Source organism: Puccinia triticina, chromosome 17A (assembly GCF_026914185.1).
Source record: "Puccinia triticina chromosome 17A, complete sequence".
NCBI classification, from domain to species: domain Eukaryota; kingdom Fungi; phylum Basidiomycota; class Pucciniomycetes; order Pucciniales; family Pucciniaceae; genus Puccinia; species Puccinia triticina.
The window spans coordinates 4,174,638-4,294,560 of record NC_070574.1 but is presented as its reverse complement, the minus strand read 5'-3'; the positions used below and the strand labels follow the sequence as shown (position 1 = coordinate 4,294,560).

General features: G+C 45.5%; 17 protein-coding genes across 17 annotated transcripts; 9 read left to right on the top strand and 8 right to left on the bottom strand.

The window, feature by feature from the left end:
- Window positions 1-12,896: 12,896 nt before the first annotated feature.
- Window positions 12,897-13,179, bottom strand: PtA15_17A422 (uncharacterized protein; the record flags this gene model as incomplete). The annotated part of the gene is made up of 2 exons (XM_053164538.1): window positions 12,897-13,079; window positions 13,150-13,179. The coding sequence occupies 2 exons, from the start codon at window positions 13,177-13,179 to the stop codon at window positions 12,897-12,899; spliced, it is 213 nt and encodes a 70-aa protein (XP_053028495.1).
- A 9,552-nt stretch (window positions 13,180-22,731) lies between these two features.
- PtA15_17A421 (uncharacterized protein) lies at window positions 22,732-23,934 on the bottom strand (the record flags this gene model as incomplete). Its single annotated transcript, XM_053164537.1, has 2 exons — window positions 22,732-23,217; window positions 23,302-23,934. The coding sequence occupies 2 exons, from the start codon at window positions 23,932-23,934 to the stop codon at window positions 22,732-22,734; spliced, it is 1,119 nt and encodes a 372-aa protein (XP_053028494.1).
- Window positions 23,935-32,111: 8,177 nt separating this feature from the next.
- Window positions 32,112-32,552, top strand: PtA15_17A420 (uncharacterized protein; the record flags this gene model as incomplete). Its single annotated transcript, XM_053164536.1, has 2 exons — window positions 32,112-32,299; window positions 32,405-32,552. The coding sequence occupies 2 exons, from the start codon at window positions 32,112-32,114 to the stop codon at window positions 32,550-32,552; spliced, it is 336 nt and encodes a 111-aa protein (XP_053028493.1).
- Window positions 32,553-39,077: 6,525 nt separating this feature from the next.
- Window positions 39,078-39,344, bottom strand: PtA15_17A419 (uncharacterized protein; the record flags this gene model as incomplete). The annotated part of the gene is made up of 1 exon (XM_053164534.1): window positions 39,078-39,344. The coding sequence occupies one exon, from the start codon at window positions 39,342-39,344 to the stop codon at window positions 39,078-39,080; it is 267 nt and encodes an 88-aa protein (XP_053028492.1).
- A 7,813-nt stretch (window positions 39,345-47,157) lies between these two features.
- On the top strand, window positions 47,158-48,285 carry PtA15_17A418 (uncharacterized protein; the record flags this gene model as incomplete). Its single annotated transcript, XM_053164533.1, has 3 exons — window positions 47,158-47,610; window positions 47,796-48,010; window positions 48,198-48,285. The coding sequence occupies 3 exons, from the start codon at window positions 47,158-47,160 to the stop codon at window positions 48,283-48,285; spliced, it is 756 nt and encodes a 251-aa protein (XP_053028491.1).
- An 8,083-nt stretch (window positions 48,286-56,368) lies between these two features.
- On the top strand, window positions 56,369-62,021 carry PtA15_17A417 (uncharacterized protein; the record flags this gene model as incomplete). The annotated part of the gene is made up of 17 exons (XM_053164532.1): window positions 56,369-56,519; window positions 56,598-56,870; window positions 56,936-58,307; window positions 58,399-58,637; window positions 58,730-58,853; window positions 58,955-59,041; window positions 59,143-59,322; window positions 59,393-59,600; window positions 59,677-59,753; window positions 59,851-60,128; window positions 60,206-60,330; window positions 60,401-60,543; window positions 60,624-60,918; window positions 61,011-61,131; window positions 61,203-61,307; window positions 61,440-61,582; window positions 61,656-62,021. 17 exons carry the CDS (start codon window positions 56,369-56,371, stop codon window positions 62,019-62,021), a joined length of 4,287 nt encoding a protein of 1,428 aa, XP_053028490.1.
- A 548-nt stretch (window positions 62,022-62,569) lies between these two features.
- Window positions 62,570-65,407, bottom strand: PtA15_17A416 (uncharacterized protein; the record flags this gene model as incomplete). Its single annotated transcript, XM_053164531.1, has 8 exons — window positions 62,570-62,946; window positions 63,014-63,223; window positions 63,294-63,518; window positions 63,601-63,805; window positions 63,888-63,974; window positions 64,762-64,895; window positions 64,967-65,123; window positions 65,189-65,407. The coding sequence occupies 8 exons, from the start codon at window positions 65,405-65,407 to the stop codon at window positions 62,570-62,572; spliced, it is 1,614 nt and encodes a 537-aa protein (XP_053028489.1).
- A 984-nt stretch (window positions 65,408-66,391) lies between these two features.
- Window positions 66,392-68,113, top strand: PtA15_17A415 (uncharacterized protein; the record flags this gene model as incomplete). The annotated part of the gene is made up of 9 exons (XM_053164530.1): window positions 66,392-66,467; window positions 66,546-66,670; window positions 66,772-66,882; window positions 66,955-67,103; window positions 67,211-67,421; window positions 67,512-67,702; window positions 67,779-67,807; window positions 67,876-67,953; window positions 68,043-68,113. The coding sequence occupies 9 exons, from the start codon at window positions 66,392-66,394 to the stop codon at window positions 68,111-68,113; spliced, it is 1,041 nt and encodes a 346-aa protein (XP_053028488.1).
- A 729-nt stretch (window positions 68,114-68,842) lies between these two features.
- On the bottom strand, window positions 68,843-69,389 carry PtA15_17A414 (uncharacterized protein; the record flags this gene model as incomplete). Its single annotated transcript, XM_053164529.1, has 3 exons — window positions 68,843-68,975; window positions 69,053-69,222; window positions 69,288-69,389. The coding sequence occupies 3 exons, from the start codon at window positions 69,387-69,389 to the stop codon at window positions 68,843-68,845; spliced, it is 405 nt and encodes a 134-aa protein (XP_053028487.1).
- A 192-nt stretch (window positions 69,390-69,581) lies between these two features.
- PtA15_17A413 (uncharacterized protein) lies at window positions 69,582-71,081 on the top strand (the record flags this gene model as incomplete). Its single annotated transcript, XM_053164528.1, has 4 exons — window positions 69,582-69,700; window positions 69,778-70,360; window positions 70,439-70,658; window positions 70,747-71,081. 4 exons carry the CDS (start codon window positions 69,582-69,584, stop codon window positions 71,079-71,081), a joined length of 1,257 nt encoding a protein of 418 aa, XP_053028486.1.
- A 677-nt stretch (window positions 71,082-71,758) lies between these two features.
- On the top strand, window positions 71,759-73,954 carry PtA15_17A412 (uncharacterized protein; the record flags this gene model as incomplete). The annotated part of the gene is made up of 8 exons (XM_053164527.1): window positions 71,759-72,004; window positions 72,099-72,170; window positions 72,360-72,408; window positions 72,502-72,696; window positions 72,772-72,915; window positions 73,009-73,027; window positions 73,126-73,447; window positions 73,556-73,954. 8 exons carry the CDS (start codon window positions 71,759-71,761, stop codon window positions 73,952-73,954), a joined length of 1,446 nt encoding a protein of 481 aa, XP_053028485.1.
- A 653-nt stretch (window positions 73,955-74,607) lies between these two features.
- PtA15_17A411 (uncharacterized protein) lies at window positions 74,608-76,776 on the top strand (the record flags this gene model as incomplete). Its single annotated transcript, XM_053164526.1, has 9 exons — window positions 74,608-74,619; window positions 74,695-74,852; window positions 74,937-74,952; window positions 75,038-75,243; window positions 75,494-75,771; window positions 75,824-76,054; window positions 76,160-76,542; window positions 76,611-76,627; window positions 76,698-76,776. 9 exons carry the CDS (start codon window positions 74,608-74,610, stop codon window positions 76,774-76,776), a joined length of 1,380 nt encoding a protein of 459 aa, XP_053028484.1.
- A 7,898-nt stretch (window positions 76,777-84,674) lies between these two features.
- PtA15_17A410 (uncharacterized protein) lies at window positions 84,675-86,074 on the top strand (the record flags this gene model as incomplete). The annotated part of the gene is made up of 6 exons (XM_053164525.1): window positions 84,675-84,683; window positions 84,743-85,057; window positions 85,144-85,488; window positions 85,548-85,764; window positions 85,860-85,996; window positions 86,072-86,074. The coding sequence occupies 6 exons, from the start codon at window positions 84,675-84,677 to the stop codon at window positions 86,072-86,074; spliced, it is 1,026 nt and encodes a 341-aa protein (XP_053028483.1).
- A 1,276-nt stretch (window positions 86,075-87,350) lies between these two features.
- Window positions 87,351-88,643, bottom strand: PtA15_17A409 (uncharacterized protein; the record flags this gene model as incomplete). The annotated part of the gene is made up of 7 exons (XM_053164523.1): window positions 87,351-87,521; window positions 87,611-87,672; window positions 87,838-87,903; window positions 87,982-88,032; window positions 88,144-88,198; window positions 88,309-88,485; window positions 88,620-88,643. The coding sequence occupies 7 exons, from the start codon at window positions 88,641-88,643 to the stop codon at window positions 87,351-87,353; spliced, it is 606 nt and encodes a 201-aa protein (XP_053028482.1).
- Window positions 88,644-89,589: 946 nt separating this feature from the next.
- PtA15_17A408 (uncharacterized protein) lies at window positions 89,590-91,755 on the top strand (the record flags this gene model as incomplete). The annotated part of the gene is made up of 6 exons (XM_053164522.1): window positions 89,590-90,136; window positions 90,211-90,315; window positions 90,391-90,438; window positions 90,512-90,673; window positions 90,753-90,923; window positions 91,463-91,755. The coding sequence occupies 6 exons, from the start codon at window positions 89,590-89,592 to the stop codon at window positions 91,753-91,755; spliced, it is 1,326 nt and encodes a 441-aa protein (XP_053028481.1).
- Window positions 91,756-93,502: 1,747 nt separating this feature from the next.
- Window positions 93,503-94,583, bottom strand: PtA15_17A407 (uncharacterized protein; the record flags this gene model as incomplete). Its single annotated transcript, XM_053164521.1, has 4 exons — window positions 93,503-93,525; window positions 93,713-94,085; window positions 94,191-94,403; window positions 94,476-94,583. 4 exons carry the CDS (start codon window positions 94,581-94,583, stop codon window positions 93,503-93,505), a joined length of 717 nt encoding a protein of 238 aa, XP_053028480.1.
- Window positions 94,584-96,867: 2,284 nt separating this feature from the next.
- PtA15_17A406 (uncharacterized protein) lies at window positions 96,868-100,106 on the bottom strand (the record flags this gene model as incomplete). The annotated part of the gene is made up of 8 exons (XM_053164520.1): window positions 96,868-97,263; window positions 97,341-97,736; window positions 97,809-98,328; window positions 98,410-98,717; window positions 98,800-99,120; window positions 99,202-99,411; window positions 99,490-99,747; window positions 99,840-100,106. 8 exons carry the CDS (start codon window positions 100,104-100,106, stop codon window positions 96,868-96,870), a joined length of 2,676 nt encoding a protein of 891 aa, XP_053028479.1.
- Window positions 100,107-119,923: the final 19,817 nt, after the last annotated feature.

Sequence of the window (119,923 nt, the reverse complement as noted above, 5' to 3'; positions counted from 1 at the left end):
AATGGCTCAAAGGGGCGCGGAGAGGGCCAATGCAAGATTCTCTGGGGCCCAAAGGTCCCAGATGAGTTTGCACAGGCCCTCTACTAGCCCCTTTGGTGCAACACAAAAAGAAATCTGCCTCTGGCACTTTGAAAAGTGTGTCTGCCACTACAAAAAGTGCGTCTGCCACTATGAAAAGTGCGTCTGCCACTTTGAAAAGTGTGTCTGCCACTTTGAAAAGTGTGTCTGCCACTATTAAAAGTGAGTCCGCCACTATCAAAAGTGCATCTGGCACTATGAAAAGTGTTTCTGGTACTATGAAAAGTGCATCCGGTGTGGTAGACGGAAAAGTGAAAAATCAAACGTTTTTTCTCATACATATATTTACTCACCCTAGGCCTCAAGATACCACCAAATGGACCTTAGAAATGGATTCTACGGCCAATTTTACCCCTAGTCACCACTGGAAGCGTCACTGGAACCCCGCTGGATTGGAAGTTACACCCTCTTGGACCCTCATGGACACGGCCAGCCCCAGTCATCAACCTGTCACACCCCTCAAGTCACCTTTCCCAAGTATATACATACTCAGCCCCAGCCAAACACATACTCTTTTCTATCCCTCTTAAATCCACTGCATATGCAGGGGACCAACCCCATTTCCTCTGTATTTGACATTTCCCCGCTTTGTTTATGCACTCCTTGCATAGTATGACCTCCTCTTTCATTTCTCACCCCACTTTTTCCTGTATTTAGTATCTTCTGACACCACTTGTATGCAGCCCACCAGCTAAAATCCCTCATCCAGGGTCCCCCTTGTAGCTAAAATCCCTCACATTTGTCTATATAAGGAGCTCTCTCCTCCCCCCAGTTGTTTTTCCCTCAGTTCAGTACCCACCAGTTATACAGATATCACCCATTAGCCATTGTCATCACCCTTGCACTTTTGTAACATACCATATCATCCCTCTTATCTGCAATAACCACTGAGCTCACCCTCATATTCTCATACTCTCATATCTCCTGGTTGCATATCACGCACCTGTCACAATTTACCCGGTTCTTGGTTCAACTCCCGACTGAGACATATACCCTTCTCAGTCCAGACACTCCTCTAAACTTTTTATATCACCCTCTTGAGGACCTGTGCTCAACCCCCACCGGAAACATCAAGTCAACTTTCACCCTTTCCATCATCATACACCCTCTCAAATCTCACATACCTGTCATCAAACAACTTCATCTGGAACTAGACCAGACTTATCACTTGATTAAAACTTGCCAAGCGCAGCTTGGTGGGTCTTGTTATCTGATAGTATAGAAGGGCAGAGTTTGCACCTCCATCATCCCCTTCTCCATTCAGCAAAAGGGTTTCACAACCACTTTTGAGTCTTACACCGGCACTATAAAAAGTGCATCCGGCACTATGAAAAGTGCATCCAGCACTATGAAAAGTGCATCCAGCACCATGAAAAGTGCATCCGGTACTATGAAAAGTGCATCCGGCACTATGAAAAGTGCATCTGGCACTATGAAAAGTGTGTCTGCCACTATCAAGATTCAAAAGTGCATCTGGCACTCTGAATAGTCTGCCCGCCATTATGAGACATGCCTCCGGTAATATGATAAGCGCCTTTGGCAACATGATGTTTTTGACGGATGACTCCCTCAAAATTATGTGGCCCAGAAATGGGCCAAACTGAGTCAAAAACACAAAGAATGTAATTTTTTGGTGTTTTTAATGTATTTTGGAAGTTTTTCCGTTGAATATCTCCAAATACTCAAATATTCAACAAATCAGTATTCAAGGGGCCCAAAAAACGCGTCAAATACCACTGTGCTATGCCCTGCTCTGGGCGGGTGCGCCAGCGCGCCAAGGGGTACCAGGTACCCCCAAACAGCTACTGCAAGACCATCTCTATATGAGTGTAGTGGGTGCCTGTTGAAAGTGAATGATATTGTATAAGGGCATTAATGAACGTACCCGGTAATCTCACTAAATGTACCTGGTTTTTGCGTACCCCCTTTTCCAAGTATGTACCTGGGTTTTTCCACAAAACAAATGATATCAAAATTCATCTAAAATTATGAAAATAATTATCATGCAATCAGAATTGCAAAAAACTCAATTTTCAATTGATTAATTAATGTACCCGGTTTTTTGCATACCCGCTTTTCTGGGGTACATACTAACAACACTGGGTTGATAAAATTCAATACGATATTAGGCCAAATTGTGTATTTAATTGATCCCCGTTACCTATTTGGACCGTTACCGTTAGCAGTAACAAGTTTTTTTGCGCGCTGCGCGTATCAAAACGCTATCTGCGTTACCATACCGTTATGGTAACGCAGATAACGTGGTAACAGCAGTATTAGAGCCAAAAAAAGGCTAAAAGAGCCAAAAAAATCTCGATAGCACGGCAATATTGACTTCATATCAGTGGCAATATTGTAACGGCTTGAAAAAAAATCCAAAATTCAAACTGAATATCAGTAACGCGCTGCCGTTACTGGAAACAGTAACAATAACGCACCAAAAATTGATACAATATCAATACGTTACCGTTACTGGTATCTTATTGACCCAGTGTTGATACTAATGGAATAACTTTTTTGTTACATTGCCCAGACGCACAAAAAATTCAGGGCACTCATAATTGTGGATATTCTTCATTCCCTGAAATTTTTAGGATTCTCAGGGAGTGTGCGGCGGGCTTAGTAGGAAAATTCTTGCTAGCTGAATTAATTTTTTATTACATTTGTAAACAGTATAAAACTTTCAGGGATCTTTAAACTCTGTATTGTCTCTGTGCCCTGAAAGTTTGAGCAATGGTGTGGCATAAAAAGATGGGATATGAGGGGTTTGTGGCAGTCTTAATAGAAAAAATCTGTCTAATTGGATAGTTTTTTTGTTAAATTTCACAGAAGTCTCACTGCAAGAAGAACTCTAGAAACTGCTTGCAGTTGAAATGGAAGAGCTCAAGGCAAGCTGTGCCTCATGCAAGAATCAAGCACTGGTTGATTCCATGCCCATTGCCTAATTTATGCAAGAGTGAGTGTAAGGGACAAAATGTTAGAATGCTTATATCTCATTTATGCTTCTACTATAGTATGTCAGCTTGGTCTTGTATTTAGTGTTGTCTCAGCTCAGATCCTTGAGTCTTTTCCTCACTGAATACAAACCACCTTTATCTCTGTGTCCAGTCCAACTGTCACAAGACAGTCCGGTATCTTCAGTCCTGCGACCCCTGTGCCCCTCAACAGGTTATGACCCCTTGTTGCTCTAGCTCCACCCTTCCACATTGACAACTGCCAACTCGGACTTGGAAATCTTGAGCAACACATCTTTATTCCATTTTTCTTTTTCTGCTCTCAAGATCAACACCCGCTAGGAACACAATGCCTTATTGCGTAACGCAAACCCCCTCGTTTTCCCAACTGGACGGCAACTCCGTTACCTTGCTGGCTTGGCGATCCAGACTCGAGGATGTGCTAGCTATTCAGGGGGTGCTCGACATCGTCCATGGCAAGGTCCCTCGCCCACGAGAACAACCGTCTGATGCGAAACAGACTGTTTGCATGGAAAAAGGATACAATCCAGAAGAATTCCGGACTGATTGGGATACGCTATCTGATGTAGCTTGCTCGACCATCAAGCTTACCCTCTTGGTCAATCTATCTATTTGGTAAAAAGACCTTAAGCCCGCGAGCAAACTCTTTGATACCATCTGCGAAGCGTATGAAAAGAACACTCGCGCTCGCCGGCTCATGCTTGAGGATGCGTTTTGGATGGCTTGACACGACCCTAACGTTCTGATTGCGAAATGGATAGCTAAAATTTGCAATGCAGCTACTGATCTTGCCAGCGAGAAGCTCACCCCTAACAACCAACAGATCTGTGATAGACTTCTCAGAGGGCTTGATGACGCCTGGAAACCTATCCGCGTCCATCTTGTTTACTCTTCGGTCAAAGTATCTCTTGACGACGCTATTGGGGCTCTGGAGTTGCATGAAGTATCAACTCAAGTATCAACGGACCATTTTGACCCCTCCGCTTCCGCTGCAAAGACTAAAACAAAACTTGGGTGCTACAACTGTGGCCAGAAGGGCCACCACTCTTCCCATTGCCCAAATCCGTTGATCAAGAAGAAGATGATGACACGAGCAAATTCCACGGAAGCTTGGGCTGGTTCAGTCTCTTTCACAACTCTCAGTAACTACGAGTCAGAAGACGAAGAAAACGAAGACGTCCAGGATAACGACGACAAAGACAATTGCGACATTGTTTGGGGCTAAGAAGGACGGCTTCCGGACAAAACTTCTATTCGTGATGAGCACGACTCCAGTGCAAGTCAATGGTCAATTCTTTGAGCGCGTTTGTTTTTTTTGGATACTCATTCACTGTCGTGGTGTTTCCCTGTCCCTTACAACCTCTGGATCTCTGACCTGATTTAATTTCAAATTTCTGTCCACCATCTGAGATATTTTTTACATCACTATAAGCAACTAATTAGTGATAGATTTTTTTTATCTCTCTTATTCCTTACAACTATAGTCTTCAGCAAGGGGGTGTGTTAGAATGCTTATATCTCATTTATGCTTCTACTATATTATGTCAGCTTGGTCTTGTATTTAGTGTTGTCTCAGCTCAGATCCTTGAGTCTTTTCCTCACTGAATAAAAACCACCTTTATCTCTGTGTCCAGTCCAACTGTCACAAGACAGTCCGGTATCTTCAGTCCTGCGACCCCTGTGCCCCTCAACACAAAAAACTGAGTACAGGAGTTGATACCTGTGCAAATTCCCCTTTCATGTGAAAATTCCCCTTTCATGTGCACATACCCCTCTCATGTGCACATATACTTTTTGTATGCATTCACCCCTTTCAAAATGTGTACATAGCTCTTTCTGTGCACATACCCCTTTCATGTGTGTATATCCCTTTCATGTGCATGTATCCCTTTCACAATGTGTACATACCCCTTTCATCATGTGTCCATGACCCTTTCATTTTTAAATTTCCCCTTTGAGTGTTTACATCCCTTTTAATACCCCTTTCATCATTCAGGTTTACATACCCCTTTGATGTTTACATATCCCTTTCATGTGCAAATACCCCTTTCATCATGTGTACATATCCCTTTTATGTGGTAATACACCTTCTCACATTTGCCTTTCATGCATACATATTTCTTTCATCTATGCATATTCCTTTCATGTGTACATACCCTTTTTATGGTATTCTGGCTGGATTCAATGGTGCATGGAGTGTTCAATAAAAGAAAATAAAAGAGTGCTCAGGGGGATGCTCATTTGCCTCAGCCTACTGCATGAGCACTACAGCATGTTCAACATTGAGATTCTGAACAAGGTACACACTCAAGTGCACCAGCACGGAATTTGGGTGCTTGACCCCAGCTTGAGCTGGGGCTTGATTGTAGCTTGCTTCATCTCAACTGCAAGCCTAACTTAACACAAGTCCCCCCTAGTGGGAGCGCTGTGGCTGGCGGCGAAGCCGCCCCTCCCACAGGGAGGGACTTGTGCATTATCCCAAATTTTACGCGGGAGCAGAAAGTTCATTTGGCTGAGAGGTTTTTAAAATTTTTATAGCTCCTCCCCCAGCCTCTCCACCAATATGCCCTATCTGTACCCTATGCTACTTTTCTTTCTCTACAATTTGGTCTACTCAGATTTTTTCTATCTCAATCTGTTGACCTTTTCAAAAGATCAAAAATGCACAAGTCTTCCAAATGAGGCTCCACTTGTTTGGGACTCCAAGAGTTGTTTTTCTGGCTACAAGATAGATAAGTGGCTCAAATTCCTTGCAAGAACAGAACCTACAGCTCTGTGTATTCAGTTTTTCTATATTAGTTGGTATTTTTAGTGTAGCAGATCCTTTCTGCTCCTGATTAAATCAAGACATAACTCATAAGCCTCTCCTGCGGAGAACCCTCCGGGCGGGGTCCCCCGGACCCACCGCCCGAGAGGCTTTGTTAAGCTAGACTGCAAGCAGTTTCTAGATTTTTTCTTGCAGTGTCTGAAAACTTAATTGAACTTTCACATATTCATATTATACGTAAGCTGAAATTTTTAGCAATGTTATGGCTTCAGAACCTGAGATTTAAGGGATGTGCGGTAGTCAAAATACCTACTAGTGCACACCCCATAGAACTCATAGAAAAAAAAATCCTATTAAGACTGCTGCACACCCCTTATATCTCATGTTTTTATGCCACCCCATTGCTCAAAATTTTAGGGCACAGATAAAATACAGATTCTAAGGATCCCTGAAAGTTTTAGACTTTTTTAATATGTAACAAAAAAGTTATCCAGCTAGCAAGAATTTTCTTACTAAGCCCACTGCACACTCCCTGAAAGCCCCAAAAATTTCAGGGAATGCAGAATATCCACAATTATAAGTGCCCTGAAATTTTTGCGCGGCTGGCACATGTAAAAAAAAGTTATTCTATAGTATGTACTCCAGAAAAGGGGGTGTGCAAAAAATAATTAATAAATTAAAAATTAGTTTTTTTGAAGTTCTGATTGCATGATAATTATACGGACTTACTTCGCGCACTGCGAGAAACTCTTTGCGCACTGTGGGGGTCGTCGTCTCGACGCCCCGCCCCCAGTGCGCGCTTTCGCCACGGCTCTTTGTGCACTGTGAATTCCCCCCAAAAAACAGCTTGCATTTCTTGAGATATTTTTTGATGAATCAATAGAATGACTTCTTATGATCCCCCTAAAAAATAATCAAGTCATTTAGGGGTCTCCTTGAGCCTAGAGAAAATTGACATGAAAAAATCATATTTTAACGCGGCAGGGACCTGTAATACCGCTTCCTGTGCCCCAGTAGCCCCAAAAATTTCACAGTATCATGGTACATGTGCAAATTCATGACCTGATAATTTTCAGAATTTTCACCAGCTTTCCTGTAGCCCAAATAGGTATTGCGTTTATTATTTTGCGTATATGTATAACTTTTTTTGTTACACACACCAAAGGCACAAAATTTTGAAAGCACAGAGAAATATGCTTCAAATTAATTCCCTGAAATTCCTAGCAATAGTGTGTCATTATAAAATGAGATATAAGGGGTGCGCAACAGGCTTAGTGGGAAAATTACTGCTAACTGTATAGCTTTTTTGTTACACACCCAAACAGTCCCAAAATTTCAGAAATGTTTTCATTGTGGATATTCTCCGCGCCATAAATTTCTTAGTAATAGTGTGTCATGATAACATGAGATATAAGGGGTGCGCGGCGGGCTTAGTATGAAAATGGCGGCTACATGTATAGATTTTTTGTTACACGCTGAAACAGTCTGAAATTTTCAGGAATATTTCAATTTTGCATATTCTCCGCGCCATAAAGCTCTTAGCAATAGTGTGTCATTAAAACATGAGATAAGTTAGCAGTCATTTTCCAACTAAGCACGCCGCACTACATCTCATGTTATCATGACACACTATTGCCAATAAATTTATGGCGCGGAGAATATCCACAATGAAAAAATTTCTGAAATTTTGGGACTGTTTGGGTGTGTAACAAAAAAGCTATACAGTTAGCAGTAATTTTCCTACTAAGCCTGCCGCGCACCCCTTATATCTCTGGGAAAAATTCTGAAAATTATCAGGTCATGAATTTGCACATGTGCCATGATACTGTGAAATGTTTGGGGTTACTGGGGCACAGGAAGCGATATTACAGGTCCCTGCCGTGTTAAAATATGATTTTTTGATGTCAATTTTCTCTAGGCTCAAGGAGACCCCTAAATGACTTGATTATTTTTTAGGGGGATCATAAAAAGCCATTCTATTGATTCATCAAAAAATATCTCAAGAAATGCAAGCCGTTTTTTTGGCGGAAAATGCAGTGCGCGAAGAGCCGTGGCAGAAGCGCGCACTGGGGGCTGGACGTCGAGACGACAACCCCCAAAGTGCGCAAAGAGTTTTCCGTAGTGCGCGAAGTAAGTCCGTGATTATATTCATCATCCTAGATGAATTTTGATACTACTCACATTGCGTAGAAATGAGTAGAAAAAAACTGGGTACATACGCGGAAAAGGGGGTACGCAAAAGCCAGGTACAGACGCGGAAAAACCGGGTACGTTTATTAACCCCCATTGTATAATTGTGTTATCAAAACAAATTAACACAAGTACTCCACTTTGAAGGGACATGACACATCCTGGGCGGGGGCAAAGCATCACTGTGAAAAAAAAAACTCAAGAAAAGTGCATGACCTCCAAAGGAAGGAATTGGGACTTATGTCCCCAAACTCAACTGAGAGATTTGGATCTTCCAAAAGTTTTTGCTAGGGATTTTGTGCCTTTCTACTTTTGAACCTGTTCCCAAAGGGCCCCACACATGCCATTTGGGCCATGAGACTTTTCTCACTCTTCCCAATCTGTTGCCACTACACATATTCCTGGAAGTCCAAGAATTGTCCGCCCATGACCTTCCAACCTTATGGTTTTTTGGGGTACTCTGGGCTGTATGGCCTGTGTGTATTGAACTGACTGTGGAAAACAGTATGCTCGTTCAATTCAATCCCACAGGAACTAAGCTCTCTGGTTAAGATGCCTCACTGCATGGATTATCCCCTCGGACATACCCGTCCAACAAGAGCTCGGACGGGCATGTCCGACCAGATGTCGGAAACTGGCGTCCGACGGGTGGTCGAACCCACCCGTCGGATCCTCCTGTCCGAGCAGAGCTTGACATTCCTGCTCGACGGGTTCTCGAGCAGCGAGGCGCGACCACTCGTCGGACTTGCCAGTTTGTGCTGCAGTCGGCGATTGTCGCTTGAGCAGTCCTCGGACCAGATTGTCGGACAGCCTTGCCAGAGTAGACGTCGGACAAGGCTGCCCAACCAGTTCCCATTGGTTGTTTTCTGCTGTTCGACAGGTCAGCTAGTCGGACAGAGCTGTCCGACAAGTGAGCTTGTCGGACAGGTTAGTCCGACCCTGACCCTCCCATGTCCGACAAGTCCAACTTGTCGGACATGTATGTCCGACAAGTCTGACTGGTTGGACATTTTGGGTTCGACAAGTCTGACTGGTTGGACATTTTAGGTTTGACAAGTCAGCAAAAACCTAAACCGCACCCTGAAAATCCCACTAATGAAAAAAAGGAACAATGTTTTGCAACATTTAACAACAAAATCTTGTGAACACATAAACCCATGTTCACAACAAGTCAACTGCCTTTTCTGGTATTTACAAGGTGGAAACTAACTGTAAACCACACTTTACAAGGTGTTAACAACCATTTACAAGGTGTAAACCACACCTCACAAGGTTTAACCCCAAGTTTACAAGGTGTAAACCATAGTTTACAAGGTGTAAACCATAGTTTACAAGGTGTAAACCATAGTTTACAAGGTGTAAACCATAGTTTACAATGTGTAAACCATAGTTTACAATGTGTAAACCATAGTTTACAATGTGTAAACCATAGTTTACAAGGTGTAAACCATAGTTTACAAGGTGTAAACCATAGTTTACAAGGCGTAAACCATAGTTTAGAAGGTGTAAGCCATAGTTTACAAGGTGTAAGCCATAGTTTACAAGGTATAAACCATAGTTTACAAGGTATAAACCATAGTTTACAAGGTATAAACCATAGTTTACAAGGTGTAAACCATAGTTTACAAGGTGTAAACCATAGTTTACAAGGTGTAAACCATAGTTTACAAGGTGTAAAGCATAGTTTACAAGGTGTAAACCATAGTTTACAAGGTGTAAACCATAGTTTACAAGGTGTAAACCATATTTTACAAGGTGTAAACCATAGTTTACAAGGTGTAAACCATAGTTTACAAGGTGTAAACCATAGTTTACAAGGTGTAAACCATAGTTTACAAGGTGTAAACCATAGTTTACAAGGTGTAAACCATAGTTTACAAGGTGTAAACCATAGTTCCCAATGTGCAAACCATAGTTTCCAAGGTGTAAACCACAGTTTACAAGATGTAAACCACCATTTACAAGGTGTAAACCACACTTTACAAGGTGAAAAACACAGTTTACAAGGTTTAACACATCATTCACAAGGTTTAAACCACAATTTACCCACAGTTTACAAGGTGTAAAATAATATTTAGAAGGTGTAAACACCAGTTTACAAGGTGTAAGCCACAGTTTACAAGGTGTAAGCCACAGTTTACAAGGTGTAAGCCACAGTTTACAAGGTGTAAGCCACAGTTTACAAGGTGTAAGCCACAGTTTACAAGGTGTAAGCCACAGTTTACAAGGTGTAAGCCACAGTTTACAAGGCATGAACCCCAGTTTACAAGGTTTAAAGCACAGTTTACAGGGTGCAAACCACCATGTACAAGGGGTAAACAATATTTTACAATGTGTAAACCACAATTTACAAGGTTTAAACAACACTTTAGAAGGCTTAAACTAGAGATGGCCAGTGGGTACCCGGCACCTGTTGAGGGGTACCGGCCACTGCCCTTTTACTCGTTTGTAGGTGCTGTGTATGCAATTTGGGCGGGAAAATCACCGGGTACCCGGGTACCAAACAGGCACCCGCCATTGTCAGCCGCATGAACGGTCATAGAGTGGGGTACACACCTCAATGACTGGCAATTGTTAAGCGGAGTACACAACACATCCCACGCAATGACCGGAGATTGAGTGGGGTGGTCACAATGGCCGGCCACCAAGCCAGGTGTGTACTCCGCTCGATGACCGGCCTACGTCCGCACTCAATGGCCAATCATTGGGTTGAGTGCGCATCCCACTCAATGGCCGTTCATTGAGTGGGATGTGTACCCCCCTTAATGTGCAATCATCGAGTGGGGTACCGCGGGTATCCGTTGGCGGGTGCAGTGTCCAAAATTGGAGAAATTCATACCAAGTACCCGCACCCGTCACAGATACCCTGACCCGTTTGGCCATCTCTAGTTTAAACCACAGTTTGCAAGGTGTAAACCACAGTTTACAAGGTGTAAACCACAGTTTACAAGGTGTAAACCACAGTTTACAAGGTGTAAACCACAGTTTACAAGGTGTAAACCACAGTTTACAAGGTGTAAACCACAGTTTACAAGGTGTAAACCACAGTTTACAAGGTGTAAACCACAGTCTACAAGGTGTAAACCACAGTTTACAAGGTGTAAACCACAGTTTACAAGGTGTAAACCACAGTTTACAAGGTGTAAACCACAGTTTACAAGGTGTAAACCTAAGTTTACAAGGTGTAAACCACAGTTTACAAGGTGTAAACCACAGTTTACAAGGTGTAAACCACAGTTTACAAGGTGTAAACCACAGTTTACAAGGTGTAAACCACAGTTTACAAGGTGTAAACCACAGTTTACATAGTGTAAACCACAGTTCACAAGTTGTAAACCCCAGTTTATAAGGTGTAAACCACAGTTTACAAGGTGTAAACCACAGTTTACAAGGTGTAAATCACAGTTTACAAGGTGTAAATCACAGTTTACAAGGTGTAAATCACAGTTTACAATGTGTAAACCACACTTTACAAGGTGAAAAACACAGTTTACAAGATTTAAACCAACATTTACAAGGTCAAAACCACAGTTTACAAGATGTAAACCACCATTTACAACGTTTAAATCACAATTTACAAGGTGCAAACCCCACTTTACACGGTGTAAACCACATCTCACAAGGTTGAAACCACAGTTTACAAGGTGTAAACTACCATTTACAAGGTTTAAACCACAGTTTCCAAGGTGTAAAGCACAGTTTACAAGGTCTAAAGCACAGTTTACATAGGTGTAGACCACAGTTTACAAGGTGTAAAACACAGTTTACAAGGTGTCAACCACAGTTAATTTTACAAGATGTAAAATCAGGTTTAGAAGGTGAACACCCTGGTTTGCAAGGTGAAAAAAACTGGTTTACAAGGTACAAAGTCTGGCTGATAAGGTGTCACAAGGTGCAAACCGCAGTTTACAACGTTTAAACCAAACTTCAAATTGAAACCACATTTTCCAAGGTGTTCATGTTGCATTGATTTTTTGGGGGGCTTAAATGATTGACTCTCAAAATTTGAATTTCCAGTGCCAGAGGGACTATTAACAGTTCCTAAGAACCATTAATAGTGCCAGAGGGACTATTAATAGTGCCAGAGGGACTATTAATAGTTCCGGAGGAACTATTAACAGTTCCTGAGGAACTATCAACAGTTCCGGAGGGACTATTAACAGTTCCGGAGGAACTATTAACAGTTCTGGAGGGACTGTAAACAGTTCTGGAGGGACTATTAACAGTTCTGGAGGAACTATTCACAGTTCTGGAGGGACTGTAAACAGTTCTGGAGGAACTATTAACAGTGCCAGAGGGACTATTAACAGTTCTGGAGGAACTATTAACAGTGCCAAAGGGACTATTAACAGTTCCAGAGGAACTATTAACAGTTCCGGAGGAGCTATTAACAGTTCCGGAGGGACTATTAACAGTTCCAGAGGAACTATTAACAGTTCCAGAGGAACTATCAACAGTTCCAGAGGAACTATTAACAGTTCCAGAGGAACTATTAACAGTTCCAGAGGAACTATTAACAGTTCCAGAGGAACTATTAACAGTTCCAGAGGAACTATTAACAGTTCCAGAGGAACTATTAACAGTTCCAGAGGAACTATTAACAGTTCCAGAGGAACTATTAACAGTTCCAGAGGAACTATTAACAGTTCCAGAGGAACTATTAACAGTTCCAGAGGAACTATTAACAGTTCCAGAGGAACTATTAACAGTTCCAGAGGAACTATTAACAGTTCCAGAGGAACTATTAACAGTTCCAGAGGAACTATTAACAGTTCCAGAGGAACTATTAACAGTTCCAGAGGAACTATTAACAGTTTCCTTGCCAACTTCGACGACTGCTTGAAGATCCCGCGCTGTTCCCCCCTTCCCCTCCGCTACAGCCATCATCATTTGGGGGAATAAGGCTGGGAAGACGCACGGAGAGACTGCTGATCTTTGGCTTGAAGTTGTTGTTCGGGATGCACTTGAACTCGTACAACAGGTTGATCATTGCTTTCAGGAAGTCTTGCAGGTTGTTGATGTCGAGTAAGGAGGAGAGCGACATCCCTAGGATGGCGAACTTGGTCGTCCTGTATGTGTGTGTATGGAAATCTTCAGGAGCAGATGGCAGGGCACGACTGGTGCAAGAGAGGGACAGACCTGGTGACCACGCGCTGGTGCTCGAACCATTTCTTGAGTTTGGGTCTGGAGAGGAGGATGGTATTGAACCAGTGGACCTTGCCCTTGTGGACATTCTTGAGATACACGAGGGTAGTGATGCGTTTGTGAGCGAGGGTGAGGAGGGACTCAACGGTGTTAGTGGTGGTGGTGGTTGAGGCCCCGGAGTTAGCGGCGGAGGACGATGAGTCGCGAATCGTCCAAGGTTCGCCCGCCCCTTGCCCTCCCAACGGGCTTGGGCCCGCCTCCTCGTTTCAGGATCACCGCCTCACGGGGCTCCGACACCTACAGCTATACCCCCGCCCTCGCGCCGGGCTTGGGTAACCTCACGACCAGCGCCTCCGCCTCAAGATGCCGAGGGCGCCCCTTGCTACGTTTCGTTTCTCCTTGCGTTGCTTCCATGATTGGGCCTTAGGCCCGTATACCTCACCGGTTACTTTTTTTCTTCTTGTCACGCCATGAGCCCCTCAGGGCTCTCCCGGAGGGTCCCGGAGGGAGCACCACCTTTCAGTTGTGTTCTCTGCGCTTTCACATCCATTTCACGTTCCTTTCGCACTCGTCCCGCTGTGCCTATAGTGCACCCCGCTATAGCAACAACACATCATCGCATTGATTGCAACACATCTCAGTTTAATTCATCACCGCCCTTTTGCCCTTTGCCAATGGTAAGCTTTCTCAATGTCATAATCATGCAAGATTTCAAGTTCTGACTTCCTTTTATTTTAGATCGCAGTACCAATCAATAAAATCTTTATTATCTTTTTAAACAAAAGATATATTTAAACAGTTACGGTAAAGTACCTTCTTTACATGACAAAGATCCTGTCAAAAGTCAAAGTTCTATTCATTTACTAATGATGAAATATTCTCTATCTTTATTTTCATCATGGTCTTATCAATCAACTGTATCAACGGCCTTTATCAGCTCATTCCGTTTATTCAAAGGAACGGTTGCTTGTCTCAATTTTACTTTGTCATAGCTGATCACTATCACTTTGGGTATAAAATCTTTATCTTGTTCTCTTATCATATATATTATCAGATACTTTTATTTATAGCAGAATGGCTCATAAGAAATAAACCTTTGGTTGTATCATTTCTTTCAGGTTTTTGCCAGAATGTCTCCAAATAAACCTGACCATGTCAATGATAATAAACCTGGGCTAATGTAAGCTTCCTCATTCATATCTAGGACATAATTTCTGTCTAAATAAACTAATCATTGTCTTTTTTTTTGTTTTGACCTATCATCAAGCCCCCAACAAATGGTCAGAAAAAGACAAAAGCAAAAATACAACAAGGAAAGAAAGCGGGCAAAAGGTGTTGAAGCTGCAAAATCTGTGACAGACAATTTGCACCCGGACACAAGCATCATGCGCCGTGGATACAACCCCGTCAGGCTCTATCTGCTTCCCAAACCAGTTGATTCGTCCTACAAAGAAATCAAAAAAACCCATCCAACACAAGCCGAGTATGAAGCCGCAGAGAAAAACATTGAAGAAAATTTCACAAAACTCAACTACGGCGAGATTTTGCTCCTAGAAAAAGGTGGTTTGAGGAAAATATACTTCCAGAATAATCCGATTCTTAACAGAAACAATGTTGAAAATGAGGATCAGGAATCTCCCAATGACAACATAGAAGGATCTCCGAATGATGACTGCAACAAAGAATCTAGCAATGATGATGCTGAAGGATCTACCAATGATGACGCTGAAGGATCTACTGATGATGACGCTGAAGGATCTACTGATGATGACTACAACGAAGAATATAGCTATGACAACAAGGGTGTTCAAAGTTGAAATCATAAAATTTTCAATGCATGAAATCATGAAATCATAAGACTTTCACGTGATGATTTCATTTGTACCATTCTAGAAATGTTGCTCTAATTTGAGTGCTTGGGTGCAACATATTTTTTCAGCTTAGAATTTTATGATTTTAAGGTGTTATGATTTTATGCAAGTCAACTTTGAACACCCTAAACATTGAAGGATCTAATAATGAAAACCATGAAGAATCTAGCAATGCCAACCGTGAAGAATCCAGTGATGTCAACTGTGAACAATCTAGCAATTTAAATACCAAAGAATCTAGCCCTGCTGTCAGTGAAACCAACAAAGATCCGTTTGATGAAGATCAATTCATTGCTTACACTGAATTCACCACCTCTGAGGATCTCTCTCAAGAGGACCTTGCCGATGTTCAATTTGTTGCTGCTTTTCTTCAGAAATCAAAGAAGTTTGTTGGGAAGGTACAAAGTGTTTGCAAAATTTTTCGTGGTTGGATGCTCTCTATAGGTTGGCGCAAGTCTCAAACCCCTGGCAAAACTGCAGGAATATTTCGCAACTTGAAAGAAATAATCAAGAACACCTGCGCATACCTTGATCATGTATTCAATGGAAAATTGGCTAGTGAAGCAATTCATTGATTATTCCACTCCATTGCAAATACTGCTGTTGTAGAGGCAAACAAGCAACTTTTGGATTTGAATATGCCAGCTTTCTCAGATCCAGACTTGAAACCAAAACCCAACAGAATTGACTTTGCAAACAACTTATCATTCACTTGAAATGAATTTTCCAACAGACCTCACATTGACTCTGACTCATTGAAAAAAGCCTTTTTACTTCTCTCAAACATCAACAAAAAAGACGGTTTGATTTGTCTGACTGCTCACCACAATGAAACTTTCACTGGACCATTTTTTGTTTTTCCAGATCACCAAGTTGCAATTGATTTGACAAAGCTAAATGGTATATGTCGGATTGTATTTGATGCAGGAAAGTTCAAGAACTGTACTCTGATTGCTTAGCCTTGTCATAAAACACAAACAGCATCCGGATTTTCATTACAAATAACCAAGTCTTGTGTAGACACATACCAGCGCATCTTCAGTGGCTATTACATAAATAAAACTCCTCCACCGGGTACAACATTTCATGTTTCCAACAACACTCATTTAATTGAAAAAATAGCTCAAGCCAGTTCATAATTGATTTTTAGTTTGGAGTTTTTTTTTCTCTTTTTATTCAATGAATGCCACTCTTTCCAAACATGAGTATCATTGATATTTTCCAATTGGTCTCTTTTTTCTGAAGTTCAATATTTCCAAAGACCTTGATCAATGGTGGGCCAGCTACCCTAACAGTAGCCTAGTGGAATTTCACTAACTTTTAGTGTAGCGTTAGTGGAATTGCACCATCCAGAGCAGCAATGGTTCCACTGCGCTACCGCTGAAAGTGGCAGGTCCCCCCTTCTTGCCTGACCCAAAAAAGGGGTAGTGCAGCGGGCGGGGCCTCTACTTCCAGTGCAGCGCAGCCGCCACCAAAACCGCTGCCCTTTTTGAAGCGCAGCACTTTCACCCTTGGTTGGTTGACATCTTGCAAAGATTGGTTTACACGTTTTAACTGTTGTTTTAGAACTTTTAAATGCTGGTTTACACCTTCTCAATGGTAGTTTAGACCTGGAATATGTTGGTTTACATGGGTTTAGCTTAGGTTGACATCTTGGAAACTTGGGTTTACAGTGACACTATAGTTGGCTGTTTTGCATCGGTTGCAGGTGCCTGACACTGTTAATGGTGCCTCTGGCACTGTTAATAGTGCCTAATAGTCCTTCTGGCTCTGTTAATAGTTCCTCTGTAACTGTTAATAGTTCCTCTGCAACTGCTAATAGTCCCTCTGGCACCATTAATACTTCCTCCAGAACTGTTAATAGTCCCTTCTGCAACTGCTAATATTCCCTCTGGCACCATTAATACTTCCTCCAGAACTGTTAATAGTCCCTCTGGCACTGTGAATAGTTCCTCCGGAACTGTTAATAGTTCCTCCAGAACTGTTAGTAGTTCCTCCGGAACTGTTAATAGTTCCTCCGGAACTGTTAATAGTTCCTCCGGAACTGTTAATAGTTCCTCCGGAACTGTTAATAGTTCCTCCGGAACTGTTAATAGTTCCTCCGGAACTGTTAATAGTTCCTCCGGAACTGTTAATAGTTCCTCCGGAACTGTTAATAGTTCCTCCGGAACTGTTAATAGTTCCTCCGGAACTGTTAATAGTTCCTCTGGAACTGTTAATAGTTCCTCCGGAACTGTTAATAGTTCCTCCGGAACTGTTAATAGTTCCTCCGGAACTGTTAATAGTTCCTCCGGAACTGTTAATAGTTCCTCCGGAACTGTTAATAGTTCCTCCGGAACTGTTAATAGTTCCTCCGGAACTGTTAATAGTTCCTCCGGAACTGTTAATAGTTCCTCCGGAACTGTTAATAGTTCCTCCGGAACTGTTAGTAGTTCCTCCGGAACTGTTAATAGTTCCTCCGGAACTGTTAATAGTTCCTCCGGAACTGTTAATAGTTCCTCCGGAACTGTTAATAGTTCCTCCGGAACTGTTAATAGTTCCTCCGGAACTGTTAATAGTTCCTCCGGAACTGTTAATAGTTCCTCCGGAACTGTTAATAGTTCCTCCGGAACTGTTAATAGTTCCTCCGGAACTGTTAATAGTTCCTCCGGAACTGTTAATAGTTCCTCCGGAACTGTTAATAGTTCCTCCGGAACTGTTAATAGTTCCTCCGGAACTGTTAATAGTTCCTCCGGAACTGTTAATAGTTCCTCCGGAACTGTTAATAGTTCCTCCGGAACTGTTAATAGTTCCTCCGGAACTGTTAATAGTTCCTCCGGAACTGTTAATAGTTCCTCCGGAACTGTTAATAGTTCCTCCGGAACTGTTAATAGTTCCTCCGGAACTGTTAATAGTTCCTCCGGAACTGTTAATAGTTCCTCCGGAACTGTTAATAGTTCCTCCGGAACTGTTAATAGTTCCTCCGGAACTGTTAATAGTTCCTCTGGAACTGTTAATAGTTCCTCCGGAACTGTTAATAGTTCCTCCGGAACTGTTAATAGTTCCTTCGGAACTGTTAATAGTCCCTCCGGAACTGTTGATAGTTCCTCCGAACTGTTCATAGTCCCTCTGGCACTGTTAATGGTTCCTCCGGAACTGTTCATAGTCCCTCTGGCACTGCTAATGGTTCCTCCAGAACTGTTAATAGTCCCTCTGGCACTGTTAATGGTTCCTCCAGAACTGTTAATAGTCCCTCTGGCACTGGAAATTCAAATTTTGAGAGTCAATTATTTAAGCTCCCCAAAAATCAATGCAACATGAACACCTTGGAAAATGTGGTTTCAATTTGAAGTTTGGTTTAAACAATGTAAACTGCGGTTTGCACCTTGTGACACCTTGTCAACCAGACTTTGTACCTTGTAAACCAGTTTTTTTCACCTTGCAAACCAGGGTGTTCACCTTCTAAACCTGATTTTACATCTTGTAAAATTAACTGTGGTTTACACCTTGCAAACTGTGGTTTAAACTAGAGATGGCCAAACGGGTCAGGGTATCTGTGACAGGTGCAGGTACTTGGTATGAATTTCTCCAATTTTGGACACACAGACCCGGACACTGCACCCGCCAACAGGTACCGGCGGTGCCCCCACTCGATGATCGCAAATTAAGGGGGGTACGCATCCCACTAGATGAATGGCCATTGAGTGAGATGCGCACTCAACCCAATGATTGGCCATCAAGTGCGGACGTAGGCCGGTCATTGAGCGGAGTACACACCTGGCTTGGTGGCCGGCCATTGTGATCACTCCACTCAATGTCCGGTCATTGCGTGGGATGTGTTGTGTACTCCGCTTAACAATTGCTGGTCATTGAGGTGTGCACCCCACTCTATGACCGTTCATGCAGCTGACAATGGCGGGTGCCTGTTTGGTACCCGGGTACCTGGTGATTTTCCCACCCAAATTGCATACCCGGACCCGTACACGGCACCTACAAAGGAGTAAAAGGGCAGTGGCCGGTACCCCTCAACAGGTTCCGGGTACCCACTGGCCATCTCTAGTTCAAGCCTTCTAAAGTGTGATTTAAACCTTGTAAATTGTGGTTTACACATTGTAAAGTATGGTTTACCCCTTGTAAATGGTGGTTTGCACCCTGTAAACTGTGCTTTACACCTTGTAAACTGGGGTTCATACCTTGTAAACTGTGGCTTACACCTTGTAAACTGTGGCTTACACCTTGTAAAATGGTGTTTACACCTTCTAAATATTATTTTACACCTTGTAAACTGTGGGCAAATTGTGGTTTAAACCTTGTAAATGATGTGTTAAACCTTGTAAACTGTGGTTTTCACCTTGTAAAGTGTGGTTTACACCTTGTAAATGGTGGTTTACATCTTGTAAACTGTGGTTTACACCTTGTAAATGGTGGTTTACATCTTGTAAACTGTGGTTTACACCTTGGAAACTATGGTTTGCACATTGGGAACTATGTTTTACACCTTGTAAACTATGGTTTACACCTTGTAAACTATGGTTTACACCTTGTAAACTATGGTTTACACCTTGTAAACTATGGTTTACACCTTGTCAACTGGGGTTTAAACCTTGCAAAGTGTGGTTTACAGCTTTTAAATGGTAGTTTACATCTTGTCAATGGTAGTTTACACCTTCTAAATGATAGTTTACAACTTGTAAATACTAGTTTACACCTTGTAAATTCTATTTCACAAAACTGTGGTTTAAACCTTGTTCAATGTGGTTCACACCTTGTAAACTGGGGTTTACACCTTGCAAACTGCGGTTTAAACCTTGTAAATGGTGGTTCACACCTTCTAAATATTAGTTTACACCTTGTAAACTGTGGGTGAACTGTGGTTTAAACCTTGTAAATGGTGGTTTACACCTTGTCAACTATGGTTTACACCTTTGAACCTGTGGTTTACACCTTGTAAACTATGGTGTACACTAACGGTGGGCCAGCTACACTAACTGTAGTGTAGCAGGATTCCGCTAAACTTTAGCGTAGCGTTACCGGAATTGCGCCTTCTCTGCGCTAACGCTACGCGCAAAGGGTGCGCAGCTAATTTAGCTGTTAGCGTAGCATTAGCGCAGATGCGCGCAATTGCGCTAACGCTACGCACGCAGGGCGCAAAAGAGCGCACGCCACGGTGCGCGACAGTGCTTTTAGCTGAAAAAAAGGCCTTTTTTTTCCGCTAAAAGTGCTGTAGCGCAGCGTAGTGACTGTAGCGGCACGCTAACACTAACAAACAATTGGTACGCTGTTAGCGCCACTGAAACATAGCGCAGTGTAGCGGCGCTAACAGTACGCTAACACCACTCAAAATGGGTGGGCGTTTTTTTGCCGCGACGCTAACAACAAGTGGCCCTGTAGCGTAGTGTAGCATAGTGGCCCACTGTTGTTTACACCTTGTAAACTATGGTTTACACCTTTGAAACTGTGGTTTACACCTTGTAAATGGTAGTTTACACCTTGTAAACTGTGTTTTTCACCTTGTAAACTGTGGTTTACACCTTGTAGACTGTGGTTTACACCTTGTAAACTGTGGTTTGCACCTTTTAAACTATGGTTTACACCTTATAAACTGTGGTTTACACCTTCTAAATATTAGTTTACACCTTCTAAACTGTGGGTGAACTGTTGTTTAAACCTTGTAAATGGTGGTTTACACCTTGTTCACATTGCAGTAAACCGTGGTTTATACCTTGTAAACTGTGATTTACACCTTGTAGATGGTGGTTTCCACCTTTTAAATGGTGGTTTACACCTTGTAAACAGTTGTTTACACCTTGTAAACTATGGTCTACACCTTATAAACAGTTGTTTACACCTTGTAAACTATGGTTTACACCTTGTAAACAGTTGTTTACACCTTGTAAACTATGGTTTACACCTTGTAAACTTGGGGTTAAACCTTGTAAAGTGTGGTTTACACCTTGTAAATGGTTGTTTACACCTTGTAAAGTGTGGTTTACAGTCAGTTTACACCCAGTTTCCACCTTGTAAACATCAGAAAAGGCAGTTGACTTGTTGTGAACATGGGTTTATGTGTTCACAAGATTTTGTTGTTAAATGTTGCAAAACATTGTTTCTTTTTTTTACATTAGTGGGATTTTCAGGGTGCGGTTAAGGTTTTTGCTGACTTGTCAAACCTAAAATATCCGACCAGTCAGACTTGTCGAACCCAAAATGTCCAACCAGTCAGACTTGTTGGACACACATGTCCGACGAGTTGGACTTGTTGGACATGGGAGGGTTGGACTAACCTGTCCGACTAGCTGACCTGTCGAACAGCAGAAAACGACCAATGGGAACTGGTCGGGCAGCCTTGTCCGACGTCTACTCCGGCAAGGCTGTCCGACAATCTGGTCCGAGGACTGCTCGAGCGACAATCGCCGACTGCAGCACGAACTGGCAAGTCCGACGAGTGGTCGGGCCTCGCTGCTCAAGAACCCGTCGAGCAGAAATGTCCGAGTTCTGCTCGGACAGGAGGATCCGACGGGTGGGTTTGACCACCCGTTGGACGCCAGTTTCCGACACCTGGTCGGACATGCCCGTCCGAGCTCTTGTTGGACGGGTATGTCTGAGGGGATAATCCATGCAGTGCCTTGGCCAATCCAGCTCATGAATCCAATCCTCATTATGAGGATAGGGATCTGAAGCCAAGATGGTCAGCTATCTGGTCCCTTCAGGGCTTCAGCAGAGATTGGCCAGTTTTGCTGTGTGAAGGTTGAAAGGAAAAAAAGGACATAAAAAGCCACAAAAGCCCCAACTTTTCAGGTAAAAAGCATGAAATAAGTCATAAGCCTCTCCTACAGGGAGTCCATGACACAGCCATTCTCATTGCAATGACCATATCTATACTAGCAGTTCTACTGGTTTAAAAATGTTTTCTAAGAGAGCTGCATGTCTGTGGGCAAGGTCAAAGAGACAAGAAAGCATCAGTAGTTTTGGAGTTTGTCAAAGCTCTTGAGAAAGCAGAGGTAGGTGCTCTCTTGGTGACAAAAAAGGAACTGTAGTCAGTTCCACAAATAATAACATATATGAAATTGACAGTTGTTCTGATCCACCGGGATGTGTGACAGAAATGAAATCTGTTTGCAAGGGAGTCAGGGACTGAGAGATGATAAATAACTGTTACAAAAAATGCATGTATCCAACATTGACTCAAGCATAAAACAAGTGGCAGGACAGCTTGGAATAGCGTTTATGATGGCATAACAAGGAAATAGTAACTAATGACGAAGTATGTAGTTATGGGGTGGAGAAAACCGAACGGGAATGGCGAGGAAAACAAAAAGAGGGGCAAATGTATACTTTTGTGGGGTTCTTGACATCAAAACGAAAAGAGTGCAAAAAAAAAAAAACTACCACAGAAGGGACAAAATGGGGAAGTGCTGAGAAAACCCTCAAATAGGCTATCACCAAGAGAACAAAATCCGATTCTTTCGAGCAGTACGCTGATAGCAATCGGACGGCCGATTCCTAGAATGGGCCAAAACCAGCAACTTAGCCCATGAGTTGAGAGGCAAAGAGTAAAGTCAGCGAACAGATTGATAAACCTTTCTGCCAGCTCACTATGTGATAAAGCTTTTCGGAGGCACTCGAATGGTCCAAACGAAAACTAGATGCGATTGAAGAGTAGCTTGCAACCCAAGACAGGCGAGATTGATAACAGGGCAGATTGATGTTTCACCAGGAAAAGGCTTCAATTCGGCCGAGTGCTGGAGTCCCAATCGAGCAGATCTTCTAATGGTTCCAAACCTGCATCGTCGTCATCGCCCTCGCCACCGTCTAGATCAGACTGCTGCCATGTCGGGGAATTTTGTTGCTGCAAATCGGCTGGGGCTGTGGAGATTTTGGCACGATAAGCATTGACGAGATAGTAACGCTGATGACGCTGATCGCCATCCAGGCTGTCCTCAGATGGACAGTAGGGGGATCGCTCCATTTGGCTCAGGGCCAGGGCTGAGAGATGTTGGAGTTCGAATGGGCTGGTGACTTGGCGAGACGGGCGAATGAAAACAGCGGATCGTGGGATTGTCCGATATGCAGACGAGCGGCTGAGATGAACTGACGCTGGTTGGTGCTGATGAAGGATGGATGAATCATTCTCGACGAGGGTCGAACACCTGAGTGCTCTTGCTGCTCGAATTCTCTTGGGTACACGGGGGGCGGAGAGCCGTAGGGCTAACTAAATCAGTCCAAACCAACAAGACGGACGTAGATGAGGTCAGTGATATGATCAAATAGTCTGCCAGAGATGAGGGAGGCATACCTTGGGGGGAGGGATGGGTGGATGGGGGAGCTGGAGCTGATCAAGTAGCTTCTTGGCCGAAGACTGAGCGGTAGGATAATGGTGTCGGAGTTGGTAGGTGAGGATGAGGAAGACGAGAGGGCGAATGAAGCTGGACCAATAGCATGACCTGGCGAGATTGCCGAGGAAGGATCGCAGGAGGGCCTGATCTCGATTTGGCTGAGGGATCATGATGAAAGGCTGCAAGGAGAGGAAGAGAGAGGGGTCGGAGGTGGAAGACAGGCTGGGGCTGAGGATGGACCGGCTAGTTGATAGATGGCCAGCGCAGAGTCGATCAACCAGCAAGACGGTTAACGAGAAGGGTGGAGGGCCAGAGAGTATAGGAGAAGGGTTGGATGGATCGGCTAATGAGATTCGGCGACAATCAGCAAGATTGCGCAGGCTGAGCTGGAGCTGATTAAGAGTAGTTTGGAGAATGGCGGGAAGGGTCGGGCCGGTCGGATGAATGGCCATTTGTGGCGCCCTAGTAGGTGATTGGCAAGCAGATCGACTGGACTCGAACCGGTCGGATGGCGAGAGTTGATCAGCGAGCTGGACCGGCATTGGCCAATGTTCGAGTGAATCAGGTGGTGAGGCTGATCGGATCCCCAGCATCTTTCAGACTCAGATCGCCCGTCTGGATTCGCAGTTGGACTGGACCGCTTCAGCCCGGGTGTTTTCCTGCCTCGATCGGTCTTGTGCTGGCTGTATAGGCACGATCGACGCGAGATGTTAGAAGCGAGGAGGCGCGCGCGCGAAGACAGGACGGGGGGGTTTCTGGAAGCTGAAAGGGTGAGGAGAAGTCAATGCCATAGCCATATGTAATTCTTCGGACGGTCTTCGGGGACCTGCACTAGAGGTCCACCCTTTATCTAGTGTTACGTGATGGAGTCGGAGAGGCTGAAGTTTGCGGAAATCTGTATTCACATTGGCAAGCTGTTCCAAGCAGGAGTCGTCGAGGGAGAACGAGGGTTGTTCGAGGGCGGGGCCAATCTGCCGAGTGTGGCCACAGATAAGATAGTATGTACCACTACCCAAAAGTGCGGAGCAAGCGGCGTAGGAGAAGAGTTGCTTGGTGGGGGTGAGTGAGTGGATTAGGGTTAGATTAGGTTTAAATTGAACCATACCGCGCATATCTTGACATCTTGTTTATACAGTGCGGGACCTCAACCTCTGTGCTACAACACGGCGGTTTCGCTTTTTAAAGTTTCGCCCGTCAGATTGACGGGGGTGGAAGCCACCGGCAAATTGACCCCCGCGCTGTCAAATTGCCGCCAATCTGTCCACACCCCCGCCGACACTCAAGCTCATGAGGTGAAGTTGACTCAACTTCAGGCAAGTTATGGTAACTTGCCCGGTCGAGTCGCCGGCAAACACGCCCCGACCAAACATCCGCCGGCAGGCATAGCGGCAATATGCCGTCAAGAAGCTTTGACCGCCAGCAAGCCAACAACCACCAGCGGCCAGCGGAAGGGGGGCTACCCAGATTCCAAAAGTCCTTGCGTCGGAGGGGCACGTCACCCTCAGCACCCCTCCACCTCACCTCTCCAACCAAGTCCCTCGTCACCCCCAGAGGGACATTTCATCTTCAACCAATTTCCTCGTCACCCCTCCGGACTCCAGAGGGACATGTTACTTTCAACCAAGTCCCACTCACCTCCATCAATCGGATTACGATTGGAGTAGGCTAATCCGATTGGCCATCCGCATGGGTGGGGATTAGCGGGTCCAAGGCCATCGGAGGTTATGTGTTTAGGTGCCTATATGTTATGTGTTTGGCACCTAAACACATAAAGTTCATGCTTAAAAGCGTGATGCATATTCAATTTGAGATTAGTCCCAGGATTACACCCGGGGAGTCCTTCGACGAGGATATCTTGAGGAATCCTTGTGGATTCCCCGTAGTGCCCCTGCGCGAGGTTGGACCAGCGGCTGCTGGTCCACACGTTCACGTGATCTCCACCAAGTGGATCACGGGGGCACCTGGTGATGGCCCCGAGGATTCCATGGATATTTACAGATGTGTACCCGTGGAATCCACGTGGCCACATAGGCGGGCCTGAAAAATTTAGCGGGAGTAGCTGGTTAAAAACTGTCACCAGTGGGACTCAAACTCACAATGAGGGCAGGGAGCCTGGGTGAGAGGGAGTGCCACACAACACAGCCATTTCACATTCCTGTAGCACACTTCTTTACACGCTATCAACCCCCCAAACAATGGTTTGCAATCGGGTTTGCAATAGGTTTTTTTCTCAAGTTTTTTTTTCCTCTCTTCAAAATCAAGTTTTGTCGGACTTTCAAAACCTCAGGACCAGCCTGAGGTGGTCTTGGCTGGAAGTAAAAAAAAAAAAAAATCTGTGGAACCGACGTGAGCAACGAGCTGACGTGGTCTCCACGCGTGCCAGGAAGGCACATCCTGGAACCGACGGGGAAAAGTGTGAACCCCATTGGTTCCACGTGGAAAAAAAGCATTTTGTGGAACCAACAAGCTTACCAAGGGGTTACCGAGCCGATCCTTGTTGGTCCCACGGATTACCCTCCTGTCGTCAGTTCCACAAACGGGTGTGGCAGGAAGTACCCCCGCCGTGTAGTGGGGTCTACATTTATACCCCACTAGCTTCAAACGGAGCTCCAGGTCAAGTTGATCCCCAGTTGATCCAACCCAATGCGGGTGTGGGGTTGAACTAAGTGCCCTAATCCGGGCTAACTTAGCGCTCGGTGCGGATGGTCTCACAGCTTTCCGCACAAAGCTTCACAGTGACTTCAGCCCTTGGACATCTCACCCTTCAACTTTGACGGGCTTTACCAAGGCTGGCACAGCTGCGACCTGTTCTTGCTCTTTGATGCGCACATCAACCGGTTTGTCAATCCAGTGAGCATACTTCCGAGCAGGGCTTTTCCCCACCAACCCAACTTAATTCGCGGTTTTTAGAATGATCTCATGAGAGCCCTCCCTTGTCCCTACAGCCACCTTGGCATTGAACACAATCTCAAGGCCAAGGCTTGCCGCGCCAACAAGCTTGGATTTGTTGTTGATCAGTATGATCAAGTGAACACATTTTTGGCTGAAGCGTTCTGGTACATCCATGTAATCCTGGGACGAGACAAGTCAAAAGTCAAGTTTTGGTGGAAGCAATACCATCTCTTTGATTACCAAACTGTTTTTTTGTTTGGCGCATTGTGAATGGATGTGCCCGAGGCCACGGTCAAGATGCGAATATCAAGCCATATATTAAATGGTAGCTGACCTTTCTCTCTCAAACCCACAATATGTAGAGCGGTATCTCAAATACCTTGCTGATTCCTGTTATTTGCTTTGGCTTAGGTTTCTGAACTAGGAAGCCGTCACCCCTCACCACAGTCAAGCTGCAAAAATGCGGCTCTAGGCTGCTCCATCTGACACCAAAGAAGGTTCTGGACGTGCGTATCTTGTCTTTCTTCAGGTGATTCCCACTGGCGGCCACACCCACTAATCAACATTCAAAAACATATTTATACATGTAGATCACAGAAAAGCTCTACCAGAAAGGTCTTGTCAGATTTTGCAACCAGGTGCGCAGCCTATCTCAGTCGAGGACATGAACACAGCTGATTTTTGTGTTTGAAGGACGGTGATGACTTCCAGATGCCACAGAACAGGCGTAAGAACGACAAAGCCCATCTTCCCATCCACCCGAACCCACATGCCAACAACCTGAGTGGGGACAAGAAGTGGGTGTACGAGTTCATCACCCGGCGATATCTGGCATGCTGCTCAAAGAACGCAGTGGGCATCTTGAGGTGTATGTGTACAAAAAATGGGGCGGGATGCTCCTCTTGGACTGATGACTATTTGCTCCGTCCGTTATTCCTCCTCCCGTTGCCTATCCTCCTTCCTTGCTGTTTGTTCTCTTGCACTCCTTCTCAATCACCCAGATCCTTGTTTGCTTGCACTCAAAAAACAAGAAAGTCAAAAAAAGCAGAAAAAAAAAACACTAAACACTAGAGCCTCAAAACAGTTTAATATTGCAATGAAAACCAAAAAAATGTTCCGGTAGCCTGACTTTGGTCAGGATGCCCTGTGAGCTGTCTGGAAGAATGTGAACCAAGAACAATTGGATGGTGAGAGTGCTGAGCAAGCCGATATGGATCAATCCAGCCCAAATCTGGGTTCCGGGAGGGGTGTTGGGTTGGCAAAATGCCAGTGGTTTGCTGGCGTGAGGGGTCAAACTGACCAAGACCACCAATCTTGGGGTGGGTCGATCCAGCCCAAATCTGGGTTGTGGGTGTGTTGGGTTGGCGAATTGCCAGTGGTTTGACGGCGTGAGGGGTCAAACTGACCAAGACCGTTGATCTTGGGGGGAGCAGGCTGGACGGCAATTTGTCCTTGCCGTCAATCAACCCTTAAGTTTGCCCGGGGTTTGACTGGATGCGCATGGGCAGGGGGGGGGGGGGGGGGGGGGGTTGCGATGTTGACGGCCTTTTTGCCAGCTTACCAGAGGTCCCTTTTTGAACAGTCAATGCGCGGTCAGGGGGGTTGGTCAATTTGACCACCAAACTTCCACGCTTTTTGCCGGCCTCCCGCAACCGCCGTGTACAGTTTGGTGGTCGACCACTGAGCGCGCTTTGACAGTTCAAAAAGGGACCTCTGGTAAGCCAGCAAAAAGGCTGTCAACATTGCAATCCCCCCGCCCATGCGCATCCAGTCAAACCCATTGACGGTGCACAAGGACAAATTGCCGTCCAGCCCACTCCCCCCAAGATTGGCGGTCTTGGTCAGTTTGACCCCTCACGCTGGCAAACCACTGGCATTTTGCCAACCCAACACCCCCGCAACCCAGATTTGGGCTGGATCAACCTGTATTGTCTTGCTCAGCACTCTCACCATCCAATTGTTCTTGGGTCAAATTCTTCCAGACAGCTCACAGGGCACCCTGAACGAAGTCAGGCAGGCAGATTCAGGCCACCAGGGCCATTTTTTTTGTTTTTATTGCATTTTTATACTTTTTTTAAGTTGTAATATTTAGTACTATTTTGTGTTTTTTTTTTGGTTCATTTTTTGCTTGTGTTTTTAAACATAACTAACTAATAATAAAGTTGGAAGTCAGAGTCAGGAGTTAGAGGATGAGAGCAAAAACGGTTCTTTGAAGCGGAAAAGGCAACCTCCCTCGTGAGAATTGCATCAACCTGCACATTGGTTGAATTTGGGCCCAGTTCAGACTCAATGACCTGCGCCTCAATATTGGTTTTGAGAGCGCTGGGGATCTGGACCAACTCTATTGGAACATCAGCAAACATGATGTTGCCGGGAAATAGCTTGCGGTCTCTGCGGATGATAAATACCACATGCCTGACAGTTGGTCCACAGCCATTTCAAACATGTCAGCTTGTGAGAGGTCCCTCTGCAATGGAATGATATGGAATTGGTGACTTACAATTGAATTTCAAGATATGATTTTTCCCACACTGCCTTGAGGTGAGGTTGGGGTCATATGATTTTCTCCCAAAACTTGCCCGAACCCAACCCAAGAACTGTCAGGTTTTGGGTTGATTTTGGGTTGGCCCAACCCATTTACACCCTGAATGGGAGGTGATTGGAGGGTATCATCGACAGGCTTACCAAGCTATGCATGTGGGTTCTTTTGTGCTTCACCAGGCTTGCCATCAATTCGAGGTAGACCTGGGGGGAGTTTTTGCCTCCTGAAGGCCACTTGTTGCTGTAGAACAAAGGTCTGGTGCTTTTTATGTCAGCTATGTTTCATTGGCAAAGATTTGGGAAAGAAAAAATGTAAAATGGTGTACCTTGGCCAGCAGAAGGGGTGATTGCCCAAATAGCAGGCCGTGCACCAACTGCAGTCAACTGTAGGACTCCAAGGTGTGTTGCAGCAGGATTTCTTGGATTCTTTTGCGGACTCTTGTCTGCCAGGCAATCCCCATTGGCAATCATCACTTCAATTCATTTATGTGAATCTGGACGTACCCTGATTACTGTGCCATGCACATGCACGGTGGTGCCATTGGCAATGACTGGTCTGTTGTTTGGAGTGGGTGTGGGGTTTTGCCTAAGCCACATAACTACAGAGAGTTTCCATTGTATTTCTTCCGGTGCCTGAGGTGGAAGAAAATGCTTACTGGAAGAAAAAATGCATGCACAGCAAATAGTTGGTGTGCCAACTGTATATTGGTGTCTGAAAGGTCAGCAGACACAATCAGGGACTCCACAAGGGCGGCTCCGGCCACTAGACCAGCTCGTCAAGGTGAGGTGGGGGTTGGAGGACGCCCAGCAGATGGCACTGCTTGCACAGGATGCGCGGTGTGGTAAGACTAATCCACTTACAAACACATCAAAAATAGGGAAAAATTAATATAATAGTATAATATAAAGTATAAACAAAACCTTTCTAGTACAAATTAAAATACAATCTACAGATCACATAGAATTGTTAGTTAAATTATCACCCAGAAAACCAGTACTAGACTATTTAATTACATATTAAAGTACATGGTAGAATCCTAGTTTCACATACAAATCACACACATTACATAGTACAAATCTACTCTAGGACTGAAGGGGACACTGCTGAAAGATTCCATTATCACATGTTAGAAAATCTACTCTTAGATCATATTTTCACCCCAAAGAGGAACAAGCCAAGTAATTACAACTCAAAGTAGTATACTATTTCACAAATATCATGTACAGCTTCCCAATATAGATTAGTATTTCAACACTACAACTGTACAGCATCCCAAAGTAGTATTCTATTTCAAACTTGTAAAATCCACTCTCAGACTAGATTATTTACTATATAAGGAGGCCTCTTCTGCCCCTTCTTGTTCCCTTTCTTCCCCATGCCAGCATAAATAGTAATGTTAAGAAATTACTTCCGCTTCCATCACCCATCTAAATAGTAAGATCATAATAGTAATAATTATAATATAAATTGAAATCATAAATTGAGAACTTGATAACATAACAAATATAAATTGACCCTTCTAAAAAGTCACTTACGTCAAACTATAACACCTTGCATCCCACGCACAGAGTCCTGGTTCTTAGGGTCTGTGTAAGAAATACTTAAGAATATTTCTTCTGATTTAGCCACACTAAAATTCTTAGTGTAAATTTCTCCCAGAGTTTATTATAGGAAGGCAGCCCTTCAAGCACATTTAGCCTAAACTTACCTAGTTTTTGCTATATTCCCTTCCAAGCTCAGATCACGCCCTGCGTAGAAGTTCCACAGCGGGTCCTGCCAAGGGTGTTGGCATTGGAAAATCCCTGTCTATGGGTAGTTTATTGTTTCGTGGTCAGCCTTATTGGGGCGGCGGGGGTCTAATGAAGCTATAAAGACTCCTGTACACGCTACGGCCTTCTCCATCTGAGGATTTGTGATTGGGTTCATCCTTGTCTTCAGACCTTGAGGGTGGGGGATCTAATTCTAGATATTCATGTGCAACTGGGCAGAGGGCGAGACAAGGCATTGGTATTTTACTTGCTTGCAAGGCAATAATTGAATCAACATACCATTTGGGTTTCCTACTTGATTGTGATTGTTGTCACTTGCAATGACTTGTGTGGGGGTGATGGTCTGCACTTGGCCGGGGGGGAAGTTTACAGGTTGAAACTGTGGATCTACTGAGGCCATCAAATGGTTTGCTTCAACCATGCGCCATGGAGACATCTTCAGGAGCACTAAGATAACTACAAGATCGGAAACTTACCAATCACCATGGGTCCCCAACCCACATGGGGGGCAGCTTGAAGGGGCATGAAAGGAGGTGGATGGGTGCCAACGGGATTGTCAGGGATGATACGGCTGGGTGTAATGTTTGGAGGGGGATTTGATCAGTTGAACGGGGTTGTCAGGGATGATACAGCTGGGTGTAATGTTTGGTGGGGCATTGGGTTGACCTGAGGGCAACAATAATTGATGGTGATGCTCAGCCAGTCATCATTGCTACAATTACAAGACTAAAGCATACCTCCTCTCGCGACTTGGGGGGTCTGTGCGACAGCCTGAGAGGCAGGGCGTCACATATTGGGTATGGAGGGTAATCTGGGTAACTAGTTGAGACAGTACCAGGCGGGAAATGAAAGGGTGTGGCTAATAAAACTCGTCACGGACTGCTTTGCTAGTTCAAGCTGGGGTTCAAAGCATCAGTTTCATGGGGGTCTTTATACCCTTGTAACTTTCTCTGAACACAAGCTGCCCTTCCAGTGGAAATCCTACCACTTACTTGAATTTTTTGGGGTCTGTCAATTTGTTTGTAGTTCGTTTGCAATCTGCTTGATCTGTTTGGGTTGCACATCACCTGGGCTAGTTCTTTTAGTTGGGGCGTGCTGGCAAAAGTTCCATCAAAATAGTGATTGGACATATCAGTATGAATGCAGATCAAGGAGCAGTGCATGTGGATTGGAGAGGTATGTACATACCTTATTTTAGTCGTAATTTGATTCAGCTGCACACAATTAGTTGGCTAATCAATGGGAATCTGGTAGTTTTTGAGCAAGTGGAATTGTATGAGATCCATCCGAAATGGAGATGCAAGTATTGCGGCGGCCGGTCAATGATTTCAACACACGCTCATTCACAAACAGAGACCCATCTGTCAAACCTTCCGGAGAATTTGCGGCTGGGTAATACCGGTCAAATTGACCAGCCTGAGAGTGTTGAGGCAGTTGAGTATACTGATCCTCTAGTTCATCAGAATGCTCAATTCAGTGACAAAGTTGAGATGGAAGGTACTGACGTTCGGCCCGCCAAGGATTGGTCAGATTCGGGTGTGAGCGGGGGTGATGGCAACGTGGGACCATGCAAGACGTTATTGATATCTTTAAGCCAGTTTCTAGTAACAAGGGCAAAGTTTTGGAGGTCAAAGGCAAAGAAGAAGGGGATTACAAGGATGAAGAGGAAGTTGATGCACCCAATGATTCCGGTTGGTTCCCCTTTGGGGGTTTGCTGGGGAGCAATCACAAGTCCGGTGAAGCCGGTACCTTCAGGTCCGCGGGGGTCCGGAGTGCTGATGAGGGGTTTGATTTAACACCCACGGAACAGCAACTCATCTCAGTGCTTATGGCTGGTTATTTGCATAATGTCCTTTCAAGGGCTCATTATCTGAAAGTCTGCATCCTAATGGAACTCTGTGGCACAAACCTCCGCAAGTGGACCTCAATATGGCGGATGAGGAAAAGTTTGAGGGCCATACTCAACATGCAACCCATCCAAAGAGAAAGTGTGTTCAACAACCAATGATTTTCCCTAAGTGTCAGGAGGATTATTGCCCTAGTAAGTCACAATCCTTTAGTGAAAGAGATTAACCCCATCCACCCCAGTCCATTGAAGATGAGTGATCCTCTGTTCTGTAGGATTTGGCAAACCCATATGTGAATAAAAACCTGGATCTTTACCCAGTAGATTCAGGTGGAAAATAAATATATAAATTGTCACAGAGTTACAAGTGGCGTGAGGCTCTCCCCCAGGAATATTGTTCACAAATGGCGGCTATAAATAATAAACATTATTACATCTATGAGCCTTGTCATTTACACTCAGGGGAGTTAGTGGTACCTATCTTATTTTACCAACACTTGGATAAAATGTACACCAAATGTGTCAAACCACAGCGCAAAGGCTTCCCACACCAGCCAGGTTTCAAGTTGAAAATACCTCATAATCTGCAATATAAATAATCACACCAGGGGAGAAAGTGTGTGTCAGCTCCGGTCTCTTCGGTGACGCGGAGTTGATAGGGTTTTTGACTATCTGTAGTGGCTTGGTAGCGGCCAGAAGTCTTAGTGGTCACACTATAGCTCGAAGGCCAGTGTAAAAAAGTCCAACTCAACGCCGGAAGGTGGAGGGACTAGCACCCTTATGTAAGTAAGGGGAAGCGGCGAAAATCAGCCAAGCGCCGTTGCTTATAAGGGAAAGATCCTCTTATCTTCCAGGTTACAGGTGTTATAAAACACCTGTCCTGGGGGAAATACACAAAGATGGGAGGAGCTGTAAAAGAAAAAAAGGGTTATTTGGATTATTGGAAACCCCACTCACTAGGATTTTAGTAAGGTGCACGGGTTTGTATGGTAATAATCTGGGGGGGAGAATCTCTCTAGTGGAAAGACTTCCCCCTTTTATATTACAGGGATCTGCTCCCTCCTTTGAGTCAAGGTCCTGAGGGATCCTTAACTCCAAGGAGAGGAGTAGTCCACGGAATTGAGATGAGGGATTTACATAAATAATTATGTAATCTCTCCATTTGTATATATATTGTTCTTAATCAGGTAGAATACATAGAGAGATAAGATTATCTCTCTCTGTATGGACTATATGTAATAAATGTGAAATAAAGTTAATTACATACTCAAAAGAGTGTGAAATATGTATTTTAGGCCCTGTTTGGCACCGATATAAATATAGGTGATATAATTGCCAATTAATCCAATAAAAAATACAAAATTCAACATATAGCCTCCAAATTTTTTATATAGGCAACCTACAGTGCTGTTCTCTTCAACTGATAACTTGGATTCAACTGATTCAGCAATCTTCAGCACCATAATACCATTATATTGCTTCATATTGGTCAAAAGTGATATAATGGTATTATGGTGCCAAAGATGGCTGAATCAGTTGAATCCAAGTTATCAGTTAAAGAGAACAGCACTGTAGATTTCCTAAAAAAAATTGATGGCTTTATGTTGAATTTTGTATTTTTTATTGAATTAATTGGCACATATATCACCTATATTCGTATCAGTGCCAAACAGGGCCTTAATACATAATAATTGGACATGGAAATAAAAGGTACATTATTAATGTAATTACAGGGAATTGAACTCATGACTTCATGTACATAAGTCAATTGCTAATGGAGTCTTTAACCATTGGGTTATAAGACATGTACTTTGCAGGTGTAGACACATGTGTTGAAAGGGACAGGGGAAGAAAACAAAAGCTCACTGCTGACAGGCAAGTGACACTTTAGGAGTGAGAAAATGTTGTTCTGATTCACTAAGGATCAAACTCCAGGTGCCAATCTAGTTTAGACTAAATACAAGATTGGCCGTTGTGGAACTACTCAAAGGGGAGAATAGAGCTTGGAAGGTAAATGGATAGCAACACTGGTACTAATGTAAGCTATGCAAAGGTGCTGATGAGGCTGCCTTCCTGACTAATGCTGAGGGGATGAGAGTAACACTAAGAAAAAAGAAGAAAAGGTGTGGCTGATTTCTGCTTGATCTTAGGAGCTAGTACTATGAGCTTTAACTACTGACTACTGAGGGTAAGAGAGATGGAGGATTGATGAGAGTGGGGAACTTATAATTTCTGTATCCAAAATTATCTATAAATTCTGTATATATTTCTCTGCATGAGGTACAAGTGAGGGGGGGGAAGACAATTCTTATAGTAAGGAGGGATGAGCACAGACAATGAAGAGTTCTGGCTATGAGAATGAAGGTTGTACAAATGAGGAAGAGTGATGTGAACATAGTAACAGTATGTAATGATGAGCAATGCTGAAAAGGGAATGCTGGTTATGGGAATAAAAGAATGTACTAATGGGGAAAAGTGATGAGAACATAGTAACTACTTGTAATGATGAGCACTACTGAAAGAGGTAAGCACAGATCTAATGATGTAATGTGTACAATAGCCATAGTACATAATGAGGAATGTATGTAAAGGGTTTAGGATGTGAAAGTAATTATGTAAAAGTAATGTACTGTAATGATTCAAGTAAGTTACTAATGAATTGAGTATTGTAACTAATGAAGACTGTAGATTATCTGTAAGTCTTATATCTTCTATAACTATTGAACCATTGAAGATAAGGGTATACTATGTATGAGGGACTATATGTGAAATTTGATGTAGAATCTGAATATGCAATAATAATGAGGTATTTGTGAAGGGTTATGGGGAAATGTTCAATGTAATGATGAATATATGTAAAAGAAAGCAATAAAATACTACTTATGGTTTGGAATGGAGCACCACACCGTGTTTGGTTGAAGCATACAATGTACTAAATATAAGCATATATGTATCTCAACAACATGGACTTAGTGTCTCAGTGTCTGACAGTGTGGCACTCTCTAGAGAGTGCCAGACTGTGACTTTATCTTGAACTTGGTCAGAAGTCAGTTCAATGTGGGTGGGTAACTTGTGTTCAACTTTGTTGGCGAAATTATTAGAAACTATTGTATAAGAGTATGATGAGTTCAACTCATCTGTAACTCCTGATAGTATCAGTTTGGATTTTATTACATCCTTCAGGCATCTGGATTTGAAGATAAGTCATGATGACTGCCAGATACTTACCTAAACTTGTCTGATTCTGTCCTCATTACAGGCCATTTGCGTGATTTGTGAAGATTTTGTTTTGGCTTCCTCATGGACCATATTCAGCCACCTTATTCACATGAGCTATTTGGATGCAGATGTGAATTATCTGGTTTCTCCCTATGACCCATATTGTTTGTTTCCTAGTGTTTTCCCGCAGCTGTTGCTTGACCATAATGACCTGGAGAGTGGTTGATGGTGCCCATTCAGGGGATTGGGGAATTGTCTTGATGGCATGGTTTTACTGGCCATTGAGGAGACACACCCCCTTTGATGGCCAGTACAGCCCAGCCATCAAAGGGAGTTGCCCCCTAGTTGTATACTACATGTCCACCTGTGACATAGGCCAGCAATGTCACATGAAGATCCTGTGCAACATTGTCACCCTGATGTTTGCCCAAACATCAGGGTGACATTCATGACCAGGTTGTACCCGCCATCAAGAGGAGTTGATGGCGGGTACAACTTGGCCATCAGAGGCAGACTCCCTTTGATGGCCAGGTTGTACTGGCCATTGGAGGCAGACTCCCTTTGATGGCCAGGTTGTACTGGCCATCAAAGGTAGTACACACCCTGTTCAATGTCTGTTACAACTCAGACATCTAAGGGATTTGATGGCCAAGTTGTAACAGCCATCAAACCAATTTTGAACTCCCTTAAATGTCTGGTGAAAAACCAACTATTGAAGGAATTCTGCATCCAATTTCTGAGCTATACTAGCCATTGGGGGGATCTCACACTCCCTTTGATTGATAGGCTGTATCTGCCATCAAAAGGATTATACTCTCCCTTTGATGGCTGGTGCAACTCTTCCATAAAAGGGAGTGGGGGAGTGGGAAATCCTCTTGGTGGCTGGGTTGTACCAGCCATTGAGAAGACACAATCACTTTGATGGCCAGTAACAACTGGCCATCAAAGGGAGTTTCCCACTAGCTGCATCCTACAGGTCCAACTGTGAAGTAGGCCAGAAATTTCACAAGATCCTGTTCAACCATTTCCACCCTGAATTTTGCCCAAATTTGAGGGTGAAATTCATGTCCAAGTTGTAATTGCCATCAAGAGGAGTTGACAATCCCATCAATGACTGGTATAAATCAGCCATCATAAGCAGGTTGCCTCCAATTAACCAGCACTCTGTACCATCCATGAGGAGAAATTCACACTTCCTTCATTGACTGGGTTGTAGCAGCTATTGAAGGGAGTACAAACTCCCTTCAAAGGCTGGTACAATTCTGCCATTAAACAGAGTGCACACTCCTCTTGATGGCAGGTTTGTGTTGGCCATTGACAACACTGGGTCGCTACGCTATTTCAGCGCTACGCGTTAGCGTAGCGGCAAAAAAGCGCTCATCTATTTTGCATAGCATTAGCGCGCTGTTAGCGCCGCTACGCTGCGCTAATTTTCAGCGGCGCTAACAGCGCGCCAATTCTTTGTTAGCGTTAGCGCGCCGCTACAGTCGCTACGCTACGCTGCGCTGCGCCACAGCGCTTTTAGCGGAAAAAAAGCCCTTTTTTCCCGCTAGAGGCGCTGTAGCGCAGCGTAGCGCGCGCTCTTTTGCGCTCTACATCTGTAGCGTTAGCGCAATTGCGCGCATCTGCGCTAACGCTACGCTATCAGCTAAAATAGCTGCGCACCGCGTGCGCGTAGCGTTAGCGCATATGCGTGCAATTGCGCTAACGCTACGCTAAAAAATAGCGCATTTTCGCTGCGCTACGCTACGCTAACCGCTATGGTTAGCGTAGTGATTTCGCTGCGCTGCGCTACGCTAACCGCTATGGTTAGCGTAGCGACCCAGTGTTGCCATTGAGGAGAAACTCCCTCAAATGGCCAGTACAACCCTGGCATCAAAACTCTGTCAAATGAGGTTGGTAACAATAGTGATTCCAAGACCACACTTGTTCACGCACTTTATAGCTTAAGGTACAATCCTGGATAAGGTAGCCACTACTCAGGTCTGGTGATGATTAACTGTTAAACTGTGGAGCCCAGGGGATCATGTGTTTCCAGTGGTCAGGCAATTTGAAAAATTGATGCTAATTACATCACATTTGAACAATGGTCGGCCTGAACACAATTTTTGCAACACGCCAGGCAGGTAAGAGATGATTATGGTTTCTTCCACCTCCTCCCAATTCAGGTCTATCTGACAGAGAAGTTGGATTTTACAACCCTGAAATGATTACCAGGAGATGCATACATCTTGAGGTCCCCTTGTGGCTTGATCAGTTGAGCCTGCCTGGTCACAGTGAAGTTGACCAAGATTGGCCTGTTCTGATGGACACATGGATTTCAGGATCCTCAGCTGGAACAACCATGGAATGTGTTCCAGGTTGAGTCAAGCTGGAGTTGAGCATTGGGTGAGGTGAAGTTATGGAATTTGCCATGAGGTTAGGATGAAGATGATATCAGCCTGAGTTGAACATAACATCACTATTGACACAAGCTTAAGTTGATTATGTGGCACACATGTTGCATGCTTGATACCCGCCAGGGTTGCTGAAAGTTGTGTATGTGGCACACATGTTGCATGCTTGATACCCGCCAGGGTTGCTGAAGGAAGACACGGTCTGGCACTCTCTAGAGAGTGCCACACTCTCTCCCCTGGTGTCAAGGCTGCGCTCCATAGATTGTGAACAGTTTGAATTGAATTATTTTGAAATCTGACTGTGGGGTGACAAACCAATATCATTTATCTGCAAAAATCTACGGACTTGCTTTGCGCACTGCCAGAAACTCTTTGCGCACTGTAGGAGTCGTTGTCCCAACGTCCAGGCTCCAGTGCGCGCTTCCGCCACGGCTCCTCGCGCACTGTGAATTCTCCCAAAAAAACCGCTTGCATTTCTTGGGATATTTTTTGAGGGATCAATAGAACAACCCTTCATAACCCCTCCAAAGAATATAACTGAGTAATTTGGGGGTCTCCTTGAACCTAGAGAATTTTGAGAAGAAAAAATCATATTTTAATGCCGTAGGCACCTGTAGTGCAGCTTCCTGTGACCCAGCTGCCACAAAAATTTTCTACAGTATCATGATACATATGCCAATTTGTTGTCTGATAATTTTCAGAATTTTCCATAGCTTTCTGTTTGTGAAATAGGTATTACTGTAATTTATACTTGTTGGAGCAGTGATGAACTCCCTGGTCTCCTGAGTGATGACCTGTGATTATTATTAGCTTTATGAAGCTCTTCCTAGCTTTGAGGATTCAACCTGGGCACGCTTAAAGAGGTATGTCATTTAAAATGCAAGTTTTACTTGGGGAAAAAATGTTTATATGCAAAGGAGCTTGAATTGAAATGTTTCTCAAGGGGTGTGAAAGGAACACGTAAATAATTTGGAACAATATAGTTTACTTTATTCTCAATCACAAAGGAGGGAGGGGGAAACAGACGGCTAAAAAGGTACAAGGAAGCAAATAGGAGGGCATGTAGCTGATCTCAAACTTTGGAATGAGCTCTACAGTACCGGTTAGGAATAGGACCAGAGGGGTCAGAGGCGGAGGCTGCGGAGTTCAGGGATTGCCTGTTACTAGCAGCAACAGTAACCAACGGAGGGTGCGCCTTTACTGTGAGTGGGGCCGGAAGGAAGCAGAGGGGGAACCCCAACGGGGTGAGCGAGTTTTCCAGCAGGGTTATGGGTCTTTGGGCTGCCAACGAGTCCTTGTTTCCGGTTGAGAGAGGCGCCACCAGGCGAGATCGTTTCATGCGAGCTGAGCCGGTTAAGATTTGCCTTGGCAGCCAGCGGGATGTCTTGCTCGTCGATCTCAGAAGATGATGACCCCTCTCCATAAGAGGAGATAATCTCATTGGCCAGCGACGAATTGGTCATTGTTGCCTCTTTCATAGCTAAAGCCGACTTCATTTTTTGACTAGTTTTTCGCACAACCCTCCCCAAACTCTGTTGAACATATATTTGAATGATTAAACCTCTCAATCAAGACCGATGACAGGGCTTCCAGTTACTATTTCTAATGGATCAGCTGGAAGCTCATCGTTCTCGGAATCACTTGATGAGCTGTCAGAAATCAACCTCTTGAGATGTTTCAATGTTTCCGGCTTGAATTCAAGACAGCCGTGAACGTTAGCGGCGAAAAAAATCACCTAAGAAGTTGATGAAGCAGTTGAGATGCAACGGACCTTTGCCAAACGGTTTGATCAGGCACCTTTTGAGGTTTCTCACCCGCGCTTTTGTACAGTTTCAACGATTCTGGGCTCCGCAGTCGATTTTCTGATGATTTGCTGCCATTTTTTGTGTCGGGTAAAGCAGCAGTAGCGGCGTGAGGATCCATTAGTTTGTTGGCAGAGTGAAAAGTGGCAGGTGAGTATGAGACCCCCGGGGTTCATTCCCCTTCTCGGCTGTCTGCTCTTTGATCCCCCTAAGGGGACCCGAGTATTATTTTTTTCATTAATTATTTCACAATTTTCTTCTGTTGGAAGGAGACCCAGTACCTCAAGAAAATTTCAGGGAGGTAATAATTACCCCCTTCAACAATTTGTAGAAAAAAAATAACAGAAAATATAGGTGTTCTTGAGCAGTGCGCGAAGAGCCGTGGCAGAAGCGCGCACTGGGGGCGGGACGTTGAGACAACAGCCCTCACAGTGCGCAAAGAGTTTTTGCAGTGCGCAAAGTAAGTCCAAAAAACTATGGGGTGAGTGAAACTGGTGCCCAAAGGCTGAAACAACATACTAATTATATATATATTGTTTGTTTTCAGCGGGGAGAATGGCAATTACTCTGCCATTGATTTACCCAATGAATGGCGGGAGGATCATTAGGCATGTACCAATTGCCCTATATTGTGATGATACTTCTGGAAACAAATCAAAAAAATGGAATAAGCACATCAGTTATTATTTTACACTTGCAGGTCTTCCATCCAGGGTGTCAAATCAGCAGTATAACTGTCATTTCCCCTCAACAACGGTAAGCCACTTCGCTACATTTAGTCTGTAGTTCAGCGCAGTGTAGCGGATCTGAACTACAAATGAAGGGGTTTTCTGTTAGCGGACAGTGATTGCCCGCTACCGCTAACAGGCACCCCTTGAAACTACAGGGCCTCTATTGCCGCTATCAGCGCTAGCAGTGCTATTCAACCGCTACACTGCCAGAATAATTAGCTGGGTTAAGGTTATCCCAGTTAAACTGGGATTAAATCAACTAATTTAAACTTGGTTGATCTCAACTGATAAAATATAAATCCAAGGTACCCCCCTTGGATTTATATTTCATTGGTCAAGAGCAACCCATTTTAAATTGGTTGAGTGCATCCAAGTTAAACTGGGATGACTTCATCCCAGCCAAATATGCTGGCAGTGCTAAAAATGCTGATAGCGCTGTTAGCGCCCGTTAGTGTAGCAAGCTAACGGCACTGTGTCAGGAACTACACAACGCTAAACTAGCGGATAGCGCACACTACGGATAGTTTAGTGTAGCGGCCCACCGTTGCTCTCAACATCCCACACTGCAGGGCCATTGGAATTGGCCAATCAAATAGTAGATGAACTGAAGTGGGTTCAATTGTTAGATAACAGACTTGTAATAATCCAATAGCCTATTCCCCTTGAACTTTGAGCAGTGATATTACAAAAGACGGATATTTTGCATATCTCTGTGAATTGCAACAAGAGATTCTTGTGTCCACGGTGGTCCTCTGCTTCCTAGGAGACTCTCCAATGCATGCAGAAGTTACCAATACTCCTCTTCCAGGTGCTGCCTTGAACCCCTGCCGCATTTGTCATTTGGGCGTTGAAAAGCGGTCAGATAAATCTGGAGAAGATTACATTTATCAGTTCTTGGGCATTGACTCTTTGGGTAACAGCTAACAGGGTAAGTATCAGAGTTGTTTTTCAAAAAAAAAAAAAATGCTTAAAAAAAGGTACACATCATTTAGGATGTGGTGGATTATAGAAAATGGAGTGAAACCATTGAAAGCTCTCATAAACTGTGGGAAACAGCTTTGAAATATTCAAAAGACACCTATATTGAAGAATCCAAATCATTAGGTGTCCAAGATGTTCTCAACATGGCATTTGTAGATATACTCAAATCCAGAAAGAAGAAATCAGAGCTTGCAAAGATGATGGCACTGGACAAGCATCAGAACCACAAACTTTTTAACCCGTTCCTACAATTGCTGGAGAAGAATTTGTCACTCTGAATGAATTCTATGAATCCTGAATATGATTGGCCAGTGGAAGTTTTGCATGTCAAACTATTGGGCGTCATCAAATACATCACCATAGATTTCCTCAGCAACACAATCAAGCCACGGCATACAAATGATCTCCTGGGAGCATGGCAATCATTTATCACTGATTGGCTTGACCTCCCAAAAATAAATGCTGCTTACTTGTATAAGCATCACAAAAGCATGGTTGAAAAAGATTTCAAGATTGTGCTTCAATGTGCACCTTTTGTTTTCTTCCAGTTCGTGGATGAACAGCAGAAAGAATTATGGTGTGCATTGTGTAGAATGGCACCCTATGTCTTCCAGACTCACATAACTGACATGGAAGTTTACCTGAAGGAAATGGAGATATTGGTTGATAAATTATCATTACAGCTCATGAAGTCCAATGCAAGATGGGTGAATAAACCAAATTTTCATATGTTGATCCACCTGGTACATTCCATTGCAAGATTTGGGCCAGCCAGCCTGTTTGCAACTGAAAAGTTTGAGAGCTTCAACAGCATACTCAGAAATGCTTCAGTCCACTCCAATAGGCAACATCCTGAAAAGGATTTGGCAGTATCATTTAGCAATTTCCAATGTCTGAGGGTCATTTTGTCAGGTGCTCTTCTTTGGAATCATGTCAAGCAATGCTATTTTAGAGAATCAAAAGAATTGAGACGTATATTTAGAATGGAAGACATACAACAATCAATGGGCTATGTTCATTCAAGTATTTATGGGTCAGGGGATGAGTTACCTGGAATATCACTGGCTATCACTGGCCAAGCTACCCAAATCAGATAGAGTCCCTGTACCCAGGGAGGTTAGTGATAAATATCCAAATCACCAGTTCAATCAAGAATGCTGTTTGAAAATGGATGATAAAGAAAGTGTGCGGAAGGGTTATTTTGCATATGTTCTGCGGCCAGGGAATAGTCCAGCAGTCATTGGCCAAATTCATTAAATCTGGAGAGCTTCCTCAAGATCATCATTAGTTAGCCCCAAATCTCACATCATCTGCTTGCAGGTTGATGAGTTTGAAAGATCAACTGTCTCTGACTACTAGAAAATGAGGATCCTCAAGAGAACAAATAAAAACCATGTGTGTTCACCTGAGGTACTTCATTTTCATGTGCAGTATCAAATGGAACATAAGATAAAATCTAATCCACACCCATTAATTACAGGAGATAATGGTTGTTTTCAATGTGCAGCACAGCTGCCATGATGGTGGATGTCAAGTTAAATTGGGTTCAAGGCCTATGAATGATACCCATGAAGGCAACCAAGCAAGATACATGGTGGACGCAACCCAAAGGATTCTTTCATTCTCAATTCATGCTCCTTTCATGCAGCAGATGTGTACAGACAACTTGCGCAAGTTCTGCTCAATCCAGTACCTGGAAGTGAATTTGCACAAGCCATTAGAATAGGAATATAGAAATGGAAAGCAGAAAAAAATCTACCCAACTGAGAAGAAGAAAGATTCTTCCAAAATCACCAGCATATACACTCAACAAGAGACTCTGTTCAACCACAAACTCCTCAGAGGGGCAGAAGCACTTCTGTACAATGAGCCCAACCATTTCCCCCTCAGAACCAAACCCCCCAAAGAAGCAGAAGCTATTCTGTACAATCATTCTAAAAACCACAGCCCCCCAAATTTTCCAACCAGAGAAATCCAGAGCATCAATCTAATGAACTCTATGTTGAAAAGACGACCGGAGAGCAGATGAGGACTCGAGGAAAAAAGCTCGAGTGAGGTTTGAGGCCTAGAGGAGAAAAGCTCTGAGGCAACCAAAAAGGAGAAGGAACCCCAGAGAGGGGTCAAGCTGCTAGCTGTGAGGAGGAAAAAGGCTCCTCACTACAAGAGACTCACTGGTCTCAGGGAAAAGCGCGCAGGAGCTGATGAAGTTTTGATTATCCAGATGAGCAGACTTTGTAGCTATTACAACTGAGTGACAAGTTGTGGGCAGAAGGTGAACAAGCATATTCATCTGGAGGGAGGAAAAAGGAGTGACAGATGTGTGACAGGGAGAGAAATGGACCCTGGGCTGTTGCAGTTTCAACACTCTATACCATGCCAAGTGGGCCACAAGCAAGAAATATGTATCCAGAGGTATGGACACCTACCATGTCACTGTTTCCTTGTCCAGAATCCTATTTGGACACCCCAAATACTCAACCAATGTATGTATCAAACCCAATGTGTGGGTTACATGGCGCCCCAGCACCTCAAGCTAACCCATTGGGTGGATTCAACCCCCCCCCCCCCCAGTGGGTAGCAGTAAAGGAAATTCAATGTACCAGTCTTCATCCAGAAGTTCACTTGGGACAGGGCAACCAATGTATCCAGTAAACTATGGTCCCCCAGCTGGCCGCAGCACCAGTAGAGATTCCATGTACCATCCTTCACCCAGAAGTTCCCAGTATGACCCCCAAGGTGGGTATCCAGGAGGATATTATCCCTCCTAATCCAGAATGTGAGGTTCAAAGATTATGATTGAGAATCATAGTTTCCCAAGCATCCCATTTGTCAGAAATAGATATTCATTTCTTTTGTGCCCCCCAAAAAAACCATACAAATTAACACAATAAGCTCATCCACAGGTTTGCAATATAGATAAAAATGATCAAATAAAAAGGTAAGACAGATTTTGGGTTTGGAGTTTAGATTGAGGATATCAGTGTAGAAATATCAATAAAATAAAATATACAGTTATTATTACTTCATGTGATAGAGGGAAAAAATAGGCCCATGAAAAATAATTATTTCATCTTTATTTCATAGGTCACTTTGACATCTTTATCAGGCAAAAATTAGACCCATGAAAAATAGTGGCATCAATTTTGTTTATCATCTTTATCTCATAAATGGGCACTTTTTTCAGTCATTACACAATCTCTCAATCACATTCTATATTTATGTGTTGGAAAACAAATGAAAAAAAAAAATGGGATTGGAATAAATTCTTGCATCAATAAAAAAATGATTATTTTTTTTTGAAATAAATAACTGTCAGATTTTGAGAGGCTTTTGATGTGGTCATTGTCTCAGCAAGGTTAAAATTGAGAATGGGTGAAAGGTAAGGATATGACTTTTGATAGGATTATGATGAGCAACAAATGATAGATGACAAATTCTTGAGTTGGGCAACCGCTGTGGAACTTCTCACGGTTGGGGGAGAAAGAGCTTGGAGAGGATAGAGTGCTTGAAGGGCTGCTCTCCGGTGACTCTGGGAGAAATAGCACGAAGAAAAATAAGATTTGTGGCTTCTTTAATCTTTCTAGGCGCTGCTACTACGAAATACTTGTGTCAATCACTTGTAAGGCGAAGAGAAGAGGGTTTTATGGTGAAGATGGGGTCAATTTTAAGGGTTTAATTCACAGGGGCACGATTTATAATAATCAATTTCAAATTTACAAGATGTGATGAAAGCTAAATAGTAACGTGGTACTATTTCTCTAATGCTGACATGGGGAAGAAAAAGGCCACAAGATGAGCTTCTTTTATATTCTACAAGCTAGTATGAGAGTAGTTTTTGGTCTAGAAAGATTTACAACTATGTATTGAAATTGTTGTTACTTATAAGCCTTGGCTTTTCTATATGTAAATGATTTTTAGTCTGGAATACTTCTCAAAGATGTTAAACAATTCTTAGAAGTGAGTACTAGATTGAAGTGTAAAGAAAATTACTGTAAATCTCTTTTTATACTATTTTTGTATATATAAGTGGCTATTTCTGAAGGATTACATATATTGAGTGTTTTTTATATTTATAGCCAGAAAATACCTTTTTAAAGCGCTTAAATAAATAAGAAAACTATGTAACATCTTGGTGAAAGTGATATAAGATACATTTTCACTTGTTTATGTTAAAAATGTTTAAATTTTGGCTATTTTACACGCTGCGCGCGTTGATTGCGCTCACCACATCCCCTCCCAACTTATTTGTCTGCCCTCAGACAAACCCCAAAAAGAGAGAAAAGAAACAGAAAAGAGGAAAGGAAAAAAATAACTTGTTTAGTTGCCAGCTACTAGACAGCTTGGGGTTGACTTGATACTGCAATGATGTAAAGAGGGCGTGAGACGTGTGATACCTGCGCGCAGGGTGTTGCGCCGTAGTCCGTTCAGTTTTAGATTCAGGCACGCGAGAAATAGGTAGTATCCGACTTGAAACTTTGCCGCAGCATACCCGATCCACTGAGACTTTCGAATCCGATACCACATCAACTATGTATTCAATCTGATAAGGTTTACTTGTACCCGTATTTTCATGATTTTAATCGCCCCAAAAGCTTGACCTAGTCCGAAAAACCTTCGCAGATTCAACCGGCCTCCGATTTTTAAGCTGAATCACATCCTCTTACTCTCTTCTTATCTCAGAATGGTGCTAGTATATTTATCGTCCTACTTCAACAGTTGCTGACCAGTCTTTGTTTACATTAAGCAGATTTGAAATGCGGCTTATTGGCCACGCTAGCTCGTTGGACAATATTTAACAGTCTCGCCGGTTCCTCCGTAGTCTCAAAGGCGTTCTTTCGTCAGCCATTCTAGATACCTATTCAATTCTCAGCCCCAGGAAATGTTTGTTTTCCATTCTGTTTTGCGCTATCAAACGTGCTTGGCCGCTTTTAGACCGCTTATCTGATCCAAATTTGGCCGCATCCAATCCCAGATTCAAATCTTGGCTCCTTCTACCCGTTCGTAGCTATTTAAACCAAATGACTTGTTGGTCTTATTCCAACATCTCATCCACCTCTCATATGGCACCGTAACAGCAGTCTGAGAAAAAGGGTGAGCTTTCTTATGTAGAACTCCATTACTGATAAAGAAGAACCGTGATTTCTTAATTATCTGCTTGAATTCATCCAAGCTAATCCCAGCAGCTTTGTTCATCCAACTATCTTAAATCCACACAATCCTGGACATTTAGATGTAAGTTTTGGCCTATGCAATTGTCAAAAAATAATTAAATCTATTACACAAGGTATCAGACGTTGAAAAATCCCCGAAGACCCGAAGGCCCTATGGATGACCCTCCAGCTGTGCCGGAGCAACAAGCAAAAGAGGGCCGGTTGGTAAACTAGCCAGGGAGGGCCTAACCAAGCAGCTAGGTGGCTCCCAGGGAGGGGGCGGAACAAAACCAAATCCCCTGCGGATCAATAGAACGTCCCGACCCCCCCCACCTTTATACCTTGTGGCAATCAACTTGACCAACCTACTCTGCAACTCTGCCTCAGTCACTCCTACCCCCGTGGCTTGACTTGTACCCTTGACAACCGTCTCTGCCTCGGTACCGCCACCGTCTCCTGCCCACGATCCTACCTTTCCAGCTCTCAACATGCACAACCGCCAGCCACATAATTCCTCTGTTGTTGATTACAAAAACCACCGCCAAGGCAAACCCCTGCCCACCATCTTGACGCAACGCACCTCTATAGCGTATTGTTTCCATGACCGCGCCACTTGTCACTCCGCGGAATCCTGCCAACACTGGTCGGTGGCGTTTACCAAGGCCAAAATCAGAAGGAAATCAACAAGACCATCTCATGCCCGCAACTCGGCCGTCTTGGCCATCCAAGACCATCCGAGTAACCCGCACTTGATCTACACAAGCTTGTACAACGGCACGATCCGGGAGCTGAACCTTGAGAGCCAGCAGAGCATGGAGGTCGTCGATGGCCAGGCGCTCTCCGCCAAGGACAACATCTTCCTCTCGGCCTTCGAGTTTTCCAACCAAGACCGCAAGATCTGGGCCTCCAACACCGCCGGCGGCCTTGTCCATCGCAACCGCGTCAGCCAAAGACTGCCGCCTGTCGCTGGACGGTCCCCAAAAAGAAGATGGCTGTCTTAGTATCTGCCTCGACTCCGGAGAGAGACTGGCAGTCACTGCTGGTCTGAATCGAGAGAAGACGGTGCGTGTGAGCGAAACGTGTCCGGCCGGCCGGCGCGGGCGACCCGGATGGGGGGCCCTCGGAGCCGCCAGACATCGGCTTGCTCCCTCCGCTCTCTTTCCCGGCCATTGACGGCTTCGACTTCTCGCTCGACCTGCCCTGCCGCGCAGGACCCGCTGGCCCTGCTGCCAACAACCTTCCGGCGCTCCCCTCGTCGCCTCCCTTGCCGTCGTCGCTCTCCAACATCATCCATCCCCTACTGGCCTTGCTTGCGCCCTTGACCTCGACGCCGGCGCCCTGGCCGCGCTCATCTCTTCTCCCTCCCTCCCTCCGACCTGTCCCTCCTCCCCGCGCCATCCAGCCGACGCCCGCCCTTCTCCCGCGTGTCTCCCGCCCCGTCTCTCCCACCCTCCTCAACGCCGTCTGCGTCGCCCTCTCTGCCGCCGTCCATGCTGCCCCCCCTCACCCGTGGTCTCGCACCCACCAGTCCCCTGGCCTCTGATCAGCAGCCCGAAGCCCCGCCCGACAAGCTCTCTAACGCTCTGCCTACACTCATGTATCCTAGCCTCCTATAACATCCTCCTCTTTCTTTTCTTTGTTTGCCGTTTGATTGATTCACTTTACATAAACAATATCATTTGATTCAACAATTATTTCAATTGAACAATTCCAGCAGTTTTTTCTTGTTTTACATGCACATAATTTTAACAAATTGATTCTTTGTTTCAAACTTGAGGGGTGAAAACTTTTGTGGTGAACTAACCTTTGGTTATATGCTGTACTCTTAAGAGCAGCAAACAATAAAGTGTGCAGATTATTGTTGGTGCAAAGCCCATCAAAGGGTGACACCCCTATGAGTTTGATGATGAAAATGAACAAAAATCTTGCAAATGGGACTCAGTCTGGAACTTTTCTTGAATTGGATATAATGATTGTATATTTTAGCTAATAACACAAAATTTATGAAAGGAAGTTATCAGATGAGTTGAGGCAAAGTATGTATTGCAAACTAAATCATTCTTTCTTGTGTCAAAGGTTTAGCAATACTACTATGCAAGTAGTTGTTATTTGTTCTAATTCAAGTTAGACAGTTTCATAAACATTGAGAATGAATATATGTGCTTGGTAAATTGATAAACTTACTGCTTTTCGAAAGGTAGGGTGGACATACAAACCTGCAGCGGCACAACTGCATTGGCCTCTATTGAATTCTTTCAACTGCATGTTAAACCACAGGTAATTTTGGATAAGGCTTACAGCTGGATTAAGTAAGGTGTGGGTGGATGGTTGAGCCATTGCTGTCAGAAACTGTGAAAATTTGGTGGCTTCAAACTCAAAGTGGAGGGGAGGAGGGGGGTTCCTGCTTGATGGGGAAAAACTTCCGGGCTGCATGGGGGCTCACTGTTTTGACACATTTTGGTGTTTGAGTTGGGTGTTTTAATTAAATTTGGGAGAAAATTATTGTTGCAGATCCAGTTTGATCAGGGTATCTGAGGGTGGGGGGTGAGGTAATGCTAGATTTGTGGGGATTGTATTAGTGCCCTGCAGCGGCGAAGCCGCCTTGGCCTCTAGTTGTGTTTAAGTAATATTCCAGATTTTTCCAAAACCCTTCCTGTAAGTTCATCACCTCCCCTCCCAACTTGGCTGTTGTCCCCAACAGCTGTACCAAAAATGCTTCTTTTGTTCCAAATCCCGGGTGCGGTTTAATCCAATCATCCTCCTCATCAAAGCTTTTACCTACTTCACCTGGGTCCGGTGGTCTACGCGAAAGACCATCAGGCATAGAGAAATTTTTAGCGGAAACGTGCACTAGATCGTACGAGAACAATTGAATAAACGCAATCCAGCAATTCATAGGCACATTCGGTAAGGACGGGTTATTGATCATTCCTATAAGACATTTTGCATCGACTTGTAATTCGATGTGTTGACCCCATAAAACGGTTTGTAATTTTTTTAGAATTTTAGCTACGCCGCATAATTCCAATTTTGACTGAGAATAGCTAGATTCTTGGTTTGAAAACACAATAGATTCATATAAAATTGGCCAATCTAATCCTTGATCATCCTCTTGTGTAAGTACTGCTCTGGCTGCAATTACACTCGAGTCTACTGATAATTTAATTTTTCCAGCCTTTTCCCCATAATCCAGCTTTTTTAGAGTAATATCGGACCCAACAATTTTCTTTAACTGATTGAAGGCTTCTTGACAGGCTTTCGTCCACTCCCATTTTGCGCCTTTCCAGGTTAGTCGCCGTAGCGACGCCGCGATTGTAGAGAAATTTTTGATAAACATTCAGACGTATACACAAATTCCCAGGAATCCACGAACTTCAGTTGCATTCGCCGGCACCTGCCAAGTCTCGATTTTGTTCAATTTCTTCTTTGAAACACGTCGCCCCTCCTTACATACAACGTGCCCAACCAGATCTAGTGCTGGTACACAACACGCAAATTTTCTTGCGGAAATAGTAAGTCCGGCCTCCTCAATTTGGAATAAGATTCTCTCCAAAATGATTGCGTATTCAAAAATAAACCGCCTAATCTCCAGGTTTTCTTCTAATGGCACGTTATTATAATCAGATTCAGGCCCTTTGATTCCACCGTCATCGATAAAAATTCCAACATGCTGTGGAATTTCGTCTTGAAGAATCCAGGCCATCTGGGCTTGATAGACAGCCACGGAATTAGTGGCACCTTGCAGCAATTGAGTAAGTTGTAACCTTCCCAGCGGAGTTTCAAAGGTAGTTAGCGGTCTAGATTCTAAGGCTAACTCCCTCTCGTCATATCCCCCCATTATATCTCCTAGCCCATAACAAGCGCGGCCCATGAATGATTGGACTAATTCTTCCGTGGACGGCGGCATTCCGGCGTCCTTAATGGTTACTTGATTTAATCTTTGTAAGTCATGGACGATCCTCAACTTCCCGTCCTGTTTTTTAACGCAAAATATCGGGCTCGAGTAGCTTGATCATGACTGTTCATACAGGCCTGTCTTAATTTGTTCGCGTACCAACTCGATGAACGTATTCTTAATAGGTCCCGGAATAGGGATTGGCTTCTGTTGCCACGGTTCGTGAGGTACCACTGGTATAACGTAAGGGTGCCCGTATGTATGCTTCAATAACCCTCTTTCTGATTCGTCGAAGGCCAAGTATCCCTCTCTTAATGTAATTATATGACAGAACAAGTTTTTTTCTGCGTCTGACAAAAATCCCGGCGGACCAAAATTAATTTGTTTTAATCTTTCCAATGTCACTTTATTTGTTGGCAAAAATTTAGGTGGATGTGCGGTTAATGGTGTTTGATAGGGATCGCGTGATAATTCAGGTCTGGCCAACAGAGGATTCACAGCTAACGACATTGGAATATTTATAGGTTTTATTTTTTTTGTTACCGATTTATATTTCGCGGCTTGACAACTCTTTTGATTCCCCAGGTCCTCGCCTATTTTGATTGGTCGAAGCCCTGGGTTTTCCCTAAAAAATCCCGAGTGACCAGGTGTGTAGGTAAAGTAGTTTCCCATTTGTGATGCTTTGGTAAGCAAATTGGAACCAAATAAGTTTTCCCTTTAGGATCCAGAATAGCTAGTGATTCGCCTCCCTCTGCATTGTATTTTATAGTAGCAGACTCCCACGTCGATAAGAAGCGGTTTCCCCAAAATGAATTGCACGGAACCACGAGCCACCCAGGAATGTATTGGCCGTCCCCGTTTCCCTATTTCACCTTCTACCGCTTCCGCAATCCCGATAATTTCTGTCTGATGCCCTCCTATGCCTTTTAGATTCATCGGTTTCTCCGTTATTACCAACCCCAACTGCTGCGCTAAACTTTTGGGTATCAGATTAACCATCGATCCTGTATCCAAAAGCGCTTGACTTTCTTTCCCGCCAATCAAAAGCTTGATATACCCCAGTGGGCACGAATAATGTGTCGTGAGCTCTTTTTCCACTCCTTCCACCTCTACCAAAGCTTGATTTGCTGAATTTTCCCCTTCTACGGGTACTCTTCGATTTGAAATTTTCTTTTTAAAGATGTCTAAAATCCCTGGTGAGATCACAAAAATTTCCCCATAGCTTAAGGTCATTTTTCCCTTGGTCAGCATTTGCTTAGCGGCTTCCTCTTCCGCACCCGCACCAGGAAAAAAAAGTAGTCACTTGATGGCAAGTGACATGATGCAGCTTTGTTTTCAGCTCCAATGCTGCTCCTCTCCACCAGCACATCTAGCGCTCACATGAAAGGTTTCAGGATCAAAGCACTCAATGTGACAAAACCAGATGATGCTCAGCTTTGGCCCTGGCCCAGCTGATGCTCAGCTTTTACCCTTGCTCAGCTGATGCTCAGTCTTTGCCCTGGCCCAGCTGATGCTCAGCTTTTGCACTGGCTACTTGATGATCATCTTTGGCCCTGGCACAGCTGATGCTCAGCCTTGGCCCTGGCCCAGCTAATGCTCAGCCTTGGCCCTAGCCTAGCTGATTTTCAGCTCTGGTCCTGTCCAAGCTGATTCCCATCTTTCTCCCTGGACTGGTTCAGCTGATACTCAGCAAGCTGAGCATCAGCTGGCCAGCTTGCCCAGGACTGGGTCAAAGCTGAGCATCAGCTGGGACAGGACTAGGAAAAGGCTGAGCAAGGACTGGTACAAAGCTGAGCATCAGCTGCGCCAGGAATAGTACAAAGCTGAGCATCACCTGGGCAAGGACTGTTCAAAAGGCTTCATTCCAATTCTGAGAGTGAGCTGCGTGAAAAGGCTGAGCATGAGCTGAGCAAAAAAGCTGAGTATGAGCTGGGTACCAAAGCTGAGTATCAGCTGGACAGAACTGAGGATCAGTTGGGCCCATCAAAAACTGAACAGGACCTCCTTGGTAAATTTTGGAAGTTGAGGAGATGGTTGGGAGATTGGGGTAGATAGTGGATAGATATTGGATAGATGGTGGGTAGCTGTCTGGAGCTGGTGTGATGTCACTTGTCATTGACTGACTATTTTATTTTCCTGGTGCCGGATATTCTTTAGCTAGAGTTTTCTCAAGGTGTGTTTTTTTTATCGTTTTCTCCTTTGTTAACTCCTCACTAGCTTCTTCAAAGCGTACTCTAGGCGCTGGCAAAACCTTTCTGGCTGACGGTTGGGCCGGTTTCTGAATGGATACTTTCTTTAGGATATCTTCAGCATTGATATCCATTACAATTTCTTTTTCTCCTTTTACGCGTTTTCCTCCCGATGTCTCTTCTGGTTCCCTCCCAGACCTAGTTTGTTTCCCAATATCGACTTCGTAAGTGGCTCGCTCCTCTGGCTCACAATCTTCTAGTTCTCCAAAAGAAGCTGATATTCCAATAGGAGCTGCTTCTGTCACCTCTTTATCAAAATTATCTACAATATCCTTTATGGCTCGGCGGGTATCCCAATTAATCACCGTGTTGTTGGGCAAAAGATAGTTTTGCCCCTCCTTTCAAACCTTTCCGCGGCTTTCATCGTAAGAGTACACGCCACAAATATTACTACCATGATCTTCTCTAAAGCAATAATAAAATTTGAATCCCGGTCTCTTATAGGGTACGTTAGTTGGACCTTCTCCCAAAGATGTTGCCGCTTCTGGAGTCTTATGTGGGGGATTCCCTTTTCCAGCGGATAATGTCTCCAGTTGTCTCGTGATCTCTTCCAGTTTCTTATCGTACGCCACAACTGAGGGTCCTTGCGTTGGCTTCAAATTCTTTTCCAAAGGTGTTTTCTCTACTTCCTCTGTTGCTTCCCACAGGTTCTGTCGTTCCAAAATGGTAACTGACTGAACTTCTCTCTCGACATATTCAAACAGTATCTTGGTTTTGGGTAGAATGTCCCCTCCATCCCTCGAAGTGGTCATCATACCGTCCTTTAGCATATGCATAGCCGCAGCCGTGCCTATTTTCTTGCTCATAGCCTGCAATATCGATTCTCGAAACTCCTCAATGCTTGCATTGTAGCCCATTCGTACGAGGTATTGTGTAATTAACTCGTATTTTGTTTTAAATACTCTGAAATCTTTTAACGTCTTTATTCCTCCTGCCTTGACCGCCTCCGTAACCAGATTCTGTAGATCCCTTCGCGTATGTTTAACCAACGGCAAGGCTTTCCCAAACCGATCTAGGAGCTCCTGTTTCAAAGCCTCCCAATCCCTCTCCTCGAACCCTCTCATATCCTCGATTTCGGATTTCAACTCCTTGCCCCTCACAAAAAAGATGACCTGTTTGACCAAGTCTTGTGCGCTAGCGCCATCAGTTTTGCCAGCATTTTCGAATTGTGTAATAAATTTTTCTATTGTTATGTTTGTTCCGTCAAAGAATATTTCCTTGTCCATTGGTTTTATTTTTACTACACCAGTTCCAGCCACAGGTCCTCCATACTTGGGCAGCCGTGCTTCTTTCCTTTTAATATAAGCCCGTCCATGTCCCATAGCTGGATAATTCCACGGCTGTCTCTCGTAAGTTTCCGCCGGCGCTTGCTCCTCATTTTTACTAGATGCTCTGGAGGGCGGCGGTACTCGCGCGTCCTCTAAGGGTGGTAATGCGCTGTTGGCCGATCCTGCTGGCTCTCTATATGCCAAAGGGTGCGCATAGAGATTAATAGGTGCTGGAAATTGTTGATGGGCCATGTTGATTCAAGGTTCGAAGAGTATTTTTTAAAGGTAATAGCGAGTTTGTATGACTTTTTAAAGTCTGAAAGATGGTAAAGCCACTGTTGGGACACCACTTTGTGGAACTTCTCACGGTTGGGGGAGAAAGAGCTTGGAGAGGATAGAGTGCTTGAAGGGCTGCTCTCCGGTGACTCTGGGAGAAATAGCACGAAGAAAAATAAGATTTGTGGCTTCTTTAATCTTTCTAGGCGCTGCTACTACGAAATACTTGTGTCAATCACTTGTAAGGCGAAGAGAAGAGGGTTTTATGGTGAAGATGGGGTCAATTTTAAGGGTTTAATTCACAGGGGCACGATTTATAATAATCAATTTCAAATTTACAAGATGTGATGAAAGCTAAATAGTAACGTGGTACTATTTCTCTAATGCTGACATGGGGAAGAAAAAGGCCACAAGATGAGCTTCTTTTATATTCTACAAGCTAGTATGAGAGTAGTTTTTGGTCTAGAAAGATTTACAACTATGTATTGAAATTGTTGTTACTTATAAGCCTTGGCTTTTCTATATGTAAATGATTTTTAGTCTGGAATACTTCTCAAAGATGTTAAACAATTCTTAGAAGTGAGTACTAGATTGAAGTGTAAAGAAAATTACTGTAAATCTCTTTTTATACTATTTTTGTATATATAAGTGGCTATTTCTGAAGGATTACATATATGGAGTGTTTTTTATATTTATAGCCAGAAAATACCTTTTTAAAGCGCTTAAATAAATAAGAAAACTATGTAACATCTTGGTGAAAGTGATATAAGATACATTTTCACTTGTGTATGTTAAAAATGTTCAAATTGTGGCTATTTTACACGCTGCGCGCGTTGATTGCGCTCACCACACCGCAACGGCAGTACCAGAAACTATCAAATGAGCGGGCACGAGGTTGAATCCTGCTTCCTCAAGGTCGGCCTGGGTCATGCCTTTGAAGACAGACCAATGATAAATGGAGTGATTTTGCACGGTAGCAACTTCAAGTGTGTGTTTGTCATCCTGGGCAAGATGTGAAATAAAGAAAAACTGACTCATGGTCAGATCAGCAGCCTCGTGGCGGGGACAGTGTCTCTTGGGAGGTCAAGGCCCTGTTTGGAGCCAATATAAATATAGGTGATATAATCATTTGTAAATTCAATAAAAAATACAAAACTCAACATAAAAAATCCAATTTTTTTTGTAGGAAACCTGCAGTACTGGTCTCATCAACTATGAAGTCAGATTTAACTGATTCAGCCATCTTCAGCACCATAATACCATTATATTGCTTTGTTTTGGTCAAAAGCAATATAATGGTACTACAGTACTGAATATGGCTGAATCAGTTGAATCTGACTTCATAATTGAAGAGACCAGTATTGTAGGTTGCCTAGAAAAAATATTTGGAGGCTTTATGTTGAGTTTTGTAGTTTTCATTGAATTAACCAATGATTATATCACCTATATTTATATCGGCTCCAAACAAAGCCCAAATATCCTCGTGAAAGGGAGGAAATATGTAACTGCAACGACCACTCGTGTGCGTCGGTTGGGGGCGCCACAAGTGGGGCCGTGGAGGAGGTGAATTCCGCGTGGGTTTCACAAAGCCGGTGCCACCCGTCGTCTCCACAAACCCACTCTCGAGGAAGTTCCCCCGGCGTGTAGTGGTCAAAAAACTTGGCGCAATAGCACGATTGGTGAGGGCTGGTGTCGTCTCTGGGAGCGGACACTCATCATTGAGGGTGCTGGCCATCCATATATTCGAACCAAGCCAGCAGTACTATGTAAAGAGCACCCTGTGTATCTCTTTCACTTAGTCGTACGGGGTACCATGTAGCCATGTTTGATTGGACATTCACGGTGGTGTTGATGGTATTGATGAGCTCACTTTATAAGCCCCTGAGCAAGTGTGCTGGGCGATGTGTTGGACGCGCGGGGGTGGAGTGATGGACAGAAGTTTTTGCCGCGCCATCGGCAGAGAACCAGCCTATAACAAACTGAGGAAGGACCCCCGACTGCCAAGGACAGGATGATGCGACGGTCTACTACCCATCCTACCAACCTCTCCTCAGACTCTCAGCTATTCAAGCAGCTCGAATCAGCAACACAGATACTCGATGACAGACTCAACGAGAACCTCAAACTGAACCAACCCATCCAGCTGGAATCGACCCTGCAAGGTCAACCAGAGCGTTTCTTTCAGAAAAAAAAAAACTGCGACTCGAACTACTCAAGCTGATCTATGCCATCTTATTCAGGTCATTCCTCATCGGATTATTCGCTACCTCCTAATCTGATATGGGCTCCCCTCATTAAACGGCGCACCATCCACCTACCCGACGTACTCTTCGATCAATATGATATTCAGCAGCACCGATGTCTCATGGGCATCTTCCCGGAGATTCAAAGGGCCTGGTTCACCGTCGATAACAGACTATTCTTATGGGACTATACAGATGGCAACGATTTCGCCAGTTTCGAACAACTCGAGGAGATCATCTCCGCCATCACGATCGCGAAACCAAAACCAGGCATGTCCTTACGAGCAACATTTAATAAGCTGCTGCCCAAGCTAATCTTCTACCCTCCTTTTCAGGTCTCTTTGTTGCCGATATCCAGCACCTCCTAGTCATCTCAACCCCCTTGACAGTCACCATCGTCGGCTTGGCTTTGAAACCAAACTCCTCGTCTCCAGCCTCCAATGTCGAACTGTCGCTCTACATGACTGGCTTAGAAGTCCCCACCGACGGAATCGTCTTCACCTCCATCTTCAGTCACAACTCAACCGGCCGAATCTTTCTGATCGGATCAACTGATTCTCAAGCAGGTCAGACCGTCGGTAACGAACTATTCGAATTTGAGTATCGTTCCGAAGAAGGATGGTTCAAGAAACGATGTCTGTTGGTTAATCATTCGAGAGGCGGTGCTGGGGCTGGGGCCCTGAACAGCTTATTGCCCAGTTGGCTCAAATCAGTCACTCAAGGGAACATCCTCATGATGAACATCGATCAAGAACGTCATCTGATCTATATCTTACTCAAATCCGGCTCGATCACCATGCTCAGCCTAGGAAGAAACGCACTCGATCCCCCAACAGAAGTGGCTAGCGTCTCAAACATTGTCAGGGAGGCTCTTGCCATGTGTCCAGCAGCCGGTCCATTATTGGACCCCCGAACGTTTGAAATCAGCGGAATGCATATCATCAACAAGCAAGAGGGTGGTCAAGTCGGCTTGGTGGCCGTCACCAGTCAAGGCATTCGCATGTATTTCTCGCTCGCCAAGAGACCTTACGGATACGGCTATTCGGCAAATTCCTCTACTTTGTCTCTCACAAACGATCAAGATCCCATTCCCCGTTCTCTCTGGTTATGTCACATCCGACTACCACCTCGAAACTCAATACCCAACAACAACCAGTTAAAGGAACATAACATCAACCTATCCTCCGGCTTCCAACTCATGGGCGATCCGCAAAACGGTGGAAAACCAGATGGGGAAGACGCCGAACTCGAAATACCACCAATCCCAAATCCATTGAATCTCTCATACACACATTACACCTCCCCGGGTGGATTCTGGGTATCGTCACATAGCGTCGATTCCGAGCACAACGTCCTCCTTGCTGTAGCACCCGATGTCGCCCACCTCTTAAGCGCGACTTCGTCAACAGCCATTCAAACATCCAGCTCTTCTCTTTCGGCCCTACAACAGCCTTTTCAATCTCCGATCTCCGAAATTGCATGTCCGATCAAGATCGAAGGACATGCATGGGCGATCACTCATACAACTCAACAATCGGACCTCGACAATTATCATCCTATCCAGCTCGTAGGTCCTCGACAGGAGTGGCTGGTCTTGTCTAACATGGGCATCACTGTCTTGTCTAGTCAAAGGCCTGTCGACATTTTAGCCGAGCTGCTTAACAACATGCCCGGAAAAGAACAAGAATTGTCACTATTTTGGGATCGGTATGTCTTCTGTTTTCTTTTTCTTTTACCATCCTGCTGTCGCCAAAAGTCTTCATTTGTGAATCTGACAGAAAATTGTGTGAACCGGCAGTTTTGGACGGGATCAAACCTGTGCAATGAGCTTAAGTATTGCGGTCGGCGAATCGGTCACTTACAATAACTCAGCCGAGTCCAATCCCAAGTACCACAGTCTTCTCCAGCCGTCCTCCGGTGCCCCTGGCGGATATCATCATCGATGGGGACCGGAGACGATCCAACAGGCTAAAAAACTGCTGGTTGAATCTTCTGGACGACCAGAAATTTCTCTTTCTGGGGGCAACTCTCAAAGTTGTCAGTTTCGATAGCTTATCCTGGGGTTGCTTTCTACATCAGACGCTGACGTGCTTTATGAAAACCTAAATCTGCTTTTTTATTGCCTCAAGATTCCAACTCGTTCGGCCTGGGAGATGGTAAGAAAATCTGTTTCAGCGGGAAACATGAAGGAATCGCCCTCTATATGGCTTGGCTTGTGCGACCGATTTGGAAGAAGAAGGTCTTGGTTCTCAGGTCAGTAAACCTTTTTTATTATTTTTCAGATTGAAAGGAAATGTAATTCACTTTTTTTTTTTTGACTCGATTTGCTTCTGGTTTGGTATGATCGGAAAAAGTGGAATCATTCCTACGTCTAGCATATCTGAAGGGCTTTTGACAAAAGTGCAAAAAGATCTGGAAGCGCTTCGGCATTTTATTGACAAGTGAGTAGAATTTCTTGTCTCTACGCAGCCAACAACTGCCCCCCAAGAAACCACATTTTCTGATTCAAGATTGCATCAATTTTTGATTTATGATAATCCAGTGAGGTGGTTCTACTATCGTCGATCCCTGATGTACGGACTGCTGGTCGAACTGACCCTGCCGTCTATAACTTGGAGCAAGCTTCGATTGTTGGCCTTCGTGTCTTGTTGACCCAGGCAGTAGAAGCATTGTCGTTTGTTCATCTACTGATTGATTATAAATTGAGCGACTTGTTGTCTGCGTGAGTTTGTCAGCTTTCTCGCTTTCTTTTAAAACATACACATATATAGCTAATGTTTTCATTTTACCAGCTCACCTCGCGAAGTATCCGAAATTCTGTTGAATCTAACGTATCGAGAATTCATCACCGGCCAACAAGGGCGCGATTGTGCTCGAGAACTAGTCAAAACTCTGATTAATCAACAGATCAATCAATCCTTCAGTGTTGATGCGATCAGTGAAACTCTCCAACAGCGGTGCGGTACCTTCTGTACCTCTGACGATGTACTACTGTATAAAGTTCGCACTTCCCTAATTGCCATAGCCGCTTGAACTTGCCGGAATAACATCGATTTTTCTTCTTTCTCCCTACAAGGCAATCGAAGCACTGAACACGGCAAAAGAGAGTTCTAATAGTCAAGAAAAACGAAAATGGGCCCGGGAGGCTCTCCGGTGAGTAGTTGCTTCAATAAAGTTGTATATAGTGACAACTTGCACGAACTGATGCTGAATTTGATATCTTCATGGTTCATTTGTTCCATAAATCAAGGCTATTTCAAAAGGGATCCAAGCACATGTCACTAGAAGTTCTTCAAGATGCTTGTAACCAGTTCACTGATGCTGGTTTCTTGGACGGCGTCGTCGAGCTATCATTATCTTGTGTAAGAGTCTGGGATCCGACTCGGCAAGCACTGTCGTATTGGAAGGAAGGTCAACCGAAGAGTGACAGTCGTTCAAAAGTCTACGAATTGATCGATCAATGTTATTCGTCTATCAAGAACGCCTTGGTTACTTTCGATCCTGGATCAAGTTCAAGTGGTCTGACTTGTAAGCTCTCATCTCCCACTCCTTAGTCATAGACCTTGTTCTTCTAACGCCTCTTCTTTGTCACGCTGAATACACAGCGGCCGAATTGTCGGCTGTGCTCGACCATGCGGTCCAGCTAGCTCTCACAAGTGACGATGAACTATTTCACTACCGTTATTACGATTGGTTACTGGAGCAGGATAAGACCATGCCACTTCTTGAAGTACGTGGGACGTGGATGATTCTTCTTGGTCAAAGCTAACATTCTCTCCAACTGTACCACTTTTACTTAGGCCCGAACACCGTTTTTGGAAGCTTTTCTGCAAGCACCTCCCATTACACTGTCGAAAGCCGATCTGTTGTGGCAATACTATACTCGTAACTCTGCATTCTTTGAGGCGGCTCGAATCTTGGCCAACCTAGCAAGCGATGATGGGTAGGCTTGATTTTGTATTTGATTCGGATGCGGCAGCATTACTCACATCCTCCCGCGTCTGTATACCCTCCATTCCATAGATTGAACCTCCAACTCCCACGAAGAATCGAATATCTGTCATTAGCCGTCAGCAATGCGAAGTCTACACCGAATCTGACCACCAAAAGTGAGAATGGTGAAGTCTTTAGCTTTCTAACGGATATCGAAGAGAAATTGGAGGTCGCTCAAGTTCAAGTCGAGGTGCTTCAGAACGTGCTAGACTTGAGTGATGATCAGTTCCACCTCAACCATCATCATAATGAAGAGCAAGATGCAAGTCAAACCAAAGAAGTCATTCTGCAGGTCTTACAAGCTAGACTGTTAACGATTAGCGAGGTTAGTACCTCTCGCTCTGTAAACATTCTTTTATTTCCCTTGTTGGGTCTCTTCAGATCATCGAGATTGACTTTTGTGTTCTAATTCTGCAGATATATAGAGATATTGTTGAGCCACTAGGATTACTGGAATGCACTTTATTGATTTTCCACGTCTCTGATCACCGAGATCTAAATCTGATCCAAACTGTTTGGTTGGCTATCATCGAGCAAGGTCAGTTCTGTAGTTCCTCATCCAGATGCATGCGGGGCTCTTGATCGTTTATCTCGTATTTCGCGCTGCAGCTCATGAAGGTAGACCCGGCGGTTTGTCTGGAGTTGAGGGCGTTGCTAACAAAGTGTCCCAATTGGGAAGGAAATTCTATCCTTCTGACATCGCTTTTAATACTTGTAAGCAGTCCGACCTGATCTTCTTCCGCAGCGATAAAAACAAAGCTGATTGGATCACCATTTTCTTGTCCCTTCTTTATCTCGGTCTGTCCTTTCTTTATCTTGGTCATGTTTTCTAAAAAAAACGTTAAGCTATGATTGTTGGGATCTTGGAGAAATACGCGTTTGACAACCCTTTGCCTGGAAACAAAAAATGGGTCGGTTCCGTTCTGAGGGAGGCTGGATTACCGTGGCAGACAATCTGGGAATCAGTTGATGAGCTATTCACCAGCAAGGTCAGATTGACATTGCCTCCTGACCATGAAAGTAAATGACGATAATTGAACTGATCAAAGATTGGAAATACAGTTGCCTCCATGGCACATCGATAGTACACTTTCATTTTTAACGTTCGAGATTGCCGAAATCATCCAACAATGGATACGTGAGGTCGACGAGCTGAACGATTTCTTACTGACCAACTCGCACTCAACCGGCAACCCGAACTCGACCGGACCGCCGACGAACGGCTTCCCTGCAGCCCGATTAGAAGACGTAATCGATCGCTACATCGACACGCTCTCTCACATGCTCATCAATTCCCATCCCTCCTCCCACAGAAATGGCCTTCCTAATGTGGCGGCTAACCCTCAGACTCATTCAGATGATAACGAATTCTCTGATGCCATCCGAAGTTTTAAAAAGTCAAAACTTAAAATTCGTGACTTGTTTTGATCTCGTTCATCTGTTTCTTTTTGGACTTCTTAAACAAATTACGGTTTTGATTTTTTCCAAATTTCCATTCCTTTTTTTTGGCCTCCAGAGAATGAATCATTTTCTTGATCATTCTTCGTTATCTACAACCAATAGACTAATCAATTACATCTGGACGACTGCCTGTCTTGGGTCAAATATTTTTTCTAAAATGAATACCACCTCAGATATATAAACATAACAACCTATTTATTTACTGAACCAAAAGCATAATACCTGTGACTTATAATCTGTTGCTTTTCTGGGGATGATAATAAGGTTTGTCCAACAAAAGCTCCTCGAACCAAAGTCACACATCGCACAATCGAGAGTTGATAGAGTTAATCATTGGAAGGATAGCATTTTATTGTTATAATCAACAGGAGCGCTAAACTCAGGTAAATGCCATGGTTAAGCAACATCGAATGAGAGCATAAGAATTTGAAATATTTCCTCCGGCCTTGATTTCAGGTAAGTCTGCAATTCCCGTGTCAACGGGCTTTGTTGAACATACTTCCCTGATCAGATAATCAACTTTCAATTAATGCAACATAGCAGCAGGGATAAATTACTTTGAGGGAGGCAACCAGCTCACTTTGAGCGTCACTAAATCGCTTAAATAATATTTGCATTGCCTCAGCGACCAAAATCCCAGGATGTGTTTCGGGAGCTGATGGACCGTAATGGAAGCTCCGGTTAGATCCAGAATTCGTCAGATGTGACTTGGTTTGCGACCGAGCGCCTGAGTGAATCCAAAGCTCGTCGGCTAATTCCTCTCTGAGGGCACCGTATATTGCCAGCGGATAGTTCACTTGATAATCGAACCGGGCGCAATATCCTTTCACGAAATCTGCAGTCACGAGGCTGGCCACAACTCCTTCTCCGCGTTGCCAACGCTTTCTTTCGACTAGAATGGAAGTAAAGCATTGGAAGTGGGTCCTGTTTTCCGCACGGCTCTTCACTGATTGACTCACCACTTGTTCCATGACCATCCGCCATAACTTCGATCAAAGCGTTAGAAACTGTTTGTAACTGTTGCTGATTTAAAGGCCAACTCTCTTTTGCTGATTTTGAAATACACAAAATCAATTTCGTTGTAGCCAGTGCTACCGTATGATCACACCCGAGCGGGGTCAAAAGGGTATTAACCAAGTTGAATATTGCGCCCTTCACTAGATACTCTTCTAAGAGGCGGTCCGAAGATGAATCAGCTTCTATGTAAACCCCAGTGCTAGTTCAATTTCTCTAACTCACTCAGTGATTGAATTTCGACACATTTAGTAAGAAATTTTAACTTGCTTAAAGCCCTTTGTTGGTGTAACAATTTTTCTTCATGGCAGCAGGTGGGGTCGGCAGAAACCTCGATTTCTAGGAGTAGGCTTTCAAGCATCAAGTTGAACCTGATTTGCAAGCTCTGAATCAGGCGATCAGAAGCTGACTGTGGTAAGCTGAGTGTCATGTCTATGACTTCCAACCGAGCTGGGGATCATTGTCAGTTAGTAGGCTGTTTTTCCGATCGAGCCTGCAGCATTTCATGAAGACAAAATTTGAAGCAGCATACTTGATCCCTCAAAGCTCCCATCGATCTCGACTTGTATGACCTTTTCAACTTGAGTGCAAATTTCATCATTTTCCTCCTTGCTCAGCAATTCCGTCGGTAAGCCGGATACCGCCGAGTAGGTTTGAAGCACTGCCAATGTGGTGTACTTCGGAAAATGTTCTTCAATACCGGATTCCTTAATGTACTTTTCATCCTTCTTCATTCCCTGAAATCCATCGATGGATCCATCCGGTCAGTTTCTTTTACTGCTAGTAGACTAGCCATTCGCGAAAACGCGAAAGCCTGACCAATAAATGTTTGAGGCCTATTGCACGATTCTCGAGTAAAGTGTTCACGACGCGCAAGTATTTTGCGGTCTCTTCTAAACATTCAAACTGAGACCGCATTATATCAGATAAAAAGACTCCATATTGGTTGGAATTCAAACCGAGCCACGAGTATTCTTGGCGAATCCACAACAGGGTCTGGATGGGGGAAAGTGCAGAAACGAGATCTGTTTAAACAAATCAACATACAGTAGGGAGAAGAAACATAGATGCTTACGACCACTCCTACCCAATTCGAGTCTTGTGCAGGGCAAAGGGAACAGTTCCACCAAATCCAGGGCATCAAAAGGGCTCCATGAGACAAGACCATCTTTTGTCCGGCGTTCAAGCCTTCTCCAGAAAGCATAGTTTTCTCAGGAAATAGCTGGATGAGTAGTTTCCACAGAGCAGCATTCGTTGCTGGTTTGAACGGATGGAGTTCATCCTTAAAATCCACGCAAGAGGACTGTTGACCCACTGATATGTCAGTTTAGTCTCGTCTCTTTCCGGGCAACAACCTCTCATAACACCGTCTCACCATGTAAACACAGAGAAGGTGGGCAATTGCTAGATCTGGGAGCCTCTCCAATTGAGCGCAGAGACAAAAACTTGAGATGCTATCAGCTAAATTCTTCTCTGAAGACTGTCGGATGGGATTCAGGCATCTAGAGCAGTACAGGATTGCCAAGGCTGCCAATTTTATATTTATGGTTAAATCTGGTTCTATCTCGAAAATCGGACTTGTAAGAAAGTTAGAAAAGCTATCGATACGCTGGGGTAGTCGCACTGCAAGCTCGATTGATTGATACTCCGCGCCGTCTTTTCCTTTGCCCCTCCCTCGACTGGTGTCACTGACATAATCGACGATGGCGGCAATGACGACGTCGGATAATGTTACCATTTGAGAAGATGCAACATGCTCGCGCTTGATCGCCAAATGGGAAATATTTTGTCTCAGGAGGAAAAGCGCATTCAAGAACCTTTCGCTTACTTGCTTGGGCGGCGGGAACATCGGTACGATCAGAATAGGTCGAGCTCAAGGGAGTGTAAAACTGACTTACGAATCATGTCCAAACATTCGATTAGATCTTCCCTCATCCAACCAGGCAGCCTGTCGTAGTCTTCCTCAGTCGCAACTGTCAGCTTGGCTAATTTGAGAAAATTCGAAATCGTTTGGGCTGCTCGGGCCAATCCGAGGTTAAGGGTGTCATCATTTTCCTGTAAGAACATGCATGTTTATTACTCAATCTTCGCCAGACTTGCTCTACCGCATTTCAACTCACGAGATCACTCTCTAGAATCGCCTGGCTCAATGTTTCGACAGCCGATTTGACGGTATGAGCTTGGGTCGAGACTGAATGGTCGTCTTCCTTCGGCAAAAGATGATCATCTAGTTTGGATGGTTCAACCCCATTCAATCGGAAATCAATCCCAGGGCTGACATTTCCTTGAATCCCAACGGGCTGGGTTTCGTGATCAGGTTCGGTTTCCGTATCGGACATCTTTACTCGGAGGGAGACCGATTCTGAATTTGCAAGGTTTTCTAGAGTTTATTGAGCTCTGAGTTTGGGCAAGTGACGGAAAGAAAGAAATTTATGTAGCCGCTCGGGCACGTCGAAACTCCTCCACGACGGTCAACAGGAAAATGGTAAGAGGAAGACGGTCAGCAGCTCAACGTGCTCACAAACAGACATCATGGGGCCGACTTTCTTACTGTACTCTTTCACTAAGTGACGTCATCAATTTTATCACCCTGACACTGTGATCAAATTACATACGGCAAACTAAGGCCGGTGACCGCGATTGGCAAGATAAGAACTCACAAAATCATATTAAGTACAGAACAACAAGAGTCAGGAAATTGAGAAAAGCGAGGTTCTGCGAGAAAAGTATGGACATGAGTTCAAGGTAAATATTTGATAAATGTAAATAGTTGAGAGGCTCGACACTATTGAACTCTTAATTAAGCAAAAATACTCCCGCAAATCTTTCTGTCCATTCCTCCTGGACCAGAATTTAAACCTGCGATCAGGCTGTCCAGTCTAGACTCTTGAGTCTGCGTCCAAGGATTCTGGAAACGTCGGCCATAACGCCAAGATGAGCATGACAACCCTCGAGAATACTGCCATGTCAGACGCGCCATTAAAGACGACCAAGATCTCGAGAGAGAAGACACCGTCAAACACCGGGAAAATAGCTTGCGAAAGGATAAGCCTCTCTGCCGGAGGAGGGCCCCGCAGGCCGCAGGGCCTCTGCGCGTTGCGCGACAGGCGCCTGCCCAGTGCCCGCCACATTCAAGGTTCCGATCGCGGAGTTTTAAACTAGCAAAAACTAAATAAATACGTTTTTTTGGTTGATCAACAAGCTCGCGGCAGGCAGCACTGGAGGGGCAAGAAAAGGAGACCACAACAGAACGACGAAAAAGATAGAAAACTCGGAATCAAACAGGAGAGAAAGAATCTCGATACGCATAGTCTATCATCGTCATGACCGCCCCGAGATCAAAAGCCGGTGTCTATGCTCACGTCAATGCGGACTTCGGGCAAACCTGGTGGGATTATGGTATGCCACCCCAGGTCAATCATATATCGAAAAAGATCTCGCTTGTCTGACTTCCTTGTATTATGTTTGTTTGAGCAGATGGATTGTCCGTTTCCTGGGGTCACCAAGATAACTACGAGATCGTTAGAAAAGTCGGCCGGGGTAAATACTCGGAGGTCTTTGAAGGTGTGAACATTGTAAATGACGAGAAATGTATTGTTAAGGTATGTCGATTCATCTGCGTAACGCTTAGCATTCGATCTTTGGTTAAATGGCCTTATTGGCGAACAAAAAAAAACTTCCTTCCAATGGATGATTCGATTAGGTCTTGAAACCAGTCAAGAAGAAAAAAATTAAACGGGAGATTAAGATTCTACAAAACTTGGCGGGTGGTCCGAATATCATCACTTTATTGGACGTGGTTCGTGATCCACAGGTGAGACGAACTTTTCAAGTCACCGTGGCTATCCTCGACATCTCTGATAATATCTCATCGCTCCGAATCCAGTCAAAAACGCCATCGATTGTCACGGAATACATTAACAACACCGACTTCAAGGTACTCTATCCTAAGTTTACTGATTACGATGTTCGGTTCTACATCCTCGAACTACTCAAAGCTCTCGACTTTGCCCACTCCCGAGGAATCATGCACAGGTGTGTGGTTACAACTATCCCTCGATCTGAATTCGGAAAACACGATGAGAAAAATTGCAAGAGAGGAGTAAGTTCCCCGTCTGACCAATGTTTAAGCCCTACGTTAGAGATGTCAAGCCCCACAACGTGATGATCGACCACGAACGTCGTCAGCTACGCCTTATCGATTGGGGTCTGGCCGAGTTTTACCATCCGAATACCGAATATAACGTCCGGGTCGCCTCAAGATATTTCAAGGGACCCGAACTACTCGTCGACTTTCAAGAGTATGATTACAGTCTTGATATGTGGAGTCTGGGATGTATGTTCGCATCTATGGTCTGTTTGTTCTTCCTTTTTTCTTCGAATCAACCCAGAGGCTAAAGTAAGTTGAGCTGATATTGGGGTCGGATGGTTTGCGGTCACTAGATCTTTCGAAAAGAACCATTTTTTCACGGACATGATAACTATGATCAATTGGTGAAGATTACCAAGGTGCTTGGGACGGATGAGTTATACGCATATCTGGAGAAGTACGACATCGAGTTAGATGCTCAGTACGATGATATCTTGGGACGTTACCAGCGGAAGCCCTGGAGTCGGTTTCTTACAACTGAGAAGTCGGTTTTTCAAATTCAGTATCATGTCACCCAGTCGATTGGTTGATTAATCCCATTTCACCCTTGGTTTTTCTAGTCAGCGATTCATCTCTAACGAAGCAATAGGTAAACTCATTATGCTCTCCCCATCCGTCATAAATCTTCTTAGCTCTAATCATTTATTGGTTCCCCAGATTTCTTGGATAAGCTTCTCCAATACGATCATCAAGAGCGACTGACGGCACAGGAAGCAATGATGCATCCTTACTTCGGTAAGTATCAGCAATTACTCGAAGAGGCTTTGTCGTGTCACCAGTGTAAAGTGTATTCATTGATTTTCTTCCTCTCGTCCTGTTTTCAGAACCTGTTCGACAGCGAGAGGGCATGCCCTTCGGCACATCAGCTCCACAAGTCGAAGAAACTGAAGCTTAAGCACTGAGTCCTCATCCATCAAATAGAACCTACTATTAACAACAACCCCACACATCAACACACGCACACGTACACGCGCCCGCCACCTGTATTTCACTGCCACTTTCTACTTGACAATCACCCTGTTCATTTCTTCTTTAGTTCCCGTAAAAAGTTCACAAGATAGGGATGTGTACTTCTTTGCAGATCTAATCCAATTTCGTGTGCGTTTTTCTATCTCTATTTCTATTCCTCTATACATATTTGAGTCGCTACCAGTGTGTGTATTGGCGTACCTATTGAGTGAAAAGAAAGTGTTTGAAAAACAAAACATGGACATTAAGACGTCAAACCAATGGCTCCTGTGGGATAGATACATATTCTAAAGAGTTTCCTTGCCCAAAAATAAACATTAAAACGGTTGGAAGAGATTATGATACATCCTGGAGTAGTAGTTTCTGCATGGGCGTTCAAAATGCGATTACAAATAGAGACACAAAAATGAGACTAGTTCAAAATCGTTGAACGTCTCCGGCTGATTGAAGAACTGATGGTGAATAACACAAAATGGATCTCTGTAGAGATGAGTATAAAGGAGTCCAAGTCTGTTATGATTGTGTATTGGGTTTCATACAAGAAGGAGATAGAACATCTACAAGTACAGTGAATACGGAAACATTTGCCGTTACTTTTTCTTATCTCGTATTACTTTTAAATTACTGGGCTAATTGTGAGATTAAGAGGAGAGATCTATAGTTCGTCATCGGAGTGAATGATGTTAAAGTTATTGAGTTTGAGTCTGTTTGAATTTATGATCTTCTTGATCTCTTCCTTGAGGGTTGGAGGTTGATGGTTGGGATGGTCTTCTGAGTGGTGATATTCACTGTATTTTACATAGGATCAGGCGAAGTTCAGTGGTCAATAGATGTATGTGTGTGTGATTGAACTGAGAGTTTTTACCTGGGGTGATGGTCGTGCTTGGAGAGTGGGTTATTGAGCTGAACTTTGTGCCAACTCAACCAGCTTAAATGGTCATCCGATGATTCTAGGACAGCCGATGAGGATGGCTTGATCAGATAGCTTGCCCATCGCCCAAAGTCTGACAACGAGAGTTGGTTGATGCTAACAGCCTAGAGAGAACATGGATCAGCTGAGCTGACTCCTGGGTGTGTTGGGTTTATTGAGAAGACTCAACTAGACAGATCCCGATTGTTAGGCCAAGGAGGATGTGTGAGATGTTGAAGAGTGGCTGTTTGTCGTCATTCGGCTTGGTCCTTGATGAGTCTTTTCCAGTCATTTTGTTTTCGTCTTGGCTCTGCTGATGGCGGTTGGTGGTGGCGGCGGGTGCTGCATCGGAAGTGGAATAGCCAAGGGGGGCTTGAGATGGCACAAGGGGGGGCTTATAAAATGACCCTTGGGAAGCTGGGCGGCTGGGTTCGCAACTTTCACAATCGGAAAATAGGAAAAAAAATCCACACAGGTTTTGAAGATGGTTCAAGCCAACCGCCGACCTGGAGCCAAGTCAAAGTCAACCCGGAACAGTCTCCAGGCAGCAATCCTATCGAAACTCACTCGAACCAAGCAAACCAAACAACTAGCTATCACTCCGTCAGTATTTCTTCAAGCTCTGATCTACTTCGACATCGAAACAAACTGATTTCGCCGGTCAGTCTGCATCTCTCCAGAAGCACATCAGAGCCTAATCCCAACTCACAGTCTACCAGCTCCCAGACTGAAACACTCGACCGACCTTCAATCGACCCTACCCCCGAAGTATCATCATCATCATTATCATCACAATCCACATCACTGGAAGAGATACCGGCTGAGACGGATCTCAAACGAAAAAGGTTGGATCCAGATAAGATCGAAATAACTTCTACCGTGATCAAAAATAAAGTTAAACCATCACGTCAAAAAATTAATCATCCAGAAACAGAAGTAGAACAAGAAGATGTCGATCAGCAAGAAAACAAGCAGAAACTAGAACAGTTGATCCGGAAACACTCCAAGAAGATCAAAAACGACCCATCGAAACTGATCTCAGAGTTTCATCGGATCGAGAAACAACTATCGCAAGCCAATCTAGATCCACTCACCCGTCATAAGTTGATTCTTGCACAGAAAAAACTTGGCGGTCTAGAAGCCTACCAGACGGCCTCTAAGATCGGTGGCGCTGTGGAGAAAGGTGGAGAGACTGGAAAATGGTGTGCTCAAACGTTGATCGACTTGGACCTCCGTCCATCCGGTCCACCAGCTACGATCAACGTCAGTTTATCGCCCCTCTTGATTTGATTCATTTATTCAATAATCGTCCTCTTATCTCTTTTCCCTCCAAAATAAAAGAAAATCAGCTTGTTAGACGTTGGAGCGATCGACGGAAAATCGTATGCGAAATACACTGACTGGATCTCGACCACTTCGATAGATATCAATCCTATCGATGAATCGCTCGTCGCAAGATACGATTTCTTCAAATTCCCTCTGCCTAAATCTGAGCTGCAGAAATTCGATGTGGTCTGTTTAAGTTTAGTCTTGAATTTCATCGGCGACTTGAAGATGAGAGGTTTGTGCTATCATCCCTCACATTATAAAAGTTTAGCTACCTGCTGAAAGACCATTTTTTGCCCACGATTTATCTGCTTGGCATACAGGAGAGATGATCAAGAGAGCTCGAAGATTCCTCAAACCTGCTGGAAACCTGTTTATCGTTTTACCGTTAGCGTGTTTGAATAACTCTCGATACTTGGACTTCAAGCGATTCCGGATGATCCTGAACTATTTAGGATTCAAGGTGCTCAAACAACATAACTCATCCAAGCTCACATACTGGTTTCTCGAAAAAGAGGACCATCAGTCGAACACGGTCGATGAAACTCAACCAGATTTCACGAGCCCAAACCATTCAAAATCTGCTTCTTCTCTGAGGTTTCCTAAAGTTGAAATCAGATCTGGTCCATCCAGGAATAACTTTTGTATCAAAGTTTGACCATCGTTCTGTAATATCAAGCATAAAAACATTCCCTGGTGTCGAAAAAGGGGAGCTGGATTGATGCATATTGTCCTGGGAAGGAATCCAATAGCGCATAAAATGAACAGGACTGGGAAATCCCCTTGAAAATGATTGATCCACATGGTTCGTGGAGCAAGAGAACTCTAACCGCCGGAGGGATCTGAAATGCTTTCACCGTGTAGATTTTTTTCCCCGAATGGTCCAATCCTGCCCATTCTATGTAGTGGAGGACTTGACGCTAATTTAGGGCCTGTACCGTAGGAGATGAAAATTGAAAATTGCCAAATCTACTTCTCTCAAAATTTATTAGAACTTACCATCACCAAATGGTATTCTTGATCCCAAATGTGAAGAATTTTAACAATTGAACCCTCCCCTAGTTCTCAATTTTTGTGTACAGGACCAGAAAGCTAGGTTCTAGCCGTTTTTCAAATTTGAAGCCCATGTGGTACAGGCCCTTAGAAAGCAGGCTATTTTCAATTTTTCAGAAAATAGAAATAGAAAATAGCATTTAGCAAGTATTCTAAACTGAAGGGAAGTCCAGTACCATCTTCCCTAGGCAGAAAAAATACGAGATGTGTTAAGATACATAGTTGAACGGAATAATTTGAGATAAAACTCCATGAAATTGGCGGGTCCAACAATTCAAACCGATGTTGTTAGCCAGCGGGCCCCTTGTGCTGGTACCCGGCCCGACCCGGCCCATCCTGATGCCGTCAACCAAGCTTGCCAGCCAAGTTTATCCTTCCAGCATCAAGAGATTAACGATGCGATCTAAATGGCAAGACCCCAAAAACAGACGAAAAGTGTTCAATGGGCTCGATGGGAAGCGGCTGGCCAATCTTAAGGATGTCGCAACGCTCATCAACACCGGTCAAGTTGAGAATATTATCGTCATGGTCAGCACATTCTTTTCCTGTGCAATCCTCAACCCGACGTGCCTGGTTGCGTTATTCATACCCCCCCCCCCCCCCCCCCTTTAATGGTGATCAGGCTGGTGCAGGAATATCGACGAGCGCTGGAATACCCGATTTCCGCTCACCCGAGACCGGAATTTATGCTAATGTACGCCCACTTACCCTGCTGCTTTTGCTTTTGCTTTTTGGGCTCCAATCTATTTATAATTATGACCCTGCTCATCCGGCTCGATCATCCTTTGCTAAAGACCTTACGTGGCTTGTTCACGACGATCTCTTTGCATTATAAACTAAAATCATCTAAAAATCGGCACACCATCATCCTCTACATATTTAGTTGGAAAAATACGACCTGCCTTACCCTGAAGCTATCTTTGACATCGACTGTAAACACTTTCCCCCCTCATCCCTCTAAGATTAATATTCCTGACTTCAGTATCTTATTTCCAACTTGATCGACCTCGGAACCGAAAAAAAAGACTTCAAACAAAACCCAGCACCGTTCTATACGTTGGCCAAAGAGTTAAACCCGAAGAACTATATACCGACCAAAACGCACCAATTCTTTAGATTGTTGGAGATCAAAAACAAATTGAAGAAATGCTTTACTCAGAATATCGATACTCTGGAACGCTTGGCTGGTCTTTCTGATCATTTGATCGTCGAGGCACATGGTATGAGTTCCCAAATCCTGACATCATTTGTCGCTCCCATCGTCCCTATTAATCTTGATGGTTCTTCTTCCTCAGGCTCATTTGCTAGCAGTCATTGCATAGAATGCCGCGCTGAAATGTCCGATGATCAGTTCATGAGTCAACTCGATCAGATCCACTCGCCTGATCCTCTTGTAGTAAAGTGTCCTGGAAAGAGGTGTCTTGGAAAACCCACTGCTTGTCAATCTTTCTCTTTTTCTCCAACTTGGAAATTATTTCAATTTTGAAAACCATTTGTACTGATTAGACTTTTCTCTTTCTCGTGAATAATAGTGGTCAAGCCCGACATTGTGTAGGTTTTCGCCCGATCAACCCAGCACTAGATGTAAAGCCTCCGTCGGAGAATTGGGCTGAAGATGTTGCTTTCCTTTCGAATACAAATCTCGGCAGCTTTTTTGGAGAACAGTTACCGAAAAAGTTTTTTGATAGTCTTACGGACTTCGAGGAAGCGGATCTGTTGATAGTCATGGGAACCTCACTCCAAGTGCAGCCATTTGCGAGTCTGATCTCGACTGTGCCGATTAACTGTCCCCGGCTACTGATTAATCTTGAGCCGGTTGGCGAGATCGGTCGACGGGGAGGTGGAGCTGATCATGGAGGCTTTGATTTCGAAGGCGTCCACAGGGGTGGAAAGGAGTTCATTCGAGACGTCTTGGTGCTTGGTAGCGCAGATGATGGGGTCGAGGAGCTATCCGACTTGCTCGGTTGGAAGGTACTTACCCCTCCTCCTTTCCCCCCCATATTCCCTCCCTCCTGAAGATCTAAGCGATGAAGCATTGGTGGCTAATCTCGAGCTGTGGACTGTTGATTTATGTGATAGGACGAATTACTCGACTTGTATGACCCAAGACGCAAACTCCAACCCCACGTAGAAGGTCTGAACAAAACAAGTCGGGAAGACGCATCGGAAGTCGGGGCTATTGGAGAACAGGGCGAGACTCAGAGGGAGGAAACAGTCTTAGATCCAAAAGATGATGAGGGTCAAGTTCCTCCGGAGACGAGGTCCCATGTTCTTGACTTGATGCCGTCTTCATCCTCTCTAGCCAACTCTACACCACCTAATAATCAAGACTCCGGCAACCCGGCCGGTCAACTTCCCTCGCCAGTCGACCCCTCTCAACCTCAAGCAGATCGTGATGATAGTCAGAAACTTGAAAAAAATATTGACCAACTTACAGCTACCGTCACTCGCTTGGAAATCTGTGAGAGGAAGACTTGAACAGCAAATTTAGCTTGGGTCGCTCCTTTTTTGACGGAAAGAAAAGATCTGTAGTGTTTTTTTTATCCATCTTTGATCATGACAACCGGTCCCTTCAGCCCATCTTGAGCCTGTCCTTCAGAAGTTGGATGATGACTATCTAAATGACAATGAATGTAGTGTTGAACGGTTGAATACTTCGTGACGTCTCACTTTTTTCCAAAGAAACTAATTAGAAAACTACCTATGCACACCTCACATATGTAAATACGTAGTTTGGTGTTCATATAAAAATCAACCAGTCTTCCTCCATAGGAAACTTGACACCAATGAATTGTTCACTCAAAATGAGAGAAGTTGTCCTGGATTGAATACAGACACATGGTTGAGCAGTGGAACTGATCAGACACAGCTCTTGGCACAGTAATTGGACAACTGAGGACAAAGGTAGGACTCTTCTTGCTTCAGATTCCAGGCGGGCCGAGGCTGTCGAGCGGAAAGGGCGGCAGGATTATGTAAGCTGGATTTTATGCGAAGTGGGGGTTTAAACCTGTTTAAACCCCATTTCGAGTTTTGTCCTCCACGGGCTCTCGATCTCACCACTCCCACCCCCCACCTCCCGCGTCCCACCCACCACCACCTGGCACTCGCCGATCCCAGCAACATTCTCAAAGATGTTCGGCAATGTGAGTTCACCTTGAGATCCAACTCGAACGCCATCGACATGGACTAACTTCATTTACTGCGCTCAAAACACTCAGTACATCAAGTCGATGCCCAAGCTCAATGATGCGGACGAACGAAGAAAACAGTCATCAAAACCAGGGCCCGCGCAGGTCAAAGCCAAATACACGCGTGGTAGCACAAGCTCAGGCAAAGCATCCAGCTCGACTCGCTGTCAGAAGTGTGAGAAATTTGGGTAAGCTGAAAAGTGTTCGATATCAATATCTCCCTGCATCGGATGAACCTCTCCCAAGCTTATCTGTTCCTTCCTTTTCTTCAGCCACTATACCTACAATGTAAGCTTCTACCCCGTTCTCTTCATTGCTTATCTCCACTGAGAGCTGGAGATGCTCACAATTATGGCTGTCTATGTTCTTACAGTGTCCCGCCGCTCAAGCACCCTACAAGGCCCGACCATCACGTACTCAACAGTTACTCAACCCAAAGCCTCAACGTGATACACCATCCGTTGAAGTCCCTGAAGAATTCTTAACCAAGAAAGGAATCGCCGAGAAAATCTTGGCCACCAACGAACTTAAGAGACATGAAACTATCTCGAAACCTCCAGCATCCAAACCATCCAAAAGGTAAATAACCTGCAGTTTATCCATCTATTTCATTCGTTCTCCCTTTAGCTAAAACCAAACATCACGTGATCCCTACTCTTAGGAGAGCTAAATCCACGTCAAGCTCAGACACTTCGTCATCATCCACCGACTCAGATTCGGACTCAGATTCTGACTCTGACTCAAGCTCAGATTCAGACGCATCCTCAGACTCCAACTCCTTGAGTGTGTCATCCTCGTCATCTGATTCTGGCTCGGATTCATCTAAAAGTTCCGATTCAAGTGACTCTGGAAGACATACGCGCAAGAAAGTCAAGCGTACCAACATCCCCCGATCCAAACCCAGAAAATCCGGCACTCCGCCTCTTCGTCATCGCCATCGCCATCGTTCAAGGTCCGTCTCGCCCAAAGCAAATGGATCCCAGACTCCACCGAGTTCGGGAGGTGTCAAATCTCCATCAGCTGAATACCGCCGCCCCAGATCGCCATCTCCCAAACCAGTTGGATCTCGAACTGCAGTGAAACCCAGGCAAAAATCCCCTTCCGATAGTCGTTCCACGTCTCCTCCTAGAAACGTTAACGGATCCCGCGCTCCACCTAGCCCTCGGCGTAGATTTCCCTCAGCGGATCGTGATCGTGCTGGTTCCCGGTCTCCTCCTAGAAATGCTACTACATCCCGAGCCCCACCGAGCCCTAGGCGTAGATTTCCATCGCAGGATCGTGATCGGAGTCGTTCCCGGTCTCCACCCAGACGGGACCTTGCTAGATCCCGCGCTCCACCCAGCCCCAGACGGAGATTTCCCTCGGTGGACCGTGATCGCAGTCGTTCCAGGTCTCCCCCCTTTCGAAAGGGTGTTGGATCACGAGCTCCGCTAAGCCCCAGGCTAAGATTGGCCTCAGAGAACCGTGATCTAAGCCGTTCCAGGTCACCTTACAGATCAGACAGATCCCGAACTCAGTCCAGTCCCAGAGAAATGCGTGGAGCGCCTCGGCATAAAAGACGCTCAAGATCTCGCTCAAGATCTCCTGTCAGGTCGAATCGATCTCCAACTCCGCCTAGCCCCAGACGAAAGCATTCAGACCAGCGAGAAAGATCTCCACCTAGACCTGCGAGATTTCCACCACCACCCAGTCCCAGACGAGGCCCCAGGGCTCGCAGTCGCTCTCCAAGACGGCCAAGCCAAGCGACTGATCACTGTCGCCCCGATTCTAAATATCGTGACAAAGAGGCTTCCAGAGATCGTCATCGGAGTGTCGTCGGGGACAAGCGCGTCAAACAACGGGCCACTAGTGATGACAGTGATCATTGACTCTTTTCAGGTTCCTTTTGTTGTAAGTTAGTCAATTTCTTCACTCTGTTGAATATATCTTAATTTTGTCCGGATTAGAACAATCTTTTCAAATGGTCAGCTCGTAGTATACTAATTGATGTTTCTTGTTTGGAAAGCTTACATGCCTGTTCTATAGCTCTACAGTTCCAAGCAGCGTGTTTTTCCCCCGCTCAGGAACAATCTCAAAGAATTGAATGGGTTCATATCAGAATACAACGAGTAGAAACTTCACTTCTTTAGCTTCTTAATTCAATCAACTGTCTCATCCCACTCAAATGTCATGAATTGAACTATTGGGATATATGGAAGCATCATTCATATTTTATGTTGTGTTTTTCTGCAACAATCAAACCTGGTGGAGAGTGGGTCTACTGAACTAAGTGCCTCTGGAATTGCAGGGAGGGGGGGGGGAGGGCTAACTAAGTTAACCTGATCAAGCCTGATTGGGCGCCCGCATTGGTGCCAGGTTAGTATTGCAGGTCGACGACCAGAAGGACTGGGAAGGCCTTCCTTCCGGTCAAAGAGGTTCTGTAATGTCTTCGACCAGAAGGAATCCCTTCCGGCCGCTGTAACCTCTTCAACCAGCAGGAATCCCTTCCAGTCAAAGGGGTTACAGAACCTCTTGACTGGAAGGATTCTGTCCAGTCAAAGGGGCTACAGAACCTCTTCGACTGGACGTTCTGTAACCCCTTCAAATGGAAGGGATTCCTTCCAGTCAAAGAAGCTACAGAACCTCTTTGACTGGATGCAGAACCTCTTGACTTGAAGGAATCCTTCCGGTCAAAGAGGTTTTGTAGTTGAAGGGGTTACAGAACCTCTTTGACTGGAAGGATTCCTTCCAGTCAAAGAGGAAGGAATCCTTCCGACCAGAAGGAATCCCTCCGGTCAAAGAGGTTTTGTAACCTCTTCGACTGGAAGGAATCCTTCCGGTCAATTTTAAGGGGCAGGTACCTGCTCCAACCCACTCCGCGGGTGCGGGTGTGGGTGTGGGTGTCCTACTTGGGCTAAAAACAGCCGCAGGTACCCGCACCAAAATGGGTACCTGGGTGCGGCGGGGCCATCTCTAGTTCCAGAGGTTGGAGATCCAAGCTGCCAGCCTACAATTTACCAACTAGGATCCAGAACCCCCAGATATCATCTTCCTCTCCATAGACTTGACCATAACATTATACCTGGATTATATTTCAAACTTAACCCACAGCCATTGCTGGTGCAGGTGTTTGTATTGCAAAGCAAGCCTCTGAGAGCCCTTGGCAGGAGGGACTTGGGCCCTATTGCCCCTTTTTGTGAGTGCTAGATTCCAAATTTAGATGGCAGGAATTTTAAAACCTCTATAGTTCCTTGCTTCCATAACTTCACTTGGAATAAAATTACTTAGGTCAAAAACTTGCTTGTGCCTGTCCAACCTACAGAATTTGGGTAACTTCATGGCATTCCTTCTGGTCCAAAACAAAACCTTTGAAAGCACTCAAAATAAAGATATTGCAAAGAGAGGGTCTGTGATCACCAACTCAGTTTCCAGAGTTTGCTCTTCACCGGGAAATAGAGGGAATCATGTGAGATATAGAAATTTGTACACTTTTCTGCATTATGTTCCAATGACATTGAGCTAATAAAATGTGAGCAAATGAGGCAATAGCACCCAAATTTGGGGTTCCGCAGGGTGTGAAATAATAAATCCGTTCAGTCTGCACAAATGGACTTGGGGACAGAGAAATTGAAGGTTCTGTTCATGTGGAGTAAGATGTGGTTATGTTATACAAAAGCAGAGCATCAACACCACTGTTACATGCATACCAACAATGGCTTGACAAGTTGACTTGCATGCCGGATAATTTTAAAGGTTTGTTTGGCCTCCAGAGGCTATTTCTTTAGTTATATGTATATGTGATAGGTGTGCTGTAGAAAAAATAAACAAACTACCTTGATGATCCATTCTTGGTACACAGGTTTGGGGAGCTAAGAGGTAAGTCCCACCTGATGGTGTGGTGATTTATATGGGCAAGTGTTATGGAATTTCCACTTGGAAATAGCGCAGGCAGGAATGCACACAAGGCTGAGTTCATCACGCATTTTGTGACATAAGCACAGATGATGATTTCAGAAATCATGACCAAATGCATGGGGAAAGCACGTGGGGGAAAATTTGCAGGAGGTCAGACCAGAGCAGAAGGCAAGAGCTGGACTGCGGCGGATCAACGGTTTTGACTGGATAGCAGCAGCGCGGCAGCAGGTGAGCTCGGGAAGCCAAAGCGGGTTCCACCAGAAGGTGGAGCTGGGGGGGAGGCAATGGTGAGAGACTGAATGTTGGGGGCCAAACAGAGGATGTGGGAGGTGAAGCATTGGAGAGGAGTGTAGCATGTGGATGTTGGGCAGAGATAGTGGACTAGTGGAAAGTGTCATTGTGCAGATTTGGGTGGGAACAGAAGCAGATTAGAGATGGCCAGTGGGTACCCAGCACCCGTTGGCGGGGTATCCACCACTGCCCTTTGAGTACCCGTCTGCAGGTGCCGTGTACGGGTCCGGGTATGCAATTTGGACTGGAAAATCACCGGGTACCCTGGTACCAAACAGGTACCCGCCATTGTCAGCCACAGTTGTGCACTCCAGTGGATGGCCAGCCATCAACCAACTCGATGGCCAGCCATCAAGTGGGGAACACTCCCTGCTTGATGACCGGGAATTAAGCAGAGTATACACTACAAACATTTATTATTTTGCCCCCCAAAAAAATGGAAGTCAACATGAAAAAAATAAAACCAAAATTTCACTCAGGGGAACAAACTGAGCATGCTGAGCCAAAAAAATAAAATGTCCCAAACTGAGCAAAAATCATTGGAAAATGTTTTGGGATGGTTTTTTTTCACGGGCCTGGCAGGCCTGGAGCGGGCTTGAGCGGTCTTTGAGCAGGCCTGAGACGGGCCTGCCCCAAATGCACATTGGGTCAGTATTAAAGAATTTTTGTCTTTCCCTGGGAGCTGCTGGGGCTTTTGATGGGCCCACATTCTCAACATGGGCTTTTGGTGGTCAAGAAGTATCAACCCGGGCCACTGAATAGCCCATGGGCCTTTGAATTCCCAGAAAGCCCACCATGGGCCCCCACATAGCTAATGGGCTCTTGAGAGATATGGCCCCAACAAACCCATCACGGGTACCTGCTATCCGCTGGCGGTTACCCGCCCATTCTCAGTGGGTACCCACCAGCGTGTGCGTGTTCAGGTGCCGATGCTGGATTTCTGGGAGAAATCAAGCGGGTACCCGGGTATTCTAGAGGGTACCTACTCTTGTTTGGGCAGGTGGCAGCTGCCACAGCGACCAGAAGGACTGGGAAGGCCTTCCTTCCGGTCAAAGAGGTTTTGTCACCTCTTTGACTGGAAGGAATCCTTCTGGTCAAAGGGGTTACAGAACCTCTTCTACTCGACTGGAAGGAAGGCCTTCCAGTTGAAGAGGTTACAAAACCTCTTTGACTGGAAGGGAATTCCTCTGGTCAAAGGGGTTACAGAATCACTTTGACTGGAAGGCCTTTCCAGTCAAAGAGTTTTTGTAACCTCTTTGAAGACCTTCCAGTCAAAGAGGTTACAAAACCTCTTCAAGCGGAAGGATTCCTTCCAGTCAAAGAGGTTCTGTAACCCCTTCAAGCGGAAGGATTCCTTCCAGTCAAAGAGGTTCTGTAACCCCTTCAACCGGAAGGATTCCTTCCAGTCAAAGAGATTCTGTAATTACCCCTTCAACCAGAAGGATTCCTTCCAGTCAAATAGGTTCTGTAACCCCTTCAACCGGAAGGATTCCTTCCAGTCAAAGAGGCTACAGAACCCCTTTGACCAGAAGGAACCCCTCTGTTCAAAGAGGCTTTGTAACCTCTTCGACTGGAAGGAATCCTTCCGGTTGATTTTGAGGGGCAGGTACCCGCTCTGACTGCCCCAGGCGGTGCGGGTGCGGGTGCAGGTGTCAAACTTTTGGCAAAAAAGCTGGCGGGTACCCGGGTTGACAAGGGCCATCTCTAGCTCTTGGTGGCCCATAAAGATCTCCATGGGCCAACAGACATCCTCATGGGCTTTTTGTGGTCCAAAAAGCTCCCCATGGGCTTTGGAGCCCATTAGCTATGTGCGGGCTCATGGTGAGCTTTCTGGGAATTCAAAGGCCCATGGGCTATTCAGTGGCCCTGGTTGATACTTCTAGACTACCAAAATCCCATGTTGAGATTTTGGGCCCATCAAAAGCCCCAGCAGCTCCCAGGGAAAGGCAAAAATCCTTCAATACTGACCCAATGTGCATTTGGGGCAGGCCCGTCTCAGGCCCGCTCAAGGTCCGCTCAAGCCTGCTCAAGCTTGCTCCAGGCCTGCCAGGCCTGTGAAAAAAAACCATCCCAAAACATTTTCCAATGATTTTTGCTCATTTTGAAACATTTTATTTTTTTGGCTCAGCATGCTCAGTTTGTTCCCCTGAGTGAAATTTTGGTTTTATTATTTTTCATGTTGAATTTTATTTGTTTTTTGGGCAAAATAATAAATGTTTGTAGTGGTACACACCCCGCTTGATGACCGGACATCAAGCGGGATACACATCTCACTCAATGGCCGGTGCACTCAATGACCAGCCATCGAGTGGGATGCACACTTGATGACCATTGACCAGTCACTGAGTACACACCACACTTGATGACCAGTCACTGAGCACACACCCCGCTCAATGAACGGTCATCAAGTGGGGTACACACCCTCAATGACCGGCCATCAAGCGGAGTACACACCCCCACATCCCACACGGTGACCGGAAATCAAGTGGGGTGATCACAATGGCCGGCCACTGAGCGGGGTGTGTACTCCGCTTGATGACCGGCCTAAACCCCCACTCAATGTCCAGTCATTGGGTTGAGTGCGCATCCCACTCAATGGCCGGTCATCGGGTGGGATGTGTACCCCGCTCAATGTGCAGAAGAGTTTTATGTTACCCTTATATAGCGGAATTTGTGCTTGCAGAGTGCAGAGATTTACCACACGCGGATTATTACACTAAAGATCAGGCTCATTGCAGTGTAAAGCTCAAAAGTGTTCATGAGAACCTTTTGCTGAGTGCAGAAAGGGATGCATGAGCAAACCACTGCCTTTCCTGTGTCACTAGACACTAAAAAAAGCCCACCAATCTCAGACTGGCAAGCTTAATGTAGTGATAGTGGAGTGTTATAACTGTTGCTATGAAGTGGGTCCACTGAGCTTGCTAAAAATGTGTAATGAGTGAGGAGTCTGGACTTACCCCACAGAGAGTTGTGTTATGTATATGTAAGTTTTGAGTAGAGTTTTTATTTTGTGTGTAACTGTTTTAATTTGTGTAAAACCAAAATATAGAGTGACTGATATATTGTGGAGTGAGCAGTTGTGTACTTGTGATAGGGGAAACTGAGTGCTGTGCAGGCAGTCTGATGGGGGAACAGTTACAACAGGGGAGGAGAGCCTCCTTTTATAGACAACAGTGAGCAAGGCTGAAACGCTGCGCTGCGCTACAAAAAAGTGGTCTTTTAGCGCAGCGCAGCGGGGAACCGCTGCGCGGTCAGCCCAAAAAGCGGTAGCGCAGCGCCAGTCCCGCTGCGCTACCGCTGAAAATAGCGGGGGCCCGCTTTTTTCCCGACCCAAAAAGCGGTAGCGCAGCGGACGGGGCCGCTCCTTTCAACGCCGCGCAGCGGCCACCAAAACAGCTGCGCTTTTTTGGCTGGCAGCGGGGGAGCGCTACGCGGCCAGGTCAAAAAGCGGTAGTGCAGTGATGGTTCCGCTGCGCTACCGCTGAAAGTAGCGGGTCCCCGCTTCTTGGCAGACCCAAAAAGCGGTAGCGCAGTGGGCGGGGCCGCTACTTTCAGCGCAGCGCAGCGGCCACCAAAACCGCTGCGCTTCACGCTGCGCTGCGCTTTTTGAAGCGCAGCGCTTTCACCCTTGCAGTGAGGTATTTTAGCTAGATAAATGAGGGGTTTTGGCTAGTAAATATACTGAATGTGTGAATGTGATTGGTCAGGCCTATACATGCACTTATGGGATGGGTTCTGTAGGCTGATTCAGAGATGGTGATTGGTCAGGACTGTATGTAAGTGTAGTCATGCTGTAACCAGGTCACCTGCTGTTGCTATGCAACAAAATTCCACTAGCTCATACAGCAGCACATGCAGCCATGCATGCAGTGCCTGCATGTATACACTGTATGTATGCAAGTAATGATGTAGCTGTATGTAGTGTGTTATGTGTGTAACTATGTATATATCTATGTATGTAACCATGTGTGTAAACTAAGGGTTGTAAATGTGGTTTGTGTAACTGATTGAGCACCAGGGGAGATATGTTCCCACTCCCCAGGGAGTGCCGGAGCTAAATTTTATGTGAGTTATGATTGGATGTGGGCTTGATGTGGATTAGTGAATCATCCCTAAATGAATTGTAAAGTGGATGGAGAATTGAGTCAAAATTCAATTAGAATTGATTTGGGAGTCAACACAATGCTGTGTAGAATTCTCTTGTTTTCTAGGAGCAACTGTAGTAAAAAATATGATGAAATGGTATTTCAGCCAAGTCCAACTCATCAATTTCTCCTGTTTACTGATGTTGAAGGATAGAAAAGCAAAATTTCCATTCTCAAATGTGATTCCTCTGAAATAATGGGTTTCTTGTTGTCAGCTAGCTACATATCACAAGCCATTGTGACATCCTATAAAAACATAAAATTAATTATTATAGAGACATTATTACCCATTGAGAGCTAACAATACCATCCACGCCCAGCAGAACCCCCAGAAACCCCTGAAATAACCCCTCCTGCGCCATTTATAGAGACATTATTACATGATAAAAATGACCATTACCACACTTTAGTACTAGGAACAACACAGTGACATGTGTCATATAGTTGAAAAATAACAAAGAACAGGTAAGTGACATTTCCTTGTGAAAACGTTCACCACGTAACTATAACAGTCCCACTCCCAAGATTGGATAGACTTAGAGTATGACATATTTCCAAAAGGACTCTTCCGGCTGATACCTTTACCGCCACTACCAACCAAGAAGAATCTTCCTAGGGGAGCCAAAGTGTTATTTAAGGAGGTAATTCCTCCCTTGTTTTGGATTCCTCAGCTTATTACAGACACTCAAAAACCTGACCACCATCATCCTTGCTTCTTCTTGATCCTTTTCATCAAGAATCCAACCAACCTTGAGGGTTGTTGAACCAAGAGTCAACTTAACCAACACTGAGCCGCTAGGCTACAGGTTCACTTAGCATTAGTGTAGAGGTGCTAACAGGAGCCCTGTTTTCCTGTAGTGTTGGCCGGATTTTATGCCACTAACACCAAGCTGTAGCATAGTTTTTTTTCTGCAGTAATACTTTTTTTAGCGCTAGTGCAGAAAAAAATCTGCTACACTAATGGTTAGCATAAGCGCTAACGGATTATTGCTCCCCCAGTAGCGTAGCGCAGCGCAATAAATTCCTGCTGCGCTAGGGCGGGAGAAACTGGGCAGAAACAACATGCTAGTTTTTTTCCTGTATTTGCGTGACTGCAGGAAAAACTGGGGTGTTGTTTCTGCCCAGTTTCATCCATGTAGTTGCGCGGGGACAAAATTGGGCTGGTTCTGCCCAGTTTTTTCCTCAGGCAGCACTACACGGCGGGGGTGCTTCCTGGCCCGCGCGTTTGTGGAGACGACGGGATCACCGGCTCTGTGAAATCCACGTGGATTTCACTGCTCCCCCCGTTGTATCCACCCTCCCGTGAAAAATGCGTGGAGACGACGGGCTTTCCCGTTGTTTCCACCCGCCTGGGATTTCCACGACATTGCAATGGAGAAAATGACAAGGATTCCGCGACTGCCCCTGGGATCCCGGTGGAAACTGTCCCCGTGAGTTCCTTGTCGTTCTCAACGACGAGGAACCCACGGATGCCCTTGCATTGCCAGTGTTGGGTTATTTCAGTGATATCGGCTGGGTTGTGTGCGTCTTGAAGACAATCAACGGCTCCCAAGGGAAGCGACGAATTTATCCCCGGCCTCGCCACCCCGCCCTCTGACCCTTCAGTCCCACTTCCTCACGGCCCCCGGAGGTGGGCACAGCCGGGTGGCTTGCTTCAATGCATTTCATCCTAGCCGGGCAATGCTCAAGGTGAGCATTCACATCCCTCCCCCTTAAAAAAACCAAAAACTCACATCCTGGCTTTCCAGTTGGCCGCTAACAGGAAGGGAATCACCGGCCGGCTGTTCAGCGCCGGCTACAAATACTTCTCCAAGGCGCCCGGCTCCGCAACCAGCTCCTCATCCACCCCCAAGCACCGCTACAACACCACCACCTGCTCGTCCGTCTCATCCCTCTTGCCCTCAAATACCCCTTGCTCATCATCATCCTCTCTTACTAGGTATCCCCACCAAAGCCAAGAAGCCCAAACCCGCCGTCTGGCAGACTTCTCATTCATGCTAGGCGACGACAAGTTTGCCAGCCAGATGTACGACTATCTGCGCAAGGACGCGTTCAACGACCAAGCCTGGTCGTACTACTCGTTGCACTAACAACCCCCCCCCCCCCCCCCCCCCCCCCAAGTGAGCTGACAATCTTCCTCTGGTCAAAGGGACAGTACGACGACCTCACCTCGGGCCTGATTTACGAGCAAGTAGCCCGGATTGTCCCGCCCCGCCAGGCGGCGCTATACACCATCCTGGCCGCCCATCGCTACGCGTCTGCCGAGCAGAACTGGCTCTCAAAGGTCTGCCTCCAACAGGCACCCCAGTTCGTCGGCTGGGCGCGGATTGAAGACTACGTCGTCCACAAGATGACTCGCATGGCTGAGCTCGACGCCGATTGGCCCGCGGCGCTTGTCCGCTACTGGAACGTGCTGCGGCAAAGGATCCTCTCGGGCGCTGGAGATGCGGACGATGATGAGCTCTATCTCACCAAATTCAGAGCGCTGTATCCAGTAAGACCCGTCTTCCTCCTACTGCAAGACCATCTCATCTCACAATCCTCAATCTGTAGAGGGCTATCAAGGCCAATCCGTCCCTGGAACTCCCAAGGATCGAGGATATCTCCCTGTTCGACGTCGAGCGCTGCAAGATCTGTGTGCCCCACCAGAACCATCTTCGGGCGTATCCAGACATCAATCCAGCCGTGTGGGAAGAGCTCGGTGCCCGCTGCCCGGGCACCCCTGGCTTGACCAACACACCCAACGAGCCCAGCACGGCGGCCGTCAATGGTATGTCCGTCCCCGCAAGAAGAATGATTCCCTCCTGGTTGGGTGGAAAATGATATTGATTTGTCTCCAAGAGCCTTTCTATCTCGACTTGTGAGTCCGAAACCCGCTCCAAACTTCAATCAATGTCACCCAGATCCAGATCCAGGTGGCCAACCCCTCCTCTGATCCTTTATCGAACCTCGAAATAGATCCCGTCAACAACCTTGAACTTCTCCCCCTCGAAACCCGCGAAGTAAGCAACTCATTTTAAGAGTGAGAGGTCCAGGCAGCTGATGCTGTTTTTTTTTTCTGGAAAACAAGGTTTCAGTGAAGCTGGTATGCAAGCAAGCCGCAATGAGGGTTGAGATAACAGATGTGAAGTTCAGATTTGGTTCATTGATTGAGTGTTCGCAAGGGATGAAGAAGAAAGGGACCCGCCGCCACATCTCATTTCTCTCACTTTTCTTTTATTTCTTGCTTCTCTTTGTGATTTGTTTTTTTTTTTATCTATCAATCCCTTTTTTTTATGTTTTTACGATGATATGCAATGCAGCGTGTGGTACCCTGGTGGTACCACATTCTGCAATATTACCCGCGTTTTTGATCCGCTCCGCGGACCACCTTTGGTGGTCCCCACGGAAAGCTGAGGCACGTGGTGTACCCGCGCGTGGGTATCACGGTGATTCCTCGGGGAGCCCCCGGTTGAAGGAGCCGTGATCCACCCGTGGGCCCGACCTTCATGTCGTGATCACAGGGAATCCACGGGGATTCCACGCGGAGCCGAAAGCTGCCGTGGAATCCACGGGTGATCCTCCCGGTGGTGACCCCGTGATTCCCTGGACCTCCAGCCGCTGGTCCGACCTCGCGCGCGGCTACCGCGTGGAGTCCTCGTGGAATCCGCGTGATTTCCCCGTGGATGGACTCCCCGGGTGTAGCAAACATAAAATCTACATTAAAAGTTAGTGTGGCTTTTTTCTAAGCTAACACCGCCACACTAACGCTATCCAGAAAAAATTGTAGTGTTAGCGGCCGTAAAAAAGCAACCGCTAACCCTACACAAGCACTTTTTTCTATCTTAGTAGTGTTAGCAGGCAAATCCGGCCGCTAACACTAGCGCCGCCATAGCGTAGCTTAAAAAAGGTAACACTACGCTACGCTAGCGCTAATCGCCGCCATAGCGTAGCTTAAAAAAGGTAACACTACGCTACGCTAGCGCTAATGTTCGTTGCCTCAACCCAACAAATGTGAATCCTCTTGGTTACATAGCTGGCCCAGCATTGTGTGTACTTCTGCACCTGAATCAAGCTTATATTTCCCTTCTTCATCTGTCTCACAAGAAAAAAATAATCTACCTTATCACACAGAAGGCTATACTATACTTGGGGAAGTGAAAATTTATCTACTTGTGGCGCAAATAGGCAATAGTTGTAGTACACCCAATAGATAACATTTTTTGCAGGTATAAATTTCACGACAATTGATCAACCGTTTGAACAGAAAATACAAATACATTGAGGAGTTGCTTCCAAGGACCGATCTTCGAGGCTTTTTCAAGCGCGTAGGTATTGCTTCACAGAATCGCCGTTCCAAAGATACTCCTTAATTATTCAAGAGGCGCTGGTGGGCATAGCCTTTCCAATTTGCTCGACATAGGCCTGATGAGTAGAATCAGATGTCAGCAGGATAAATGTTTTGGGTGATTCATAAACACCAACCTTTCGATATGGGTTGTTTTCGCTCTCGGAAGACCGATTAAGTGCCACCCATTTAGGTTCCTCCTTTAATAAAGTGAGGCAGGCAAAAGCTTTAATATCGGAATCGGGAGGGAGTCTGAAAATTTAATCTGATGTGGAATAGATGGCCTTACTTTAAATAATCTCATCGCTTTGATGTAATTATCCTTGTCCACTGTGAAACGATGAAAGATCCCTATTTTTTTCGGTCCAAATAAGTACGTGGATTCTCAGTCTCACAAGAGATGTAGGTTGGTACTCTGGATTGAGAAAATGAATAGAAAGAACGAATAATGTGGACAGGCAGACAAGCAAGGAAAATCAATCAGAAAATTATGGGTGCTCGTAAATCAGTACACACCGGGAGGAAGGACTAGAAGATCGCCCTTTTCGACTTTGATTCGAACCCAACGCTGGTCAGATCGGTCTAATAGTACGTTTAAACGACGCAGTGACATCAGATACATAGAGGAGACTGCAGAAACTAGAGCTTAGGAACACGCACCTCTGACATCAAAATAGCCACTACCCTCAACTACCCATCTGATTTCTTCATCTGTTGAAGTGTATGAATGGAACGCGAGATCAGGGAGTTTAATGGTAAATACCTACTTTCAGCGTACGTATCCGTTGAGGGAGTAAGAACCAAATCCGCGTTTTCCCTGACCTTCATGAAGATGCTCCTCAAAGAATGTGTCCAGTTTCTGTTGATAGATGTCTCCCTAAATGGATAATAAAAAAAAAAGAGAAAATAGTATTTGGATATCAAGGGCGCATTCGAATCTTGATTTTTAGTTAGCGAAGGGCTGAAAAATATAAGGAATAATCATACCATCGCTTGAGGACTGCATATAATTTGGTCACGGTTTTTATAATCCCGTTGAATAGCGATTGAATTCACTTGATCGATCGAGTCAATCGACCAATACAGCACACCCAGGGATTTCAAATCCTTTAGAGAAACGGGCTCGTTTGAATCATGCTCGTCTTGAGGCGGAAGTTTTGATTCCTGAGGGCTCCGTGGGATATACCAATATATGAGCGGAGAACGACGGGAACGTGGAAACACTCGATCAGCATTTGTCCTGGACGCTTTATTTTGAGTGCAATGCTCCAGTTGAATGGGAAGTGTGAGTGAATTACCTCGTCATAAATGTAAGCTTTCATCTCGATTGGGTTATAGATAAGAGATTTATGTCGCAGTTGGTTGGTTGAAGGTGATCCATTCCACCAAGGATCTGTAACCCCTCCGAGGTATCCGGGGTTCGGGGCCCCGCAATGGACCCCGGTCCTACATGGATATATTTTTTGGCCTGTGCAGCCTTTTAGAGGCCAGCCCTTCCCCTGCCCGTGCCCGATGAGCCCCATGTTGGCCTTCGAAACAAAAGCCTCTCGCCTGCCTGGGGGCAGGGGCGGGAAGTGCAGGAAGCAGATATATTGCTTGCCCAAATCAGAGGCTTTACAGCTCGGTTGCGAGCCTGCGGCCTCCCCGAGAGTCAGAGAGCTCGCGGGGCTGCCCCTGGCCGCTGCCCCACTGAGAGATGTACACAGAGGCTTTCTGCCCGTAATTCACGGAAGACGCCAGAGCGATTTCATGTTCGAGTCGTGTTTGGGGCTTGCCGATTCCTGAAACGAGGACTCTACGAATTTAGCAGCTTGAGACAAGTATCATTGGCATAACTAGTCCATTTTGGAAAATGAATATGGCCGGCTGAGACAGTAATTGGGTCCTCCCCGAGAAGGGGGCCTCCGCCAAGAGCCCGGTCTGGAGCAGGGGTCGCTTCCGTGCAACCACCCAGGCATCATGTGCACATATTTACTTATTTATTTAAATATTTATTTATTTACAGAACACCATCCGAAAACCAAGCTTGGAAGTGGGGGTGCATACAATCTGTGATGTGTGAGACGAAACACTCAAACAAACAAATATGTTTTTTTCGATTTCCAAAATACATTCGTCCGAGCTGGGCAGTGCGAGGGGTGTCGGAGCACATCTAGTTTGCAGGAGACTCCAGACGCCACTCCCGCCAGCATGGCCCTTCCCGTTCCGTTGTGACCTCATCTTCCCCGGCCAGCATCCCCAACCCATCCCACACCTCACAGCATATCCATGTGGATGTGCGCGTTCTGCACGATCGTCGCCGCCGTAAGCACTTTCACGGCTGGTGCCCCGCTTACGGCTCTCGGCATTCGACATCAGGACTCCAATTTTGCGCAGAACTATACTCAGAATGGATGCAAGCCCTCCACCCACCTCAATCATCTCCAGAGACGGCTATTCTGGGGAGCCTCAGACACGACGCCAGCGAGGATCCCGAGCACCATCATTAGCACAAAACACCCAGATTTAACAGCCGGAAGAGGGTTGCAGCCAGCTGAGCTCCTGGCCGAAACCCGCCACCCCAGCCAGCTGGCCCAGTCGAAGCTACCGGCCTCACGATCAGCAGCGAATCCCTCCTCTCCCGAGCCAAAAGAAGCCCCCTCAACGCAGAAACCAGGGCCGAACATCGTCCCGCAGAAACCCTATCCTCGGCCACACGAGAAGACCAAGACACAACTCTCAGCAAGCAGCTCTCAAAAAACCCCGCCATCGAAAACAGCCAACTCCGAAGCCTTCCAGGAGCTAGAACGGCCAACCCCGTTCAGCAGCGAATCCAGTTAGTACCAACTATCAGAAATCTTGACAAATGTATCCACGATTTTTGACTCAAGTTCCTCTGCGGTCAACTAGACATCCCGTCTGCGGTATTCTCTCCAGAAGAAGGAAAGGGGTCTATATCTTCTCCACGGCGGCATGGCGAGCTGCCTCTAAAGCCCCCCAACTGGGTGGAAAAAGGTGAGTCGAGAACTGTTACGCAGTAAGAGGCTCGTTGAATTAAATCATTCGCTCCTCTTTCTACATCGAGCTAAGTTCGAGAGTTCTGGGATAAGATTTTGCAAAAGATCAAGCGGCTCTTTCGTACGTAAAATTCTCAGGGATAGGGTTGAGGTTGCAGAACTTTTAATCAAGTCGTTCTTTTCCATTCTTCTAGGCCCCTCAAAAAAGAATGAACCGCAAGAAACCGATGGGGAAAGCCCGAAGACAACAGCCACCGAACCCGATCGTGTGCACAGCCATATTGCGGATACAACCAAAACTCATCACACCTCAGAAAATGCACACCCAGATTCACATCCGGCAGCCCAAAAAACAGGTTCGCATGAATCTAGCCATGCCCCTACATATTCGATTTACACTAAGTCACTGAAACTTGAATGCAATCTCAACCTCAGATTCAGAAATAATGCCTACTCCCCATACTCACGCCTCCACTTATTTACGGCTGCCCAATTTCGACTTTCTTCAGCTAACCTGGGCCATCCCCGGCATTTTACAATCCTGGCTAGGCCGATGCCTCTTGACATCCTGGCTTGTGTGTCACAAAGAACGTCCTTCTCCTCCAGGTGAGTCATCAGGATGATCAACACCCAAATTTCGTGGCTCTGGCTCAAATTTCATTTCACTGGAATTGTCTCCTGGCAGCACCATCCACTCTCTTGGACCCACACTCTTCTTCAACCCCATCTGGATCTTCCTCTTCACTCGCATCTAAATCTTCCTCCTCAGTCCCATCTAGATCTTCCTCTTCAGTCCCATCTCAATCTTCCTCTTCAGCCCCATCTACAACTGCCTCTTCAGTCCCATCTAAATCCTCCTCTTCAGTCCCATCCAGATCTTCCTCTTCAGTCCCATCTAGATCTTCTTCTTCAGCCCCATCTAGATCTATTTCATTACCCGCTCCCTCACGCCAAAACGCTGATGAAATCAGCGAATTCAACTGGCTTCCAACTGCCACTGAACAAACCTCAAAATCTGCTCAAGAGCCGGCTTCAATGCATGGATTCTCTCCACAAACGCCTGGAGGTGATTTATTTTAGACATGTATTTGTGCGATTCTTGGGAGATCTGACCTACGTTTTGAACCCCGCACATCTCTTTACAGGCCGCCTGATAGCTGCCGCACTTGAACGGTTCAATTCTAGGGACCTTGCTGAGTCTATACGCAATGGGGCTCACTCATCAAATTGTTTACTCAGGGTTGTAGCTTATTCATTCTCGGTTAAACAAATCCAAGACATTCTTCTCGAATATGGTCACAAGACTATTCCGAAGGTGGGGAAGATAATTGAGCAACATTTCAGTCAGAAAGTTATCGAATTCGTCACCGATCTGATCACAACGCCCTCACAATCTCAAACGCAACATGGTGACGAATCGGTTGCTCGTGGTTTATAAACGGTTTCCAAGGGCAAGCGTTTACTTGTCTGCTATATGAGAGCTTTTTGCCGATCCTCAAGGCCCAAATAGTGTTGGACAGTGGTATAAAAATTCGTTTTCCCTCCTATGTAATCCATTTCAATATTCTACTGCCCAAAACGGAAAAAGGTACCAATTGCTATAGTGAAGAAAAAGTCTGGAAACCCACATCATAGGTTGGTAAAGATCAGAAGATATTAATCTATTGCTTTTTACAGAACATTCCTGCTTGCCACAATTGTATGCTCCAAACTTAAATTGTTTTTATACAACCATTTTGAATTTCAAGGCCAAGCCTATTGAAACACCGTCAATAAATAGATAAGTCTTACAATTGCGTCACATTTCATATCACAAATGAATGATAGTCTTCTGTTTTACACCTGCAAATACTTATCTTCTGATGCTGTATTCAATGAGCTCTCAACTTGTGCTGGATCTTTTAACTGAGAAGTTGAGCATAATGAGTTGTTTACAGATCAAATATATCATATTTATCTAATCATTCTCCTCGTATATAAATAGTAACCTCGGAGAAAATTTACCCACTGCAAGAAAAAGTCATGCAACTGGCGTCAGTTGACATGCAAGATGCTCCAGGATAATGACCATTCATACTCCACCTAAGTACATAACAATGTTTCTTTGCACAGTGACTGTGCATTGAAGCTTTGTTGAAGTGACATATGACAAAGGGTCAGCTAAACACCACCTGCTCCCTTCGAGTTTGCGCATGTCAACTGATGGCAGTTGCACAACTTTTTCTTGCATGTAGTGACCTGTTTTTTATTGCTAAGATTCCAATTTACACTGCCTTGATCTGATAAAAAGATGAAGGAATGGGAGAGATGCGGACCAGGAACAGGAACATCAGAATCCAGATGATGGAATCTAGCTCAGGAGATCGCCAAGCGGTACCCGTTTGGCAGTGCCCTGCCCCGCGCTGCCGGGTTCCCGACGGCGAGGGTGAGTCCCAAAATGTACTCAAGGAAAAATGTTTTGCATTCAAATGTCATATTTTGGCACCATATGATTAGTGATTTAACTTAACTCTAAAGTCCCTCGCGGCTATTGTGCCGATCAGGGGCAGCCATCGGAATACATATGCCCTCGAGGGACTTGTGTCAAGTTCAGATTGACTAATCAGGTCAAGTTTACATGATGGACCACAAAAGCTCAGGTAATCTGATTTGAGGGAGAAAGGAAGCTAGGAAAAATTTGGCCCTTCCGTCTACTATTTCCAGTCTGGTTTTAAAGCAGTATGTAGTGTACTGCACCAAGCTATGTACTGTAGCTTTCTGTGGGCCAGACCCATGCATTTTGAATACGGAAAACAGATTCAGTTTTAGAATTCAGAAAAACGGCATTCTGATTCTAATAAACCACCACCCCTTCTTCTCTGATTGCGCAAGAGCTACTTCTTTCTCGACTCAAATTAGACAAATAGCGTATCAATCCATCTCGGTCAACGAATTCAAGCGACTTATTCGTCTTTGAGAGATTCTGGACTAGGTCGATGAGGAAGTGGCAACAGGCTACACTAGATGCCCGGAGTGTTGTGGCCGAGCGAGATGAAATCTTCAAATGGGAATTGGATAAAGTCATATCTCGTAATGAATTGTCTGTCGATTGGGAAATGTCTAAAAGTCCCGTTTGGACAAGGAGCACTAGTGATGTGTGAGCGGGAACAGTCAGCATTGTAATACCCTTAATCAAATGGAAACTTCTAACCTGGCAGTGCGTCATCAGCTAAGATTGGAGGCAGTGTTTTCAGCTTCGGAAACGACATTGAGGTATTCTGAATGTTATACACCAAGAATAATGCTTTCTTCATCAGATATACATCTGAAGAGTAAAAGGAGAAAAGTGTTATAATTTATCCACATTGTCTCCACTAGAGTGAGTAGCCAAATGCGAAAATATTCGTTAAACGCACATTTGCCGTCGAGTGTGTACATGTCTCGGAAAGTAGAAAATGCACCGGTGAGTTGGCGAATCATTTCGTCCTCATTCAAGGTTGTCCTAGTAGCTAAGAAGCTAGCCAAGTTAGGTAGACCTGATTGTTGGAGGACTTTCCCGGTAGAATGCAAGACCTCCAGAAGATCTTCGACGAAACGAGCGACGGCCCGATCAGGTTCGGCCAAGCTGATTGGAGAATTCTCGGCGATTGGTCGTTCAATGTGTAAAGGAAGTGAAAGGACAGTTGAGATGTATTCAGGAGTAGCTTCAACCAATCCTCGTGTAGTTAGGATTGAAGTTGATTGGGATTCAGGACTTAAATAAGCTGCCAACACTAGGTATCGCATAGTCTGCAAAAAATCGCACGTATTCAACGTCAGAGGCATTGCGCAATTGAGGTAGTCTGCATTTTTTAACAGGTAGATATGTAAAAACGACAACCAACGGGGTAGTACCTCCCACACTCCTCGGCCTGTTTTCTCTTTGAGGAGGTCTTCATAAGAGTGGAAACCTTCCAGAAGACAGACCATAGCGACAACGTTCAATTCATCCAGTTGGCTCGAAAATTGCAACGGAAATCTAAGGTGGACTGGTTCTGCTTCGACCCGCTTCTCATATTCGTCCCGATCGAGCTTGAGCAAGAAATCTTCACAGGCAGACTTATTGATCTGCGAACTTCAAATATTCTCTTTAACTCAAACGAGAATTAAATGTGATTAAAACTGTGAGAAGGAACTGACATTTATGCCGTATCTTTCTAGACATTCCTTGCAGCTGGCTTTGATCGCGTCAGCGATTGTGATATCCTGTGCGGGGAGTGGAGCGATTTCAAGTCGACTGTCGGCCATGGCGAATGAGTTGTTGGTTGTTGTAGCCGGGCTACAGTCTACATACTGACACAAGTCCCCCCGAAACAAGTCCTCGTCCCCGCTGAAGACGGGGGGGCACCCATTTATGATTTGGCCTGGTCGAGATGCATACATATATGGTGTCCAAAGTTGGTTTGCATAATTTTATGCATGCATAAATCATAAAATCATAAAAATATTTTGGTGAGGAAATTTTGTATTACATAATCAGACAGTCATATCCCCTGCAAAAAAGATTTTATGATTTTATGATTTATGCATGCATAAAATTATGCAAACCAACTTTGAACACCATAATAGCATCAAGATCTCTCCCGCAAGGAGGGACTTACTAATCAGGACATTTGGCATGAGACAATCTACAAAGTTTGGTGGTAAACAATGTCATCACCACATGCAGAACTCAATTTTTGACTGGTTTTTTTATGGTATTCAAAATTGCATGAGATTTTTTTACATAAAATCATAAACTGCAATTTTGGCTGGGAGATGTCACTTAAAGTTTTATGCACGCTGACATCTCCCAGCCAAAATTGGTTTTATGATTTTATGTAAATAGTGACATATGCAATTTTGAATACCATATTTTTTGCCCTGATGGTTTGAAGCTTCTATTTTTCTGAACCAAACTGTCTATTCAGAATTTTGGCAATTTTGGGAATCCATTGCCCTGGGCCTTGCGCCCCAAAATCTCAAGTTGAGACTCTTGGCCGCTTACGGGCAAAGGAGGTGTGTTTCCAATTAAGATTTAATTTAGATGGGAGATAAAACCATAGGAGTGGGTTGCAGCAATAAATAGGCAAACCTTGAGGCACACTCAGGACCCCTTTTTTTCTGCTCACTACTTGATGAGCCTGCTCTGACATTAGAGTACAACCAAGCCATGTAGGTAAAAAGACTCAACAGCCCCTCACAATACCTGATAATCAGGCACATCAGTAATCACATTCTCTAGATCTAACAACAGCATCCAGAATGTTGTGTCAAGCAAGTGAGCAGGCTGGCAGTGGTAAGTGTTTATGTACCCTTGTGGAATTATTGGTGTAAGAAGGCATGGTCATCTGAGTGTGTGGGCATTCAGGCAAGCTTGGAATGCTCACAATCTGTTTCAATAACAAGTGTGAAAAATCAGTCCAGTGAATCTTTGGTAATTCCCTTCAAACAGTTAGAGCAGTCCTACATGACATATGAAGTTGTGTAACTAAGCACTAGTTCAAGATAAACAATGACTGAGCTGTTGATCAGTTCAACATAGGTTAGGTTACAGTCAAACTCCTCATGGGTTTGACTGTAAAACAGATGTCATGGGTGATATGAACTATGTAGACACCACCTACATCAGATGAAATTACAGTCAGGAACTCTCTGAAGAGTGCCACAGATTCCTCTCTGGTGAATGAATCACTTTTATTTTCTACAATGACAAGCATCATTTGTGTTCATGTTCAAGTAGTCTTTCAATTGGTTTTTATTTTGAAGAAAAAAACAACACAATAATGCAAAACGTAATTATGCCTGGGCAAACCAAGTTTTGTATGTACAAATGTGGTCACCGCAAATGAAGTACCCAGAAGTTGCAGTATGCAGTTTCTTTATGTTTCACTGGTTCAGGCCTTCTAGTTTCTTGGAAGGATGAAAGTGGTAGTCATACAAAAGATGTAGTCACAAAGTTGCTAGCCCGATTTTTTGCTTTTTTTAAGTTTATTCTTGAAAAAAAAAGAAAGACGTAAAACATGAGACGACAACAACGGTATCGTGATCGTCACAATTACTAAGATGGAAACAAAAAAAGCAATTGATAAACGAGTTGAGATATTAAATAATCAGGAGACATATCGTGTAGTAGTATCTTGTAGGAGATGAAGTCTTGGGTGGTGATCGTCAACTTTTGGGTGATAGGGAAGATTAAAATCTAAGAGTCGAAAATTTGATCGACGTTGGTGCTTGATCGGAATCATCGAGTCATTGATTTGAATACGTTCTTAGGGAGTGTGAATTCACAACTGGGACACTGAAAGGATTATCAACCACAAAACACATAATCAGAAATTCACAAAAGGGGAAGAAATTCAAATCTCGCGCGCGTGTCTAACTGGTGAATCAACAGTAGCCATTCGGGTTCGGTGACCTAGTCAGCTAGAGAAAAAAAAAACGAACCAAAAAACAACTCTTGTACTTTTCTATGATGAAGTTAACAATAAAAAAATGAAATTCGTAGTGACTACGCGTTGTATATATGTATGCCTTGATTGGGCGATATCGATCAGAGACCGAGATTGAGTCCGGCGAATCCATTCATCAAGCCGCTTGAGTAAGTGTTGAGCCCACCCTGACTGAACCGATGACGATGACCGAGTCCAGCGGGGTTATTGGTGGACCCACGCGAGGGTGATTCTCCGGCCGCTGAGTTTGCACCGTTAAACAATCCTTGAGAATTATAATCTTTACTTAATTGAGATCCGGATCCGAAGGTAGGTCGACCCAAATCAAGTGATTGGGCTCGAGGACTGATGGCACTTTTTCGATTGATAAAACTGGGGTATGAATTGCCATCGAGTGAGGATAAAACGGAAGAGCCATGTATGGGTTTTCCAATCGGGCTGTTGGACATGTTCACACCGCTTGCGAGAGGGTTGGTACTGTTGTAGTTGTTGCTTTTCTGCTAGTAGAGTATCATTCGTGATCAGCATACTGCGTCATGATGAATACCACTGGAAATAAATCACTTAAACTCACAACCATTTGTCTAGGAATCGAGGCCCAGTCCGTATTACCGGGAGCACCAATGGCAGTCTGCCCGTTGGATACACCAATCATATGCCCATCTAGACCAACAAACTGATTATAAAATCTATTCATGGACATGGCCGGATGATATGCATACGAGGAAGCTGAGTTGGTGGAGGAGGATAATGAGGGGTAGTGATAGTGACCACCATTTCGATCGACCAATCCTTGAAGATCCTTCTCGCTGCCATGTCGATTGATCGTACCAAAACCCGCTGTATCGGTTGGTGTGGGTGGGGTGAAAGTGTTGAAGCCATTGGTTGATCGATCAAGAGAGCCGATGCTAGTAACGGTGTTGCGGCGGGGATATGAGCCAGTTGCGCCCCTCTCTCGGTGAAAGTTGATCTGTAAGGATTGGTGCCATGTTAGTCACGAGACTGGTTCACATCCACCTAAATATTCAGAAAGAACACCAACCTTTTTCTCGATTAAGAAAGCTTCCAACGTCTCGCGCGCATTTTGCAAGTTCTCAGCATTCGCCCGAGTCAGTCCAAACTTGACCGTTAATTCCTCGCCCTCGGCTCCACCATTGATGACCAAGACAGTGACATTCCAATGATTCTTGCAAGTCTGGATAACCTTCTCGTCAAATTCATCGCTCGCGACCACCCTCAGCAGCTCACTTGTAGCCATTAATCGACAATCTGCTTCGAGGCCAATGTGAGACATGATCATTTGCTTGGCAATCGCAATCTGAGAGCGTGGGCCGAAGATTTCGATAGTCGACGATCCCGATTCAGTCGACGGGAAGTAGAAGCACGTGTTGGTCTTAGACTCGATATCATGAATAAAAATAGATTTCTCTCCCAAGATTGTTCGGTGTTGGGTGCGATCAATGTTCAGGTATTCAATGACAAAGTCTTTGTCTTTAGGATGGACCAGCTCCATTACCGATTGTTTCAAGTTTTCAAGGTTTTCGGCATTCTTGGCTGGAGTGCTGGTGAAGCCACAATAGACAAGCAAGCCCTGATCAGTTCATGTGCGGTTTGGCGGACAAAAAGCCAGATAAAGAACGAACCGTGCGACAACATTGTCATGATTGTTTTGATAGCCCCCCAATTTGGCAAACTCCTTCGCATTAGAAAATTTTACATAAACACCATACTTTTTCATGATTCTTTGGATATTTTTACCGCCGACTCCGATGATTCGCTTGTGGTAACCTTCAGGAATATGGAAAGAGATCTCGGCCGGGAGTTCTTCCTCTAGTAACGTCAATCCCATTAGGGCAGTCGCAGGATTACCGGAGAGGTTGAGCATAAAGTTGTAGTCGTTGAATGACTCAAATTTAATTTTCACGTTCGAAGTCTTCATAATCTTGTTTAACTACGGTAAAAGACAGGCGGTAAACAGAAAAAGGATCAGTGTACACTACCTGGAGGACTTGGGCACGTGAAGAGAGACTTACTTTTCCGTTTTTCTTGCCTGATATGAAGTCACGGTGTTCGCAAGCCAGCTCGACCTGGAATCGGATCTCGACTTGAGAGTTTTTGACCATGTCCAACTCTAATATTTTTTCGACGGCTCGTTTGGTAACCTTCTCAGTACCATAAACTTCAAAACTGTTTGTACTTTTGAACACCACTTCGGCGCCAGATTCGATCGCAATGCGATTGCCGTCAGATTGAATTGCGGCTTGATTGACAATGCTGGGCTGTGAGCCATTCGGATAGACATCTTGGATCGATTTAGGGAGCAACCAAACGTTGGCGATGTAAAACTCGCAGGCCTGAACCAGCGGAGAATCGGGGCGATTGGAAGGGAGAGAGGTCAGATCAAAGTTGAAAACTGAACAACAATGGGGACGAACCAATTGCATGAGACTTCGGATAGTGCGTTCGATGTGAACACGATGGTCGCCATAGACCGAAAGCACGCTGACCTGACTGCCAATGGGCGGAAAGTTGATAAACGTGCCATTGTCATACATGATTTCCTGGAGCTGGGCCAATTTTTCCATAAGCAACCAATCCAGCTTCCTGGGGAGCATAGCCGTGTCCCTGGATATAATGCATTTGCTCTTTGAGGATGGCAGGATGAACGAGAGGAATAAATTTGGACGGCACTTGGCGGAGTGTAGAGGATGAAATGGGCTTACTTTGTGCATCGATACTTGGAACAACATCTCGCGGGCACGCTGAACACCAAAGAACTCGCCAGTGATGTAGATCATGTTTTGTTTTTCAGCCAAAGATGTAGAACGAGCGCCCAGGATGCCACCGCCGGACAGAGCCGACGGGAAATAGATATTGGTAGCGGTTTCCTCTTGAATGGATTGGATGACTGAACGCTTTCGACCGGCGATGATATGGTGTAATTTGTAATCGATTTCGCAAACCTCGGAGTGTAAGCTGTTCTGTAAATAGAGCCAGGTATGAGTTTCTTCCGATTAACTGGGTCTTTTTTTTTTTTCAAGACACCAAATCCGATAGACTTGAGGATGCTCACGAGTTGATCGAGCAGGACTAGAAGCCTGACTCTTGCTTCCTCCACTGCTTCAGCATCGCCACGAATCACGATGTCGATCCCGCCCCCATCACGGGGGTTGCCGACGATGGAGAGATGGGCGCGAGAGGCCGAGGCGATTTCGTCCAATCTGATCTTCATGACCGGGCGGACGTTGGGGCCGTTTTCGAGGACGTCGTTGCGATCGACGGCGACGAAGCTTTCGACTTGGAAGGGTTGTTCTCGCAACAGACGGCCTCGGGCAGCCATGACTTGGGGGAAGGAGCCAGAGAGATGGAATGCATACGTAGAGGGCTTGGTGATCTGGGTGGGATTGACGAGACAGTGATAGTCGGACATGAGTTCGGCACATGCAGCCTGGACGATCTCAGGGGCAGGCAAGGGGGCATTCTGAGGGATTGGACGAGGGGCATGGTGGTCGGCTGAGGATGAGGCTGGGTGGAGGTTGGAGGAGGCGGTTGAGTCGGATGAGTTGGTGGTGATCGATCGAGGGGGGGAGGTGGCTGATTGGATGGTGGCCGAGGAATGTGAGGCAGCCGAAGGTGCGGAATGGGGTTGATGAGCCGAGGGATGGAGGGCTGCGCTGGCAGGCGTAGGGGTGGCAGCGATGGTAGTAGTATTAGTGCTGGTAGTGGTAGTCGGGGTGCTGGAGGAGCTCGTGCCAGGAATGGTGGTAGAGACGGCAGGCGGAGTGCTGGCGGGGGCCTGGGCGAGGCTGGCGGGGGTAGTCGTGGTGCTGGTGGAGATTCGAGAGGGGATGCGAGAGATGAGGGGGAGGGAGGCTGGGGCTGAGGGGGAGGGGGGCGAGCGGGCGAGGGTGAAGGAGTGTTCGGAGGCGGAATGGTGGGGCGAGTCGGAGGCGGGCGAAGATGCCGAGGAGGGGGGGGAGCGGGCGGGGTTGCTGAGGGAGGGGTGGTGGTGGTGATGGTGGGGTGGTGGTGGTGGTTGCTGGAGGGGCGGAAGACAGAAGAAGGTCGAGTAGAAATCCATCTCGGAAACAAACAAGTATAATAAGGGGGAAATCTATCTTATCTATCTATTGAAGCACTGGGGAGTAGAACTAGAAGAGCTGGGAATAACAAACTACGAACAACACAACAACAAAAAGATGTTAGTATACAAAGGATGATGATGATGATGAGAGAGAGCGCTGGCCGGGCACTAGGGGATTTTTTAGCTTGACAAAGGAAAGAGTAGTGTTTATGTAAACTCTCGAACCGAACCGAATCAAATAAGTATTTATTTATTTATTTATTTATTTATTTGTTTGTTGATTTGTTAAAACTGCAATTCAGAACGCGGGATGGTCGAAGACAGGCTGGGAGAGTGCAGGCTGGGGAGGAGTTTGAAGGACGGGGGAAACGGCTGAGTTTAAGGGTGACGGACTGGCAGGGCTGAGTCATCAGCTCCCGCCGATCAGATTCAGATCGCCTGATGAGCTCGACCTTGGCAGTTGGCTTATGATGAAGTCGGAATCAGAAGTCAGCAGGCACAGGAACACAGCCCGCTCATCAAGGAAGGCCGGCTGAAAAATGGTTGGTATATTAAACGCACCGATCGGGCCCTTTCTGGAGAGTCACGACACTAAGGGATAGCCTCGGCACTATCTCCCGGAGAGACAGCCTCCGTGATCAAAACCGAGTCATGACAGAAGACGGGGAGGCTTGTATATACATATATTTCAATCCACAGATTGCAGGAGGATCGGTCCAATACATCCACCACCGGGTCAAAATTTTTGATCGGTGTTCGTTTTTCCAACGAATCCTTGATCGGATAACGTTGGACAAACCAATCCACCTCGCCTCCGCGGAACGCCGCCGCGGCTCGAGGCCTCGTTTGAGACAGGTTGGAAAAACGTGTCCCCAACGTTGAGTGTCCACCTTCGTCGGATATGGATGATTGGGTCCAAATTTGGCTGTATTCCATGCCAATAGTGGGCTTCCGGCCAGTCAAGCCGGCCTGGCCTAGCGGTTGATCAGCATTCCCGTCCCCAAGCTGCTTGCAATCAGGTTGAGTGTTTGATTCCTGCAAGATTTTTTGGCCTGGGTGCCCCCAAACAGGCTGCTCCACTTCATGGTCCGACTCCGAGTTGCGGCATGGTTGTTGGAGACTCGTTGGACAAGCCGATCATTCCCGTTTGAGGACGACATGAAAACAATATCTCAACCCAAACGCATTCGTCGGAAAAATGTTGCAAACAAATGTTATGACAATGTTTGCGTGACCCGGTGGTGTACATTATCTCCTCCAGCTGGGAAAGTGTTTATGTATTTACACAGGTTTATAGTCACCATTATAAGCTGCCATAGCGGTTGCATGGAGAGCCATGCCATGACTCAAGACAAAAAAAAAACCAAGTCGCCAGTCGGGCTTGCACTTTCGACCCCTTGGGCTGGGTGCTTATAGCAGCCAAAGATACCCCTACATAGTTCAACTGCTCTATCTATCTGAATATCTATCTCTATTTCCCCTTTTTCCCTTACAATCTGCAACTATTTCCGAGTTCGGCCTTATTACACCCACATCATAAGAGTCCTTCCTACATGAGAGCACAACTCTTCTTCGCGCTAAAAAAAGCTCATCGAGCCATCTTTCGGCTTGTCATCAACTCTTCTTGGCCTCATCAACTCCGCCCAATCCGTCCCGACTCCCGAGCGCTGATCACCGCGTGCCCTCGCGTGCCGAGCCCAAGATCAAAGCCCTCCACCCGCCGCTGTGTGAGCGGGTGAGGGTTGAAATACATATCTAAATGCATACATGTTTAAATACATAGCACATATGTTGTTGCTGATGTCAGCGGATGATGGAAGCCGGACCTCCACTGATTTGCGCGGATCAAATTCGCCCGGGGACGGATTCGCTCACTGACGTATGGTGTTGCAAGCGCGTCTGGGCACATACCCAACTCCCGCTTGGCCGAGTGCCTCCGGAGGTTGGGTATGTGCCCAGCGGGCTTGATCGGGCAGCTTGCGCGGGGGGCAGAGCTTGGCACACAGCCAAGTCCCGCTTGGCCGAGATCAAGCTCTGGGCCGATGGCAACACGCCGGTCATGAGACGCCAGCCCTCGTCTCTGTCTTAAAAGGCAAGAACAACGTGCTGTTAGGATTTCAGCTCAACAGGAGGAGGCGATGAAGGGGGGGACTGTTCTTGGGTGAAAGAGAACAGGAACAAGGAGCTGCCAAAGGTGGCTCTGGATGAAAATTGCTCAGACTCGATACTTTTTATTTCATGTCCGAGGAGCGGACTTTAGCCAAACAACTAGAGAGCCCCCCAGCAAGATCCAAAGGGGGGGCCTAACAACAATAACAGGGGACAGGCCAGGTGACAGGGAACAGGAGACAAGTCATGGCCACTCGGCCAAACAAATCAGGACAGGTGACAGGAACAGGGGACAGGGGACAGGAACAGGGGACAGGGGACAGGGGACAGGAACAGGGTTTTGTCCAGCTAAGCTGGACAAGTGACTACAGGACAAGACAGGAGACAGGGCCACTTGGCCATACAGGAGACAGGGCCACTTGGACATACAGGAGACAGGGCCACTTGGCCATACAGGAGACGGGGCCACGTGGCCAGAGAGGAAGGGAAGAGAATTGTGAGCGGAGAAACTGGAAACCTGACACGTGCCCTTGAGGAGGGGAAACGTTCTCTCTTCTCGACATCGCACATTGGACATCGACAAGGGAGCTTTGCCTTCTCGATGGTAGGTCTGTAGGCTGGTCATCGGGGAGGAAAGACTCCCTTCACGGTGGGCAATACTTGTATTGATCATCAAGAAGGGAGTCTTCCCTTCTCTATGACCGGTTTGTAGACCGACCATCAAGGAGGGAAACTTCTCTCCTTGATGGCCGGCACAGCGTTTGGCGTGCGTGGCACCCTCACTTGAAATTGGCCCAGCGGGGCTTTGTGCCAAACCCCGCCCACTTTGCAATATGCCAAGCGGGGGTTGGGAGTGTGCCAGGCGGGCTTGAGGATTGGCCAAGCGGGCTTTAGGGTTGGCCACGCGCGCTTGGCCTTTTTTTGGCCAAACTTTGGTGAGTGCCCAGACAGGCTTGCAACACCATACATATTTACAGCATGTCCAAGTAAGGTTGCAACTTTGGCCGCAAAAATCAAAAAGTTTGCATGCGCTCGCAGAAGCCTGTGCGCAGTCCGTGCACGGCTGAATCCCGGGGACCCCCGGGGGTGCCCCGCAACAAGGCGTGAGGCGGCGGGCCAGCTGGATTGGATCACCACAGCAATCCACTCCCCACAACACCTTGGCTTCGGATCAGGACTGTTTCCACATCTTGGTAAGTCCCTCAACTGGGCTCTGACGCTACATACGCTAGTGATAGCGTCCCCCTGCCTCCGCTGGCAGTAGGAGAGGTACCCCTGTTGGCCAAGAACTACTGTGGCTCGGTGACGGGCCTGAGGGACTTACCAAGCTGTGGAAACAGTCCTGATCCAAAGCCGAGGTGTTGTGGGGAGTGGATCACTGCTGTTGCTGGATTGCTGTGGTGATCCAATCCAGCCGGCCCGCCGCCTCACGCCTTGTTGCGCCCCCCCGGGGGTCACCGGGATTAGGCCGTGCGCACAGGCTTCTGCGAGCGCATGCAAACTTTTTGATTTTTGCGGCCAAAGTCGCAACCTTACTTGGACATGCTGTAAATATGTACGTCAGTGAGCAAATCCGTCCCCAGGCAAATTTGATCCACGCAAATCAGTGGAGGGCCGGCTTCCATCATCTGCTGACATCAGCAACAACATACCGGAGGCCCTCCGGATGCTATCCACTCAAAAGGGCCTTTGGAGTTGGAACCCTGGCCTCCCAAGGAGGTTTGGAGTGCCCTTGGAGGCCCTTTGGATGCTATCCACTTCAAAGGCCCTCCGGAGATGGAGCCCTCAAAGGCCCTTTGAATGTTGTCCACTCCAAAGGCCCTCCGGAGGTGGAACCTTGACCTCCCAACAAGGTTTGGAGTGCCTTCGGAGCCCCTCCGGATGCTACATATCCACTCCGAAAGGCTTTTGGAGATCCACAAGAGGAGGACTGCGGGTTGCACAGCACCTTATGACATTTAATCCAAGTGGAGATGTTCATCTCAAACATTCCTCCCTGGTCATGATCATCCTGGGCCTCACCTGTGGCCTCAGAGCCTCATGTTCAGTCAATCTCACAGTCCTCCCATGGCCCTGCAACCACTATCTCCCCTTGTGCCTTGAGATATACGTCCCTCCATTCTTCTTGGCTTGTGTCTCAGACCAAACAGCTGGCTGATTGATTTTTCTGCGGGGGCTCTTGAGGAACAGGGAGAGAGAGGGCACAGTTAGAGAGCTTGGCCTTGGCATTCAACTACATCAAGATAGAAGCCAAAGTGAGAGGTGAAACAAATGAAGACTCTTGGTAAGTCACCACTCACTCTCTGACTCTCTTCGCCCAATCCCCCAAAAGTTTAACACGTGCCGACCCCTTCCTCAGAGGCATATGCACTTCGTCGGAGAGCCATTGATCAACTGCTGCCAAACACCCGCAATCAATCGATTGTCTGCATGAGGATCAACCGGCGGCGAGTGCCATCCAAACATTGCCCTTGACTGCCTGCGGTAGCATCAGCAGCAACCGGGCCGCCGAGGTATCCGTCTTGATGAAGAAACCCAGCTCATAGAGGATGGCACTCTTGTCTCCTTCTTCACTCTCACCTCCTGTATTACATTTCTCTTCACAAAACACATATCATGTACATAGTTTAACTAGCTGATAATGAAATAAGAGCCCATTCATTACACATGCCACCCAACCAAAATATGAGGCCAGGGCCAATCCCCAAGCAGCATTTGAGCCAGGTCTATACTTCAAACGGGCCGGGCCGAGCAGCATTTGAGACGGGTCTGATGGGTCCCCATTTAAATATTCTTCAAACAAAGGGCCCTCAAACATCTTTTGAGTATTTTTCCAAGTCCACACTCAAAGAGCATCCGAAGTCTCATGTTCTTCAAATCTGCTTCGAATTACATCCAAATCCATCTCAATGGGCCTTTTGGGGAAAACTCAAAGGATAATTTTCCTCCGGACAAACTCCAAACAGCATTCAAAGGACTCCCAGATCTCACTTTGAAGCTCCTTTGGTTTTCAGTACAACCAGGGTCCGCGACGTCCCTTCCCGCTGGTGGGGAATTCAAAGATTTTCCAAGGTTGATTCAGATATCTTTTGAAATTTTGCGTCCCCCGTGTAGGGAAGCGCGGGGTTGAGTCCAAGTATGGTGTTGCAAGCCTGTCTGGGCACTCACCAAAGTTTGCCCAAAAAAAGGCCAAGCGCGCGTGGCCAACCCTAAAGCCCGCTTGGCCGATCCTCAAGCCCGCCTGGCACACTCCCAACCCCCGCTTGGCATATTGCAAAGTGCATGGGGTTCGGCACAAAGCCCCTCTGAGCCAATTTCAAGCAAGGGTGCCACGCACACCAAACCCTGTGCCGGCCATCAGGGAGAGAAGTTTCCCTCCTTGATGGTTGGTCTACAAACCGGTCATCAAGAAGGGAAGACTCCCTTCTTGATGATCAATACAAGACTTAGTATTGCCCACCGCAAAGGGAGTTTTTCCTCCCCAATGACCAGCCTACAGACCGACCATCGAGAAGGCAAAGCTCCCTTGTCGATGTCCAATGTGCGATGTCGAGAAGGGAGAACGTTTCCCCTCCTCAAGGGCACGTTGTTCTTGCCTTTCCAGGCAGAGAAGAGGGCTGGTGTGTTGCATGCCAAGTCACAGATCCCATTGGCGCAGAGTTTGATCTCGGCCAAGCGGGACTTGGCTGTGTGCCAAGCTCTGCACCCCGCGCAACCTGCCCAATCAAGCCCGCTGGGCACATACCCAACCCCCGGAGGCATCCGGCCAAGCGGGAGTTGGGTATGTGCCCAGACATGCTTGCAACACCATACTTGTGTCCGCAGGGGGTTAGGGTTAGGTGATCCTATCACCCCTTGTGTGAAGACCCAGTGTCAAGGGGGGCTTCACAAGCGCCTTTTATCAAATCTAGATCTTTGCAAAAGCCAAGTTTCTTATGGAGGTTGGGACCACTAATGAGCAGTCAGCGTGTAGAACAAAGGGGTAAGAAGGATGGATCAATTGTCTTTTGCAGAACTGTTGGATTTTTTGCAATTTTTCCGTTTTCATCATGCACTTAACCAAAAATTAAACTTTTCACCAAAATTTAGGAAAACCTTGCATTCAAGGTTTTTCTGGCTTTGATTGGGTCAGCAATTGCAATATCCTGTGCGGGGAGTGGAGTGATTTCAAGTTAACTGTTGGCCATGGCAAAAGAGATGTTGGTTGTTGTAGCTGGCCTACATACAGTCTACTTACAGCCAATCCAAAAAACCTTGGCTTCTTTGGAAGGAATTTCCAGCAGAAATTCTTTCTGGATTTTCCAACCTGTGTGTATCCAACAACAAGGTTTGAAAGATGGATATTCATCCCTGAGGCTGCAAGCACTGTTGCTATTGGTGGTGCTGTTTGGTAGTGAAAAAAATGCAGGCCGCTGGGGGGACCGGCACCATGACCCCCTGGTGCATTCATTCAAATGGGAGTCCAGGGTGAAAATTGGTCAAGGATTCTTATTCTGGAATCAAAATCCGGGAAAACCAATCAGAAGTCTATGATTGAGCTTGCCTGATTTTGATATAGATCAAAATGTCCAACCTTGTCACTTGATTGCATACAAAGTTGGAAAATCCCATAGGAATTTCCACTGGGAATTCCCTCCAAAGCATCCAAGATTTTTTGGAATGGCTGTACATGACACAAGCCCCCCCAAAAACTCAAGCTTGTTGAAGTCCTTTTCCCCCCTCCCCACTATTTGATCCTCTTTCCTTGACGACCTCAGACTTTTCTTTGATCTCTACTTCACCTTGATTCCCTGCTTTGACTCCCAATCTCTTATCATTGCCCACTAACCCAACTCTTTTGGATCCTTTCCCTTCAGAAGAGACCTGCTGCAAACTTTCTGATTCCTTGAATCCTATGTCTCCAACACTCTCCAATCTTCCCATCCAGATCCCAGTTTTGTCTCCATTATCCAACTCAACTCTGTCCGAGCTTTCTGATCTGACCACTTCTGAGCTTTTGCATCGTTTGCCTCCTGTTCAAACAACTCACAATCATCCCCATCATCTCCAATCTGGTTATTCTTGTGGGGGCATTTCAGACCAGAAGGAAGTCCCCTTCTTAAGTATGCACCTTGGTTAGATACTACCGTCATCTCGTAAGCTCTACTTTAGCCACGCTTGTGAGCCATCCGCGGGGCCCGTCTTTTTCGTTTCCCTTTTTTTTCAGATCTCTCTCTCTCTGGCCACAAGGAATGTCGAAGGAGTCTGGGTACAGACTCCAAGTGGTGGGTGGATGTGGTGGCCCATTTGGTTGTCCGCTAGTCAAAAGCATTCCCACTGCTGCTGCCAGCAAGATTGTGATTTTGTGAGCTTGCGTTCTACAATCTCACCAAAGGAGTCACAAGGGTGTCACCAAACCACCTTGGATTGAGTTCTTAGTCCGTGTTGGCCCATGTCCTCCTAGTCCAGCAGGGAAGTACTGACACTTCCGCTGGACTAGGTGAGCACCCATCATTCTCCCTCCTTTCCCCTTCTCTTCTTTCTTTCCACCTCTTGTTGTATATAGAGGGAAGTACTGACACTTCCCCTGGACTAGCTTGCAATGCATCCCTAGTTAGGTTCCAGAAGTTTCCCCTCCAAGGCTAGACCTTGTACCGTGCCCATCCCGTGCCTTCCAAGACCAAACCCCACAATCAGTGAAGCTCTGTTTCTGAGCTTACAAAGATCAGCAAGCATCAAGACCCAGTCAGCCTGAAGAAAGTCAAGTCTCACCTCAAGATCCCCTCTCACATCCATGAAGACATCAAGATTCCTTCTTTCTCCTCAAGATCTCAAGATCCAATCCTCAAGATCTGTAGAGACTGTAAAATGAAGATGTGTCTGGTGAGATTCAAACTTGTGACCTCAGCTATGCTGAGACACATACTAGAGTGCTGCCTTTACCAACTAGGCTACAGACACTTGTGGCAGCTAGCTGGGTGGTTGGTTGGTAGTGCCAACAAAGGGTCTTTACGTTACGGATAATGCTAAAGTAGCGCTAACGTAACGTGATTTTCTCAGTTATCTACAAGTTACGCGTAACACGGAAACAGTTACAGTAACAGAAAATTTTCTTAGTTTTTTTGGGGTGCTTTTTACTTTATCCAAGGGTGAAAATCTAAATTTACTACGTTATCAGACAACCGGCGCATAATTTTGTTATGGATAACGTGCAATTATGACAGCAAGACAGGGAAAGGAAATCTATTTTTTCTTGTTTGAGGGAACCAAAGCATTGATTGCAATTCCCGCCTCCTCAAAAGCTCCAGTGAGAGGCACCTCCTCGCAAAGCCACATCATGCTGCTTACACAGCGTGACATGGTTGACGGGAGTAAGCGCCCCCGGGCACTGGTACATACGTCTGCTGCCGCTGAGAAGAGGCGCTCAACAGCGCAGGAGCTCCCAGATGCTCCCAAATACGCTTGAGCCATCTGGGAGAGAGCTGGGTATGTGTTTGCATGTGTCTTCCACCACCGTAATGGTGTAGATTTATGGTCAATGGTGTCGTTCTGGAAGGATAAATCAGCCTTCAAGTATGCTTTGATCTCATCTTCATGCGGGGTTGGTGTCTTCGCCATCCTCAACGCAAGGCAAGCCATGAGTGACTGAGGCTCGGCGGTGGGCGGCCTTTCAATCTCCACAACTTTGGAATCTGTGGCGGGCTGAGTGTTGGCCTTTTGATGCTGCTTATAGATTTAAAATTGTTGATTCAGCAACTTGAGACAGTCAGCCACCTCACTTCCCTCCGTTCCAAAGACAAGCTCAAAGATGTGCATGCGGTAGCAGGGATGCAGAATTGTGGCCAGGACCAGGGTCTCGCAGGCCATTGCTTCGTCCAAATATTTATCAACCTTCACAAGCATTGCGTAGAACATCGGATATAATGCATCATCTTCCTTGGAGCGACTTAGCTTTTTGGAAAGCTGGTACTTGAGCTCTAGGTACTTTGGGAGTACATGGGCACCAGTTGATGAATTACCCTCCATTTGCGAGGTAAGATTAACAAAAACAAAACAGGTGAGTTACAATGTGGTTTTGATGTGATTCAAGGAGATGTGTACACACCTCCAGTTCACAGTTGAGATTTTCAATCTCAATCCAGTTGCGAGGTCGGAAGAAAACATCATCAAAGTACCCAGGCTGGTTTGGTCCCTGGTCTTCCTTGAGCAACCGGTTGATAACCTCCCGCGCATCAATGGCTTTCCAATGGCTCTGGTACTTGATGTTCCATTGGATCCCATAGCCGGCAATCAGTGGGGCTACCTTCACATTCATTTCTTTTGCCACCCGATCGAAATTTGCCCGCTGGGCCGCAGAACAAGTGATTTGCTTGATGACAACATCTAGTTTGGTGACAAGTTCTTTGAGCTTTGCAGTCTTTGTGTGTTGGCTTTGACTAGCAGTGTTGGCCGCGGTTTTGGGGGCGGAATTGGCCTGATTTGCATTTTCAGAAGCAGCAGGCTCATTGTCCAAAAGCTCATCAGCGTTGCCATAGTTGCTTTCCCAACCTTCATCATCATCTTCTTGTTCAAGTTCAACTGAGGTTGTCTGTGGATTGGGGGATTGTTTGACTTCCGGAGCGGCCTCAGTAAATTCAGTCTCATCCTCCTCCAGGACCTTTCCAAGCACAGGGAAGAAACCAAGGACCAATTCCTTTGCCTTCCCAGGAGGCAATGTTTTAAGAGACAAAGCATTCAAGCCCAAATTCACAATCAAGGCTAGCTTATTGCAGACACATCAAATGTGCATGGTAGCTGGGTCCCACACGTGTTTGGATTGCTTAGTTGGGTTATTATTTTTGAGTAGCTGATACATGGTACTCACCATGGTATTATTATTTGAGCCAGAATCAGTCGTCTGAGCCAGCATCTTCTTGTGTAGATCTCCTTTATTAAGGAGAGCGGCGATTGGACGGGCTAGTAGATGCCCGTGGTGCTTCCTCGGTATCATTTTGAGGGCCAGATGACGGACCACGTAATTCCATTCCAAGTCAATGTAAGCCACTGCAGCACCAATGAAGGCAAACCGATTGCCCTTTGTTGTCCACACATTGTGGATGAGCGTAAACTTTGTGTTGAGTTTCTGTTCAAGTGTGAAGGTGTGAAGGAAAACTTCTATATAAGCACATTCAAATCCAAGTCTATTAAAACCAGAGTTTTGTGGGAAAAAAATTCAAGGGTTTCCCCTATTTTTTATCCACAAAACAACAAAGAAAGGGTTTTCCCTATCTTTTAATCACACAAAAGCAAAAAAGGCTTCCCCTATCTGAGGAAAGCCTCTGCAAAAAACACAACCTAGCCCAACACCAGCCGAAGCTGCTGCACCCAGGCCCATACTGCCGCCCAACTCACCGGATGGGTCAAACAGTATGTAAGGAAGGCCCCCAGCAGCGCGGTGGCAATCTGCTAAGTGGGGGCCAGCTCTTTAACCCCCCAGGCTGTGCAAATGCAAAAGCAGCAGCGGGAGAGCGTGAGACGCACCGCCAGCTGGAATTACAGACAAAACGGATGCGGCTGGGGGGAGAATCTGACTGGCCAGCTCGCGGTCTTATATACCCGAGCCCGCAGGCCTCTGGCTTCGAGTTGGACTTGCCACCGCGTCCACAACAACACTGCCATGGCAAAAAAGCCACCGCCATGGAACCAACGCCACCACCGATATGTACAGCAAACGCAGACCAACACTACCATGGCAAAAACGCCACCGCCATGGAACAAACGCCACCACCAATATGTACAGAAAACGCAGGAAACGCGCCGGCCAAAGCCAAAACCTATCGGTGACCAGTAACATCTCCCCTTGATGACCGGTCTGTGCCGGTCATCGAGGGAGTAGCACCTCCCCTCGATGTCAGGTACACACCGGTCATCGAGAGGAGTAGCACCTCCCCTCGATGACTGGTACACACCGGTCATCGAGGGGAATAACACCTCCTCTGGATGACCGGTGTATACCGGTCAACGCGAGGAGGTGTGAGTCCCCTCGATGGCCGGTAAAGACAGGTCATCGAGAGGAGTAGCACTTCCCCTCGATGACTGGTACACACCGGTCATCGAGAGGAGTAGCACCTCCCCTCGATGTCCGGGACACACCGGTCATCGAGAGGAGTAGCACCTCCCCTCGATGACTGGTACACACCGGTCATCGAGGGGAATAACACCTCCTCTGGATGACCGGTGTATACCGGTCAACGCGAGGAGGTGTGAGTCCCCTCGATGGCCGGTAAAGACAGGTCATCGAGAGGAGTAGCACCTCCCCTCGATGACCGGTACACACCAGTCATCCAGAGAAGTTGTTATTCCCCTTGATGACCGGTCTGGCCGGTCATTGAGAGGAGGTGCTACTCCCCTCGGTGACCGGCACAGACCGGTCATCGAGAGGAGATGTTACTCCCCTCGATGACCGGTGATGACCGGTCATCGAGAGGGGGTCTTATTACCCTCGATGACCGGTCTGTGCCGGTCATCGGGAGGTGTGACTGATGACCGGTCCGCGCCGGTCATCGAGAGGTGTGATTGATGACCGGTCTGTGAGTCCCCTCGATGACCGGTACAGACCGGTCATCAAGAGGTGTGATTCCCCTCAATGACCGGTGTGTACCAGTCATCGAGGGGAGGTGCTACTCCTCTCGATGACCGGTGATGGTCGGTCATCGAGAGGAGGTGTTATTACCCTCGATGACCAGTCTGTCTTGACCTCTTTAATTCCTTCTCCCTTGCTCACTGGTTAAAATCTTTCCTAGCTCCACATTGTAGCAATCAATTATCAAGCTGGCCTGCCTGTCCTTGGCCTGAATTTTTTTCTTGTTTTCTGGTCTTCTTGATGCCACTGTTTGAATACCAGTGATCAATCTGATTTTGTTTTTCCCTCAGGAAACAAGGGTTGTTGTTTTGAAATTTTTTCTTGTATCTGACTTTAAAGTTGGAATAAATTATAATAAGACTCAGTGACAACCATATTGGACTTTCAAACTCTCCAGCTACTTAGGCAAACTGAAAGCTTTTTCTAATGGAGCAGTGGAGACTGTCAAAATTTGAGCTGGTGGAATGACAAATCTGTTCAGCAGATATGATTTTGATCTCAATGATGGGAAGGCATCAAGCTTATCATGTGTACTTTAGGATTCCCATTTAACCTCAACGCCAAATTCAACTCCCAGTTCCAGGCAACAAGGCTAACTTACTCAGGCTATGCAGATGTCCATTCAAATTGAAATGAAAAGACCCATCAGTACTGGAATAGGATAAGGAAATTTAATAATATGCTGATACAGGTCTCAGGGTTTTATTTATGTATCTATCCTTTTACATATTCTGGAGTTTATGAATGCATTTCATATTTAACATTTGCTTTCAAGAGGGCATTTACTGGCCTGTGGAGAAGAATGGGGAAAGGGGCTGATGATAAATTTTCCCTGAACTCCTAAATTTGCAGCGGCGAAGCCGCCTTGGCCTCTAGTATTTATTACAGTAGAAGCCAGTATTTGCACATCAAATACATTTTTCTTGAGGATTAAATGAAGCTTCTTGGCCTCATCTGCCGCCCATCGTTTACCGTAGAGGAGTGCCTTGGGGTTCGCATACCGGAAGGACGCACAGAGATAAGGGTCTTCCATCCGGCCCCATGCTAATGCTTGCCTTATTTGCCAGATCACGATGATCTGGTTCAATACACAATTGACAAAAACAGGATTTGGCTTAGTTAGTAATGTGCTCATTGGGGTTTGCTTAGCATCTATCAACCTCTTCTTGGCAATAGAAGGAGGTAATTTCATGCCAGCAGCCTTGGCCTCGTGAGGTTTGGGGCAGCCCTTAGCATTCCTTCCCGTTTGATTGGATCCATCGCGATGCATCAATAGATTTCCGTCCGTCAAGCCATGACCACGGTATATCTTATGACACCATCTACACTTGTAATTCACGGGGACTCCCCCCTTTTCTTCCTCTCCTTCCTTAAAGAAAGGTTTGTGGAAATAGTCGGCCACATTGGCAAACTTTTCCTTCTTTTCTTTTGCTTCTCTAGATTGAATTTCAACTGAGTTGTCGTCCAAAACTTGGTTGTAGTCAAAAGCTTCCTCCGCATTGGTAACAGCATCAGGACCAGTATCTTGATCTCCATTTTGGTAAATCAAAACAAGAAAATAGATTAAAAGATAAAATCATGTTAATATTAATCCAATTTCCAACACCAGGAATATATTGTATAAAATCATTGTTTCTTACTCTGTTATCCGCAACAGATATCTTGCTCTTGCTTTTTGGAGTATCCTTAGCAGCCAGACTCCTCCTCTTGGTGACACCGGTGGCGGTAGCGCTGGAGGATGGAACTTTCCAAGGCTTCTTAGCTGCCTTCTTTTTGTTACTTGATTTTTTGCTGGTCACAACTGAAGCTCCTGATTCCAATGAAGGCGCCGGCGGCCTTTTCTGAGATTGTGGTCTCTCAGCCCGTACTCGAGAGTCTGAAGACGTGGGGATCATGTTTGGTCTGATTGATGCCGAGGAGGCACGTCTAGACCGACGCAGCTGGGAGTGGGACTGGTCACTTTGCTCACCGTTATCTTTGACTTCTTCCAGCGGCTGTTTATTGGTTGGATCCATGGCAAACAGGTTTTGTGATGTTTAACGTCTGGGAACAGGTTGATTTGGCTAGGAGGGAGGGAAAATGACTTGGAAAAAGCCTAGAGGCGGTTCATCCAGGCCACCCGGCCTCTATACAGGAGAAATATCCTTTCTTGGCTATTCTTGCAAAGGCAAGGGGTGAATCACCGCTTCCAACGCGTTATCTGTGTTACAGGTCCATACACTTAGTTACTTTATCCCACTTTGGGAAAAAATCCAAAGTGGACCCCTTTACGCTACCCGGATAGCATAAAAACAACCCGTTACTCTTAACGTAACGGGCCGCAGTGCGTAACAGGGATAGTTACGTTACTCAAAAACGTCAGATAACGTAGAGTAACGTAACTACCCTTTGTTGGTAGTGCTCATGGGTCAATCCAACAGCCCGCCATACCGTGGTGATACATCATGGTAGCAGACTAACAGACAACTCAACAAGATCTCAACCATCAAGATTCCAAATTCAAGATCTTCAAGCCATCAAGATTCTCCCTCTCAATTTCTCCCCATTTTGACTCTTCTCATTCCCCTCAATGACCGGAGCAAACCATTTATCACTCCTCTCCTTGAACAGTTTGCTCCAGCCATTGAGGGAGTGTTTCTCCTCTGAATGACCAGGTTTGTTCCGGTCATCAAGAGGTTTGTTAACTCCTCTCGATGACCAGGACTGTTCCAGTCATTGAGAGTTGTGTTTACTCCTCTCAATGAGCAGGACGTTTTGGTCATTGAGAGGTGTGTTTCCTCCTCTCAATGACCGGGACCGTTCTGGTCATTGAGAGTTGTTTACTCCTCTTGATGACCGGGACCGTTCTGGTCATCAAGGTTTGTTTACTCCTCTCAATGACCGGGAAGATTCTGGTCATTGAGGACGTTGAGTGGACGCCCCCTGAAGTGCACGGCAAGTTTTTCGCAGTGCGCAAAGTACATCTGTAAACTTCATGACATCATTGAGGTGAGTGATTACCATGATTTGAATGTACTCAGACAAGCAAACAATCATCTCATCTTATCTTTTTTCTTGCCTAGGAATTTTATTTTCTAACCAAAAAGATGGAGGGTGAAACCTCTTCAGTGTTCCTGATCCTTGCCAAATACCGTTACATCAAAGAATACATCAAGAAAAGAATGCTAATGAGCTCCAAACCTGACTTCCAATCAATGCTCAACAAGATGTTGGAGAAAAACAAGACTTACCTGCAAGAGGCCTTAAAATGTGATGCAATCATTCTAGCCACTGCTCTCAACCCAGCTTATCACTTATCAATGTTCCAGGCATGTTTTCCACAACACTCCAACTATGTCAAAACATTTCTGCAAGACAAATTTACTGACCAAAAGTTAGAACTTGACTCAGCGGCCAAGGCACACTCAATAATGGCAGCTGCTCCACTCACTAGAGAATCCGTTCCAAAACAGAAACATCAACAAGCGGTTGAGGATGTTGAATTTTTTCCCAACACTGTTGAAGCCCCAGCCAATGACAAGCTGACCACTTATTTTGCAGGGAAGAATAAACTTCACTCTTCCAAAGCAGACAAGTGCCTTGAGTCAACAGTGAGCCGCTACGCTAAACTATCCATAGAGTGCGCTATCCGCTAGTTTAGTGTTGCGCAGTTCCTAACACAGTGCCTTTAGCTGTAGCGCCCGCTATGGGCCGCTACACTACACTAACGGGCGCTAACAGCGCTATCAGCATTTTTAGCGGTTGAATAGCACTGCTAGCGCTGATAGCGGCGATAGAGGCCCTGTAGTTTCAAGGGGTGCCTGTTAGCGGTAGCGGACAATCACTGTCCGCTAACAGAAAACCCCGTCATTTTTAGTTTAGATCCGCTACACTGCGCTGAACTACAGACTAAATTTAGCGTAGCGCCCCACATTTGCTTGAGTGAAAGTCTAGTTTCCTGCCCTTGAGTTATTTTGTTGATCTCACTCACTAAAATTTATGCCTGTGCAACCTGATCAGGAGCACCAACAAGAGTTTCCTGTTTGTAGAGACTGTAAAATGAAGATGTGTCTGGTGAGAGTTGAACTCACAACCTCAGCTATGCTGAGACATATACTAGAGTGCTGCCTTTACCAACTAGGCTACAGACGCTTGTGGCTGCCAGCTGGGTGGTTGGTTGGTAGTGCTCATGGGTCGATCCAACAGCCCTCCATACTGTGGTGATACATCATGGTAGCAGACTAACAGACAACTCAACACTTTTTTGGCTCTGCTTGCCAAAGACTATCTGGCATGCACAGCAAGATCTGCAAGTGTTGAACGTTGCTTTTCAGCAGCAGCAGACATATCCGGTCAAGGGCAAGGTGGATTGGCTTCTAGGACAATGGAGAGATTCGTGAGTTTTTATCAGTGGCTGCAACAGGGAATTGAGCCTGATGGAGATTTTGAGGAAGCTCAACACATTATTTCATTCGCCTCTGAAGATATTCAAGAAATCAAGAACTTGAGAGCCCCTGAAGACCCTGAACAAGCAAACAAAGAGGAATTTTACTAAAATACACAAGATTCCCACCTTTTTAATACTCCTTTCCCACTTTTAAAGGATATATTTTCCTACTTATACATGCTGAAAAACTTTTTATTTACTTGTACACGCTAGACTACTCCTCATCTGCTTATATTTACACACTTGAGTAGTTCTTAGGTCCTTATACACACTAAATATAATGAGTTTGATTACAAATTAACACACACACAATGAAATATAAAAATCATTTTTCTGAGCACAAATCCCACTGATGCTGGATTGGATCAGATCCGTATTGTGTTCCAATCCACAAAATAATTTTTTTTTGGATCAGCCCAACCAATAAAATCCACTGGATTAGATTGGCTGTTCAATCCGATCCCCAATGGCAGAAAACATGGGGATCAAAAATTGATCTGATCCACAGTATTGCCTATCCAATCCCAGTATTGGTTTGGTTGCAGTATTGCAAAGACCAGAGCTAGAGGCCTCTGAGAGCAAGTCTAGTTCACAAGTGGGATTCACGTGAGGGAAAAAGAGGCTAGCCGGAGAGATGTGGAGAACATGATCTCTCACACCAGGGAAGCTTGGGGGGCACTCCCCAGGGAGTGCCTTACCCTGAATTTTCTTAATAACTTGGCGCAATGTCTACTAAATCATATGTATAATCAAACATGATATGATATACAACTATATATGAAGTGTCCATAACTCAGCTGGAACTCGTCTGTAACTCAGTAGTAACTCAACTGGACCACGTGTCTGTAACTAAGTTTAACTAAAGTGTAAAGCACCACTCACACACTGTTTGTACCAGAGAGTGATGTCAATCTGAATGGTGTTGGGACCATTTCACCCTCATTTACCTGTTGCTGTGGCCTAAACAGAATGTGATTGGTGTGGGATTTGTCACCCTATTGTACGCGCGAGCAGTAGGGTCTCCCTGATAGTCCATCAGGGAAGTTACAGATAAATCTTCCTCAATTTTACCCTCATTTACTCGTCACAAATTACCCTCTGGGATAAAAAGTTCCTGATTTGTCACCCTATTGTACAAGCGTACAATAGGGTGACAAATCAGACACAAATCACACATTCTTCAGACCAGAGGAGCATTTGCGTCTGAGTGATTTATGAACTGTGTCACCCTCATGTACCCAGACGGCATAAATTTCTCCTGCACTTGTGCAAATACTAAAAAATTTTGCACTTTTGATATTTTCTTTATCCAAATCTAGGCAATTGTGTTTCAGGCATGATATATATTTGATGAAGGCAGTTTGTCCCAATGTAAAAAATTGAAGGTGCAAGAGCTACCTGGTTTTCAAATGTAAAACTCAAGTCGTGATTGACATGAACTTTACTTCAAGATAAATTCAACATATTTGAATGATAGTTCATGTTGAATAGTTACATATCACTCCAAATTAGATTGGTCTATAGTTCTTACCCAGTAATTGAACAATTTAACATCACATTGTAAGCAATTCCGCCCCAGTTCAGACAAAAACTAACACCAAATTAAGCTGTGGCACTCCCTGGGGAGTGCCCCCAAAGCTTCCCTGGTGTCACTATGTACAACCAGGGAACAGGAAGATGGGGGTCAGAATAAGGAAAAGGGTGAAGGCTTGCCTAGCCGGAGAGATGTGGGGAACAAGATCTCTGCCAGCTAGTAAGGGGGCAAAAGGCTTGAACTAAGTGGGCAGGAAGTGTGATCTTGTAAAACTCCATGAGAGGTGGGAGCTTCACATAAAATCAGTTGAGGAGGCACGGCCTGCAGGGGAAGTGCTGCATGATGTCATACAGTCCAGATAACAAATAAAACTAAACCACTATATGTAGTGGGGATAGAATGGTGCGGGGAAAGTATGTAAGTGTATTTTGCTTGTTTATATGCATAGTAGGAGCCAAGAAAGATGACTTGAGCCTGAGGTGTGTGGCAGGTAGTTGACTGGGTGCTGTTAGATGTAGGGTGTAACTTCCAATGTACCGGGGATCCAGTGGTGACTAGGGGCTATTTTGGCTGTAGAGTAAATTTATGGTTTCCAATTGATTTTATCTTGAGGCCTTCTATGAGTAAACATGTAAAGGAGATTTTTTTTTATTTTTCACATTTTTGAGTACCACATTAGGGGTGATCAGTTGGACCATTGGTCTCCAATCATGGAAATTTTGGATTGGCTGGATAAATCATTCCTGATCATGCAATTGTTTGGACCAATTTTATCCAATCATGTAAATTTAATGTTGGACCATCCAACACCTATCACACAAAGTGACCCAGTGGTGTAGATATGAAGGCTTGCAAGCACCCAACACTGATTGCCAAGAGGTTTCAGCTACTTTCTTTCCTAGGTTAATTAAGTTAGTCCAACTGCAAAAAATATTGTAGATTAGTGCAAGGATGTCAATGTGTGTCAATCCTTTTTAACATTGGTTCAGTAGGTGAAACCAATACCAAAAGCTCTGGGCCCGGTTTGGCTGCCACGTTATACACCATAAATGGTCAAATTTATGAAGCGCAACCCCCAGGGGTTTCAAAATTTTGGTGGCAAAGGGGGGCAAACTTTGGGTCGTGTGTCATAAAATCAACCATTTATGACGTACTAGAGTTCTGAGGTGGCTCCACTGTTTGCACTTAATTCACCTTTGTGTTGCATTGTTCCCACATTCCTGTCTACTAAATCAATTGCATTGTTCAAAAGGCCATGATCAATGCCCTCCCGGTGTGGTGAACAAAACGGTGGAGGCCCTCGAGGAGGCTAAACTCAAGACATCAAGCCCTCTCAAGATCTGGCCCTTCAAGCTCGAGGCTCTGGCTTTCTGCGTTTCAAGATCAAGACAGTGGATACCGGT